Source organism: Thunnus maccoyii, chromosome 5 (assembly GCF_910596095.1).
Source record: "Thunnus maccoyii chromosome 5, fThuMac1.1, whole genome shotgun sequence".
Lineage (NCBI taxonomy): Eukaryota > Metazoa > Chordata > Actinopteri > Scombriformes > Scombridae > Thunnus > Thunnus maccoyii.
In genome coordinates this window covers 33,315,527-33,449,434 of record NC_056537.1, presented here as the reverse complement: position 1 = coordinate 33,449,434, position 133,908 = coordinate 33,315,527, and the positions used below count along the sequence as shown (strand labels likewise).

Genomic DNA, 133,908 nt, shown 5'->3' with positions numbered 1-133,908 from the left:
TCATTCTGAGTAGTTCTTTCCATGAACTTTGGTTTTATACAGTAGTTTTGTGAGTGTAAGTAACTGACATTAGCGTTCTGTAACATAAGAAAATGTGTTCTATTGTTAAGAGTATTAGCCATAGACTGTAAAAAATATGGACGTCGTCACCGTGACATCACCCATTGATTTGTGAACTGCTGTTTTGCAGCCTGGAATTTAGCGATTTGATCATCGCCCTCTTGGATTTGACCATTGCTGTGTTTGATTTTTGGAGCCAGAAGTGATCATATTTGGACGAGAGGGTCGAGTTGACCATAGCGCTAACTGCTAGCTTGGTTAGCACAGTGCATTTGCAACCTATGGTTAGCAGTAATAATGCTGATGCTAATGCTAATTTCCGCTAGCGAAAAACAGGCGTAAAACCATTAAAACAAAATGTATTCACCGGAAAAACTGATCATCCAACTCTTTAGAGGATCTTGTATCACAACCAAACACTGAACAAGACTTTTAGGTGACAAAAATGTTACAATTAACTTCATGAACTGAAAACACACTGTGAAATAGCAGCAGCTATACCTGTATTCTGAGGTTACGCCATGGTTACGTTACATAATCAACGTTGTCGCTGTGGTAGCGACTTGTCAATCACAACATAGCCACTCCCTAAAGCATACGCTGCTTTATCGTCCATTTTACTCTAAATGGGACCATAATTTAAGAAATGAACATCATGCTGTATTGAAGACTTGAAACTAGCAATTGAGACCATAAACTCATTAGGAAAGTGTTTACTGAGGTAATAAATCAAGTGAGAAGTAGGGTCATTTTCTCATAGACTTCCATATAATCAGACTTCTTTATACTGCCAGTGGAGTCGCCCCCTGCTGGTCATTAGAGAGAATGCAGGTTTAAGGCACTTGCACATTGGCTTCACTTTTCAGGCCAGAGCTACCCGCTTGGTCAGCTTGGTTAGCCAGCCAGCAGTAAGTAAATGGTGATAAGAATGATACTATATTCAAACAGATACTTGCTAACATGTCGTGGTCGCACCATATGGAGAAGTTAAAACCAAGATTGGGAAGTTTGATGACCAGCGTGGATGGACGTGAGTGTTGTAGGTGTCCAGGTGAGTCAGAGCAGAGTGCAGTGCTGTGGAGATGCAGTACCACCTCGTTTCTGTGCCAAGGCTTTCTGTGGCACCATGTCTGAATGACATCAGGCCTGTTGCACTTACCCCCATTGTCACAACCGCATTGTCAAGTGCTTTGTCCTGGCTCATCTAAAAGCCTTTGTACCCCCATCAGTGGACCGCTTTCAGTTTGCCTACCGCTCAAACAGTTTTCGGGCTCTTGAGCACAGCTGACTGGGCCAGTGACAGGTTGAAGATGTGAGTGAACACTCCAGCTAACTGTTCCATGCAGGTTCTCAGCACACAGCAAGGGATGCCATGTGCCAAGGAACTACACATAATATACAGCCATTGATGCATGGATTCCAAAAGACCTCTGAAGATGTCCTCTGGTATCTGGCAGCAAGACGTTAGCAGCAGATCCTTTCGGTCCTGTGAATTGTGAAGTGGGGCCTCCATGGATCGGTCTTGTTTTTCCAGCACACTCCTGCCGGCTTAGCCAAGTTACCCTGGTTACCTTGGTTACCCTGGTTACCATGCTAATGTAGTGTTGCTGCCATCATTATTATTAAGATATGCACCGTTATCCCCATATTTAAATGGTATTGCGCCTCCTCCATCCGCCTCCCCTCTCTGTGTCAGTCAGCTAGAGGGCTATGCATATACTCATAGAACTGGAGTTACATCCAGGTAACTACTATTTATTCTTAACTGGCATGCACATTATATAATAGGCACCAGGGGCTTATCCACCCTTGTTTTATCCCCAGCTTGTTTTGGGGCCGGCCTTTATTTGTTTGTGTCGACCATGCCGCCGGCCATTATCTGAGGGCCCGGCTTTTAATTGTCTACCATCTTTTATTTGAGGAAGTATGTTATATATAATATATACAAAACTATACATAATATACAAAATTAAATCACATAATTTACATAAATAATTTTAAATAACACACATTGCTGTGCGTCACATAGGCAGCAGGCATCCTGTCCTATTCCAAATAACAAGAACATTCAAGACATTTCATCAACATTTCTAAGGCATAAGAAATCCAAAATGCACTTTTAAAACATTAAAGATAATTCAAATTAATATGCGTAAATCATAAAGGTTTTGGACTCCACGCTGACTACACACTACACACACACACACACACACACACCTCCTTTGTATTGTCTCCAGCCAATTAACTCCCTCAGATCTTCAAACCAGCCTGATTCCCAGCAAACAGGACACGCAGAGCGAGCACGGTGCTTTCAGGAAGTAATCAGCCCTCTGCAGATGGCTCTTTGTTTGTGTCTCAACCTCCTTGATTATTGCTAGACATGACTCATATAAACTACCCAATAAAACACCCCTAAAACTCTGGGAAACAACACTTTCTAACACAGTGAAAATCCATCCCAAACACAGTTAATAGCACCAGTGCAGGGAGTCAAATGATTCAGATTTTACTCTGATTAATGAAGAATATTGGAAAATAACAGGCTGGGTTTTATTAACAGGTGACACTTTGATCTTTAAATTGTGTCAAGGGGTAAATTCAATGATGCATTTTCAGAGCTGATAGTGTTTATGTTGGTTTAAGACACATTCACATTTAATCACATTTAGATGAAACTGAGAAGAGTGAAATGACTCAAGCATCTGTTTGGTTCACCTGCCCTTATAATGTCAATGTGAAAGCCCTGCTACTACAGTTTATTGTTTACACTCCAAAGGAAAGACGCCATGCTGCTGTAACAGTGTTAGCTCTACACTGCTGGTCACAATCTCGGGGCTCAGAACATGTGGCTATTTTCTGGTAACCAGAGGCACATATGCATATTCTAGTACATTCTTAAAGGGTTCAAAATTTTTCAAGTCTGTCTTAAAACAACAGTCAGGAGCCCAAATGAACACTAAAACATGTTTTTCTTGCTGTAATCATTCCTCCTGTTCATACTGACCATTAGAAGATCCCTTCATAATGCACTTACAATGGAAGTGATTAAGACACACTTGAAATTTGTGAAACTATCCTTTAACTTTAGAGGGTCATAGGGCCAATCCCAGGTGACATTAGATGAGAGGCAGGTGGACAAGTCACCAGTCCATCATAGGGCTGACACATAAAGACAAACATTCATGCTCACATTCTCGGATAATCTACGGACAATTTAGGGTCACCAGTTAACCTGACTTGCATGACCCTTGGTCTATGGACTGGAGGGTCGCGACGGGAGGCACAAGAATATGCAAACTTCACACAGAGCCAGCCGGAAGGTTCAAATTCAAGAGTCATGCTGTGAGGTGACAGTTGTAACTATCCAGTGTACCCAATATTCTGGTACACTCACCATGTACTTTAAGTGCTCATTAAAGCAAGCTACAAAACAAACTGGACATGGCACACCTGTCCTGGAACACTCTCTGGTCCCAGGTTTATTGAGTGTCAGTTAGCTTGTGGTAATTTTATTAAACATACATGGATTGAGGAATATGCTCTCTGGGATCATTATATCAACTGGGATAAAGGTTTTAAAACTTTCAAACTTGAGACAGGGCTCCTCAACAACAGGCCACAAGATCGGGTAAAAATGCAGGTGTCACCTTGACCCCCTGTCCTTTCAGTTATTATTGTACTTCAGATCTGCATTCCAAAACAAAATGAATCAACTTACCACAAAAGTGACACACTTGGTGTCACTTTGGGCTTTCAGGGCTAATAGGTTCAGGGGCCCCAGGGCAGTTGTTTGCTTGGCTATTATTGTCAATAATCCAGCCTAGCATGTCTGGGTATGTTTACATTTGCACAATCATGCCACAACAGCAAATGCTGTTAGAAGTAGTTTGAATTGTGTTAACTGTAAGCTTTTCCTAATATTCCAGTTTACAGGAAAGAAAACATCATTTGTGATGTGAAAACTTGAAGCCTCCCGTACTCATACACTGAGAATGGACTTCACAGTGAAGCAGGAAACATCTTGTGTCCTGCAATTAAACTTTTGCGATGAAATATATTTGCCTATTTATATATTCTGGAATTTTTAATGAGGGAGATGCCATTTTAAAGATTTTACGTGTGATTTACGTCTGCACCTTGCTGCGTGTGTGTTCTAAAAGCAGAAAATCATGACCTACAAAATTAATGACCAACCTCAGGCAGCTGTTCTTTGTTTTAGTACACAAATATTAGCATGCTAACATGCTAAGTACAGCCTGACAGAGCTGCTGACATGGCTACAGACACTCACTCTTGTTATTATTTACAGAAAAATATAAGTTTGATTTAAAGAGAAACATATCTAGAAAAATAATTTTGCAAGTGCAGAAAAGGTTTTTATGCATAATGAAAACGATAATGTGTTTTGCTGCTGTTGGCTTTGCACCAAATTAATATTTCACTCATTCATTCAGTGCTTCAGTAATGTAAAAGCCAGTGTGTAGAGTAGGTCACATCTGGCCAATCATTTCTTTACTCTTACATTGTTTTTGTCTGTTTTGGGTGCATGTTTCCATGCTTTCTTTTGTTATCGGCATGTCTCACTGCATTTTTTTAATGGTTCCCACTCCTGTTATACCTTGGCATCCCTAACATTTGCCTGTATGACTGAGCCAGCTCTGCACTGCACCACCATTGTTCTCTGAAACCTTTCAAACACCCTATTAAAGTGCAGGCTGACCAATCTCCTCAGTTTGTGAGCAATAACCTTTCTTCCATGTCATTTGCATGCTGTATGTCAGTTGCTCATTACTGTATTTATGTATATATGTGTGTGTCTGTACACTAGCATACGCCATCCATTATGTCAAACAATATTTTTGTATATAAAAACATACATATACTACATGTGCATTATTGTATATGCATGTTGTTAAACATCTTTCTGATGTCACATCATTTTTTGATTTTCTTTTTAAATACATTTCTGGATATTTTAATTTCATATTTGCTCTCTGTACAAGATCATATCTGGACTTATGCTAAGCTAAGGTAAAGTCTAATGTGTGGCATGTGTGGACATCCTTGAACATGCCACTTTGGATTTATAAAATTGACATGAGGTAAAAATGTCTTTAATTTTAATTATTATGTACTTTTGCCTCATAATAGTTTAGGCACTTTGCATCAATGTTTTAATGTGTCCCAGTGAAGAAAGGTTATTATTGCAGTTACAATTACTATCATCTAGATAACTACTGTATAAATCTGAGTCAGGGACTATGAAAACTGATTCATTTTGTGAAATTCAGATGTATGGCTGGGAGTGTGATGCCACACCCTGTGGACTGATTTGTCTGGTTCACAGACACAAGGTTTTGGACACATGCTCAGGCTCCCTGCTCCAGCTGGAAACCTTTCTCATTGGCGCTTAGCTGTGCCCCCTAGTGGTTAAAGCACTTTTGTCTTTGAATTTCACCAACTGACCTGAACCGAAAATATTTCAGGGGATATCGGTTGTTGACCAGTGTGATAACATGAAAAATATTGTCTGCTATGATCAGGGTTTTTGTCGTGGATTCTCATTACCCACCAGCATGCACTGATGTATTGTATGTCATAATACACCTGATGTGGGAAAAAAGTTCTGTCCCTAACCTGAACCTGAAGTGATGTAGTTGCCTAACATTAACCATACTTTATTGGCCGTGCATTATTGTAGATAAAAATAATTACATAAACACTGTCATTGAATGTGATCCAAAGTTTTGAAGAATATATCAATGTTCTATCAGGTGCTGGGGATGGGGCATCATGTTGAAACAAGAAAGGCCCTTCAGCAAACTGTTGCCACAAAGCGTGCTGCAGCGTTACCATTTCCTTACTGTAGTCTTGACTGAGACTGTGCTGTGATAGAAATAATACTGAACAGAAACAGAAAAACACACTGGTCATATGGTCTCTGAATAATGTAAAATGTAGACATGAGGTCCAACTGTGATGGATGATACATAGTACACGATAAACTGATCTTCATAGTTTACTGTTTTTTGCAGTTAGCATACAAGAAGTCAATATACTGCATGGTCTTATACTAGCAAATTTATTCTATAAATGACGCAATATGTGTGCTTTGCAAAGGCAATTAAATTGCAATGCTGCCGTCAGTTAAAGTAAAAAAAAAAAGACAACAAAATGTTTTATTATTATATATAAACTTTTTTCTCCTGGTGTTCCTGGAGCTGTAGTAAAGCTTTAGTTTTGTCCAGCTGTAGTAGCTCCTCTATTTCTTTTGCGCATTGCACTGTGGGAGAACAGTGTCTATCAACAGAAAAACCTGCTCACAAGTATGTACTGTGAATGTGGGACAAAGCTAAAGTGTTCTGAAACCGATGGTTAAAATACTGCAGCATGTTGTGGGAAAAAAGGCAAGCAGTTAATATGTAATTAAGCTTAAATCTACACAAAACAATACAGGAATCACCCTTTAAGAATCAAGCTAGGAGCATTTTCAGAGCAATTTTAATCCACAACAGATAATGAAACTATTATATGTTTGGGAAAAAAAGATCCCAGAAACAAAACTCTGTCTCCTGCCAAACCTCCTGCAGTAACCACTGTTAAACATGCATGTGAACTTTATTAGCCTGCATTTTGCAATCTGATTAACAAGACCGGCTTAGAAAACCACATCAATAAAAATATTTCACCTTCTACAAATACACATTGCCCAAGCCAAGTCAAACTTGTTCTTTTACGTATCCCCAAAACCAAGGTGGAGCTGTGAGAAATCTGATGCAGTTCGATGTGCTGAACACCTGGCTCTCTGAGGGACCCATCCACACAAACTGAACCTCTGGCACTGCTCTGCGCAGCAGCTTTGATCAATGAGTGCTCTCTTCATGTGGAATGATGGTATTATACTGTAACTGCACTACACCTGGCAGCTATGAATTAAACAGAGGATTATACTACATTGACTGACTCAGACACCAACAAGATCAATTTGGTTCTTTTTTATTATTTATTCTCTGCAAGTAAAAATATCTTTTCAAAGTGCATTAGTACAATGTTGAATTGGCACACGACAGGTGTCCTCCCTTTGTCATTTCCTCACATTCTGCACAAAAGTCACAAACACAAATCCACCCTGAACACAATCCATTGCTGTTGTTCAAGGATCTTGAACAGCTCAGTTTACAATGACTGACATCAGAAAACATCGAATTATAGAAAATCATCAAATCTTGAAAATGCTCCACTGACTGTATAGACACAGTGACATCATCCAGGACATACAGTATTTTTTCTACATTACAGCTGTCAGAGGAGCTATTTCACCGTAGATATCATATCAATCTTACAGAAAACATTAGAGGCCATGGGTGGAAGTAGCTTTAGAGGTTTCCCCATGATCATGACATTATTTTGTAGTCACAACAAAACCCAAATGATTTTCTCATGATCATCAGCTAACAATGCATCAGAGTCTACAACTGTAATCCTCTTAAATCACCAGACAGTGACAACAGCTACAGCAGCTTACTTAATGTCTGAATTTAGCATCTTTTTTCCTAATGATCAGAGGATTCTTTGGGTTATGCTGTAATAATGAAATAATTATTTTGTGATGATAAGGAAACCAAACACTGTTATGCTTAGATTATCAAAACTAGTCAATGATCATAAGAAAAACAAAACATAAAAATATTTACACCCATGTACGGAAGCCGAGAGCAGCCTTAACTCAATTTTTTTTTCCGAATTAAATTATCTCAAGATTGCAAGTTTATCTTTTTTTCTCGGATTCCGTACCTATGACCTCTACATTCTTCCAAACAAATTTTAATGTTCATGTTATTTCACATAATGTTTTAGAGAATCTTTTACTCACAAATAAATAAAAAAAAAACCCCAGAGAAAATAAACCAATTATGGCATGGCATCAAATTAATACAAAATTGGCACATCCAATACAAAAAAGATCAGGGTCAACCTACATAGAGGTCACCTGCAGTGTGAGCTTTCAGATCCACACGTATACTTTCCTCTCATGTGGTGGAACACAGTTCATATCAACCTTTATTTTACTTTCATATTGATAATGGCTTTACATTTCCCTTGGCTTTATCATACAATAATGTGCTTCAGTTATTATTTGGCAATTTTTTATCAACCATGAAACCCATGGACAAAGTAAAGTGATACGAGCTGGTAAAGAAAAGAAAAGGCAACAGTAATTCAGTTTGTAGCATGGATACTGATTTCTGGGATTTGTCTCATATTTGTTCTTCTTAACACACTGAAAAAGCTTTGAGAACAATTTTGCACCAGAACTAGAGAAAAATCTGTCATAGGCTAGAAGGCCATTTGTCCATAATCCCCAATGTCATATATTGTTCATAAATGTAACACATACTGTGTATGTACTGTATGTGTTCACCGCTTTGTCATGTTATGTAAATCAAACCTTTAGATAGTCTTTAGACTGCAGACATCCTCATTAATATATTAAGAGCTTTGGGAACACCCCTCATCTTCAATGTTACTGCAACATCTGACACGCACAAGACTTACTCACATCTCTACATTCACATTTATAATGAGAACTTCATCTCATTTTAAGAAATGTAATAATTATCAGAACCAAGTTACAACATATTATATGGAAGTCATGATTCTAAGAAAACTTTTTGTTGAATGCAATGAGCATGTGTCCAGGAATGATAAGGTGTCCCCAAAATGTATTATGAAATAAGTTGAATGGTTTTCATGTTCACACACCTAAACAAGCAAAATACATGTAAACTATAAGTTGGTCATGAACAGGTATAGACAGTGGATTAATACAGAAGACATATGATCCAATGTATCCAAAATAGCTTAATAGCATTCAAATTCAATTACATTCACTGTGAGCAAAAATATAAAAATATGTTCAGTTATATTCAAATAAACAATCTAGTATGGCCTTATTCCCAAGATGCACCACAGAACATATGTGCATAGAAACATTAAACACTGAAAAACAGCTGAAATGTTATCTGCATCAATGAAAGCTAATGGAATGTAATTAAAGTGAAATCGTAAGACTTTGAAATGAATTGAACCTTTTAAGAAACACTGTTGCATTAGGAAATGGTTTTTTGCTGTTAACCACAATAAGATGAGAAAATCAGTTTCTTCTGAAATTGAACAGATAACTCTGGTACAGAGATAGGCCCAGGATGTGTTAAGCTTAGCAAAAGACTGTGGGCTGGGGAAACTGTTAGCTGAGCTCTATCAAATGTATAAAACAACAACAACAAAAAACATTGAAATTGATAGAGTGAGCTACCTATTTCCCCTGCTTCTTGTATTTGTGCTAAGCTAGGTTATAATCACATGTACACCTTTTTGCATCTTGTTTGACACATGTAAAAATTGTTTAAATGTTAAGACATTGTGGTGCTATAGCTCTGTAACTAGCTTAGGTGTGGTTTTATGTTTGTATGTCCTCAGAGATTGCCGTAAACTCATTAGCTATGTTCATCCCCTAAATACCACCAGAAGTCACGTATATGAGGTTTAACCTAAGCCTACAAGTTCCGTTTTAGTTGAATCCGCTCTAAATTGAAGCTAAGCTAGTCAGATGCTAAGTGGCATGGCAACAGCCCCTGTGGTTTTCGTACTTAGCTTTGAATCAATAGCATTTGTTGACCAACACCAGCTGGAATGCTGCATGTCAAACATCCTGTTCATAGTCAGGGTTGCTTGGTTTTAAATAATCGTAATTTTCAACAAAACTCAGGCGACGTTAAGTTATCTATTGACTGCACGCAAGATACATTAGCAAGACAACATAGTAAGACAGCTTTGGAATTGAGTATTTGAGTGTACTGCTGTCTCTTTTTCCCCGTTTTGTGCCAGGGCTATGCCCTGGACCATGTAAACAATGAACTTAGTAGCAACTTTCTCATGTAATTGTGAGTGTTAAGGCAAACAAAACCACTTCCCAAAATGTCTGACTGTGTGTTTAAAGTAATGAAAAGGAAATGAAAAGGGGAAAAAAAAGAAAACACAGTTAACACCACATAAAAGGTTGTTTTTTCCCCACACAAAAAAGGTCTGCACATACCATCACCTTCAGTCATATTTCATGCAGTGTTTTAGCAACTCTGACAACTCAGCAAACCCACTGTGGGTACACAAAGGTTAATTAAACAACAGCCTATAGTCTAGAACAGTCCTCTCCTAGGATATCTCCAGATCAGAGGTTGGACCTTTCCTCTCCATTTGGAACATCCTGCAAGATTTTTTGTAGAAAGCTCCAGTGAAAAAGTGACGTATATTTATTTCCATCGGTCCCAATCCAAGCTGAAATATGTTATGTGTGCGCAACAGCAGAATAAGGGTGGGGATGCACAGCTGCTTTTGTAATGTGCAGGAATCAGACCTTACTGCTATTCTGCCTAATGTGAAATCTTTGAAATCGTTGATCATGTCCCTGAAAGCAGTGTAATCAATGTCACCGGGCTGGATTTGATTAATTCTCACTGAATTGACTGAGGCAGTTTGTTTTTATATGTCTGTTGGACCTTCTTCTTTAACGTCATCACCAAGCTAAGCAGTTGCCATCCAAACAAACAGACTGAGTGAACAGAGCCTCTACTGCCCATGACGTGCACGAGGCACAAAAGCAATTAGAGCCAACATCAACAGACAGACGATGAAAAAAATCATCAATTTGATGACTTGACTGAGATGACACAGTGGTCTCTCTCTCTCTCTTTCTCTTTCTCTGGCCTACTAACTAAACCAGACACCAGACTGTATATACTTTGGCCCTGACACACCGGCATCAGGCTTCAACACACCAGGCCACATCTGGGGAAGCTTAATGCAGAGAGATGGAAAGACATATCCACTGTATTCAGCTGGTAAGAGTACCTGTGTAAAGCTCAAATGTCTTTCTGAGAAAACTCTTGTACTTCTGTGGAACCATGTGAAGTTTTTCCGCGTGGTTATTTACTTTTGATTAAAGTATGAAAGCGGCTGGTTCAAGTCCAGCTCCCTCTGCTGTAAAGTTACTTGAGTCAGATATTTTTCATACCGCACTACTGCTACTGATTGGACTGGCATGTTATCCGACAGCTATGTTTGAAGGATAATTCCACTGTAATGCATTTATTACAACTTATGTCTTATTTTTTTACTTTTGACTATCCTTTCTGCGCAGTGAGTGAATATCAAGACAGTTGGACAGTTTGGAGTCTGGGTTGGTTATTGTGCGCTACAACAAAATGAACTAGCCTAATTTGAACGACATCAACAACTGAATCAATCATTCATTACGATCGATGATGTGCGCTGGGACTGAAAATATCTGAAATATTTGACTCTGCTTGAAATGGAGACATGTCTAAAAAGGACAGTGTGCTGTTTTACACAAATGTGGTCATCTTAAGTTCATTTTCTAATGTGTGTCCAATGTGATAGTTAGAGCTATTACTTAAAAGTCAACTAATCAGTTGTTAGGGTGCTGCTTGACTAAGAAATTGCCACTGAATTAGTTGTTTTTTTATGTTCTTAATTTTTTTGTGAATCAGTCATTTTATAGTCTATTGAAGTCACATCTTGGATATACTATTCAGAAATATACTTTGGTCCTTAATAAGCACTGGACTTCTGTGTGACTACATTCATCTGCAAAGGGACTATAACACAGGAAAAACAGATTTTTAAACTTTTCAACCAGAAAAAGTCATAAGAAAAAAAAAGGCTCTTCGGGAAATAAAGCCTCAGTTGACCACGCCTGCTTATATCACCTTGGGAGAATCCTGATTGTACCATCCACCCTGGAACCAACAACAGCTGGACTGACCAGCAATACAGTGGAGAATCTGCCCATCAGAAGGCAACACACGTATTTGAAGAACTGGAGTTACATCCGAGTAACTTCTATTTATGTTGTTTAACATTTGGGGAAAAAAATGGGACAAGCTGACCTCCTCATATTCAAACCGTCAGAGAAAGAGAAGCAGGAAAGAACCAAGTGTTAAGTAATAACAGAAGCAGATCAGTGTCTATTTTAGAGTCATTTCAGTGAACTGTTGGTCAGTTTAGTCCGCTCATTCCTGCTTCCCCCTAAACCATCTAACAGCAGCACTGGTATCACCTTGTGACATCACAGAACTGCCGTGTTAACATCCAGTCCATCTTCCATTCTACAATCTCTGACTCCAAGGGCCAAAACACTCTTCGTGTGTTGTGCTTAGCCCCTTCCTCCATCAGACCCCTGAGTCTGTGTACATGCCGTTGATCAGGTAGTCCACCTGAGTGTAGTCCTTCCTCCTGTAGCTCTCATAGGCCTGTGTGGCAAACACAGCGACTGTGACCAGGAAGAAGAGCAGGCCGAAGAGCAGGACTGCCAGTAAAGATGCGGTATCCACCAGCTGCCTGGTCAGAGCAGCCCCGGCTACTTCTACAACCGGCTTGTTGAGGTTTGTGTCAGGAGTGCTGGTACTGGTGGCAGCAACAGTTATGGTAGCAGGCCGTACTGGTGGTATCCCAGTGCTTGGGGCATGTGGCTGTGGTGTGGGAGCTGATGATGATGATGATGATGACGTTGATGATGGCAACGATGTCTTTGAAACAGCAGTTGTAGTAACAGTAACGGTCGTATTAACTCTTTTAAGTGTGGTTGTTGGTTTTACTGTTGTTGGAGGGCGTGGTGTTGCTGTTGTTTTTGTTGTCGTTGTAGATGTTGTTGTTGGTGGTGTTGGGGTTGTTGTTTTTGGTGGAGCGGTTGTTGTTGTTGTTGTTGGGGTTAGGGTTGTAGGGGTTGTGGTTGTGGTTGTTGTTGTTGCTTTTGGTGGTGGTTTTGTTGCTGGTGGTGGTGGTGGTTTTGTTGTTGTTGGTGGTGATGGGGTTGTTGTTGTTGGTGGTGGTGGTTTTGTCATTGCTGGTGGTGGTGGTTTTGTTGTTGTTGGTGGTGATGGGGTTGTTGTTGTTGTTGGTGGTGGTGGTGGTGGTTTTGTTGTTGCTGGTGATGATGGGGTTGTTGTTGTTGGTGGTGGTGGTGGTGGTGGGGTTGTTGTTGCTGGTGGTGGTGGGGTTGTGGTTGGAGAAGTAAGTAGAGTAGTAGTCACTGTAGTTGTGGATGTAGTATTACCAGTACTGGTGCTGGATCCAGTACTAGCAGCATGTGTGGGTGATGCATGGGTTGGGACTTTGGTGGCATGGGGCAGAGGGGCTCCAGACTGAGTCTTGTTAGATGGAAGCTGAGGGTGTGGTACTACTGGCTGATTGCTATGTGTGCCTGTGAGGAGCTGCTTTCCTCCTGCAGGTTGGCTGCTTGGGATTGAGGATGCTACAGGGTCACTGGAGGAAGACTGGCTGGAATTTTTACTCCTGCTGTTAAGGTCTGAATTAGGGGACAGGCTCTTCGGTGGTGGTACAGTTGCCATATCTGGTCTGGAATTGGTCTCTGAGGAACCGTTAGTGGTTTCATTTTTACCGACATTGTCACCTGGGGGATAACAAATTCCATGAATGACTAAGCGCAACCAGCCATTCAAAAACCAAGAAAACACACTTAATTATAGAACATGTTAGATGAGAATAAAATAACCAAATCCTATATAGATACATAAAACATGGGCCAAAAACAATCATGGAAGTGCTTTGTTAAATATTCAGACCTGCTACTGGTTCTGTCAAAAGGCCTGGCTTTTAAATTTAGCCTGATGGTCTGTTATCTGTCATGACTCTGCATCTTCATTTGATCTGAGGTAGTGGGCACCGTCAGAGGAAAAGACAGGCCTCTTTAGGTTGCCTTTCAACTATTCACAAACACACACACTGTATACATGCTGTGACCGGGCACATCTTTTCATAATGATGCACAACATAGTCTCTGAGCTGTGGTGATGACACAGTAGTAGAAAGATTTCTGTGAGAGAGGAGGACGTGAAACTCCCCCGTTAAGAGTCAGGACGTGGTTAGCCTACCTTAGCATAAAGACTGGAAGCAGGGAGAAACTGCTAACCTGGCTCTGTCCAAAAGTGGAAAAAATACATCTAAAGCTACCATATTGACATGGTGACTCTTGTTGTTTAATCCATGCACAGACAGAAATGTTTAATGAAAAACGGTTGCATCTGTGCATTGAGGAATAATTCAAAACTATATTTAATTTGAGGAAATACTGATGTTTCTTAGCTATATTACAGTTAACTGTTCTTATGAGTGAATGAACCCTGGCTCATACCACATGCAGTGATGCGGTTACCTTGTGCTGAGACTCCATTCTTTCTGGACACTGCAGAGGAGTCAGTGAGGAGCAGCAGCAGGCAGAGGAGGTGAAGGCACACCGATGGACTCAGCTGCAGAGTCGAGGGATAACGGGACATGATGGGCTGGGGGAGGATGACACACACTCACATACACCACCTTACAGCGACACACTCACATAGGCCTAGCGTGAACTTCCACACACACACACACACACACACATGCGCACACTCAACAGTCACAGGCATATACACTCCCAGTCAGCTTACACACACACACACACACACACACACACACACAAGGAGTTGAGGCTGATGGCAAGGTAGAGATTAGGATGAAGAGGATGCAGCATCCACTTTCTGGACCTACACAAGACAAAAACAACAGCACAAACACGTATCAACAGCAGCCATTAGGGATATGAAAAAGATATTATTGTTTTTAATTCCCCACCTTCCAGACAGCTATTAGCTTTCATTTATTTCAGTATGCTGTTAAAATAAACTTGCAGCTGTGAAACTTGCTTGTCATTTTAACTGTTGTGTCACAGTTATGTTATCATGTATTAATGCACCTGAAAGCAAGAACTGTTCTGAAAACATCATGACTTGAGAGGCAGCTGTTTAAAAGCAGGGACTCAGGCTTTATTCTATATTTTCCTTATGAAAAGCCCACTGCTTCCTACTGAAGATGTACATCACAACTGTATAGTTTTATTTTTTTTAAAAGGCTCAGTAATTTCCTGAAACAGCTGGTCACTGTAGTTTTTAACAAATAAACAGGAGGAAACAGTTCATTCGTTTGGGACTATTTTCAGCAGTGGATGAATCCATATTTGGTGCTCTAGTGAGTAATCCTGGCAGCAGTACAGTGTTTGTGGGATTGAGTCAAAATACAGTGAGTGTGTTCATAGTGATGAAGGAACATGTCATCCAGTGCAACAGTGTGACTCATTGATGTGTTTTGGACGACAATGGAGCTCTATGACCCAGAGGAATGAAATATATCAGGCTTTCATCCACACACACAATACTTTTAGTAGATCAATTCATAGTTGACTAAAGAAAAATATAAAATATCACAAGCCTTATACTTAAATCATAATACACATGTTTGCTTATTGTTTTTCTTTGATTTTCTAAAGATTTTGCACGCTAGCTGACATCTATCAACCTTGAGAAGTCAACACTCTCTTAAATGCACCATCAATGGGTATGTTTTCATGCACACTAATATGACAATATTCTGAATTTGATACGGGTCATGTAAACGGCACATTCCCTTTGGATATTCCGCATTAGACCTTATTCTGAATGTAGCATTTTCTGATCGAGACGTGGGATATGCTGGTATTATTGTGGTTATTCTGGTGACATAAGCTAACAACATTTAATGATATAATTTACTTAAAAATCATTTGGACCCTATGAATTGAAGGTTTTTACTGATGTATAAATATGATCCATAAGAGACGTGAAACATCTCTGCGAGGCCGCATATCCACTGGTGATGCTGAGAATAAAAGTTGTTGCCGTCAGTGCTGAGGCGATTCTCTAACATGATCATTTATCTGTCGTTTTCCCATCTACAGGCTGACACGCTGTGCTTGTGATTATGTCTTCATTCTCACTTGTCTTTGTCATAGCAACAAGTAATGTCCTGATCAATTTGTGAGAGAGATTTGTTTTCATTTTGACATTAAAGAGTCTTTTTTCCCCCATTGATCAGTGTCAAAGACGCAAAATTACTATGATAGAACAGATTAAACTGTGAATATAATGGCTGTGTAAAAATGGTAAAACAATAACCGCCTTTATATTCCTGATATTTTTCAGTTCCTTTTTTATAGTTTGAATTGGCCTCATCAAGGCAGGCAGATTTGTTTTTCAATCTACTTCAATAAGAAACAATATCAATGTTCATTCAAGTATAAACAAGTCTGACCAATGCTGGTTCAGAAAAACAACAAGACAAGAGCTACGATGTCAGCATGACAACACAGATGACATACTGCATTCAGCCTTTCACTATACAATGTAATGGAAGCTGGAAGTACAGAGGAGTTTGGCTCTGAAGACAGAGAGTAGTAGTTGAGTAGTGACTACCATCTAGTGTTAGAATAATGCAGCTCTCAGTTAGCGCAGAATGTTATTCATGTTCTTTTTTACCAGAGAACTTAGGTTTTTCTTTAAGATCACTTGATCTCACTCACAGCCTGGAGCTGCCACTACTGAAACGTTCAGGTCATTTCAATGAAAATGCAATTCACAATAAAGCTTTTACAGCACACTTTAAGATGTTATAGACTGTATTAAAATGAAAAATGATGAATTTGTATTTGTTTGTGCATTTGCTTAGGTTGGTTGTGGATAGTGATAAAATCCATTTCACAGCAGGGGTGTGATTAATATCATTAATGGTGGCTGAATTCCATTTAGTTTTCCAAATTCATGACTCTAGTGTAACTCATGATGCTTCACCAGTATGCCTTTCTAGGACACTTGAATGGAACGGAGCCATTATTAATGTTATCAGTTCCACCTGTGCTTTTCCCTCTTTTTGTTACTATACTTCCACCGCAGCTCAACAGGGAAACACTGTCTGAAGAAACACAAAGAGGGAATTTGATGCTAAAAAGACTGTAAATGTGGCAGATATCCACTTGATATGACTAACTCAGACTGAAGAAGCCTCATATAAGCTTCACATCCAATTTTAAATACATTTTTACACTAAATGACTGTGTGGACACACTGTGGATTTTGGCCTCCATCACTTACGTTGAAAGCACATTTGAAGGGGATCTTTTAATAGTCAGTATGAACAGCAGGAATGATTACAGCGAGGAAAACCTCTTTCACTGTTCATATGAACACCTGACGCTTGAAAAATTGTGAACCTATACTTTAAGTACAGGTTGGAATTGAATGAAAATACGAAAATCACACATAAAATATGAAGAAGCTATCTTTCTTTTTTTTGTGGCTTCCAAAAAAAGTTTGGGAACCACTGTCTTACAGCAGCAGACCATACATCAAAGTCAACTTTTGAATGTACAACCCATTTTCGGACTGATGTTATTCATAAGAATGATTAATTCATTATGAAAGCTCCTCAGAAGAAAGGAAGGGAGCTGTCAGATGCAAAAGAAGTGAGAGAATTGGATTGCAACGCGTCTAGCTTGGCGCTCTTCCTCATGGCAGCGCCAAGCTTAACGTGTTGCAATCCAGAATAGCTGCTGATCAAAGCCTGTTCTAGTGCCTGTATTTGTGCACATATTCAGCATATTAAATTCTCTCGCTTTTTGCATCTGACAGCCCCTTTCCTTTTTACTGAGAATTTTCTGAGAAAATTTTTTCCATTTTTCTCATGGATTTATGAGAGCTCCTGTCATTGAGGGCAATATCAGAAACAGAATCTTCAGAATCATCTTTATTGGCCAAGTATGTTTACAAATACGATGAATTTGACTCTGATTTAGCGGCTCTCAGTGTACTTACACAGAATAACAACTCAATAATCTTCACAAAGATACACAAGGAATGACTATACATGTGATTAAGTTTCTGTGAACTGTAGATAGGATACAAATAGTGTAAAGAAGTGAAGAGTGCAAGGAGTGCTGAGACGTTACTTTACACACATGAAGTAGGAGGTTATGTACAGTCGTGGGTGAAATGTATTGCAAATTTTGTATTTTAGACTAAAATAAATATGGTCTTATAATTGGACAAGAGAGGACTGGTCTCATGTTAGCTTCAGTACAATGCTTTGCATAGCGACCTGCCCTGAATGTAAACAGGAAACACTCAAAGGTCATTATAAACGCCAACGTGGAGAGAAGTAGTAGTGATCTGACTGCACTGTAGCCCTGCTAGCCAAACTCCATTTACAAATCCAGCTGTTTAACACACTCCATAGAACAAGACTTAGAGACGCTCATTTAAGTGCCAAACACCGCATAGTGTTTCCACATATTTCCTTAACTGCACCCCCAACAGTTTATTCAAATATAGTCAGCACTGTGTAAACCATTATTTAAACTGTGTGTTGTTGGGTCTATTGTGTGGTAACGTTACACTGACCACAATAACCAGCTCACAGTTATTGTTTCTGGTGTTTAAATAAGGAACTGTAGCATTCTCATGCAACTAGTTAACATACAGTGTAGGTGTTAAAGAGTTTACCTTAAATAATAAAAAGATATTTCCTTCTCAACACAGAAGACAGTTCACATCTAAATTGTAGCTTAGCTAATGCTAAGTAGCCGGTCACTTTAGGGTTATCTGGATAATACAACGTGTTATCCTAGCGCTAACGTGCTAACGACAATGATGAGATTTCAGTGACTTACCAGCGATATGTTATGATTCATTTATTGAACACACCAACAAGCACAGATCCTGGAACAGACAGGTATCCAAACTGAACTCAACACTTCCTGTAAGTAGGAGGTGGGAAGGCTTCTTCTTCTTCTTCAGCTTTATTTCTGTCAACGTGGACTGATGTAGGCACTCTACTGCCCTCTGCAGGTCAAAGCAAAGTCAAATCACAGATTAGACACTCTTGTAGGGGCAATTTGTTCAAATTGACTATAAACCCCTTGAGATGTATCATATCGGGATCAACAGGGTCCCAAACAAAGACTGACAAGAACAAATAGAAAACAAAACACTACAAAACACAAGGCACAATACATAACACAATAAAATAAGACAATAAACACAATAACAAATAATTGATTTTTTTGAATATTATTTTTTACAAAATCTTTTTGTTTTGTTTTTTAAGGAGGACTGTTGGCATTGACAGTTCTTTTATAGGAATTCTTTGTCTGTAGACATGTTACTATTACAGTACAATATGAAAAATGTGTGATTCTTTTTTTTTTAAAGTATTTTGCTTGTTTATTTTGTAGTTTGCTGAAGGGGTGGCAGTCTGAATTATTTAGCAGACCAAGGGAGGGTCTTTTATTTATTTTTTTTCTTACCTCAGACTTACATTTTATAAAAAAAAAACATGCTTACTTTCAACTTCAACAACAGATACTGACATACTGTGTGTGAGAACTGTTGCTAGATATTACCATCATATTGATTCAGCTGTTGACTACTGCTTTGAAATCAGATTTTCAAAGAAGCTCTTCTTTTAGCTGCCTCCCTCAGCTCTTTCTCTCTGCCACAGTTGCTTCTCTTGATGACGCTGCACCTGGAACACTGTGCAACATCCTATATCGTAAAAGCCAAATTACTCCCTCTATTTCACACGACTGGCCGTACACATGAAAAAATGGAAGCTCCTCCATAAAAGGCATGAAGCTATATGTATGCATGTATCATGTCATTATTTTAGCTTGATAAAGCTAAAGCTTGTAGCCTTTAAGTCAAAATGAGTACCCACTTCCTAAATTGTAAATACTTCACATTTTCCAATTTTACAATGTTCATTTGGGCTCCTGACTGTTGTTTTAAGACACACTTGAAAAACTGTGAACTTGTCCTTTAAGTTACTCTTTAATTTCATCCAGTAATGTAAACCTACCTTTGTAAACACAGATTTGATATCCAGATCACTGCATGTAAAAGGCTCAGGTATTTTCTGCCTGGTGTGCCAGTAATCTAGGGAACATTAAATTATCCAAGAAATTGCAACTACACCATTTAACATTTAGAGTCCAAAATGCTGGAGTACACAATCAACACAAGAAAAAAAGATGTGATGCTGTACTAGTACTTTCTGCTGTACACACCAGGCCAGAAAGTACTAGCAAAAACTAGTAAAAACTCAATCAAACTCCATGTTTGATCAGCTCCCACCATCAAATGTTTTAAATCAAGGCTAAAGACCCACTTGTATTATTTGGCTTTCTATGGTTGAAATGTTAGTAGAGTTGTAAAGTAGAGTCTTGGTTACAAGCTCCCTGCTATACTCGTATACTCGCTATGTCTTACTGCTGATGACACAGTCTTGATAGGCGGGGTCACAAACAGTGATGTGGAGGCCTACCTGAAGGAGGTGGAGGCCAACAACCTCTTACTGCATGTCAGCAAAACCAAGTGGTTGTGGATTTTTGGGGGAAGCAGCAGAAGAACTACATACCCCTGAGATCAACAGGACACTTAAATTCAATTCAATTTACTTTGATGACAACACAGCTAAACTGGTTAAATTTCTTTCTGGTACAGCGTGTAACAGCACAGTTCTATGAACAATATTGCACAGACAAGAATCACATGGCTACAATCAGAAACCACAAATACACACAGCCCAACAGTTCCATACAGACTGACTCGACAGCCATAAATGGTTAAGGCGCCAAGGAGTTTGAGGTCCATATTGCAGTGGGTGAAAAGATGTTTTTGAAACAGTTTGTCCTTGACAGCAGTGATTTATAGCACCTGACAATTTGCTGGAATTTTTTATGAGTTTGGAGTCTGTATTGTTGTACCAGACTGTTGTGGATGATGTTAGTATACTTTAAATTATTGCTGTGTAGAAGCGGAGGAGAAGGTGTTGTTTCACTCTGAATTTCTTGAGTTGACGTAGAAAGAAAAGTCTTTTTTGATTATGTGGTTTGAGTAAAGGTCCCATATGAGAGTACTGCAGATGTGAGTGCCAAGAAATTCGAACGAGGCAGTGATGGATATGGGGTTGCTGCTAAAGTCGACCACAAGTTCATGAGTGATGATGATCCAGCAGATTATTGTGTGTGCACCAGCTAACTATTTGATTAACCTGTTTACAGTGATATGTTTCATTGTTTGAGATGAAACCTACAATGGTTGAGTCGTCTGCATACTTATACACTCACCAGCCATTTCATTAGGTACACTTGTGCAATCTAATGCAATCCAGTACAACAGCTCTGCCATAAATTCTACTTTTATGAAGCTGACATTGTTGACATTGTCAGAAAGGTGATAATTCTACTTTATTATTGAGGTTGTAGTGGGTGGTGGTGGTGGTGTACTGGAGTGCATTACATTGAAATGTGTTCCTGATATTTTGTCCACTCCATTAACATACATACACAAATTCAGAGTCTCTCTTCTCCTCTGGTGCTGTGGAAAGCATCCGAACAGGGTGTGGCGGTACTGACTCTCCTTGAACACAGCTATTCTGTAAGAAGGCGGAGAACCAGCTCCCAGCCACATAAAAAAAATTAATAATAATAATATTCACTTGGAGAAACCTCACAAGGTTCTGCACAATGGGAAACCTCCCCTTAATAAACAAATGCCTCTTCAACAATAATGAAAAAATGCCTCTTCAATAGTAATATTGATATTTATAAACAAATGCCTCTTTAATATGTGTACAAAATAAAGCCAACAGGTGTTAGGCTAATGTGAGGCAAGCACAACCTCTTGCATGATGATCACTAAGATCAACCCAATGCAGGTAACTTGGTTGGAAGGATTATTTTGTAGTATTCCCTCAAAAGGTACCCTCAAATCAGAAAGCAAAAGACCAGAAAGAAGACTTAAAAGGGCCTGAACAGACCAACGTTTCTGTCTGACAATCTCTACAAATGAGGTCTGCAACCAGTTGAGGAAAGAACAGAATGACCAGGGTGTGCAGTTTCTCTCCTCTTAAACCCCAGAAAATATACATATTTTGTATTTATAGTTATCTTATTTATAGTTACAAATATATTCATATGTTTTTTATTCTATATATTGTATGTTTTTGTTACTCTTTCTTAGTCTTTTAGCTCAGCCTGGAGTATGTCGTACTGCATTTAACTGCATTAATTGTTTGTATGTGTGACAAATGAGACTTTTGACTCCTTGAAACTTTGGTACTAGAATACACATGTTTATCAGCAGCTGGAAGACAGCTTTTAGTCTTTTTGTGATCAGTGAGTACTTCACTGGTGAGCCACTAGATGGTGTCATTACCTCAGAAGTACAACTGTCCTGTCAACAAAACGGCTTCCCTAACTGAAACTGCAACCACAACTACTACTACAACAGTTACTATAGTTACTACTGCAAATGCACTGCTACTTTCTCTACAACTACCATTGCTAAATAAACTCGAATTGCTATCAAATAAAAAGCTAAAACCATGCTCGTAAAAGCTTTTAATTAAAGTTTAAGCTGTTTTTAGATCTGCATTCTAAATGTTATATTTTAGATTCTTGTGCTATTTTGTTCTCTTTTGTTTTCTTTACTGATCCATTTGATTATTTTCATATCATTGAATCTGTTATGCCAAGCACTTTGATTCAACTCATGAAATCTGCTGTACAAATAAAGTTACCTTACCTTACTTCTGATACCATTATTAAAACAACTACAACTACTACCAGTACATATTCTACTACTCATTACTAGACAATTACTCATATTTATCATGTTTTGTATGTAAAATGTTCATCTGCAGGATGAAATGCAATGCTGTGAATTTTTCCAATAGTATATATATATATATATATATATATATATATATATATATATATATATATATATATATAGCGTATAAAGTTGCACAAAGACCTCTCAACTATATATATATATGTATGCACACACACACACACACACACACACACACACACACTAGTCCTGGGACAGGTTCTACATGTTGCATGGGGAAAATGTGGAATAGATAGTCCTTAATGATTCAATGTGTGCCAAGACCACACTAAAGCAGTTAAAAACTAAAATGAGCAAGTGAAAGACAAATAAGAGTAAAATACATTTTGAAGTTTTAATTGATTTTATCGCCTGTTTAAGGGTAAAGAAAAAAAAATTTTTTTTGGAAAAAAAATATAAAAGCTTTTTTTTGCCAATTAATTGGAGGTTAAAGAAAAAAATAAGCTTTATATTTGTTTTTACACTTCATTTTAACTATTATATAACTAATTGCATTATTTAGTAGTGTATTCAGTGATATTTTTGACTTGTCTGATAACTTTTTACAACTTTTGGACTCACACAAATGTGTAGGATACTATGGCGAATGGCACATTGAATTTCCTTTGCCTAAATGATTGAATGTAGGCCTGCAACTTCAATAACAGCAGGCCTACAATTTTTATTCAAGAATGGATGGTGTCCCCGGTTGACCCCATTCATGGTAAACTATCTGTATTAACATAATTTGGACTGAAGTGCAGAAAGCTCTGTCGGCTGTAGCCCAATAAGGCATTAAAGTGTCTCCGCAGCAGCTGCAGCGATCATGAAGCTGTTTTCAGCCAACACGTCCATGCTGCCCACCAACAGGGTGATATGAGGACACGTCCCGAGCTCCTCGGTCACTGTGTCATACACCCCGGAGGTGAGACAGCCAATTACATGCCGACGCTGCCTGGGGCTGTCAGCGTAACGCACACACACACGCGCACTCCGACAAGCGCACACCCTGCGTCTGCTAAGTCTAGAAGAAGTGAAAGTAAGGTCAGCAGTATCAGTAGGTGTATTCCTGCTTTCTTTGTTATCCCTGTGGCTCCGGTCCTTCTAGTGAGCAGCACTTGAACCGTCTCCATGTCTCTGCCAACCGTCTCCCGGCTGTTCAGGAGCGCGCTGAGGACTCAGCTGGTCCCTGTGGCTAATGTGTCGGCCAAACCTGCCAAACACCATGTCACTGCTGTGGTGAGTTTATGTTCACTTTACCGACTGAACTGACCACATCAGACCCTCGCATCCGGCGGGAGCAACATATATTCTCCGCAACAGCCTCTGAATCGATACCCGTTAGTCAGCTTATTAGTTAATTACTCCGCGTCGCAGCACATCCGGCCTGATGTGACAGAGCAGATCACGCTCCATTAACTGCGTCAAACTTCACACTTCTGTCTCTTCTCGTGCTAAAAAATATTTATCTATTATCCATATCAGACGTTGAATATCTTCTCTTTCCGCGCGCAATGCTTAAACGACAGCCTAACTGAAACAGAATTATTTATCAAGACTCTTTTGATAAGTGCGTCAGTATCTATAGCCATTATTCCGCCTAATTCCAACACGTAGACGCCTCTGTCAGCTCGGACATAAATAACAAACAAGCTATTCCCCGAATGTTCACAAATATGTGGACTTTTGTATGTGAACTTATATTTATTTTCTGACAGTATTTGAGGCAGGAGGTTGTTTTACTGTAAATAAAAAAAAGGTTTGATACTGTCTGGAAACACTCTGCCTGTTGAGCAGGTGCCAAGTCAACGACCTTCATGCTGACCACGGTCAGACAGAGTGGGCCGGAGCCGATTTCAAAATGAATTCTCATACAAAAAAATATTATATTTAGGGACCGACAGCATATTTTTGCTCATTGTGACACAATATCAGCCACAGGAACTGAGTGGGAACAGTGTTATTTACCCAGTTCCGTCCGTTATTCGGTTATATTCAGCTGGTATGAATGTTAGAAAGGACATTGCTCAATAATAAACATAAATTTTTTTTTAGACAATAACACCACATTGATTAAAGATACAAAATCAACTCACCTAGGCTTAAGTATGAGAACAAGGGGAACTTGGGGTCAACTAGAGTTACAACTAGAAAACGAAAGTCAGCAGAAAGCTCATGTCTTTATCAATAATTTCCGCAGAAATGGTTAAAAAGCAAATCATTAGAAAAACAGTGTGAATATAAATGTGCGCATGTCGTATTACTGTTTGTGTTCTCGGCTGTTTTTGTCACGCTTGCTTGTCTGAAATTTGAAGTATCGTTTTCTTATTCGTTTACTGTTAAGTAGCCTACCCTCTGGCCTAAATCACTTCACTATTTTTAGACGTACTGGACGTTATTGAATGTTTGTGTGCTGCTTGTGTTAAGATAACTGTTGCATTGAGAGGTAATAAAAAACGGTAGGAATACATGTTAATATTCCTCAAACTGGAGTATTGACAAAATACTTTTTTGTTATTTATTTGTCACCTGTCATATAGATACTGATACGAGATTTTTAACGCTAAACACCAATATTTGAGAATAACAAACTAAACGAAAAAACTAAATAACAACATAGATAATCCAATATTTGTTTTCACATTTTATTGAAGAAAAGTAAACTATATTATCAAAGGTGACATTAACTATAAGATAAGTGTTTTTAGCATACATTATCCACCAACATACAGTATAAGCCAATACTGATATACCTATAGTACCTGTATTAAAGGTACCCTTTGATGTGTTTTTGTAAACAAATAAAGTTATGTTTATATTCAGTGTTGCTCACCAAAATGCACTGTGTGCATTCTTTAGGTCTAACAAACTTGTTGAATGCATTTCCTTCCTTATGAAACATTTGAAAAGCTGATTTTTGATGTGCATCCTTGTGTAGAGCCACCCATAAAATATGACTCCACAGTGCCCCTAGTGGTCAACTCACACCTCATTTATCACTCAGGCCCTATTAGAAAATCTGTCATTTTTCTATATTATGAGAAGTTTAAACTTTGCTGCTACAAAGAGAAAGACAAAGAGACAGATAGAATAACTCATAGAATTTCTTTTCCATTTACAAGTCATAGATTATATGAAATCTAACTATCATGGTAGAGAGCAGAGCTGTAAGAGCAGTCAGACAAATGCTTGAATACTGAGACTGTCCTGAATCAAGACATCTGGAACTTCTACTGAAATAGTAATATATTACTGGGAAAGGGGAGTTTTTCCTTACCGCTGTCGCCAAGTGCTGCTCATGGGGGAATTGTTGGGTCTCTCCCCCTGTAAATTAAAGAGTAGGGTCTAGACCTGCTCTATGAGATGACTTTTTGATGTGATTTAGTGCCATATAAATAAAATTGAATTGAAAATTGAATTGAAATGAGTTTCATGAGAAAACCAGAACATTTGAGCTCTTGCTTCTACCCAGAGTTACTGTGGGAATTTTGGAGTGACTCATGAAAATAGATGGACAGGATTTAGAACAGCCAAGTGTTGTTTTTGGATTGAATCCATACAGACTACAGAATCTAAGAGAAGTCTTTTTTTGTGTTCTCTGCCAAAGTCAACAAACATTTTATCAGATTTCTATTTTATATGACCCAATATTGACACAGGTCTAGTAAACAACATCAATCAGAAAATAGACAGAAATCTACTATATGAATCACAATATGGGTATCACATAGAAGGAATATTGCATTACAGAAATCAAAGTAGTCTCATATGCTGCCAACTCATCTGTGATATATAAATTCAACAGTCTCTTGTCTCTGTGTGTTTGTCTCTCAGGAGCAGGCAATAGCTATGACAGCCTTCTTCATTTCCATCCTGGCTCCATCCAGCTGGATACTGGCTCACCTGGAGGACTACAAGCATAAGAAGCATTAGAAGAAGACAGAGAACAGAGTATCATTCCGACCCAGAAGAAGATGCAGACCAGTCAGCCTTCTCTCCCTCCAGGTCTCTGCCTCTCCATCTGTCTTCAGCCGATGAGACGAGTGACCAGTTTCCTGCTTCCAAGTAGTTTCCTGCTCTTCTGACCTGTGACAATGTACATCTGTGCACCTACTGTATCAACCTCTTACCAATAAAAACATGTTCCTTATATAGAAACCCAGGCTGTGTTTGCTGTTTGAATGCAGGTTGTAGAGATCAGTCGAAATAGCATTGATAAGGCATATATGTCTGCAACTAAAACTCATTTTCATGATTGATTCGTCTGTTGATTGTTTTTTAAAACAGATTCCTCTTTTAGCTTACAGGATGTCAGAAAATACTGACAGACGTTCATCACAGTTTTCAGATGTCTTGTGTTCACCCAACAGTCCAATATCCACATTTTTGCTTCATAAAATTGACTAATGGATTAATCTATGAATTGTTTACACACTAAAGGCATAACATGTTTAAAACATATAGTGGAGGTGTAGTTTCATCATCACAGCATATTAATCACTGCACAAGTTAATGCAACAGTACAGATGGATGTGATATTAAATGGAATGTATTTACTGTAGAGGGTTTCAGTGCTTCTCATAGAGTTTTAAATTGCATTACAACACATTTATTATTAATACAGCCATTTGTTTCTCTTCAATATTGTTTGTGTACGCAAGATAATAAAGGTACTGCAGTAATAACAGGCTGGTCAAAACAGGTCAAATAAATTAGGGAGGAGACAACAAAAAAAATCATTTTGTGGGATGTTTTCTGGAAAGAAAGATTTAATTTGGCATAAATTATAGAGGGAAATATGATTTCTTTGAAAAGAGGAGTTCAATTGAAAACTAAATATTCGCTCATTTATTATTAGAAACATCACCTTCCATGTTAATTTAATCGTATGTTTGCTTATAGACAAATTTCACATTTTTGCATATCCAGCTGACCTGCTGTGCACTGATGAAAACTTCACGTTATCCTGATTGGAATTATTCATTGTTTTTATATTTTCTCCCTTGAATTAATACACAATTGTTTTGTTTATCTCAAACCATTCTTAGGAAATCATTCAGAAATGACAGAGCTGTGAAATAGCAGACAGACAGACAGACTATTTCAAACAATGTACATAATCATAGTATTTATAAAAGCAAGCATGTACACAAATTACAATAACTGTGTACATTATTTCTTATGTTAATATGCTGACATACACAAGATTTAACTGAATGCGTATTTATATAACTTCATATGAGCATATGTTCAATTTCAATATAAAACTATTATGTTATTTATCTACTGTATGTACAGTATAAATGATAAGGTTACTCTTATATGTGTACTCTTGTAGATATACAGTATGTTCATTGTATATATGACTACATATATAGGAATATCTACAGGATATGTCACAAAGTCATATCCTACACTTATTATCTTACTATCTAAATCATGATCACTGCATAGATAGTATGAACAGGTATGTTAACATCTATGGTGATTGTCGCTTATGCATTCACATAAAATATCCATCAAATCCATTATTTGATCATTCAAATCAAACTTTGATGACTGATTTATCATTAAAGTAATTTATGTTGCAAAAATTCTCTGGTTCCACCTTCTCCACTGTGAGATGTTTCTGCCTCTCTCTGTTTGATATCATTGTAAATGAAATATCTTTGGGTTTTGGACTGTTGGATGGACAAAACATTTGAAGACATCTTCCTTGGACTAAAAGAACTTATGACCCAGATAGCATATGGAAGTGGGTCACTTCAGGCAGTGATGCAGCACTGCTGGCCTTCTTCTGGCCTGGATAAAATGGATGTGAGTCTGAAATGGCCCACATGTAAAATACCTAATATGGTGCAAATATCCCAAATCACATGTGGACCTTCATTTGGCGAAGATGCGGTGCTCTCGCTGGATTTGGGCAGTTCTGATTTATCTGGTTTGTCCCTGGTTGACATACAGCATTGCTATGGCTTGCTTGTGGCTCAGATCTGGGAAACAGGAGCAGACTGCCCAAGTGCCATCATTCCACACGGTATGTGGGCCGGATGAAAGTGCCGCAAGGGTCGGGTTTGGCTGGATTTGGGCCACAGCAATTTTGCTATCTGGGGACAGGCACTGTTTCTGATATTTTATAGACTGAATGTCTACTCTGTCAATTGAAAAAGCAAAAAAGAATTGAGAGATTGATAATGAATGTAACAGTACATGTGAGTGCACAGAAACACTAGCATTCAGTAGGTGGAAGTGATAAGGAGTTTTTAACAGCCAGGACCATGTAAACACAGTCATCCTCCCACTGTGCTGCTCTGAGGAGCTGCTATTCAGAGAAATACATTCTGGGACTTGTAGGTTCAGCAGGACAGACTAAGCAGGAGAACAGAATGCCAGGTTGATTATTTGAAGTGATACTGAAGTGATCATAATTTTAATGGACTACATTGCTCATCAGCAAAATCTTGAGCTGCTTGAACTGCAACAGCTTGAACTGCAACATTTTAAGCTGAATTACAAAACCTGTTGAGCCACTGCTGTGGACTGTTTGTAGTTTAAGGAAATAACATTGTCCTAGACTACTGTATCTTCATGTGGGCTTATTACATTATTCAAATGTGTAGTTGGATCTCAGTGGTTCATCTTCAGGTCACGATCCTAATGCAGGAGGTTTACACTGCCAGACACAACACAGACTCCAGGTTTAATCCACTGATCCCTCATCTGTTTATCTGGACATCCTCACTAGTTTTTTCTGTCCTTCCTACCTCATTATACATACTTATACTTTCACCATGTGTCAGGGGTGGAAAGTAGCTAAGTAGCTTATTACCATACTGTAGATAGAATACTGTAGACTTCACTGCTTTTATCTGACAGCTGTACTGGTTACTTTGCGGATGAAGATTTAATCTATAATAAGCACATAAGCACAACATTGGTTAGATGCATGCCAGAAAATCCAGTAGAGATGATACAGAGAACCGCCTCCCTGGTCACCCAAGAGACAAAAAGTGTTGCGAAAGTGCTCTCTAAGGGGCCCCCACAAAGGAGAAAACACACCAAAGTTCTGTCATTGCTGTCTTAATTATGGGTAAATCACGATGAAGGGCCCTATAGAGGGCCTCTATATGTGACAATCTTGAATGACATGCCCTCATTGGTGCTCTGTTAGTGGAAGAAAATGTAATAGTGCCATGAAAGTACCCCACAAGATGTACCACAGTGCCCTGTGAGTTGCCGCTGTAATAGGGTGAGCTGGATGTTCTGTATAGGTGTCCTGCTAGTGAAATAAAAGTGGAAAAAGTGCCCCCTAAGTCTAACATAAGGAAGTGCAGAATTGGGTGCCCTTTCAGTGAAAGAAAAAACATGATGAAACCTTAAGCAGAACTGGGCTCTAGGTGGGCGGCCATTTGCCTTGACCAGTTGGGTTGAGAGAAAAAGAGGGAGGGAGAGAGAGAGACACAGAGAAGCACAACAACAACAATAACATGACCCTGATCCATAGAAACCTGAGAGACGAGAAAGCACAAAAACTCTGGAGAAGAAGCCAAGTTAGTAACATGCATTAATGGTACATGAATGCATACAGATGGAGAGGAGGAGGAGCTCAGTGCATGATAATAATCATTAGGAGATAAGAAAGATAATAGAGGTAGTAAAAACAGTTGATAAGAGTAAAGAGCTAATTAAAGGTTGAGTTAATTAAAGGCAAGGCCATAAAAATAAGTTCTGAGCTGTCTCTTGAAATTATCAACAAAGGATGCTTGTCTAATATGTGGTGGGAGTTTGTTCCAAATCTTTGGTGCATAGCTGCAAAAAGCTGCCTCACCATACTTTTTACATTTTATTTGTGGCACATTTAACAAGCCAGTGTTAAGCGAACTCTCTCTCTCTCTTTATGAGAGAAAAAACATCACCATGTTTTCCTCCCATATGGAGCTCCCTATAGGAACAAAAGGGGCACTATATGAGAGAAAAGCATGGTGAAGTGCAGTATAGGGCGCACTGTATTGGAGAAAAACATGGTGAAGTGTCCTTCCAGTAAAGAACATGAGATACTTTGCCCCATAAGACACTCTTATAATGGAGTGGTGAATCCTTTCTAACACAGACGTGCTGTTTCCTTATATTCTGAATCACTCTATAATCATCTTAATTGGGGATGGAGCCTTTTTACCAAACATGCATCATTGTTCTCTGCTGATGGGGGCCATTGAATGTATCAGGTGCCCTTTACATGTTTTTGCCCCTGCCCCTCAGTCAGCCTGAGTCTGCCACTGGTGGACCTGTTGGAACAGTAAAAACCAGTTTGTGTCTTTTCCTTCTCTCTGCATCCCCAGAGGTTCAATTTCTGCAACTGCACATACAAATTTTCCTCCTTCAAAAATATTTTTTTAGAATCACAACATGTTCAAATCGTTACACATTTCAAAAACTCTATTGTCTTAGAACGTAGAAATGTCAGAAATGTTTTCTGAATATGTATTTTCAAAGGTACAAGATAAGATTTTAAGTTAAGAGGGAATTTCATGACTTCTTTACAAACTGAGAAATGAGAGAAAAGCCAGATTAACTCTTTTTATTTTATTCAAAGGCCCACTGCCTTCTTTAGGGTTAAAAAAAAAAAAAAAAGTTCAAACTAAAGCTCAGATTTACTCTTATTTTACCAGACAGCCATCTACACGTTATCTCTCTAAACATTATACTTGCAAAGATGAATTTTCAATAAGATATAATGCTCCTAACTAACAATAATATGTTTGGTTCAAATCAACATCATTTTCTGCTGATATTTCTATGTTATTTGTTTGATTTTAAAAGTCTAGAAACATTTGAACTCCTCTGTGCAAATGAATCCTGTTCACTCCACCTGCTTTACCTCAACACTGTATGATGGTGTCTGTATACATTTATGAAGGAGGGCCAGCCCACAATAACACAAAGAATAACATGTGCACCAACATTTTGTCATGGTACAACTCCTGTGTGCAGAAAATGTTTTTTTGTTTAAAGTTTTTTATTGAATTTTATGAAACATACAACAACAAAAAAACAAGCAAACAAACAAAACAGGCAGGTAACCAAACGGACATTTGAATTCTAGACTGTCTTCCATCCCAAAGAAAGTGTTTTATCATATTGTAATATTGTAATTGTTGTGGAATACATATTGTTATCATTCCCATTATGTAATTTATCTGTGGGACTATAACCATCTTTATTGTGTTCACTTTCCCCCATAATGTCAAGCATAATTTACTCCAATTATCCAGATGAACTTAATAATTTTATTTAATAGTGTTTCTATACTAATGGTAATAATTTCTCCAATATCTGGGTTCAGTTCTATCCCCATATATGTCATGCCTTTTGAAAACCATTTAAAGTTAAATGCAGATAGTAGGTTAGGAGAACAAGTTGGCATAGCTTCTGATTTGTGCAAATTAATTTTGTAACCAGATAGACCCTTCTATGAATGTACACCTGCAACAAATAGATTTACTGTAACCTTTGTCACCACTTGTGACACACACACACACACACACACACACACACACACACACACACACACACACACACACACATAGACTTGCAGTGTGCATGCAGTACATGAGGCATCACTGGTTTGACAGGTTTTAATCTGTCAGTTATTACAACCAGTGTTTGCATGTTTTCCTGTTGACCATTTCCTGGTTTTAGCTATCACGTTAGCAAGATTATTTTTCAGATAATGTTTGCTGCTTGAGGGGCCATCATGACAGAAAAAACTTGAGAACCACTGAGTTAACACTGAGAGACATTTTGTCCACCAACCTTTGCATTTTTGTAATCTGGGCATGCAGCAACACTGGTCTCAACTTTACAACAGCAGTGTTAAAGAATAGGTTCAAATTTAGTTTTAAAACAACAGTCAGGTGTCCATATGAACAGTGAAAGAGGTTTTCCTCACTGTAATCATTCCTCCTGTTCATACTGGATATTAAAAGATTCTTCATATGTGCTTTCAATGTAAATGATGGAGGAGAAAATCCACAGTGTGTCCACACAGTCATTTAAAAGTTGATGTGAAGCTTATATTCAGCTTCATCAGTCTGAGTTAGTCATATCAAGTGGATATCTGACACATTTACAGTCTTTTTAGCATCAAATTCCCTCTTTGTGTTTCCTTGAAAGATATTTACTTGACCTTGACCTAATTTTAGCTTGAGATAAACTTTTTTTTTTTTTTTGCACAGAAGGAGCACAGTATGAACAGGAGGAATGATTTTTCATTTGGCTCCTGACTGTTGTTTTAAGAAAGATTTTGTGAATTGTGAACCTGTCCTTTAAGTTACTCTTTAACTTCATCCAGTGATATAAACCTAGCACAGATTTTACATCCAGATCACTGGATATAAAAGGCTCAGGTATTTACTGCCTGCTGTGCCAGTAAACTACGGAACATTAAATTATGCCAAGTTTAACGTCATTATTCAACTAATTATCTGAAAATTCTTAAAAAGAGAGAATGTATGTAAAACATTTGTAACAATCATACACACCTACACCTCACTACAACTTTGTTGAGCACAGTACAACAGATGAAAATTAAACCAGGAAGTAGCTCCCCAACTATTGGAAACTTGCCTCACTGGGCACTGGGTTACTCCCAAGTCCACAATGAATATCAGTTTCTGTCCACAACATTTAAACCTCATAGCTCTGTAAATACAGGTTTTATAGCCAGAGGTAAAAGTCTGCGTTCATAAGACCCATATCCTAAAATAGTAATGTTGGATTTGAAGACTGTATATGTACTGTCTTAAATGGTTGGAACAGTTTTCATTTACAGGGAGTCAAATGAGGTTTTTCCTGTTATCAGCAGCAGCAGCACAAAGGTAGACTGTAGGTTAATCAGTACAGTGTGTGTGTGTGTGTGTGTGTGTGTGTGTGTGTGTGTGTGTGGGTCTGTCATAGGTTACTTTCGGGGACAAATTTCTGACTTCAAACCAGTTAGTTGGGGACGGCTTGTCCAATTGGGGACAAAAGTCATGTCCCCAATTAGTAAAACGTTAATTGTTGGGTCAGTGGTTAAGGTTAGGGTTAGGGTAAGTCTCCAGGAAATGAATGTAAGTCTATGTAATGTCCCAAAAAGTGACCTATGACAACGTGTGTGTGTGTGTGTGTGTGTGTGTGTGTGTGTGTGTGTGTGTGTGTGTGTGTGTGTGTGTGTGTGTGTGTGTGTGTGAGGGAGCCACCAGTAGCACTGTGTGACCACAGGGGGGCACACCAAAAGCAGTATAATGTAAAAATATATGAAAATACAGTACATAACCAGTTCAGGTTTTGCACCTGGACACACCTGCTGTCTCTCTGCCAATCAGCTGAGCAGATTCAGTCATTCTGCTGACAGGAGGCAGGGATTGGTCAAACTGCAGCTTCACTTTCAAAAGGCTAGTAAGATCACTGAACCCATGGGATACAAACAGGAGGTAAAACTTTATTAAACTGTAAAACATGATTAAAGCAACTTGTAATATCAAATCAGATGTTTCATTCATGGCTCCTCATTTTATGATGAATCCAAATAAAGTCTCCTTGTTTGTTACTATGTGCAGCACAAATATGATGAAATATTTAAACATAAGGAGATTCAGTGGTCTGCAGATGGCTTGATATTTACTACATAGCAGAGTGAGACACAGGTGTAACTAATCAAATGAAATAAGAGAAAGTAGCTGATGTGGGAGCACTCTGAAACTGAAATGATTTCAATGTTTAAATATATCCACGCAGAAGTTTTAGTACTGATTGTAATGTTTGCACATTTTGTTCAGCTGACATTGAATTCTGTTTATAGATGTAAACGTTTTTGGAACAGTCTGTGTTGTGCTTGAAAAACAAAACTTCAACTTTCCAATATAATAACATTATTTTTGAAATTTTCATGCAGTACCATAAAGTTGGATGTTGTATAAATAATGATTTTTATGGCAAAATATTATTCACATAAAATGTAGATTCAATAAACCTCCTTCTGTGTTTGAAACGTTTAAAAATGAGTTAATTATCTTCCTAAAATCTTATTAGTGATAAATGATTAAAATGTTGGGATTTCTTAGAAATGTATTTTAATCAGACATTCTATTTCATATTGAACTTTTATATCACATTTTTAAATATATATATTTACTTACCTTTTCATTGAATCATAATTCATTGAATTATAATTTCTGTATATTTCTGGCAGTCACAGTTAGTCACAGCTGTATTGCAATAAACTAACATGTTCTGTGCTGCCTGTCCGTATGTTTCATAAATAAAATATGAATAAAGATGTCTGTATTCCAGCCAGTGCCTGAGATGAGTCCCAGTGTTGTGCATAGAGGTTCACTAGTAAAGCTTAATGTCACACTTACATAGAACAGAGCCATCATTAATGTTATTACTTCCACCTGTGCTTTTCCTGCTTTGACAAGTTTAAAAATACAAACTACAAACCAATCTGATCAAACCAGCGATATAACCAGAGAGCATATATCACACTGCAGGGAGCTGATTGTGGCTCTATGTCCCAATATGGACAAAGAGGATTAAGTAAGAAAGAATAAAGCATATTATTACAGGCTTCCTGTTTTGAACATATATTTTAATGGTTCAAGTTAGGTTTGGATGGGTGTGAAATGTTTCCAGTAATTTGATTAGTCATCATTTTCGTGATAGAATGTTTAGGCACAATATTTTTGTTTAGATATGATGAGAGAACTCTTAAAGGACACGTTCACAATGTTTCAAGCATGTCTTAAAACAACAGTCAGGTGTCCATATGAACAGTGAACAGTGCCGTCACACATTGGATATTTACATTTTTAACAGTTGGAATGAAAAACTGACTGATTTATTCCCTCCTCAAGGTAAAATGTACAAAAATGGTTTAAGTTTCAGCATTCTTGTAAGAATACTACCAGTATTTTCTTTGTAAATAGCATGGTGCAAATTGATTAATAACCAAAGCAACTTTTTTACTAGTAGCTCTTTATCAACATAAAACTAAACTGAAAAAAAAATATCTTGATGGTAATGTGCTAAGTATAAAAAGTAGGTGTGAACTTAGTAGTATTAACTTTCTTTTAATTCTCACGTTTATTTTAGATTCAACCAGGGAATTGTTATCAGTCAGTGTTTGGAGGCAAATTAAATTCCATGTGTGGCGCTCACAGCATTAAAAAAGGTCATTAAAAAAAAAGAAACACCTCTCTGCAGCTTTGGTGTCCTTCTTATGCTGGATGATCTACAAGTTTTTATAGGGACCATTTCTTCAGTAGAAAGTAGATCCACTGTAAATTGTAAAGCATTTTCAAAATGAGTCATTTGGGTGAAGTGACGCTTTTAATGATGCATGTTTTGCCCTCTGACATTTAATGTGTGTGCAAAACTGTACAATTTGGGAGTCAGAAATGATTGAGTTCATATTGCAATCCATTTTTCAGCCCCACAATACAAAGTATCACATTTTTGCATATCAATTATATTTTGCCACCAATGGTGGAAGAAGTACTTAAATACTTTACTAAACTAAATGAAGCAATACTACACAGTAAAAAGACTGTGACAAGTCAAAGTCTAGACTTCTAGATCTTACTTTGGTAAAAGCATTGTCAGGTAAACAGTAAAAGCAGCACTTTAATGTTGTAGCTGTTGGAGGTGGAACTGTTGATAAACTGTCTTAATTTCCAACATGAATATTTTATAAGCTCATCTAAACTAATTGGTATGTAAAATCATCATTGTTAAATAGTAACTACAATTGTCACATACATGTAGTGGAGTAGAAGTATAGTAAGTATCATAAAAATAGAAATATTCTAGTAGTGTACAAGCACCTCAGAATTGTACTGAAGCCCAGCACCTGAGTAACTGTACTGTGTTATATTCCACAATATATAGTTGTACCACTAGTGGAATAATGACTTCTATATTTCATTATGAGTTGTCATTTACAATGTGTTAAAATGCTGTTAGTGTTGTTAAAGTTCCCATTGACCACCACTAGAGGTTACTAAAGGACAGGAACACACACAACCACACTATAGTTGAAACAATTTTATTTCATGAAAATATCAACCATTGGCACTTAATTTACTATAGTAAAATCAACCTTTAAAACCTTTTGAATCTGGTAAAAATGGAACAAAACCAGTCAGGAATGTGGCCAATACCACATGGTAATAAATGGTTCCATTACAGCAGAAACTCCAGCATCACCTTTACATTTGTCATTTTATTCTGTCTGTATTTTATCAGCTTTGCCTGTAAACTTATTATAGTATGGTCCTTCCAGATAAACCATGTTTTCTCTGTTAAATATTTGTAAGAATATCTCAACAGGCAGGGGGTTTATGGATGTTAAGTTGTCTCTTTTCAAAGCAAAGTCATTGTATTGGACAACTGACTGTATGGAAGCTGATTTCTGCCAGGAAAAAAATGACAAAAATAAATTACTAATGGTAAATTAAAATTATGACTGAAGTAAAAATGAGTGAAATTTTTGAACTAATAATTTAAATCTTGGCATTGTGTCTCATGATTTTGACTTATGAGTAATTTTATTAATAACTTTTTTTTTCTTTTCCTGGAGGAAATGGGCCTTTTATACACCTTCTTTTAGTGCTCTGACTTAACATTTTGGTGTATCTCCTACTTTAAGCAGCTCCAAGAACATTTGCACATGTACTTTCACCTCATCTGGAAGTCGAATGTAAAGGATAACGCTGAACAGTCCAGTGTGTATCTTTGTGCATTTACCACCTCCCACAGTTTACATACACACATGCAGTCTGACCTCTGACCTTTTGCTTTTCTGAAAGAGTATGAATTCTTGGGAAATACACTTGGTTTAATGAGTGTCCCCAGTCCTGAAAGTGCTAGTTAGCTCAGTCAAATCAGCATGTTAGATAACTGATGAGGATAACAATTGGTTTCAAGGAGGACAGATTAAAAATTGAGTATGTTACTATTGGTGATAAGTACCAGTTGAAGAAAATATCCAGACTAAAATGATCAATGTGAAGGTTTTAGTGTCAACCCTGCGATATCTGCTGCTGTAACAGAACCAGAACACACACACACACACACACACTCAAGCAGCTAAATTACACAACCATAAAAAAATAAACATTCTTCAAAATGTACAGCGTAAAAGCAAGGCCCAGGGGTTGACGAGACTTCATTTCACACAAGGCTCATTAGTTTCTGCATCAGCCAGACATTTCAATGAAGTGCTTTGATTTTCCAGTGTGTACTTTCACTTCTCTCTCCTCAAATGACATGCACATCCCCAACAGACTGTATGTACAGAGAGCTGTTCACAGCTGAATATAAAATCAACAACATTTTTGACGAAAATCTAAACTTTTTAAGCAGTTAATGGTGTTTGTGTGGCAGGAATTTTTCTCATTTTATGGCTCCAAAAGCTGATGACCCACGATTAAATATGTTTCCAAGAAAACAAAAGCAAAGTCTTCATGTCACTCCTGTCCCATGGCTGCTGAACTTCTGTAGTCTTGTCATTTATAATCTGCTGATATTAGCCTCTCCTGATTTTTACCATTTTTGTGTAGCCAAAATTACATTCTAGCTTTAATTTGTTTTGCTGCTTGTTCACATGCACTGGCAACAGAGCCAATGAGGCACCGCTTATGTAACTAACAGATGGAGAGAAGACTGAAGTGTAGCCAGTGACGTACAGGGTGCATATGTAGAATTCAAGCCATCTTTGGTTTGAGAGGGTTAAAGAAATTCTTTGAGGGAATTATGAGGAAAATATGCAAATACAGCTGCAGTTCAGGATGTTGAGATTTCAGAGCAGTCGGTGTGGCTGCGTCATGTTTGAGCTCTGTTAAGAGGAGAGGATGATTGCCACATGAGCAGACATACGGGAAAACAACATTTCTAATTGGAATTTCATGTGCAAAACAATCTGCACCACATTTTTTTTTTTTAAAAAAGTTTGGTTCTGACAACACTCAACACAATCTTCCTGGATTTTCGCCATGTGACTCGTCTCTGTTCCATTATTGACTGGGCGAAGATGGCGACTGCCCCGGGCCCCTAAAGGCTCCAGGTTCACTGTGTGTGCAATTCCTAATTTCATATTTGTATGGAGACCAAACTATAACTTGTGGAACCTGGGGGTGGTTTGGGGTCAGGGGCCCCCCAGCAGGAGAATTTGATGGAAATGAATGGAAGCAAAAGATGTTTTTGGAAATGACTCATTCCATTGTTGACAGAAGCAGCTTCTCTTAAAGACACAGACACAAAAAAATTAAATATCAAGTGAAAACCAATGTAAAATCAAAGAGAAGTGACTCCAGTCTGACCAACACGTACATTTCTGCTGTCAACAGCTAGCTTGAAGTCATTACTAAGCAGATGCTAATACAGAAACAGCATCACCTGTGAGCTTATTCAAAGGATAACATGTACATTTTGTCTGTATATGCATGTTGGAGATACATATACAATACCAATTCAAAAACAAGTCAAAGCAGTCACTGAAGGCTGTGGGAATTTGATGAGCTCATAAAAACTACAAGGGAGCACACTTCTATTGAACCAGCTGATGCACATTTAGTGCAGAAAAAACAACAGCTTCTCATATTTGGTCATAAAGATTGAAAGCTACAAAGACCTGGACACAATTTAGAATATATATACAAATCAGTTCACTGTCACAAAAAGACACACACCTGTAAAAGATCATTCAAAGAGTGAAAAGAAAAGATGAAAAGCTCCTCTCAGTTTTTGGGGGGGTTTGTTTAGTAATCGGACCGTCTTCGTTCCCTGTGTTCAAAGATCTGCTGCATTCACTCTCAGCAAACGAACCCAGAGGATGAGCAGAGAGACTGTGAGGACATTCTCTATGCTGTGTTTGCAGGGCTTTGACCAGGACTAAACTAAATACAAACACTGAAGACAGTAAGTTAGAAGGGAAGATGTTGTAGGTGTAGCTAATTTGGAAATTAATAATAACACACAGGCAGTCCGACTTGAATTCATTTCGACAAAAAAAATAAAGAACGGAAGAGCAAAAGGAGCAGCAAGAGACAGAGTGTTAAAGAAAGACAGCCCTGAAGATAAACACCACTTTGGAAGTTAGAAAATAGAAATTAAGGCCTCAAGGAAAAAAAGCCAGAATCTTGCATATTACCATCATCTTCCTGTCAGCCCACCTGCTGCTGTCTCTCTGACAGTCAAACAGACTCAAACACACATACACACACAGCTCCTGAGAGAAGTTAGTGTCAGAGGGAGAACTCCATCCTGCTGCTAACCTGTAACTCCTGCCAACAGAGGAGCATCCTGCTGCCTTCACATCATACAGGAATCACTATTTCATCAGGTTTGTTTACTGTAAGGGCTTCTCTTGACTTTGGAATAAATAAGGAATGCACTGCCAAACCCTGAAAGGAGTACTGGCAATGTGAACGCTCAAGGTTAGTGTTCAGTTTAAAAAAAATAAAAGAAACTGTTCTGTAGTGTGTGGTTGCCATATGATGTGAATGCAACATTATGCTGTCCTATGGTGGACCTCATACAGAAGGCTCAGCAGCAAGTCAGAAGGTGTAGCGCTGCATAGTTCACCTTCAGTTTGCACTGCTCTGCTCTTTCTCAAAACAGCTGATTAAAATTATTCTGGTCCTGGTCCATCAGCAGGTAGTGAGATCATGTCTCGGGCCAGATTGGTCTCCATGTGTCCTGGGATTTGCCAGGGTCGAGTGTTAAACTCAGGTCCCGTCGAGAGAAGGTACGACTGGTGTCAGGTCCAGCCAGCCAGGCAGGCCTCAGCACTGCTAGAGGGTGGCGAGTACCCTGAGGAAGGAGATGATGAGGACACAGAAGGACTGTCCCACACCAAAAACAAGCGCCTCCAGAGAGATCATCCTCTTCCCTGCTGCCTTGTACACACCGGCTATGGCTGCACCTTACAAACACACACAAAAAACAAACATGTAGGTGTTTACCAGCTGACCTACTGTCTGATAAGCCAGCAATGTCTTGTAAGTCATATGTTTACTGAACTGTAAATTATCTGTCATTATTTTTGAAAGCATCCTCACTTTACTTTGCACAATACTGTACATATCTAATTAACATGCTATATCTCCTGCTGTTTTATATAGTTCTAGATTTATTTTCACTATGTATTCTGAGCACAACATTTTCCAGGATGAATTCAAGTTTTATCTCATCTCATTTTCACATTGCAGCTCGACTATGCACAGGGCAGCTGTGTGATTGGGACATCTCTATCATAATCCGAGCAGACACGCACACACACGTAGGCAGAGGACTTACTGGTGAGGACTCCTCCGCATACTGGCCCGACGATGCCCATGAGGAGGATGGCGATGGGCATGAAACGGGCCATCTTGTGCTGTCGTAGTGTGGCGAGGGACAGCAGAGCTGCAGGCAGGTGGAAGACCAGAGAGGAGACCGCTGCCCACAGGAACACCCCATACCACATCTCTGGACAAAACACACCAAACATACAACCACATATCAATTGATGCCAATCAAAGTGCAGATCGTTCACAGTTCCATAGTGCACTGGGGCCATTAATTTGGATACTTCATTCATTATTCATCTATCTAAATGCTATCCTAGCTGTCTGGCTCTGTTCCCTTTATCTCCTCTACAGAGAACAAAAGTGTTGCAAGTTACAGCAGATCATATACACTTCAGTGGCTATTTCATCTACAAGTGGTTGACAAATGAAAGGAAAAGCAGAATTATTGTTGAGTATAAAAATGATGTGAATCATATGCTGTGGTCTTCAGTAACCAGATCTCAGATCCTAACTTAACAGCTATGGGTGATCTTCCCCACTGTGTTTTGGAAGAATGCTGCTCATCCCTCCAATAAAGGCTCACACACTTGAAGAATCTATAACAAGGAGACCTGAAGCTCCTCTGGAGGCTTGTGGAAGGACAACTAGAATTTTGCACTCCAGTCACACAGCACAGTCCCAGAGCGAGCCCAAGCCCCCAAACTTTATCTTAAGAGTCCTCAACAAGTCATTATATGTTCTTGATCACATCAATATCCACACCAACACAGAGACAATTGGTAGGTGAAATTAACATTAATCATGAATGATTCATAATATTTAGTTAGTAATACATAAATAGTCTTGACTGAGATATTTTAGTACAACAAAAGTCAAGGACAAGTAATCCACACCTCTGTTGGGTACAAAGGGACTTGTGTTGGACCCCTGGGTAAGACCTCTGTCTGTCATTTATGACATTTTATGACATTATATACGTGAATACATCAGTTAATATTATATGTATATATATAATATTATATATTTGTTCAATTCACTGAGCTAGAACAGTAAAAAAAAAAAAAAAATACTGAAGAGTAACGCAGCCTTAAAGGTTAAGTTCACAATTTTTCAAGTGTCTGGAAGCAACAGTCAAGTGTCCATATGAACAGTGAAAGAGGTTTTCCTCACTGTCATCATCATTCCTCCTATTCATACTGGCTATTAAAAGATCTCCTTGAAATGTGCTTTCAATGTAAGCAATGGAGTCAGTCAGCAGAGCTCTGAAGCTCTGCCCTGCCCCTGCACAGAGCGGAGCGGCTCACTGATTGCTGGTTTATTAGAAGTTTATTAATATTAAAAGTATCGTGTGTTCAGATTGCACCAAATTTGACACAGCACTCCCTTGGGTCCTCAGCCACACATCCGCCAAGTATGGGGTTGATCAGATAAACAGTTAAAGAGATATGCAAAGGACATACAGACATACATACATACAGACAGACATACATACAAAGCTTCCTTCCTTACTTTAGTTGAGAGATGATATAGCTACTTGTACAGAGTGGGCCTGATAAAAATAGCACTTTTAAACTACCAATCATATAAAATACAATAATCATAAAAACAATAATAATAATAAAATAAAAATACAAAAATAGGATCGATGTAGCAAACTACGTTTGCCATGTTGCTGTAGTTTAGCCTGCTACATTCTCTGGGGGAAAGTGAAGTTCAGTGTAGGGGAGCTTCATTTAATGTAGTTTAGCTCGCTACACTTTGCAAGTAGTTTACCCAACTCTGTATACACCAAACACACACAACAACAACTTATCTGTAAAGTTATGTTAATCCCTTCCACTAACGCGGCTTCTACGCATTCAATGCTATGACAAAGAAGAGCTTAAGTTCAACACAATTGACATCACATGCTCTTACTTTAACACACTAATTACACTAAGATACATAGGAAAATACCCACCTAAGCTAGCTAAGAAAAATGCTATGGACACTTATTTACAATACACAATTTTACCACTTTTGGAATTGTTTATTTATTCGACCTATTTTCTAATTGGAAATAGCAGCATACGTGTGTTAACCATCGCAGTCTGACGATTAAAAACAACCGTTGTAATGAAGCAGGAAGTTAGCTAGCTTAACGAATGTACCTCAACATTGCTAACGCCTACAAACTAGCGTCCAAGAGCTACAGGGATCAAATGTCACAGGAATTGAGCACAATCAACGTTAATTAAAACGAAACAATGAACTGTTGGTATTATGTTGGTCCCTGTGTACAGTATTAGCTATAAGACAGCCTGTACCTGAGAAGTCGCTGAGCGAGGTGTCGTTGCCTCGGTGTGTGCCGTTTTTTCTCGGCACTAAATTCAACCCGAGTATTTGCTGGACGAAGCCGATCTCACTATATCTGTCCTGCATGTCTCACGTCGACAGTCGACACTGCAGGAGTGAAGGACGGAGAGCAGACGTGACACCATGAGAGGCGGTGAAGGATTCAGTGAGACGCGATCTGGTCGCAACACTAGCTAGCATCAAGCTAGCTTAGCTAACGTTAGCTGTCAACAGAAGTGGTTGTCACGTATTTTATTCCCTGAAGTTGGTCTGTCAGGCAGTAGCCCTTCCGGCTGTGCACAAATACATGAGACGTTGGAAACGACGCTGAATATTAAATATTAAACTCTGTACACAATTGAGGATGAAGATTAATGTTGAGGTTGAGTTAGAGGATGTTTGGGAGAACTGCATATGCGGTGGGCTGCCTGAAAGACTAAACCCAGGGATTATTCTAATCGTTTATACAAGTGCATTTGAGATGCCGCTCTCTGTGTAGGACAAACGTAGGCTAGAAAGGTCATTATTTAGCCTGGGTGTACAACTGTTTGTGTTTTGTACAAATCTGTATGTTTTGTGCGGGGATGAGAACATCTTTGCCCTGGGCGAAACCAACGCTTAAATCCAGTGTTTCCACAAACTGCGCCCAGCTTTTCAGAAAGAGAACTACAAACATGGCCCCAGAGAGCCATGTTTCCATTCAATTCAACAGGATATGGAAAATAGATGCTTGAAAATTGATCATTGAATATCATGTCTGCTTGTATTCTGGTCAAAGTTACATCATTGTTTTGGTGGTGCAAAATGCATTTGTCAATAGTGTTAGCAGGCAGTTATTACAGTATGAAATTATAATAGTTTGTGACAATGCAAGTCTCTAAGGATAGTTGATACAGTAGTAAAATAAAATCAGTGGCTGCTTGGAAGGAAAACATACAAACACTCTACACTTTAAGTTTGTAGAGTGCCATCCCAAAATGAGTCATGTTTTTTCTATACATACCATATTGGTATTTAATCAAATGATATATGTATTGGTTTTATTGAACACTGTGGTGCTCTCTATAGGTTCAGATCAGTGTAAATGATACCTGGGCAGGTGCATACAGTTGTGGAAATGGGCAAAGTGTTCCAATAATTTTCTCTGATTGATACTTTCATATTTTTCTTTAGTATCACTCACAGAGGAAGAGGTTTAGTGGTATTGAACATTCATAGCAAAATGTTGTAAATAGAATATGCCAGAACACAATGGATAGCTTTTAAAGTAATGATGGACTTTTGCTTTGATCAATGTCACAGTTTGTTCTTGTTGGAGTTCAGACATACTTTTTGTCTGTTTTCATGTAAAATTCATGCCCCAGCTTTCGTTTCGGCTCAGCCTACATCCTACATTACCTTTGTTCAGAAAGGGAAAGAACTTAAATATTTCTGACCTGTTCCAGGTTTTCCATGGCTGCCAGAATCTTGTAGCAGTGTTTGACGACATCCTTGTTCTTGAACATTAAACTTCATAAGTTCCCAGCAGCTCAAGTTTTCACAAACTCACATCATATTAATGGTTAGGCTGGTTTCCAGTCCAGAGAGAGATATGGTAACAGCTGGGATCTACTATGTAATGCAATGTGTCACACTGAAATGTGAATACAGATTCCAGGGAAAATGTTATCCCAGGAAGGAAAATTATTAAAACCATAAACATGTAATTGTATAGAGATTACTTGATTTTTACTGTTTGGAAATTAGCTTTTGAAGTTCAATAATGAGAATATTCAAGATACAATCCCCAAAGAAACCTCTGGTTGGATTTTGCACCAGGCCTCCTAAAACCTCCCATGACAGACAAACCCAATAATTCATCTGCAAGACCACTTTGCTTCAGAAATTAAGATGAAATTTAATTAACAATCTGACAAAAAACGTGGGGGTTAAATTGTACTATAATCTGTATATAGCTTATTCCCTTTCCAATGCTGGTACAGAAAACTCGGAGTAACAAACCCATAAGAAAAACAAAACCTGTAGCACCTGCATGCTGATAATTCACCCCCACAGTCTCTTCACACAACAAAGGACAGCCACTGCTTTCAGGGCAAGTTATCAAACTAGTGGAAATGTGGTTGGTAACGTGATGAAGATCATCTCAATGAAACACCACCTTTAGAAATGCTACAGGTTAGGATGAAGATTAGGGTGTTTGTGTCCTTAGGAAGGATATATCTGCAGGCTCAGTGTTGTGGAACCAATCCCAACCATTTGTTACCAAGCTGAAAAATGTCACATTGGGTGAGGCGGAAAGTAAGGTGCTCCGTGGAAAGAAAGGAGGGAAAAAAGCCCAGGCTGCTGACAAGCTGCAGAAGACTGTGCAGTCCAAAATAATATCATTCACATCCCAGCTGCAGGTAGATGCATTGATGATTGGTTTATTTAGGGCTCAGTGCCACAGTTACCTAATGTGGAGCGATATAATGTATATAGCCAATGTAACCAATGTTCATTTTTGCACAGTAGACAAACAATTGGCCCATCCTAACAGTTGGTCCTTTATAATGTTAAAAAAATATAGAAGAGCCAGTTATGTTTCTCAAGGACTAGTAAGACCAACCCAGAGCTAAAAGTCTATATAATAGACTATATATAATCTATACATTATATAAGGGCAACTACATCTGAAGACACCTGTGGCAGGTTTTGGCTGTGAACAATTTAAGGTACCCTGTAGAGTTTTTGACCACTAATAGTACAATGTTTTTATGAGTGGGTCCCCGTTTTGTTTGTTATTGTGCATATGCATGCACGCGGGTGAGCTGATACTCGTTCCTGCCAATAGTCCGACACCCTCCCACTGATCTACAGGTGGCAGTAACACGCCAATAAATGCAGCCGAAACACCGAAGCCGGAAAGAAGAAAACTGCTAGCGAATAAATATGGATGTAAAATTAAACAATGCAGATTTCAACAGGATACTGGCCTTTTCAAATGTTTTATGGAGGAAGCAAATGCATTAACAAGGATACAGACAATGCGTTTTAGCGAGAAACACTGAATGTAAAAAGAAAACTCCACAGGGAACCTTTAAAAACAGCCAAGTTTGAAATTTCAACTTTTGAAAGTCAATCCATGCCTCATGAAGGCAGTGTTTAAAGTAGCAGCAGTGATTCAAATTTAAAAACTAGCTGCTTTCAGACTGACAATAGCACAACAAAGAAAAAAAAACTGCATTGGTATGGCTGGGGTGCTGAAACTTGGGGCGCACAAAAAAAAAAAAGGCAAAGTACACACAGCGACCTCTGATTGAACTTCACAAAATAGTTGAAGTTTACCAGAATAAAATGCATTGTGATCTGGCAGTCTAGCCAATCAAGTTGGTGCCAGTTCACATTCCTGGTAATTACTTTTCATAACACTATACGACAGCATTGTACACTGCTGTGCATCTGATAGGCCTTCAAACTCATGGATCAATCACTTCAACTGAACTTCCTGGATCTAGTTTCATGTTTTCAGTGGTACCTGTAGCAACATGCCCCCACCAACACAGCCCCCTGGATTTTCTTAACGCTGTGCTATTTAGTCTGACCTTTTCACCACTTTCCACATCCATAACTTGAACTAGTTGTCTTCAGACATGCAGTTTTTACACCTGGCTCTACTTGGCTGGACACTGGCTGATCTTGCAGAGTAAAGGATGCTTTCACTTACCAGCAATACTTCTAATTTTCTAAATGTATTTTTGATTTCATTTCACGTTCCTGCTTGAAGTTTATCGATAGCGAGCCCTTTCCTTTCCCTACTAATTTCCCTAAAATGTTGTAGCAAGTTAAAATCTGAATTCTGCACACTGTCTATACGACTCAACCTGTGATGGGATTTACTAAGTGTGACATGATCTAAAGGGAGACCCCAAAGTTGAGGACCACTTTTGTAAAAAAGCACTTGGGATTTTTAAAAAAAAAAAGGAGTTTGGGGGGCCGAAGAAGAGGACTGTGGTTCTGACGAAGTTGAGCTGGGACTAAAAACACAAGCTCAGATTACATTTACAGCTCGCAGTTTAGGCTGTGGTGACATCTCTCATGCTTAGCCTTCTAGCTGTGAGGTATGAACCCAGTTAGCATGAACGCAGTCTGCTAGAAGGAGAGAGAACATGTTGGTATGGCTCTTTAGTAACAAAACATAACCATCATCTTGCTTCCATAATAAATAAAAAATTATACCAAAAGGCTTGTCAAATCTTAATCAAAGCAGAAGAATACAAGAGAGAAACATTTACAAATAATACCTGCAGCAAAATAAAACTTTGAGTGAAGTTTTTAAAATGTGTTTCAATTCATAGGAGCAGCTTTGCTCAGAGACACAGACCAATGGTGGGTGAGACTTTTAAATAGAGCAACTGTTGTATTAAGTGTCAGACTGTTATGCAGGATAACAGATCCAGCCATTAACAACAGTTTAGTGGTTGGTTGGGTCACCAATCTGCTATTCCTGCTTCTGTGGCAATTCATCTTATGTTTCTGTATACATTTTTCTTTTTATAAAATATTTTATTCATACAATCATTTCTTTAACTATAGCAACATTACTATTTAATTTTGAGTGGCAAGATATCAGTCGCACATCACCTCATAAGAACAATAGTATATAAACAAATGCAGAAAAAAAATTATTCTGTATCCATTTGAGTATGTCTCTCATTTTGCTTTTCAGTTCATCTTCTGTCTGTACACCTGTCTCTCTCTCTGTCTGTCTGTCTGACTGTCAGTGATGAGCCGATGGGAGTATTGCTGGTCCTGGTGGGGGCGTGTGATTGGTACAGCTCTGAGCAGTGGCCTCCGCTGATTGACCAGGAGGAAGGCCCTGCATGGCAGAACAGGCTGGCCATTGGCTGACACTAGGCAACCCTCACGCCGGCCCATTTACAGTTGGTTCTGAGGACACGGCACTCTGGTCCAATCTGGGAAGAAACATAAAGACGGAGAGGTGGATCATTTAAAGATGAGGGAGAGAAAGAAAGGAAACGTGTCTACTGCAGAATACTAAAGCAATGAAGAAGTTATTATAAACTACAGAAACATTTCTCTGAGTGCTGAGATGAGAGCTCAGTATGCAGCAGCAGCATGTTAGCAAGGACATGACATTTGAGGGGTTTCTTGGTTTAGTGATGCAGCCTGGAGGATGTTGAGAGTGAAAGGCAGTCAGACTTACTTGGCCTCCTCTATGGCTGACATTTCCTCTAGAGGACCATTAGGAAGCTCCACAGTGGACCGACACTTCTCACTGCTTACAGGACACATGGGAGAGAGGAGAAACAAGTTCACTCAAGAGCTAGCCCAGAATCATAATAACACAACTCTCATAGTATGTTAGAGCACATCCTCATGGAACCCAGTAATAGAACAAAGTCAGATTCAGTCCAGGCTGTTAAAAAAAACACAAAAACATAACATTGAATAAGACAGACAACACGACGTGGGAGATGCATTTGTGCTGTATGTTACCTTACAGGACCTATAGAACAGACACCTATCATCATTTGTTTTGGTGGTTTGACCCACAGATCAAATTCACAGCCCCATTCCAGACATGATGCAGTAGACATGGCCCTGTTCACACCTTGCATTAACATGAGGGACCACTTACACACAAGGCATAGTAGCGTAACTTCATTGATTATTCAAATCTCCAACACGCTGACAGGATCTAATGTTAATTAACGTTTTGTGTTCTTCTACACATCCTATAGGTCAGCTGTTACACACACAGTCCAGGTTCATACAGTGAAACTGTTTGGAGTAAAGCAGCCGTCCTCCTGATAAATCCTAAACTCCATTATGTCCAGCAACACAGCAAAACTAAAAACTGTACTTATCAACTTGACAGGACAGAGGAAACTATCCAGGAGAAACAGAATGAACTTTTAGCTTCTGAAATAATGTTTTTAGACAGACGAGCAAGAAAGGTATTTTTTTCTGGTTTTGGTTTCATTTCTGTTCCAACTGCCAATTTGAAAAAAGAAAATGGGTTAGGGCAACAGGAAAAACAGGAAAAAAACAGGAAGTGGTCTTTTTTTTTTTTAATTCACAGAAAAAACGGAAAGCCAAATTAACGCATTTCTCTATCCTGTTATGAAACAAGTTGAACACAGCTTTGGAAGGAGGCTTCGCCGACTGGGTGGCAGCAACGCAATTCCTGTGCCTAGTCCACCGCAAAATAGAGGACACATTCCTGTTCACACTGCTAAATGAATGTGGCCACATGCGGCCCAGACCACCTCCGAATGTGGTCTGAGTGATTGGATCTCAACGCATCTTGAGTGCGTTCACACCTGTATTTAGAGCTGTCCACTTGTGATCAGATCACTGGAACTGCATGCAGGTGTAAACGGGGCCATGAGGAATATTTAGTGACAACTCTGCTGTAGTTTTACAGTCAAATTACAGTCAAATTAAAATGATCTATTGATAAATTAATAAATAATTAATTAAATTTGCATTTAAATTATGCACTATAAAATTAAGTTAAGTGTCTGCCAGTCACACTCAGTTTCAAGATTCATTTGTTTTCTGTTTTTAACATTTTGTGATCACTTCAATGTAACAACAGCTCTCTCCAGTTAAAGATGTGTAAGTCAGTCAGTCTGACACCTAAATACAAACAGGATTAAGAGTGTCCAGCCATAACAGCTCTGTGACGCTGTACTAAGACAGAGGTGCTTTGAGCTAAATGCTAACATGCATGCTAAGATGCTCACAATGACAATGTTAACATGCTGATGTTTAGCAGGTATAATGTTGACCATGTTCACCATCTTACTTTTTAGTGATAGCATGCTAACATTTGATGATTAGCACCACATATTTGGTGTCAATTCATTCAATAATTGTTGAGATATTTCAATCTGGATCTGACAGACAGAAATGGCCAAGTTAGTAAACAATTTAAATTTAAAAGCTTTTAAAATGTTTTAATCTTCAATTTGAATTAATAATTTTAAGACAGAATAAGAAATAGCATTAATTGACAACTGTAATGATCTTTTTTCCCCCTTTACTTTGTTATAGTGCATTATTAAGATGTTCATTTAATAACTTTAGTTTAAACGTTAGTTTTTTAATTATTCAGCCTTCATACTAATAGCATACTGTAATGACGGTGATGTGATAGATATGTTGTGGCTGTAATGTGGGTAAATATGTAACAATTAGTATGAAGGAAGGTAAACTGGTGACTGCGTCTGACACATGTGAGAGTAAAGGATGTCATTTGACTCAACATGTTAGTATTATGCTGTGTTCCATTCAAGTTGGAGGTCGGAAATTTCCAGGTCGAAAATTCTGAATTCCAAGCTGAAACGTTCTACAACTCACAACACCAAACCCAAACAATCAACATGGGTGACCACCAGAAATGAAGTCTTCTTATGGCAGGTGGCATATGAATATTTGCAATATCAGCAGAGCTTAACTGGATACATCAATGGATCACACATGGTGTTCCAGATATGTATGTATGTATGTATGTATGTATGTGTGTGTGTGTGTGTGTGTGTGTGTGTGTGTGTGTTGTGTCTGACCCTGTTTTGGGACAGCACGCTGCGGCTGAGTTGTTGACGCCTGTTCGCTCCGAGTCCTGATTCTCCCCTACCGAGTATTTCTCTGAAGAAGCACTCTTCTCTTCATCACTGGAACACACACACATACACATACACAAATATACATTAATAACATATGAAGTGATTCATACCAACGACTTTCCCCACAAAAACACACAGAACACAGTGAGACGTGAACAGTGATGCATGCTGAACTGACTGACAGAGCACACGGTAAAACAAAGGATGGAGGTGTTGAAATGGGGTAACTCTGTGAACGGTATGCAGGAGAAGCATCAAAATGTACAGCAAATGGAGAAAGTCAACTGTTTTGTTTGTTTAGCTAGGGATATTCTTGTTTACTTTAAAGCTGCAATGCCTGTGATTATAGCAGGCAAGCCTACAAACTGATTTGGACACTGATTAGACCAAAATTGATTGTGCCAGCCGTCAGTCTTGCTTTGTCTCAGCGAACCACCAATAATCTTGATGAGGCCTCAATCAAAGCAAAACACCCACAAACATCCAAATATAATCCAAAATCTGAGGTGCTAAACCACAATTCATTCAGTATTTGTCAATTTCCTAAAACAACCCGTCGTGCTTTAAAAGGAATGAGTCCAATTAAACATCTGCTTACAGTTTGCATTTTTAGAGTAACATTTACATTTTTCAGTAATGACGTAATTAAAGCATCACAATGCTCTGATAAAAGAAGTCTTATTGAGAAAGTCATATACATCTTTAATGCCACTTAATGCACAAAAAGGAACACAACATCTCTTAATGAAACTTTAATAAAAAGGATATTATACAAAATTTTGATACTGTAAGGAAAAGCGTTGTTCTGCCTGCACAATTTGGCTGCTGCTCCTTTGACCATAAGACTGAAGATACTTTACGTTGTTGTCTTGAAGCTTGTGTTCTCTGACATTAGGTCAGTTTTTATACCCCATTTCTGAACACACAAGGTTTCATTCCAGCCACAGACATCGTTCTATCAGCTGATACTGGCAGGAACGGTGCCTCCACCAGGAGTTTATCATCTATTTTACACAAAGGAGTTTTTTCTAAAATGAAATGAATCTTTAATATGAGGATATTGATCATATATTTTGGATTTTTTTTCTGCTTAATAGGGCTGCTGCTTCTCAAATCTCAATCCAATTAAAGTTAACACAAATGAATGACATAGCCATTTCCTCTGTATACACAACATTCATTTTTTGTGATTTGATTGAAATAAGCAGCATCTGAAAAGAAATAAATAATCTAGCTTTCTATTTTAAGATAATTGTATTTTTGCTCTACTGATTATAGTTTCATGGAAGCCATACTAGCCCTTCTACTGTTGTCATAGTTACTGATGAGAGGATTGTTATAAATAGAAGGTTTGTCATTATTCATATTATCTACTATGCAAAAGCAAGGTTATAACATATTGTACCATGATCATTTAAAATTCATATTGTGGCCACAAGCTGTTGACCTGATGATCAGATCTTGGTCTCTGGAGACACACAGCCTGTCATGCACAGTTGGCTAATGTATAATTGCATGATTTCAATCAGCTGTGCTGGTACTATTTAGGTCCAGTATTGTGACTCCATCATAGAATTGATTAAGCGGTTACACCTTTCTTTCATTGTGCATTTTAACCTTAATCAATCACAATCTTCAGACGAGACAATAGCTGAGGGACAGAGCCAATAGAGACGCAGATGTGGGTAAAGCAAACCATAGAAGTCAAATAAATATGAATTAGAATACTAATAAAGCTGTTGTAAAAATCCAATTGTGGAGAGGTTGAAGCCACTTCATTAAACATAAGCTGGCCTCCAACTTGGGGCAATTACACTTGAGTTGTGTCATTTCAAATAATAATAATAGTAATAATAATACATAATTTAATAATAATTGGCTTGCCCTGTTAAAATAAAAGCCACTTGAAAATTAAGTAAATTAAAAAACTGCACTTGGACAACACCTTTGGTAGAAAGACATGCAGAATGGAGATAATGAAATAAAAACAAACAAGGAGCTGAAACCAAAGAAGAAGATCAAAATTGGGAAAGAAAAGTTGGTGGTTGACGTGACAAGACTACATCACGGCTGCAGGCTGATCTCTGATTGGCTGTACATACCGATAAGATTTCAACACTCTGAAGAAGACCACACCCACAACGCACAGCAAGAGAGAGAGGAGGGGAAGCTCAGGTTGTAAGTGTCGCTCAGTTCATTAGACAAGTTGTTATTTACTCAGACAGACAAACAATATAATGCAGCATCAACAAGGGGACAGGAGGACAGAGGACAACCGTTTTTATGACTTGTTCATCCAGGATAGGCAAGTATTTCACTATGGACTGAAGGGTTAGCAATAATTTTGTAATTTGTGGAGAAGGGGGGGCTGTAGTCAGCTTGAATTCATTTTGGTTACCATGAATAGAGCAGTGAAGTTTTCATGGTGGAATATTCATAGAAACATTTCAAACTACTCCTGCAACATAAAACTCTTTTCTGCTGTTCATCTCATTATGTTCCAAACTACCAAATTTCACAAAAAATGGCCAAATAAATTAAATGTCGACATGCACAATCCTGTCGAGCTCACAAGCAGTTGTGTGCACTGGCTTGACTGTCTACCCATACACGTACATTTAGCCGTTTCAACACTACAGAGGGTGTTTCATACTCATAATATGGTAAAATATCATTTAAAGCATTGTTGTCTCAGAACCATCCGTTTCTCAGCTGGTGATTTTTAATTAAATACTTCGCAGTGGAATAATGCTTATTTTGTAAATAAACACTCTCCAACCAGTAAAATGCTTTTTATTCCCCGGGGGCCTGTGTAAGATCTTTATGTTAAATTTAACACAGCCAAAACAGGAAGTGTGATTGAGTGATAGTGTGAGGTCACTCATAAGAAAACAGATGTGACCACACTAATGAGACACATCCTGACAACCAGTCTGGTCAAGACATTGTAATATATAAGAGAGTTCCAGTGTTCCCTTCTTGGGGTTTTTGAACAGCAGGACCAGACACTGCTACAGAGAGCTACACTATGTAGCATTTTTTTTTTTGTGTGTGTGGATGTGTTTGGCAAACCTTTTGAAGACGGCGGTCTCAGTCTTGGCGTCAACAGTGAGACTGACTGTTTCTTTCATGGAGCCGTTGATGACTGTCTCTGTGATGCTACGCTGCTCATTACAGGTCGTTTCCTCCTCCACTTTAGATCTCCCACAATCCTTAGAGGAGGTGGAGGAGGGAGAAGCCACACTGGTTCCCAACCAGCCATCACATTCTGGGGGTAGTAAAGAAAGGAGACAACAGGAGTCAGATTTCATCGAGGTCATTTAAGCTGTTTAAACATGTAACCACTACCCAGACGGGAGGGTTTTGGGTGCTTTTGGGTTGTTTACATTTTGCTACTGAAAGACAAGCAAAGTAAAATCATACACATTAGCAAGTGTCACATTTTATATTGAAGTGTGTCCAGGTTTTGCGTTACAGATGGACAACAAGATTTTGGGCCGAGGATAGTTTAAATATTAGAGGGAGTCCTGGTGTGTGTGCACATGCGTGTCAAGATCACACATCTTACCTTCAGGCTGCATGGGTGCATTGACCCCCAGCGGGTCCCCTGTCTCTATGCTGGTTTCCATGGCAACAGGAGAGTTGCACCTCAGAGGGTCTTTGGGACTGAAAAAGAAAAATTTCTATTTAGAAAGCACTCTATCAGATTCAAAGACGATGACAGCTGAAAGCAAGTGATGCCCTGCTGCTAACAGAAAGTGAGTGACCGGTGTCTGTCAGGATCCTACCTGACGGGGGTGAAGTTGGAGAAATCAGCCCAGCCTGTTTCGGAGCTGGAGGTGGCAGCAGGAGAGGAGCTCCATGCTGCCTCAGTGAGGGCTTCTGTGGAGGAGGAGGAGGGGGACAAAGGAGAGGAGGCAGCAGGGTTGCTAGGGCTGGAAGCCGGAGCTGTGGAGGTACCTGTGTCCATGGGGATGTCATCGAAGTTGGCCGTCCACACTGGCCCTGAGAAATAATTATTATATAATAATAATTAAACGAGACAAAAATGATGGTTTTCTCATTAACATCTAGTCATTTTGGAACTCTCACTATCAGCACACTACACAAAAACCCAGAACCTACTCATAGTTCTTATATGAGGCCTAAACCAAGTCAGAAATGTCATTAATTGTGAAACTTACCTGGCTACATTTTTTTCTAATTCAAATCCTAAACCAAGTCAAACCAAAAATTCAAACTGGCAAAAATGATCTTACTTTGATCTATTTATTATTGTTATTATTATTGTTATTATTATTATTATTATTATTATTTTGTCCTTTGCGGGATATATAGCACTCTTCAGCACACCAACCTGTGTCGACTTCCATTCTGTCATCGGTGTTCGGGTTGGGAGCTTCAAACGGATCTCTCTTCACATCCTCCTCCTCCGAGTCTGTGCTCTCTTCGCTGTCTGTACTGCCTGAACTCCTGAGATGGACACACAGATCAAGTGTTATTTCCTGTCCTCATCAGAGTTCATCCTCTCTTTAGACTGTGTGGAGCCACAGAGAAAAGCCCATACTCATACATCTTGACTGATAAGAGCTAAAATGTGTACAACGTTGATGTCAGTCTCAAATCTTTCAATGTCAGCTATTGCTGATTGATTAATCAACCTGTCAGCACTAAGTGACTGTTAGCACTAGCTAACAAATGTAGCTCATTTTTATAGGAAAAGTTTCACCAATGTGTTAATCAAAATCAGTAACTGATTAATCAAAACAACGATCAACTAATGAAAATCATTATTAATTATTTTTTAATTATTACTTTACAAACATACATTTCTTCCTCAAGAATATTTGAAAAATACAATAATCACCTTCAACACAAAAACCCAGAGGTAAAGAACTACACACAGTGTACCAACCTGGCAACTGCTTTACACCAAAATGACCTTACTCATGCTCATATTTTGTAATGAAACTGAAGTACAAAAGTTTGGTTGCACTAACAACTTGAATGTACTTTTTTAAGTAGAAAGATGGTGACTTGAAGGTGTAAGAAGGCACAACAGAAGTTTACTCAGTGTGAAAGTACAAAGAGACTGAGACTGCGACAATAGGCCCCCGGGCACATCCATGTAAAAGGCCCCCACCCCTACAGAGAAAGACACCCAGACTGAAAGAGACACAAAAAGACTACAACCAACATGGCTGCATCACTTGTAGTCATTTCATGTTTGTTTCAGTGACATTTTGCAGGTGAACCAGAACTCTCAGTTGATGTTTTTGGTAGTCTTGAATTCACACTGGTGATGAAGAGAGGCTGTCTGATTCTTTTACTAAATACTACAGCACAATTTACAAATTATTATAGGAAACAAAGGAAAGGAAACCAGAGATGAAGGTTAGATTTTCTTAAAGCAGAGCTGCTCTGCTGTCAAACTGATGTAAACTGATTGACCAATGCTAATGTATTTAAATGTAATATTACTGTAGCATCAGTGTGCTGTGCAGTTGTAATATGAAGGAGAAAAAACAAAAACTAATACTGGATTGGATTTGATAGCCGGAACTCAATATTGAAAGACTCTGATAAGGATCAGGAGCAAAAATGTGATTAAGGCATCCCCACTTTTATCTGAGCTCTGTGACTTTCCAATAAGAGAAAAGTTACCAACTGTCACTCAGCAGCTCTGGGCCAGGGGCTCCCTGACCACTTTGGCCTGTGCCTTGTAGGCCAAGTCAGTATTTCATCCATGGTGTGTGGGTTTATCTGACCTGGGGCGCCTCTGTGCCTCTGGTGCGAAGGTGACATCTTTTTCGTCCCAGATATCCTCCTCATCTGAACCAGCATCTTCAAACTGCTGGATTTTCTCCTTACAGCGCGCCTCAAACAAAGCTATATTCGCCTGAGGAAACACACATACATGGACAAGATAGTATTTATAAAACACTGTGTATATTTACAGTACGTTCACATACAAACTAGAGTTGGATCCTACAGAACAAAAGCCACTCAGCTGTGAAGCAGACATTAACATGTGTACCTTCAGGCCTCAAACAGAGCCATATCAATGGAAATATCAGCGTATGTAGCTACATTCCTTTTTAAATGTAATGGTACAACTTTACAGGAAAATCTGGCTTTGGTTTGACATGTGTGCTTCGCTCCAAGCTTTGGGTTCAAATGCAGGTTATAGAAAAGTTTCATTTTATCAAGATGAATCCTCATATTCTACACATCTGCCATACCTTTGTTGTCTACAGAGAATTACAACTTCATCTCACTATGTGGCATCTGCTTCTAAATCAATGTTAACGTTGATATCAGGAAATAGTCATGCTATATAAATGAAACAACACATTTTCATTTGTTTGGGGAGAATTTGACTTTCTCCTCTCATTCTTTGACTATGTATGTATTCAAGATGAATAATCAAAGTACTTACACTTTCATTTGTATTCAGTGAAAAATTGATGTCTGATATTCTATCAAAGGGAATACTGCAATGTTAAAGAGAACAGAGTTTAGTTTAGTTAGGGTCGTTAGGCATCCACATATAAAAGGCAGCACACAGGCAGACAGGCTAATGCACACAGCTCTAACACTTCATGTTCAATATGACAAGGAAAAGTAAAACATATTCTCGCACCATGCCAGCTTCATGGATACTTTCATGTAGTGCTGAAGAAAAAAAGTTTTGCTTTTTTTTGCAATAACAAATTTTCTTTTTACATGCATGATATGTGTTGTAAGCTGGTCATTCAAAGAAAATGAGACAGAATGAAGGCTTCTTTAACATCTTGAACACAGAAAATGTAAAAGAAAGCCAAAATGGCTACTGTCAACATTACTTAATGAAGGTAAAGTTTCAAAAAACATTATTTTGTACCCACTATTTATAATTATAGTATATAAATAACAATCATCATCATCATAAATTATAAATCTGCCATCTTAACTGCAGCCAGAGAGGATTACTATCAGTGTCATGTCTCTAAAAGGTTCAGGACATTACATAACTTAGCACAAAGAGAGAAAGCAGGGGGAACGACGTGCCTTGTTCCATCAAAGGTGGAAAAATACACTTTCCAACAACTCCTGTCACATGTTGTAGGGCTGGACACAAACCAGAAAGCCCAGCTCCGATTGATTCACCAGTTTGGGTTTGTAATATCAACATTTCCTCTTCTGATTCTGAGAGTTCCTCAACTGAGGCTATCTGCAAATAGATCTGTAACCAGATGTCTCTTTTTTCCATTCCAATTATTTTTATGTAAGGTAACATGCTGCAGTAACTGCACTGTAACTGCAGCCTGCCAAGACTAATATAAGACTAAATGACCATGGGGTAAGCAGTTACTACTTCACTATTCAATAATGGACAAGGTAGGAAGGTGTATTTTGTCTGTGGAGCTAGGCTAGCAGTTTACCCATACGTCCTGTCTATGCATGAAGCTAAACACATCCTGAGCCTATCTCAGTAAGGAACACCTTGAGATGAAACTGATTTTGATTGAATTATCAGACTTTGGTTCAGAGGCAACAGGCATTTTTACCAAAATGTCAGACTGTTGCTTTTAGTGAGCACAGCAAGCTCGGGAAAACTTCACTAATACTCAGCTGTACCTGTCCACACGTGAACCCTATAATCACCATTCCCATCTGTCCCCATACCAGCCGAAAAATCCCAAACTCTGAAATTCTTCCATCCAAGCACTGCATTATAATACCCCCCTACAGAAAGTTTGGGAATGGAAAAATGGAAATGACTTGTGTTTACTACAGTTAAGACTAGAATTGTGCCGCAAGTTACTCTTCACCTAATCACACTTTACCTTCCAACTTATGCATTCATGATATTTGGGAAGTCTCTGACCTGTATACTAGTTAATGGATTTTTAAGGCTCAGCAGAGGAGCAAATGATGTCCGATGTAAAATTAGGCAGCCTGTTTAAGTTCTCTCCCTGCTGACTCTTCTAGAACAGGTCAGACCTTTTCCAGCTGTCTTGAATGCACAGATGGGAAGATCAGACCTCAGGCATAACTAGAGTGGGAACATCTTCAGGTACACCAATACAACAGTTCCTACTCACTTCAACCTCAAGAATGAATACAGCTTTTCAAAAGAGTTTGTCACTGTTGCACCACTTCTACAGTCTTTGGCATCATATATGACTATTACAACAGAGAATTCAAGACTATTAAATATTCTACAGTGTGTTCAATCTGCAATTTTAGCCTAGCGGGGCAACATTATTCTCTCACTGAGACTGGTTCTATGTGAAAAGTCCCTGAGTTGTTTGAGCACTGCACTGTGCCTCACAACATGAAAACAAATGCTCATCTTTTCTGATGAGTTGAACTGAAAAAAAATGAGTGAAAATTAATTGAATCAGCTGGAATCACATATTGTGTGACCACAGTTATTTGAAAGTAGAAAGTGAAAGCATGTCACACAGTATGTCTCATGCACTCATCTAACTGCTTTATGATTTTGGGTGTGATATTTATTTGCCAGTAATTATTCATTACTAGTAGGTATTTACGTAAATAGGACCTCAATACAATAGGTCTAAGTGAGAATGAAAAACATAAATGCTTCTGAACTGCTGTTCTGTAACACACTCTGAATTTGAGGATTTGCATTCTGAACATTTGTATTGGTGTATTGATTATTTCATCCAAGAGTCACACAATATTCTTCTGATTTTGCATTGCCTGTCAAAGGATAGGTTGGATTTTTTTTAAGTCTACTTCAATGCAATACTCAGATGGCATGTATACAGTGAAAGAGTTATATGTTGCTGTAATCATTCCTTCAGCATTACTGACTTAAGTATTTTCTTGATCAATTGATTAGTCCTTTGGTTTAAAAAATGTCATATAATGGTGAAAAATGCCAATCACAATTTCTTAAAGCTCAAGGTCATGTCTTTAAGAACTTTGTTTTGTCCAGAAATATCCACTAAATATAGCATCAGCAGTAAATCCTTGCAACTGAAAAACTGGAACCAGAGAATATTTAGCATTTGTGTTCAAATAATGACTGACAGACGGCTGCTTCTGTGGACAGAGACACTGAACGCAGGTCCAGTAAGAAGTGTGGAGAGCACAGAGAGGCGGAGAATGTGGATGATCTGAACTAAGAACTACATATGCTGCCACTTCACTGTAAATGCTCTTTGCCCTTTTTTTCTTTTCTTTTCGTTTTGTTTTGTTTTGATTTTGTTTCTTCTCACACTCTTTTTGAGTTGTGTGGTGTTTCAATTTGTTCTGTTTTGTGTTAAATTGTGGGAAAACTAAAAACTTTCAATAGCAAAATTTTTTTTTGTCAAAATCAACCACTAACTCTCCAAATGCACATATGGTATGTGAGTATTGTATTAAGATAGACTTAAAAATAACCCTAACCTTTAATGCTAAGCCCAAGATCTACATAAGGCTCTACTTCACCCGATGAACTCATTTAAAGTTAAGCAGACACTTTAAATCATTGATCATTGACAAGCTATCTTTAACAACCCACAACCTTTGCAGAAGATTATAGCCCCAAATCCAGCTAGCCCTTAGGAATGAAAACAGGGACAACACACCAACAACATCAAAGCTGGATATGGTTTCTCCTCTTCAAGCCATGTTTGTATTGGCACACTTTTTTATGCTAGCCACATCAGAGGGGGGAAATCAGGCCTTTCCTGGAAGAAGTGGCATTGGTCTTACTAAAAAATATGGCTTTTGTTCAGGCATTTTTTTGTCAATGATCTGTTTCTGTAGCAAACTACTTGGTAATGATAGGTGTCTGGGCCGTTAAGAAGAAATTTGGATTTATCTAAATTTAGCTGCAGGACATTTTGAGACATCCAGATCCAGCTAGAAATAGGGATCAAACACAACACTATATCTGTGTTATGTCATGGCATATTAATGGGGCTGAGGATGCAGCCTTGAAGCATACCACACATCATTAATGCCTTACATGATCAGGTTTCCCATCTAGAAATGTTCAATCAGCAAAGGAGTATGAGAGGTGGTACAGATGTACTCTCTCAGTATTTGGCACAAAAATGATAACATAGGGTTTTGAAGACAGTGGCCCCTCCAGCTTTGTAATGTCTTTAGTGTCTTGTCCCTTCAGATGTTACACAGTAATATTTAGAAAGCAAGTCCAGTCATGCAGGATGAGTACTCACTCCACAACATCGTCCTGATCAGCAAACTCTTCATCATTGAAGCCGAACTGCTCAATAAAATTGGACGTCATTTGTTGCATCTGATAATCAGAAAAGGCCTGGCAAAGTCCAGGACCAACGATAATGATATAGTCTTGGCTCTACACAAAGCTGGTCATTACTTGCAGTACAGAAAATAGCAAGTCCATATATTGAGTTGTAAAAACAAAGAATGTATAACATGAATGCTAAACAAGTTAATAGAAAAAAAGCACAAACATGCATTTACAGTCAGATGCCAAATGCTTTGACATTAGTTCAAAAAATCTATTTCAAGTTTCCTTTACCACATTAGTAGTTAAGTAAATTAATTCAAAAGATAGTAGAGAGATATTTGCGTAGATTCTAACTGCAGAACCCATAGTCACAAAGTATTCTAAGTTCAAAGGCCTTTTCACAGATACATAGCCTAGGAATAAAGCATCTGAATTCTATGCATTTCAGTCAATAGGGCACCCTAGGTGGGGATTTTGATGTTCTACAATAAAAGGATACAATAATTTTTTTGTATCATTAGTCAATCTATGTAGCCTATTATGCATCCGTCAATTAGAATTGAACTTCTTAAAGCTGTCAAGGCTTCACAATTAAGTGAAACTAACAATGGAATGAGGCTTCAGTGTTTAACCACGCGTGATGTATTTTGTTCTGAGTCTTTAGTACAAATGAAGGATTTATTCTTGTCCACATAGGCCCGTCTCTTATAGCTGTTTATAGTACAGTTTCACACACTGAACTGGTTTAATCCCCATCTGAGACTACACTTACACTGCTTAAAAGCCTCCATTACATAGCTATCCATCTATACTCTAAGAAAACTTCTTTTAAGGTACTTGTTGCATCTGTGTCTATGGGCCTGCATTGTGTGTATCTGTGTTTGTGTGTTGAAGTCTTACTTGTTGTAGAGAGGAGTCCTGGTGAAAGCCGCTGTCTTTAAAGTCCACCTCATCATCGCTTGAAGAATGGATGTGGTGTGTGTTCACCTTGAGAAAAGAAACCATGAAATTGCCTTCATATATGAGTAACTTGTAGAGGAAATGTTTTATGTAATGTGGTACATAAAGAGGTTGGTGGTAGAGGTGGTATTTGACTTCAAGTCAAACTATGGCTTTATAGATCACATCTAAAAACAAAGAAAGCAAAAGAAACAGTCTGTCCACCACCTCAGTATGCATTCAGTCCTAACATGGTGTAATTAAATAAATCTGTCTTCATACTATGTTTGTACTGTGAATCCTGGTCTTAATCTTTATGAAAATATTAAGTACAGTCCATGAGTATTTAGATACATTTAGATTTAGTTTTACTCACAACACTGAGTAACACAGCACTTTACACTTCATTACTGTTTCATTTAAAATCCAATGGACTGCAGGAGTAATGCAATGAAAAATGTGTGATGACTAGATTGTGATGACTAATCTCTGACATGTGATGACTAGATTGTACATTCAACATAGGATGACATAAATCAGGCAACTTGACAACACTGTTCACTGTGCTTGTGGTAACTCACCAGGTCGACAGTGTTTCTCTTGTTTGTGTCAGCCAGCTGCCCAGAAATAAAGGCCTCCCATTTCTCTCTGTCCTCCGCTGGGAGCTCTGTGTCACACACACATAGAGTTCATATATACTCGATCTTCATATACTGCACATTTAACTCAACTGTTAAAGAAGGCTGCTCTCAAGCTCATGTTGGATCCAATCATTTTAACAAATAATAAAGACATGCTAAGCCCAGAGTGAAGTGATGTCACAGGTAGATTTCCACCCAGCTTCTGTCTACATGGGAACTTCACACACACAACACAATCTAGTGTCAGCTGTCTGACAGTGGAAGAAAAAGCAGGGTTCTACAATGCCAGTATTTCACTCGCATTTGCCCCTAAAAATATATATGTACAAACTGGAAAAATAATTCACGAGCACAGTGTGCAAGTGAAGATTAGAACCTACTGTAATATTGTAGCGTATCAGCTGAATACAAGACAACTGTGATGTCATTAAACATGAGCAGAATGTGAAGTGGTAACATCATCTCAAGCCTACAGAACAGCCATTTACTGGTGGTTGCAGATAGATTGACCACCAGTTCCCGAAAAGAATAGCCCAAAATATCTGGTCGTTTAAAACGACCCTTTTTTACTCGCATGCAAACACGTAGCATTTCCTGTAGCTGCTACACAATAAAAGCCTACCACTGGTTTGCCGATGGCAAGCTTTTAACCTCTTCCACGCCTGCCCCCCTACCACAGACCCATTTTTGTGGGGGACAGGAGATCTTTAAGGGAGAGACAGCAGGTCGACAGTATATGCCACATAGATGTGGTATACATCATCTGAAAGTTGGGAACCTGAAGTTTAATTTGAGATGCAGCTCAGCACTGTGTCAAGTGTTTCTAGTACTAAATCTGTAATAAACACTGTGTGTTGGTTAGGTGCCTATTCAAATTTTGAAAGTTTAGAGTGTATAAGGGCTTAGAATATTATAATGCAACATTTAGCCCTGAAAAGATAAAGCAAATGAGCTTGATAGATGGGAAGGAGAGATATTACCAGAGATGAGCTGTTGTATCTGCGGTCCGTTAGGGCCTTTGTCACAGTTATGAACTATAGAGTTGGCTATTCTGGTGAGGTGACCCATGTAACCTCGTCGCCGACCACCTTCCGCCCTAAAACACACAAACACATCGATAAAATTAAGATATGACTTTAATCACTAAAGCCAAGCATAACTTTCATAGTAAAGGAGCAAAAGACTTTGGTTTGTTGTTTATTCTACACTAATGACAACAAAACAAAACACTGTTACATGCTGACAAAGTTACTTATGGTCTCATTTGCAGCTTTGATCAAAGAGCAAAATACTCACTGTTCTTTCTCATTGGAGCTCCAGGCTTCTACGATTCTCTGTATAAACTGGCACTTTTGAAACAGCTGATGGAGAGACATACAACAAAATTACAAACTACTTGTTTGGTGTGCCTACTATGTAGTGCATACTGCTGCTGCATCTGCATTGATGCACACAAACTCCTACAGTATATTATCATTAAACCTTCACTAAAAGCATATTTTGCTCATTGTTATAAGCTGAGTTTCTCAAGACAAAGTCTGTAGTAAGTACAATATACAGTCCCAAAAATATACAGATCATACCACAGAAATATACAGATCACCTAGGATACTTGTGAACATGTGATTCAGCATTTACCTGCTACATAAGGGTTAATGTCATTACTTTACATTGGTCCACATTCTGCCCAACAGTTCAAGTTTAAATAAAACTCAGCACCGGTTTTTTGTGACTGCCAGCAAATTATAGCATTACCAAAATAATTGTGTTGTTCAAATACTGAATGTTCAGCTGAGACACACTTTTTTAAACGGTTGCCCAGACCTAAACATTGACAACAAGGAAACATTACAGAATTGTAAAAATTGTAAAAAAAAAATAAAATAAAATAAAATAAAATAAATATATATATATATATATGTAAATGTTTCTTTTTCTCTAGAATTCTTGTCTTACATGTTTGATGAGGATGCTCTCTCTTGCATGTTCCTGCTCTGTGTCTGGCTGGATGTCAGTGGGGGCAGGGGGCATAGCCAGAATCATGGCTGTGCAGATCTCCACCTGAATGTGGAGGAAGTTGTTCCAGATGTATTTGAAATACATATCCTGTGAAGCAAAAGGACGCAAGTTAATTGTTTTAAACAACTTTTCTTCAGCACAGTGTCATAAGTCATGTATCAAAGTTTGAAGCCGACACCATTAACACCCTCGGAGGAGATAATGTTTGTTCGGGAGCCAAAATTGAGGAAAAGTCTTATTTTGAAAGGCTAATTGCGGACTTCCTGTTGGATTTAGGTCAGGGGTATCAGTGTACGATTTGTAGGTCTTGATGAGACGAATAATTGAGTTTTAGTTTGATCTCTCTATGACATTCCTACCGGCCGTGGCGGCCATTTTAGTTACATAGGTGGCGCTAGAGAGCACATTATGGCACTTTAGCGGTTAATTTTTACATTTTAATTATATTTTTCACCAGACCTGATGTGCGTGCCAAATTTGGTGAGTTTTTGAGCATGTTTAGGGGGTCAAATTTAGGTCTGAAGTGGCGGAATAATAAAGAAAGAAAGTAAGAAACAAACACACGTAAAACAATAGGGCCTTTGCCCTTTGGGCTTGGGCCTTAATTAAACTCTTAAATGTCAGTTATAACTGCTCTATAAAACCAAGTGTATTTATAACTACAGTACAGCAGGTCAAAGTTTAAGCTGGAGACAGACATGGTTATTAACTTTGTTTACTTTTTTTTAACATCCAGATAAGTCCAGAGTTCAGTTCGTACTGATGACTTGTGTGGTTGCCTTATGCGCTCTGTTGTAAAGCTGTTTTGAGCAGTCACCCATAACCAGATGTCAGGATTGCATTTCCTTAATAAATCAATATAACTCATAGAAGATAAAAATGATAGCCAAAACAACCCTTGTCATTTTTGTACTGAAGCTACTGATCACTCCTGTCTCTCATTAGTATGGCTTTCAAGAGAGATGTTAATAATAACGCAAAGCAACACCAACAACACAACATACACTTTGTGCTACTGTAAAACAATGTCACTTCATCTACAACTTGAATTTGTGTTCACATGCACACACACATCTGCAATGTACTAATAATATTTTCTAAAAGCTAGGATCACAATGTTCATGTGAACTAGAAATACTGCCTCAAAGTTATATGCCTCCACCAGCCAGTTGTGATGTAGTTTTCGTTTGTGAAAGCTGTCCAGCAGTCGGTGGTCAGAGCTAGTTTGAGCCCATCCTTCTTCTCCTCAAAGTGATTTTCAATGCATTTAGTCCAGCTCTTTCAATCCTTCACCCTCTACCACGATGATTGGCAGCATATTGGTCTCAATCATTTGGCACACCAATTGGATGATGGCCTTGGACCGGTGCACATCACACTTTCTCCCCGCAGCTAGCAGTGATGTGATCTTTGGCTGCAAATGCGAGCCATCCTCGGACATGGCAGCCAGTTGCTTATTCTTAATGTGGTACAGCATAGTGCTAGTACCGTATTTTCCTAAATATAAGGTGGCCGTGACTATAAGATGACTCCTGATGTTGTGAACACGTAATTGTCTATCCGTTAGCGGAGTGTGTATACAAATTAACCAATAGACCGACATACGTAACCAGTCAAAAATATTCTCGGCGGTAAACCAATTAACAGTTAACTGTTGACATCCCTAGTCCAGAATCATATAATATTTGTAGTGAAGACTTTGAAGGAATTTAATGAAAGATATTAAATGTATTTTCCTTATATGTGTTCACATGCTTGGCCAATAAAGCTGATTCTGACAGAACACAAAGCCTCAGATATGGATGTTGCTGCAAAGAAGCTACAAATTCTAAAACATGGATGCCTAACACACACATCTTCAACCCGGCAGCACAGAAGATCTACAATCACCACAGTTTCAAGGTGAGAACCAAGATTAGTGTCACCAATTCAGTATCCAACCAAATGTAAAATATAGTAACAATCTCCCCTTCTGTTCCTGAGTTATGGCTTTGAATAATGGCCAGAACAGTGTTTTTGCAGATCATCATGATGTCACAGTGAAGTTGACCTTTGACCTTTTGGATATTAAATGTCATCATTTTATCCTATTAGATATTTGTGTGAAACTTTGTCATAATTAGCGCATGAATTCTTGAGTTATGGCCAAAAACGTGTTTTGTGAGGTCGCAGTGCCCTTGACCTTTGACCACAAAATTCTAATCAGTTCATCCTTGAGTCCAAGTGGACTTTTGTGCCCATGCTCTGTGTGGTTGAAGCATCTGGTCCATAGCTGAATAACGTGTATTTAATGTATAATGATGACAGTTTGCAGGTGGCGCAGGTTTTATTTAGTTTCATTATTCTTGCCCAGTTGTCTTAAAAATATGAAAAATATGATGATGAAAAACAAAAAGAAAAGGCCATATTGCCCAGCCCTAAGCTGTACTTGTGTGCAAGTGCTGTTTTCTTTTATACGGGACAGAGAGTTAAAATACACAAAACAAAACAACTAACTGATTAACTGAGAAAATAATCGACAGATTAATCGTTAGTTGCAGCCCTAAATGGAGCACTGACCACAGAGAAAAAAATGAGTGAAAATGGCCCAAAACAAATACCAAATACAGATAGTAGCTTCAATCCAAAAATGGGCAAGATCATGTTTTCTGATTGGGAGTAATTATATGAGAAAAATGAAGTACTCACTAGTATGACTCCCAGTGTGTTGAGGTTAATGAGCTCTGTGTTGATGCTGTGTGTGTTGCTCTGCAACAGACTGGCCACCAGTCTGACCACATTGAGCCTGGTGTTGCCCACAGGAGGGTCCAGCACCCCCCACGTCGTCTTCATCACATTCTTCTGTTAGCGGAGAATAAACACTGCTCAGTGCATACACAACTGACAGGGATATATCCATACTAATTACTCAGTGCTTATAGTACATGGTAGAGGACCCTCTGTCACACACTGATTCTGTGCCTGGACCATCTGTCAGCTTCAGCTACGTTCTAAAAAAAGTTTTACTGCTACTAAACATTCTGCCGCATCAAGAACAACACTGATGTTTACAAGGGTTGGACAAAATATACTAATTCAAACTTAACTGAAAGCAGCTGACAAAAGCTGAAAATAGTTTGGACTAAAAGGATTAAGTAGCTGCAGACTGCAACCTTGTAACTTCAATCTACAAACTTTAAAAATGTCTACAGCTTTCTCTATGTGGTTTTTACCTTTGGGGGTTCCAGTAGCAGCTGGTGAAAGTCTTTGAGTCGGGGTCTCACAGCCTCCAGGATGCTGTGGTTGACTGAGAATGAAGGGTGGGACATCCCAGGGGGGCACTCCATATGACCCTCAAACCTACAACAGAGAAAGTCATAACCTAATGAACAATCTCATCGTCTTTCAGACTGTCATAGGAATCTGATATTGAAGCATGTATGTATACAGTGTTTCCCCTTAACCTGCATCAAAGCTGTAGGAACATTTATGGTAGCGATGGGGGTGGGGTGAGTCAACATAAAAGTGTGAATGGTTTGGTGAATTCAGGATGTATTTGTAATAGTTTTTGATGTGTTTACTCATTTATATATGTATATCCAATGTCAAATTAAAATATAACTAATGGCAGGGGCAACAGTACGTACGCTGGTCTCCTTGTCTCAAACAATGTGAGAAGGATCTGGATAACACTGACAATTGCAGAATCATTCTTCTCCTTGTCGAAGATATTAGAGAGCAGCTGCTCCACCGTCTCCTGCCTGAAGAGGACAGACAAAGATGAAGGTTTCAAAGTCACTTACCACATCAGTGGGGCAGAGTTTGATTTCAACAGCCCACTAGGTAAAAATGACAAAACAATGCAAAATAAACTGAAGAAAAGCAAAAATAGTGAGCAAATAAAAGCTAATTGAAAGTCACTGGTGCAGTTATTAGAACCCAAAGAATGTTTTATAAGCATCAATACATAAAAGTAATGGTCAAAGGTCAGGTCACAGTCACAAACATCAGAAAAAAATACCCATGTTTGTTCTGTACAATACTGACTGGTACAGCTGCTGTAGGTTAATAAATGCATACTTTTCAAGTGTGGACAGTAGTGGGTCGGGCTCTGAGCAGCCCTGGACCTGGAACATCTGGTCTCTGCTCAGTCTGATGATCTCACACAGCGACTGGGAGGCATTGGAGTGTCTCTGTGAAGAGAGGTGCATGAAAAGGAGAAATAAGACAAGGAAAGGACACAAGGAAGTGGGAAGAATGCAGGCCGTCTATACAGCCAACAAACGCCATGTCTGAAAGATCTATTTACATCAAAAACAAGTGTACAAACAAGTACTGTTCCACTCACTTCACCCTAATCACAAAAAGCTTCTTTCTACTTACCACTAGTGGCATGTAGCCATGCAGATAGTTTTTTTTTTTTTTTCAAGATTATGAGATTTCCACTGCCACCTCAATCCAGTGGAGGTGAATGGAATTTTGTTTGTGGTGCTCACAGAATTGAAAATCTTAACAGCAACTAGTCTTTCAGGAATCTATGAACTGTTTTCATTATAAACTATCTTCTCATAAGGTAAGAAACTATGCAAACTGTCAACACCAAGGAACCGGGACATTGTTTCTAGAAAGAGACATTGCTGTTGAGGAATACTTCATTTAATAGTCACCAAATTTAGTATATATTTGGATGAAAAGACAAAAAATAATGTTTTTTAATATGCCATATTTTCCATTATAATTTCCTATAGGCAAAATGATTTATCAGATTGGCCATTATTCTGTTCTTGAGTCTTGACTCAATCCTTCAATCACAGCCCTGATATTCCTGAAGAGATTTAACATAAACAGGAGTATTTATCTTAGTGCGCATCCAGATCAAGAGTAACAATGTCTTGTAAGATAACATCTATCTGCAGGGCTCATTATCGAGATTTTTGTAATTTGGGTGAACTGATCCTTAGGCCTGGGACACACTGCCTGCGTAAACTAAATATAATTGAAATTTATAATGAAATGATATGAAACGTTCTGTTATTGATGGCCATCATCAAGGTCAAACTCTATGTAGAAAGATAGAGCTGGCAGTAGTAGCTCCGCAGCAGCAAAGCTGTCTGTGTGGACACCGCACACATGCAAGCCACAGCAGTTCAGCTATGCACATACGCCACACAGGTAGAGGTAGGCTGTGTGTCCCAGGCTGTAAATGTAGAACTGGACATGCAAATTATCTAAGTTATTTCTAATATATATTAATGCTGTCAAAGCTTAAAATAATAAATTAATGAAATTGTTGGTTCATCCAGAGCCCACGGGGGACTTTAATATCCTGGAGGCCAATGGAAGACAACACTGGTGTGAAACTCACATCCTCATCTTGAGAAGGTTGTACCATGTCCACCAGTCTCTGAATCACCTTCTCTTCGTTCAGCCACTGAAAAGAGACAGAGCACAGAGATGGTCAGCAAAGCACAAAATATTATGAGGGAAACCGAGATAACAGGACCTTTTAAATATGGAAGTAAATGGGATATGTTTATAAATTCACTATGATCTTCAATGGAGCAAGCATGAAAATGTATTAAATTACAACAAAACAAAAATAATAGAGAGGCTTCATGTTGTCAATTATCTTTTGTACAGCACAATCTAAATGACACCAGTTCTCAACATATGTTTACTGAGCCATGCCAGATCACAATGAGCAAAATGGAATTTGTAGTCTTGCTCTTGTGGGTTGTGATGGTCCAAATTAATTTTAAATTGCTTGATAAGTGAACAGATGGGGGAGATCATATTTTAGCACAGCTGAGAAGGTGTTGTCCCACTACTCACGTTTAGAACATCCTGTCGTAGCTGTTGTGGTTCAATGCAGGTGAGCATTCTGAGCAGCAGGTCCATGATGGCAGATGTCCCAATGTGTTTGATCATCAAGTCTACAAAGTCCTCGCGCTTCCGCAGAAAATCCACTATCTACACACACGGACAAACAAACCATACACGTCTTAATATCTGGTATTCTGGTAAAGTAGAAAGAATTCAGTGCACATGACCTGATTACTGCTAATTAGGGTTGGGCAATATATCGATATCCTGATATGAGAATAGATATTGTCTTAGATTTTGGATATTGTAATATGGCTTAAGCATTGTCTTTTCCTGATTTTAAAGGCTGCATTACAGTACAGTCATGTAATTTGTAATGTGTAATTTTTAATTTTCTTACCAGACTGTTCTATTATGTGCCTTTACCCACTTAGTCATTATATCCATATTACTAATGATTATTTATCAAAAATTTCATTGTGTAAATATTTTGTGAATGCACCAATAGTCATCCCTACAATACTGTCGCAATATCAATAAAGGTATTTGGTCTAAAATATCATTATATTTGATTTTGTCCATATCGCCCAATCCTACTACTAATCATTATATTTTGGTATTGTTCATATCACATGAGATGACCCCTGGTATAGCATCCTGACCTCAGATACAACATCTTATCACAGGCTCACCTGTTCAGGCTTGCGTCCTATGAGAATGGACAGGACTTTGGAGAAGAAGCTGGCCAGAAGTGGGTTGAGAGGCGGCTCATTCTGGAGGAAGCCATACAGTTTCATCAGCAGTTTTTCATCTTCTCCCAGTCTGTCATTGATCTGGCCCACATCTGATGTAAGCAGCTCACAGGATATGTTGGGATACCTGGGAAAAACAAAAGTGTGCTAATTTTTCAAATACAACATTTATAATACTGTGACACCATGTTTACACTGGACAAACCACCACCATATGCTGTACATTTGTCATGATAGAAACAAGAGATGTGAAATACTCACTACTGTAACAAAATGCTGATAGATGAATTGTTGTGAAGTAGGAAATAAGTATAATTGGGTCTGACCCCTGATGCTACATTTCAGGTCAAGAGACTTTGATGGATCTGATCAGCTTTGGATTCTCAATAAGATGTAGTACTTCGTACTTCAAACATTTTTTGTAAAACAAATAACAGCTACAAAAAGCCTGGAGGCTTACAATTTATTCATGTCTGGCTGAAAAACAAATAGACAAAAATATCTGTCAAATAGAGCTGGGTATTGTTTGAAAGTATTCTACTAAGTATTCTACTTGTGTTGTTATGATCTGCTGAGTTTCAGCAACAACATCAAAAGTATATTGATATATTGATTGATTACTGATTCGGTTTAAAATGAAAAAACAGAGAAAAGAGAAGCTGTGACCAGAATATGTTTTGAGTTTTTGCATAAAAAATTACAATTATCAAAATGGTTGCAGATTTTCTTAATCAAACAATCATTGTAGGTCTAGGAAATTGCTTAGTATTTACAGATTTAAAATTGGAGGAACCAGGTCCTTTAGTTTCACCCCCCTGATCCTTTGCACCACTTTCTCTTACTTGTATTTAACCTTCTCCTCAACATCAGTACAGGGTTCCTGTGTGATGAAGGTGACCAGGTCCTCCATGCACTGTGGTCTCAGCAGGAAGTCAACCAGTTTGTGGTTCTGGGCCTTGCACTCCTGCAGGACGTCGTCCTCATCCATGACCTCTGTCAGCGTCACATCCTCCTTCTCTAGCAGCGTGTCAATGTGGGACGTGGTGTGGAGGTCAAATTTCCAAAACATGTTGGCTCTAAAAAGATCACATGGAAAAACAGCATATATAGGGCTAGGCGGTATGACCAAAAATTTTTTATCATGGTAAGATTCGGGCAGTTTCACGGTATATCACGTTTTTTGGGGGGGTTTCTGGCATGACTGGGCCTTTATGTAGGTTTATGGTGGCTTATTCTACTGTCAAGAGTACATAGAGTTTACCTGAATTGCTTCAAAAGTTTGTTTCTGAGTCTGAATGAAAGTAAATACAGGAACTAGCCACTGTAGCAGCATTATGGCTAACTACATAGAAATCTATATCTGACAAGACCGTCAGGAAAGTCAACATGCAGTAACAGTTACCTCAGGGAAACTGCTGGTGTTCCTGCAGTCACTGCTCTCCTGAAGAGTTAAGGGGAAAACTTTTTCTGTAGAATGGGACCTGTTGCTGCCAGACTTGGAAATCTAGAAGTGTCCACGGATGAGAGTAATTGCCACTGTGTAAATACTACAAATGGATTTACAACATTTATCCACATTGTCGTCCTGGAGACTGTTTCACCAGAATCAACTGGATGAAAAGATCAAGGCTTGTTCAGGCAACGTTCAGCTCCATACAGTAAGAAAAATGCGATTACAACACCTAACTGTGTGAGGAACAGTATGTACGTCTCTATCATCCAGCGGTAGTCCATGAAAACTACACAATGTGTTTCTTGTCATTTTATCCTTGAAATTTGGAACTTGCAAACATGAACCACTTCATTTCATCTACTAAGTTGCAACTTCTCTAGCATGAACTATCTAGGCTATCCACAGCCTCAGACATAAACAAACCGACATGCAAACTGTCCCGGATGTAGTTCTCTAGGAAGTTAGCCATAATACTGCTACAGGCAGCTAGTTCCTGTGTTTACTTTCATTTAGATGAACAAACAAACTTTTGAAGCAAAAAATCATGTTTATTAGTAAAGCAGCAGGAGGCTGACAGAGGTTGCCCCGATAATCGTCATTACATGCAAGGCCTCGTTCGCACATTTCAATCTGAATCTCCGGAATCTCAAGAACAGAGCTACCTGGCTAGTTAGCAAGCTGTACCCAGAATGCCGTTCAGCTATGTAATTTTGTAAATGTACATTTATAAGCGTTACAAATTGTTTATGTGTCAGAAATTGCTGTGTGCCACGGTGTTTTGCACTGTTAAAGTGAGTGTGTGGTTACCCATTGTTGTGTTATACAGTTGTAACCATTGGTAAGAAGGTTAGGCAGTTAATTGGGGTCCCCTCTCAATATACTCCACCCAGCTTGACCCAGTCGTAGCGCTCTTTGCGGCAAACAATATTATATATTTTGCTGCCTTTTAAAGAGTTACAGCAATTGTTTCAGCTAAGTAATGGTATGGCGGTGTATGAAAAATTCATATCCTACAGTACATCAAAACCAGTATACTGGATGAACTTGTATACCATCAAAACCTGCTCTGCCATCAGAGATAAACAGAGTATAGTAGCTGACTACAGTGACTCATTTAAAAGCTTTCTTCTACCAACCTGAGTTTGTTGGAGTCCAGATGGCGGAGCTCAGGTTAGAAAGAGGTGTGTTCTAGTCTTTGGGAGTTGTGGCCCATTCCAGGCTAGCCGGACGGACAGACAGGCAGGCAGACAGCGGTGATGGACAGACTGACAAACAGCACACATACAGCAGTTCAACAGCACACACCTGTGAGGCGGGAGCACAGAAACAGATGTAGACATGTTGTTAAAGGAATGTTCCACTTCTTTTCATGTGGATATTACAGCAATTTTGAATATTACCTGTAATTACAAAAAGGCAAAAATTGTTCACATACGCCCGCTACTAGCAGAGAAAAGACAGTTTCTGTTTCTACCGAATACCTATAATACCCAGCACTCCTCATAAATACACGATCAGAGATGCAGCTTATTCACACACCAGGACTCACAGGTACACAGGCTAGGCATGCTAGACATCTATGATGGTTACAATGTACAACAACCAGTTTATAGCTGCCTAAATAATGGCTCTGGGAAGCATCAGGGAAAACCATGAAAATCCCCTCTTAATTCTGCTAAGTAGCACGCATTAGCAGCAACATGAAACACAGCATTCAGTGGACTCACAGACCTTGCTGCGTCACAACCAAGCTGCATACAAATATAACTACAGGTAACAGTTTAGGTAACAGATTGTAAAATATTGGAGCACACCTTTAACACTTACCTGTTTTTGCTTGGATTTCACTTCCTTTATTTACAGGCTTATGACATTGTCACTTAATACCTTAACTGTTACTTTCATTAACATGTGAGAGGTACACTGTTGTTGTTTTTTCATAGCCTTAAAACGGTAAAAAAATTACCATGGTTTACTTTCATTGATTTTGTAACTACCATTTTTATTTTTCTTATCGGATTAATATATTTTGATGGTTTTCCCACCAGGGTTCCCATCGTGCTTTGGGTGATATACACAGGAAGTAATGTTGCCATGGAGACAAGTGGCTGAATCCAAACGTGCACCCTCATGAATTGCAGAAGGTCCCATTGGACTTTTGTCATACACACCTAGCACATGTTGTCCGTGATCAATTCAAGTTGGCGAGGGTGCAGGGGCGCGAGGGGATAAAATTAGCTGAGAGATGGGAATTAAGACCTCACGTATTAGAAATGAAATCCCTGATCTCTAACTCATTTCAAGGTATTTTTCTGAATAGTTCTTAAGGTATTGATTTTAACAACTTATGAAGGATATTTGCAGGGTCTGTTGCTTTACAAGGTTGCAATAAAGATATGGTCAGAATGTGAACTTTCCCCTTCATATGAGCTGCTGAACACTTATATTATCTTCACATTATACCCTCAACTGAGAATCCTCATAAATGTGTACAATAAAAATGAAAAATGTATTCAAAAATAAATATGGTATTTATTATTTTCTTTTACACTGTCACATCCATATTGCTATAGATTATGGGTCACTTTCCAAGAGAAGTCAATACCCCAGCTAGATTCTCTGGAAGTCTGCAGAAAGTCAGCATAAGGGCCCTTGTGGACTTGATGAATTGAGGATTTGGACAGCCCATGGCATTCACTGACTTTCCAGGAACACACCCATTAAGTCTGCAAGTGTGATGAAGTCAAGACATTTGGATTCAGCCTGTGAATAGTTAGGTAAGCCCAGTGTTTTGGTTTTTTTTGCTTATTAAACTTCTGTACATATTGGTGAATCTGTCCCAATGAAAAGTCCTAAGTTTCTGAGTCCTCTGTAACCATGGATACAGATGACAATCACTGGATTACATTAAATACTATGGAGAAATCTAATGATGATTATATTTATTTACATTTATGGATGTCCTTGACGGACACAGAGATACTGCTATCACTTGAAAGAGCTAATTCCAGCAGTATGTATGTGATATCTGACTGTTTCATTAAGACTAAGTTATGACTGAGGTGTGGGATTTCTTGTGCGTATTGTGTCAATTGGATCGAAAGGGTTACGTTTTCACCAATGAATTAATATTATGCCAATAATCACTTCAACATGTACAACCTCCAGTTGCAATCAGTAAATACTAAAACAGTCTTGATAAAACTTCTTGGTTTATGGCACAGCCCATCCCCTCCAGCTAGAAACAATTAACCGTTTCACTTTACTTGCATTAAACAACATAACTGTATTCCTTAGCTTGTTTAATGAATGTTTATTGGATGCTTAGATGTCCCGAGAAAGACCATATGATTGACGACTAGCTGTGAAAGACTAAACTGACTTTGCACCCTTCGTTTGTTTGCTCTGCCAGTGTTTCCTCTATATTCATTCTGCAGCAGCACACCGCCGCTACTAAAATTTCCCACAATCATTAATATCAATGGGCTACTAATCATTTTCATTTGCACATTGTGCGAGCACAATTAAACCCTAGTTACCATGGAACTGTTTTGAGTCATCCTCTCTCTCTTCATTTTTCAAAGGACATCTACGTGAAAGGTTCTGTTATAAGAGTAGCGTAGCTCCGTCAAAGAATAGGGCAGTGCGTAATGTGTGCATAGCGAGAGTGTATTTGAGCGAGCGGCAAAATAGTGACATGAATGCAAGTGGAGCAGAGGAAAGGGAGCGGGTAAAACGTCAGTCTGGCAGTAAATGTGCAGTACAGGCTACAGTGTGTCATTTAATAAACTTTGCAGCTTCTCAAGACCAAGAAAAGTCTTGTCTGTTGTTTCCCCAACTGCTAGAAAAGTGAAGGGGGTTAACCCAGAAGTTAACAACAATGGGTTAGCCTAACCTGACCAGCCTCACTTAAAGTGGACTGACCTTTAAGGTGGACCAGCTATTCTCATTTTAGTGGCAATCTCAACCGCCCTTAAACAGAGAACAGAAAAACATCTGGCTGCTGAGTCTCTCCGAGTTTTTTTTGGAGGAGGGGAGGACATTTTTCTCTTTATTTACGTTAAAAGTAAAGTCAGACTTTGCTGTCGGCTTCCCGGCTCATTTTTAAAAAGATGAGAGAAAAAAAAAAAAGAGCACCAACAAACCAGAGAGAGAGCAGCAGTGGTCTAGCAAGCTAGAGAGTAAGTGAAAAGGTAACAAGAAAGCCGGTGAATCAGATCAATAAAATGTTATTTTATGATAACAGCGGTTATGTCCTAGAGCACAAACACACCCACATCCCCCCACACCTCCGCCCAACCCTGCAGCGATGAACTGCAACGCCTGATTTGGTCTGAATACGGTCTAAGACCAGAGATTTCTTCTTGGACCGACAACGAGGTGGAAGTGTAACTGAAAGTAACATAAGTAACAGGCTGTCGAGGCGGCGGAAAACATCACTACCTTATAGTGGCGTGACTAAGTCTTCATTTCCGCCTGTCCAGACTTTAACGCAATCCCATAGTTTTCAAACTAAAACGGAGTCAGCAGTGTTTTCAAAAGTCTCTGTTTTAGGGGTTCGAAAACACCAGAGTAGTGTGGACGCTAGGTGTAAACGTAGCAAAAGTTATGTTTTAAAACGACAATGTATTAGTGTGGATGTAGCCATAGATTATGACAATACTTTCCAGCCGCAAGCAGCAATGCAAGTCAAAGCAGCCAAGCATTGTGAGACAATGCTGCACACTATGCATGGATTCCTTAATCAGGGTGAGGGATTAAGTGAATCCTAGTTAACACAGCAAGTGTAGTAAGTGCAGAAACCTGATTTCTTGTCTATGTATATGCTTAACCAGAGCTTGTAAATGGACAGGACAGAGAATGTGAAGTTGCAGGATAAAAACAAAGATAATTACTCTATGTCTAACTACACTGGAATAAATAAGCACAAACACTGTCTAGTTTTTACATCTTATCAATACATGTAAAATTCGCAACATCCACTCTGCCAGGAAAACTTTGTGATCTCACTACTGAGTCTAATCTCTCTATGCACCAACAGAATTAACAAAAAAATCTCTTCAGTCTGTAGCCTCATATACCCAATGTCCTAATTTTAGTTTGCAAATATGATCTGGAATAGAAGACAATCCACTTACTGACCAGCTGCATGTAAACACAAGTTTTATACTAACCAGCTTATTATAATGTGTATAAAGCTGTTCTCATGTAAACACTGTGGTTGGTTGTGGACAACATATGCGCCCAAAGAGGGAATGTGAGCACTGTTGCATAAACCATATTCCTACTTATATTCAAGTAGAACAAGATGGCACCAAAAGATTGCAACAAATGTTCACTAAACATAATGGATGCTAACTACCGTGACTTCAGAACTACTGTGAACACTAAAATGTGACCATGCTGTGATAATACAAAGTTCATTTGTGTTGTTTATGCTTTAGATTCTGTCTTCCTTTTCATTTTTGTTGTATTAACTCAGCAACAGCAGTCCACCACAGGCAAAATAATTACAACTATAAAGCACGGCCATAATCAGACAAACACGTAAGACACCAAATGAAGGAATGAAATATATCCTTCTATAATACTGAAACCTTAATACAGCTAAATAACAAGTGAGACATGTACCACAGGCCAAAAGCAATAAAACACTGGGCAACCCTGCAAGCATAACACCAGTAAAACAACGTTTTATAGTTTGCCTTAACGCAGTGTCTGATTGGACACCACAATACACCAGCCACTGTAATAAGACCCTGACAGTTAAGGTAAATCTGACTGGTGTTAACAACCTACGCAGTGTGTATATTACCAGACAACAGCGTTTGCTTTGCTCAAATCAAGAGAGCCTCTATAACCTGAACACCAACAATTAGCTCAGCTATAACGTTACAGTTCATTAATATCAACTTGCTAAATCCGAATCCCAACAATAGGCCAACTGAAGACAGTTTATCTCAGAATGAAGTGGTAACTGCAAAATAAGACCATTAGCGTTACATTAGTTATAATGTGTATAATGCTATCCCAACAATCGCATGCAGTCAACGTCCGTAAAAAAAACACTGATGGCCCTGTTATATAGCTACAGTTAGTTAAACCGCACAACGTTCATAATAGCTTTAACTTCGGCTAAACATGGTTTGAAACGCCAGGAACACAACATCTGATTATACAATTTCTTGCCTGACTTGCATAAGGTAACACAGACTGACGCTACTGGCGTTTGGCTATTGAAATATTACGTTTACAGTAATGTCAATTATCCATTTAAGTTACATATCAGGGCCCAAAACAGACTACCGCTAACGCAAAAGGAACACACCGGCTCAGGCAAACCGGCTAACGTCACTAACTATCGGTGGCTATTGTTAGGTAACCTGGCCACCTAAAATCGGGATCAAACTAACGTTAACGTTAGCTGTGAAGTTAAGGCTGCTACGTCAAGTTAACCGGCAGCAGTGAGCTATGAAGCTAACGGTAATTGGCTGAGAAGTTGGCCGAATAAATAGCGTTTTATCTTCACATTACCTAAAAACATTGATAAGTTATGTTAACGTCAAGCTACCCGCGTACTAGCAAGAGGTACACGAAGTGTCTGACAGCTAAAGATGGCCAAGTATGCTTCTAGCTGGCCAGCTAACGTTAGCCGACTATGTAAAGACTGCTGGCTAATCGTCTCTTCAGCACCAGCCAAGTGTACCTACCGACAGACAACGGCAAACGACGAGTCTCCAGCATGTAGCTTATCTTGCCATTAGCCCCAAGCCTTAACAAACCCAATACAGATACAGCACGAAATTCCGGCGAGGAAAATAAAGCGTTTAAAACTGATTCTGACAGGCGCGAAAATGTATATCATCGGAGGGCACTTTTCAAGATGGCGGTTCCGTCAACTTCAGCGACCCCTTCCCTTCCCCCACTACAGCTGCAGCGCCTGTCACTCAAACTGACACCGCAAAACTATTGGTTTTCATCCAATCGCTCAAACCGGTTCTCGAGGTTTTATTGGCTACCGAGTATGCCACTTCAAGGCGTCATTCGATCGAGGTAGACATGCTGTGGCCCGGAAAGAGCGGAGTTTATACTGTTTAAGTAACTGCATATAATTAGTAAAACACATTTAAGACCAGAACGAGTTGAGAATATATTTTACCATGTGTCTTTTCGTTATATAGTAATTTTTTGAGGAATCCTATCAATGTAAAGCGTTAACTCCACCCGCGCCTTTGCTGTGTGTTATAAATCGAACGTACTCGCATAGCACGAGCACGCCCTTGATTCGTTGAGAAACGCCCAATTTGCTGAGGATGGTAGATCAAAGATAGACCATGGATGCATTATAGGAGCCCTTGTAATACATATACACGTTTTGAGTTAAATGTCACCTTTGGCTTCATATCGACAGCAAATGTTGATAGGAGAGACATCACCAAGTAAACACAATGGACATTAGTTCTTCATTATCTAAGTCGATGAAAATAAATAAACTACTTTTTTTTTAAACTAACGTTACTATTATTGTGGTCTGCAATAGTTTGAAAGAGCAATGTTTTTTATCAGTAGAATTTTTTGATTATCCCTAATGTAATTAGGGTTAACTGTTTTTCACACAATGCAATTTATTCTTTAACACAACATACGCTTGTCAAGCACTTTATTAGGAACACCTGTGCAATCTAATGCAATCCAACACAACAGCTCTGCCATACATTCTACTTTTATGAAGCTCATACATTGTCAGTCTTTGTTGACATTGTCAGAAAGGTAATAATTCTACTTTATGTTTATTATTGAGGTCCTAGTGGATGGTGGTGGTGTACTGGAATGCATTATATCAAAAGTGTTCCTAATATCTTTGTCCCTTTCGTGTATGTTAATGGGATGGACAAAATATCTTTCTATCAGTACAATGCCAGTATGATAACCAGCTAGCATTCTATTGAAGCAAGATGTCCCATCCTGTGTACAGGCCCTAAACACAGCAACTAGCTGTTCAGAGTCTAGAAGACTTTGGATGCTTGACCTTCTTCATTTCCTTTCTTAAAAACCAAAGAAAACAGATGGAAGGGGAAAACTAACAAATATAGTAGTGAATGTAATGGTAGCGAACACTGTCTTTAACTGTTTATTTTTGTAATAGCAGGGCTAACAACAAACCAGAAGATGTATTGACTGTGAACAGTGAACACTGTTGTAAAGGAGAACTCCACTGATTTTCCACATCAGTGTGTGTATGTGAAAAATAGTTGTATAAAGCCTTTTGTGTCTCCAGAGGCAGCTGTGTGAAATCTGTCACACTGCATCAAGTGATGTCACTTGAGTCAGCAACGGTTGGGGCTAAAGACCACAAATTTGAAAATGAAAAAAATCTGAAAGAAGTGAGGTTACCAGACCTCTGTAGCCCACTCCACTTGTCTGTATGAGGCTAGCAGGCTTAGCACAGCACACTAGCACAACACAACCAAATCTGTACAGTTGATTTAATTGAGTCAAGTTGCATTGTGGGTAATATAGGCCCAAGGTTTTGACAAGGAAAAAAAACCGCATGGAATAGAAAGGACAATTATCTCTGGTTCTGCTGAATCGATTTTGATTCTCTTGTTTTTGACTGTCCATCATGAGACTGACAGTGCAACACTAAATCTGTGGAGTATCCTTTAACTCTAAGCAAAATCCAAAAGAATCTTGGATGTACTGGTGGTTCCTATATAGACAGAACTGAGTTGAACTGTCTATTCCGAAACTAACTGGCTCTGTGGCCTTCTGATTTCTTCATTGGCCACACTGATGACCCTCACCCTCTGCACCACCTACCATGCAGTAATGTTGTATGACATCAGCAGCTAGAAAAATAACCTGACCTGTTTACACTTTTCTTTTAGATTAGTTTCAGTTTTACTTTTGTGTATACACACACACACACACACACACACACACACACACACACACACACACACACACACATATATATATAAGTGAATGTAAGGTAAGATACACAATAAGCTAACATGTAGCTAATATGTAGTAAAAAGAAGCCATTATGGACAGTTCAAATGTTAAATACAGACCACAGTTGATGGTCTCTCATATGACACAGACTTCTTGCTTTTCCAAACAGTTTAGGAACAGCAAAAAAAAAAAAAGAAACAAAAGCAAAAGGAACATTTGGAGTTGAGTCAACATGATTTGGATAAGACAAAAGGCCACATAGTCCAGGCTATGTGAGAATAGAAAGTCTGTATGCAGTTAGAAGGAGCATGACGTCACTTTTTGTCTATGTAAGACCTAAAAAAGTTGTGGTCAGATAGAGTATACAGGATATTTACTACATTTTTTGTTAGTCTGAGTCTTATACATTTTCACATTCCATAGTACATATCACAAGTCCAAAACAAAGGAAAAGATGTCTATGGGCAGTGAGTGTGTGTGTGTGTTAGAAATGAGGTACTGTACAACATATTTACGCTTCAGTTAGCTTTGGAGAGCTTTTGTGCTATTTCACATCAGTAGCAAGAGGAAGGAAGTCAAACACAGTTATGACACTCACATTTATGAACATTCACAGGCAACTGCATAACCACCACAGATGCAGTACTTGATGCTTATGGAGGATGGCCCCATTGTTTAAACCTGTACAAAGCACCAGCTTTCCTGGATTGACACATTTGAGCTTATTTTAGATAATCTGTGAACCAAAAACTCAAGTATGTGACATGAGGAGGAAAAGGGTTTGCTTTGTTTATAATCAATATATGCTTCCCTTTCAAATGTATTGTAATGGACATATTTATTGGTCATGTTCAATGAAAATGCATTGTTTTAAAATTGAACTTTGACCTGGTGGCTTTGACATATAGGGTGCTAGGAGACAGACAAAACAGGAAGTGAAGTACGCGTAACATGTTAACCTATTATATATAATTATATACCCACAGACATCACTTTTGTGAACTGGGTGTAATATCAACATAGTAAATTCGTCATATGTCTATCTCAACAGACATCATGTCTGGAGCAGCTGAAGTGGTTTTTTAATTTAGCACAATTATTTCAGTCATAACACATGTTTTTTTTTTGTTTTCTCTTTATGACAAATAGTCATTTAGATTATATCAAGTTAATATTCACGTTATCAACTTATTTCCATAACATTTCAGTTACAGAGGTTGTTGAGCTTCTACCTAAATAGGGAACTTCCAGAAACTGAGTATTCCGACTGGGGGAATGAGATGGAAAATTCCGTCAGGTCCAAGATGGTTTTGTAAATGTAGGCATTATAATGTTTAAAATTTGCATTCACTTAATAGAAACATCCACTGTTGTGGTCATGAGAAAAATAAGAAAGACATGAGTTTACATAAATTGATTTAGCCTAATTTCTACATGGGTGAAGGGCAAAAAGTTACTTTATTTCCTTATGAGTGGAAAAAATCTGTTTTAAGGGCTTAACTTTAAAGTCCCCCTCCACTCAAAAGTGTGTTTTGCTTATTGATACTTCACTTCAATGTGCAGATTGATGTCTTTGCAGAGTTTGACACTGTGTTCACTGAAAAGCTGAGTTTATGGTGTGTATCCATGATTATGATTTGTGACATCACAACTAGTCTGGAACCAATCATGGTCCAATATGCAACTTACACAAATATGATGCATCTTGAAGCCTCCAGTGAACAAAGACTTTTCAATGAAGTAGGAGACATCTTGTGTCCAGCAGTTCAACTTTTGAAATGAAAAATATTTATTTATTTAATTACTTAGGCAGGTGACAAAAAAAAAAAGACAGCAGCACCACAACTAAGCAAATGCAATGACACAATTACCAAAATCTATAAAATGGAGATGATAAATTATAGGATTAGTATTTTACCTGAATTGTTGTAATTTTTAAATTTAACTTTTTTTGTGGAAGAAACATAGTAGACACAATTATTATTCGAAGCAGAGTATTATATATATATAAAATTACGTCTCAAGGGGATTTTTTTCATTTGTTTTCCTCCTTTACATGATTATTATTATTATTGTTGTTGTTGTTGTTGTTGTTGTTGTTGTTGATGTTGTTACTATTATTATTGTATCAAAATTATTACCCTGAAATCTGAGATTAACTTCAGTTCCAACCAATAGCCTAATAGAAAAAAATCGGGAAGCTCGTTTTCCCCGTCTTTCCCCAGGGCACGTAAACGCAGCATTTGGCTTGCACAAATCCTCTCCGTTAATCGCTTTTCACCGGCTGGTAGGGATTCAGACATCATGCAGTCATCTGTGGGTGGTGACCGACCATAGCGTGTGCATTTAGTCTGAGTGTCAAACACACACACACAGTCCTGCCCTGACGGTGAATTTAGGAGGGAGCTGCAGCTATCTCAATGGCGATGAAAATGGATTTAAATGACATCATAGAGCAAATTGAGACGGGAGAGCAAGACTCTGCTTTGACGGCTCTACAGAGCTACAACAAAGAGGTAAACATCAGCTGATAGACGCACCCTCTATATTAAAATATGAAGTTCATCATACACAATTATTAGGCAGCTATGTTCGGTAAATGTTGTATTGCTTTAGCATTTAAACCGCTTCTATTCAAGCTTTAGGTCATCTACAAACACCCTTTCAATTAAGAAGATGATGCTTGCGTTATCCTTATTAGGGGAGACCGGGGATGTTTGGCACACTGTAGATTTCTCCACATTCCAGTATTATCAACATCACTATCATGTCACCTTTAGTCAAAAGTATTTGTTGGCCTATAAATAAGCTAAAAATATATTGTAACATAGTCGTAGTCCATGTGACGCAAATTATCCATGGATTTCCACTGGATTATTTACATGAGAAATTTTAAAAGTCCCCCTCCAATCAAAAAAAATTTTTTTTCTTCTTCCTGCAGTTGGAAGTTTGAGCTTCTCTGTGCAGAATGATGTATGTGCAGAGTTTGTTTTCACATTCATCTGCTGAAAGTGGAAAGTTTCTCTGTGCTCATTGAAAACATAGACTGTAAAAAAATAATGGACATAGCCACCAGGACGTCACCCTTTGGTTTGTGGATGTCTGTTTTGAACCCTTGAGTTCAGTATTTTGACTGTCGCCATCTTGGATTTTTGGAGCCAAAAGTGACCATATTTGGACAAGAGGGTGGAACTGACCCTAGCGCTAGCTGCTAGCTTGGTTGGAACAGTGCATTTACAGTCTCTAGCTGTGTCTCAAATCACATACTTCTGTTAGTACACTTTCATGTAGTACACTGTGTACACTATGTACTCACTGGTGTAGTGCGCGAAATTTGACAGGGTAGTGTTGTCTCAAATCAAACACAGCTGATGTGCACTTACCGGAAATGACGATCACAAATTAGCATTAGCTAGTGTTAGCATTCACGTTATCGTTTGCACTACCAAATCAATATAGACTGCTAAATTAACCAAAAAAACATACTGATGGCTTGTATCTGACAACAGTATAGTGGTGCTTAGTGCTAAAAAACAAATGTATAACTTACATTTGTATAATGTGGCAATGTTCACCGTAGTTACAACGTACCCGGCCGCCATTTCCAGTTTGAAAATTGGTCCCTCCCCTTCCGCTACGTTGCCAAGATGGTGACCATTGAGGGCGAGAAGTACAGTTCCACACTCAACTTTTTAACTGTTTTGAGTGCACCATCAGGGTACTCACAGTGCACTGCATTTTTCCATACTTCTCATTGTGAACGCACTTATGCACTCAAAATGTTAAGTGTAAGTACAGAAGTATGCGACTTGAGACACAGCATATGGTCAACTGTGATAACGCTAATGCTAATTTTTGCTAGCGAAAAACAGGCTTAAAACCATTAAAACAAAATGTACTTACCGGAAAAACTGAACATCTGACTCCTTAGAGGCTCTTTAAGTACAACCAAACACTGAACAAGACTTTTTTAGGCGACCAAAATGCAGGGCTGCCAACTCTCATGCATTGACCATGAGACTCATGCAATTGATACTTTTCACACACTTACTGGTAGCAGCACAGTGTCTCTCCCTCTCCTCTCATGCAGTGTGCACGCAGGCACGAGTGAGAGTAGGTTACTATGGTTACAGGCACACTGTGTCTCTGTCACTCTGAAACTTTCTTGCGATTCCCAATAATACGTTTTTAGGTAACCTGCGACCATTTTAGGCTACATAATGTTTTTATACGCCTATACTCTGAATCTGGGGTTACGCCATGATTATGTCACCTAATTAACATTGTCGCAGTGGTAGCGACTTGGCTACGTTGTGCATCAATCACATGCCACGCCCTAAAGCATATCCTGCTTTATCATCTGTTTTACTAAATGGGGCCATAATTTACAAAGTGAATGCTCTATTGAAGAAGACTTGAAACTAGCAATTGAGACCATAAATTCATTAGGAAACTTTTTACTAAGGTAATAAATCAAGTGAGAAGTAGGGTCATTTTCTCAAAGACTTCCATACAATTGGACTTCTTTCTGGAGCCAGTGGAGTCGTCCCCTGCTGGCCATTAGAGAAAATGCAGGCCTAAGTCACTTCCCGCATTGGCTTGCCTTTTCAGACCCGGAGCTACCCACTTGATTGAAAATCCAATTTTCCAGCCAATCATGATCCAATATGCAACTTATTCAAGTGTGATGTGGAAACTTGTAGCCTCCAGTGCACATACACTGAGATTGGACTTTACACTGAAGTAGGGGACATCTTGTGTCCAGCAGTTAAACTTCTGAAATGAAAAGTAAGATAATTTAACTTTTTTTGTGGAAAAACCATAACCGACACAAATCATTATTCAAAGTAGAGTACGCTATTTTATATACATCTTAAAACATGTCTGGAAGGGATCTTTAAGGTTTTTAATTTCTATCCAACAGAACCAGTTTTAAAGCTGCAGTTATATTTTTTTTTTGGCCACTTGGGGGCAGCAAAACAAACTGCAAGCACAACATTGACATATCATCATCTCCTAAAATTATTATGAGTTGTAGCTGGTTATAATTTACCTGGTTGGCGCTACAGGCGCTGAGGGCTTCTGCTTTCACACTTGCACTATTGTTGTCTAGCTTGGTGCTTTGAGTTTTGACTCCAACTATAAAAGGCTGTTACATTTACTCAACAATTGAATTAGAAACACACTCCATCCAACAGCTCGGCTACTTAACTATCTCTTTCCCCACCAAGCAGGAGGATCCTCTAGAAAAGACTTGGGGAAAGAAAAGTTTATTTAAATTGAAATATTTCATTCAGCATTAATCCTAAATGTACACGCATTCATGCTTTTCATAAACATAGTAAAATATTGACTTGACCTCGTTGTCATATTCTATTTTTCTTTAATGCTTTAAGGCCTACTGCTTCTGTGATAGTTACAACAATGAAAATATGTAATAGAAAGTGGCGATAGCCTACAAGCCTACAAGGCATCTTTGCTATTGACTGCTCTGTGTTTGTCATATTGCTGCCATCTGTTGATCAATGGCTAATAATTTTGTAATGGCTATATGTTGGTGTGTCCTATGAAGGCTGCATACTTTATAAAGTTGTTCAGTAAATGTATTTGCACTTCCAGCAGACACTTCATGTCTAAAAAGACATGAAGTCATGTTTGTGTCCACCTGATAAATGCAAGTCCAATATTCACTTTCCTTTTAACTCTGTTTTGGTCTCCACCAGTTCCAGAGAAAAAGATCTGGCTCTTTAGAAGCTAAATGCTCCACTATGTACACCAGCTAGTTGCTTACTTGATGCTGGTGCGTGACAGGTATTTGGTTTACCAGAGCTTTTTGCTGAAAACTGCTACCTGCCGCTGATCATAGCAGCTTTGAGCATTAACCATTAATACATTACCTGTACATGCCACTTATGGATACGGTGGCCACTGTTCAGATGAAGTTACCTTGACTCATTGTATGGCAATCAGAAATTAAGTTTTTTTGTTTGTTTTTTGTGAGAGGCTCTAAATACTACACTACCCATAAGATTCATTGACTGTTGCTATGAACAAGACACTGAAATGAGAGTTCTAGCATATTCTGCATACTTCATTGCTGCATTCAGGAACAAAATGCCAAACCACAGATAGTGAAGTGATAAACAATAAATCCAAAAAAAGTGAATCAATTCAAATTGCTGAATTTATACAAGTTCTACAAAGCTCAACCTCTAACTTCACCCCACCATAAGCTATACAGCAATATAATTTGAAGCTCTCTGAATCACTTATTACAGTGCTGTGTGGGACCTTTCACTTTTTTCAGCAATGTCATTGTTTGTATTGATTCAACAAGAATTCTTATACAAAGCTAATATAATACTTCAATCAATTGTTGTGGAGGGTCATAACTGCAGATGCTCAATTCACACATCTTGCGGACAAATACTCTGTATCTCTTTCTAGTGAAGTCCTAATTTCAAAGTGGGTGTGCCTTATTTATTTAGCCTTGCGACACACTGTCTGCCAACCCCAGGTGAGAAGTGCTATATGGTTCTCTCAGCCAAAGTCACTTATGTTGTGTGGGAGTTGATCTTGAAGGCAATAGGATTAGATTCTCTGATACACAAATAGAGTTTCCTACAGCCCAGTCAAATCCCACTGTACTAACGAGCTCTCAGAGATGAGGAGCTTAGTGTTGCAGGACATGTAAGCTGCATAGTCTCTGTTATATACCTTCTTCAGTTTTACTCTGCTGTTAGCCTGCTCTGGTTTATTCAGCCTGCTGTGCATTACATGCACTCAGAAGAAAGTGATGACATAAATGCTTCAAACCACTTTAATAAGTGTTCAAAAACCTTCCTAACATCAGAAGGAACACACTGAGTGAATGCACTAACATGTATATTGTTAAAGGGATAGTCCGCATTTTTTAAAGTGGGGTTGTATGAGGTACTTATCCATAGTCATTGTTTTACCCACAGTAGATGGTGGTCTGCAACCGCTCCTCCCAGTTTGGAGAAGCAGGAAGAAGTACAGGGACAGCAGCAAAATGTATTTTAGCCACCTAAATGAAGGCCCACCTAAAAAAAAAATCAATATCAGATTAAGTATACACTATATTTAGAATATTTTCACTGCTTTACCTTTCCATCAGATAGTCCTTTCCTTTGGCACTACATGTTCTCAACTGTAGAACTTCTGTATACCTATGCATGCCGTGCACTGTATTACACCGCAGATCAGCTGTTTGGGTCAGAAAGTGCTGTTGTGGTGTAATACAGTACGTGGCATGCATAGGAATACGGAAGTTCTTAGATTGAGAAAATGTCTACTGCAGGTAATACATTGACTATGGATAAATACCTCATACAAACCCACTTCAAAAAATGTGATCTGTTTAAAGGATTGGTTCACAATTTTTCAAGTCTGTCTTAAAACAACAGTCAGGTGTCCAAATGTGCTTTCAATGTAAGTGATGGAGGCCAAAATCCACAGTGTGTCCACACAATAATTTTTGTGGAGTTGATGTGAAGCTTATATGAGGCTTCAGCAGTCTGAGTTAGTCATATCAAGTGGATATCTGACACATTTACAGTCTTTTCAGCATCAAATTCCCTCTTTGTGTTTCCTCAGACAGTATTTCCCTGTTGAGCTGTGGTGGAAGTATAGTAACAAAAAGAGGTACTTTGGCAAGTTTGTATTGTAAGTGCATTATGAACTTACATAGTAAGTGCATTCTGAAGGGATCCTCTAATATTCAGCATGGACAGGAGGAATGATTATTTCAGTGTTCATTTGGTGACCTGACTGTTGTTTTAGGACAGACTTGAAAAATTGTGAACCTGTCTTTAAAGCTGCACTAATCAATAGTTTTCAGTATCTGTTGCAAATCTTCTTTGTTCTTATGTAAGTATTCCTGTAATCCAATGAGGCAAGTTGTCTTTACTGGCTAACCTTTTAGCAAACAAACACTTTGAGTTGGTGAAAAACAGAGCTAAAAGGAGAGTGAATCTTTATCAGGTGGACACAAACACAATTGGTAATGAATGATAATGTAGCTCTGTGTTTGCTGGATGTGTAAATGGGCAATGGTTTGCTAACACATTGGCCATAACAACGCTATCAGGGGATACAATGTCATTGTTTTTTTACCCACTGCCCCCACATGGCCAAATCAGTTAATGTAGATTTACACAGCATGGTTAAAAGGAAATAACACTGGCTGTTGGTAGAACAGAGGGTGTGTTTTGTGCAGTCAATCATCCACCCTGACCTGTTGTTGGCACTACAACAACATCATACTACTTCCATGTCTGCTTCTGAAAAAAGAAAAAAGAAAACTCATTGTCGCTTTTCTGATTGTAACTAACTGTCTCTGGATCACTTGTTTGTGATGACACATTTGTTCTATGCTCTCTTGCTTTTGTTGTCACACCTTAAAAATTTTCTGTATAATGTTTTCTCCCGCATTTCCTCGTCTGCACTGTTTTTCTGCCTCTCCCTTATTTGGCTCTTCTTCTTTACCTCACACCTACCTTTGTACCTTTTGCTTTTCCTTCCCACAGATGAACCAGTGCTTTACATTCAGCAAGGGAGAAGAGCAGGACAGAGAGGTATTCCTAACAACACTGACTCCTGTACATTTTCTGTTTGTCAAAGAAAAGAATTGTACCTTTAGTAATTTCCCTTATTTTTATTTGTATTCAATTTAATAAAGAATATTTGCAAGAGCACATGTCACATTTTGAAGCTCACATTTATCTGTAGAAATCAGAACATGTAAGGAAAATGTATTTAATTTGCAACTCTACCCTGCAGCAACACAGAAGTCACCAGTAAAAGAACACACGGAAATTGACACTAGCCTTTTCTAACACTCTCTCACCTCCTCTGTGTCATCTGTGTGTGTGTGTGTGTGTGTGTGTGTGTGTGTGTGTGTCTGTGCATGCCCGCTGCTTTAGGAAGGGCAGCTACAAAAGGTATGACAGTAACAACATGTTACACCTCTCCCTTAGTAAAACAGTGCCCACAGTTTATCTTCTATATGACAGAATCTATGTTCCAAATTTTTGGCTTCAGTTCACCACAACCAGAAAGTAGATGGTGAAAGGCACCCTGATGATAGGGATTCATTAAAGTCCCCCTCCAGTCAATTTTTTTCCTTGTTATTTCATATGGATCACAGTCTTCACTGTGCAGAATGATGTATGCGCAGAGCTTGTTTTCACATACATTTGCTAAAGGAGGAAAGTTTCTCTATGCTCAACTTAAATCTGAGTTAAAGGCATGTAGATATATGTGTGATTTGTGACATCATAGCTAGTTAGTTCATTGTCCAGTATGCAACTTACTAAAGAGTGATGTGGAAACTTGAAGCCTCCAGTGCACAAACACTGAGAGTGAACTTTACAGTTAATAAGAAAACATCTTGTGTCCAACAGTGAAGCTTCTGAAATTAAAAATATTTACATAATCATAGATTCTGGATTTTTCAATGAAGAAGAAGGAGATGATATAATTTAAAGAATTTTGAACAAGGTAATTAACTTTTTTTGTGGAAAAACTATGTCAAACACAATTTATTTTTCAAACAGAATATTTCTATATGTCATAAAACATGTGTGGAGGGGATCTTTAATGGGTGTAAATGGACCTCATTGTGGAGGTTTATAGTTAGCCGATTTGCTAATTTGCTACTTTCTGATCAAGGAAGTTGAGTTCCTTGAGTCACTGGTGAGGCGAGCTCCAAGGCTAAATCCTACTGATGCAGTTTATGTCACTGATGATTCAGTTCAGCTTGAGGATTGAGTAAAGATAAAAGACAGACATAGTGACAGTATATTAAAAATGTAAGTAAGTTCAATTGAACCCTTTGTCAACAAATGATGTTTACCTTGGTCTTCTAATACTGTAATTATCAACCCAGTGAAGCTATATGGAAGAAGGACACAGAGGAGTCAGACTCCAGGGACTGATACAGGAAAACAGAGTCTGGGTGGAAACACAGTCTCATCCAACTCCCCTGATGGTTGTTGTGAAAGAAGAGATAAATAGGTACAGAAAGAGAAAGAGATGGAGATCATGAATAGAAGGTGGGTGTGGTGCAGTTAAATGGGTCACAGTCATGCAGGAAATGACGATGTATGTGGCCACAGCTCTGTTTCAGTTCATAGAGATCTAGAGAGATCTAAAGAGGGAGTGATGAACCATTTTAATTTGAATGACCTTGTGACCTTTTCCCCTGCACCACCCTTCACAGTTTCAGACCGACATATTGTAAAAGCTGTAAGAATAGCTAAATTGTTGGCATGTTGTTCATTCTGCCCAAAATGTTCATTTTGTGTTGTGTAATTATTAGAACAACCTCTAGGGCAGACTAGTGGGACTTGAGTAAGAGCTGTGATGATGGTGTGTTTATCACTACTTTTGAATAGATGTTAAACAGATTGGTTTGTGGGAGTTAGGTGCTGCAACTCTTTGCAACAGCAGCCAGGCACCATGACTTCCTAATAATATTTACAGACTAAATCCAGGATAAACTGTGGGTTTCTGCCAGTAGATGTAGACATAAAGTCAGTTTGTTTTCCTCTCAATCAGCTCAGAGAGTCGAAAAAATTACAAATCAACAAATCAGGTAAAACCATTTTGTGGCAACACTAGCAATCAATTTGTGGAAGCTAGTGGAGCTCAAAATAAAGAATAAATTAGTATAAAGAGCAAAATGGTCCTTTAATTAAAAATGAAACATGGATGAGATGGTGTAATCTACCTCTGAGTAGAGTTAAATTTGAGTTTCGACAAAAATGATCACTAATGGAGCCTTTGAAAATAAGTTTAACTCTTACTTTAAAAAGTTGTCATAGATGATTCATTTATACTCTGTTGAATTATAGATTATAATGATCTATCTCTGAGCTGGTTAAGGTGAATGGCTTGTAGGTGAGAACATTTAGAATACTGTATTGAAAAGTCATTCTGGTTGTAAATGATAAAGTATCCAACACATTTAACACATCTGTAACTGTTTAACCATATGCATACATTCACAGATTACATTGTTTCAAATCCACATTATTTTTTTTTACATGTTTCCCACAGTATCTCAGATTTGCAGAAGAGGACACTTGTTATTATAGTCACCTACTGTGTGTCAGAGCTAACCACAGGCTTGGACTCAAAACGCAGACTCAGATTCAGTTAAAAAATTCAGTCCTTTTAATAAGAATGAGGTCGGTCAGGTGATCTAATAGTAAGGCAACAGTGTCCAAATCGGCAGGCAAAAGGCTAGGTAAAAAGGCAAAAACAGGTCTAGGAACTATAGGGCTTAAAGAATCCACACAAGGAAAAAAAAAAAAGGCTGTTACAAGGAATGAGACGAACTGGCACAGAAGGGAGGGAACACTGAGACTATATACTCTAGAGGAGGGGAGACAATGAGACACAGGTGCAACACATTAGGACAGGGCAGGTAATCATACAGGAGGGAGACACATGAGGGCAGGAAGCAAAGGACCTGAAAAAAGACGAGTTGAATATCCAAATAAAACAGGAAGTACAAGTCAAAGAACACTGGGAGAAACAAAAAGGTAGATTCAGTCTTTTTGGAGTAGTATTTGATACATATTGTAAAGGCCATTTTGGAGTTATCATCTTCATCTTATCTTTAATATACCAAAGATTCAAGATAATCTCAGTTCAGGCCATAGACATAAATATTTTATATCACACTGTCCTATTTCTGCTAAAACATGATTTGTTAGGATTTTTGAATAGTAAGAAAGTACCAAACATTAAGATCTCACTTAATGTTCTGCTCAGCTAAATGGAAGCCAGATTGAATAAGATACCTACAGAATGATCAGTTTAAAATGTTTGATTGTGCAGGATATGGCAGACATTAGGACAAAACCTCTAAATAGATCTATGCTACTTCCGGTGATCAGGGTTTATTCATGACAGGGTTTGGTGTTCTCTGTTGTGGTTTTAAGTTAAGGCAAGAGTTTAGCTAAGGTATTAGAGAGGTAACCATTTTATTTACCATTTTCATATGTGCACGTCCATAAAAAATTGTTTAAAAAGAAAAAAAACTGAAAAAAACCCAGTACAAAATGGTTCTACAATTCACCGGTGACAAAAACCCCAACAGAAAACAAACAAACAAGAAAAAAACAAACAAACAAAAAAAAAACTCATCGCATGAAGGTATCTAATAATCCATCATTTCTTCATTTTACAACTTTACAATTGTCTGAAGTGTTTTCAAACAGTATGTTCTGGTTATACAAGAGAAAAAGCTTCAAGGATGAGGACCAAGTTGTCTGGTCCTCGTCCTTCGCACAGTAAATGACATAGTGGTCTTGTTAAGTTCTTGTTTATATTTGGTTTAGGTTACCCAGACAACATAGGATGAAAATGGCACCGGAGTCCAGAGGCACAAAAAGAAAGGTAGATTAGTTCAGGGTTGAGTTTAGTTCAGGTGCAGCTTATCTGTTATTGTGCGCCTTCATTATCCAACCCACACACGCACACACTGACCATACACATGCACACACACTATAGGAAGATATTATGCAAGACAGCTTAGCATGTATCAGTGCCAGTTTTAGCTGCCTGCATGCGGTCAGTACCTGAAGCCGCATAACAGAAGTGACTTTGAAAATATTTTTATTTTCCCTTGACTGACAGGCTCATGACTGAATTTACAAGTACTCAGTGACATCTCACCGTTTCCTCTCAAAGAGCACCTTTGCCGTATCACATACTGGATATATGTAAAGTAGTGAGACATGCAGCAGCTTAAATCCAGTTCAGAGGCTCCCGCAGTGAGTGACAGGAGGGCTCTTAAACAGTTTCAGAGCAATAACTGTTTTAATTATTAAGCTGTCAGTTTATATAATGATGTAAATATATAAAACTCCTGCTCCCTTTCTTATAGTCATGACAATATGTTAGCAAATAATATACAGTCAAATTTACCACTAATTAAAATGAACCAGTAGATTACTATAACTTTGGTAAAACATATAAATTAAGATCTGGTTAATTTGTGAATCATTATCTTCTAAAATGACACCACAAAGTACACCAGCAGGTACAGACAGCCGATTGAAAACTTTAGGGCAGAAACAATTAGTCAATTGTCAGAAAATTAAACTGCAGATTACAGTTACTATTATCTATTAATCATTTGAGTCATTTTTCATGCAATAAAACATTTTCCTGGTTCCAGCTTCTCCAGTTTAAGGATTTTGCCCACATCACCTTGAGTTCTTGGAAATAAATGGCATTGATTACTGTTTTCTGTCACTTTATAGACCAAACAATTGAAATAACCACCAGATGAATTGATAATAGAATATATGATGATAGAAAACACCCCCACATTACTGGCAGAAGTGTGACGCTGGAGTGCTAATTCTAGTCAGTAAGTTAGTAAGAAGTACAGTTCAGACCTAAACCTGTAGCTGTTCTGTGATGTATTGTTGTGTGATGCAGCGTCTGGGGGAGTTGGTGCTCGCTCTCCTGAACAGGGAGCTGCAGCCTTCCTGTCAGCTGGCCTGTCTAGAAACGGTTCGAATTCTGTCCAGAGACAAAAACTGCCTGGACCCCTTCATCAGCCGCTCTGCCATGTCTACTCTTGCCCGATACGCCGGCATCGCCGTGGCCAGTAGCGCCGCCCACAACCAGCAGGTGGAGGGCCAAGGTAATTCCTGCCAACTCTTCCAGGTTTTTGGTGCCGCTCCTGTTTTGCTGTGTCCTCCAAAATTCTCCCCAAATGCTTTTTTTCCATTTTGTTTCACACCCTACATTATCTTTCCCTTGAAGCATGGAAACTCCAGACTTTCATGAATAGTGTTTCACAATTTTTTTTTAAGTCTTTCTTAAAACAACAGTCTGCTCATATGAGCATTGAAACAGGTTTATCTTGCTGGAATCATTCCTCCTGTTCATCCTGACCATTAAAAGATCCCTCTGCTTCCAAATGATGGAGGATAGAATCCACAGTCCTCATTTTGTGCAAAAATGTATTCAGAAGTTTATCTGAGGCTTATATGAGGCTTCAGCTGTCCATATTAGTCAAATCAAGTAGATATGAAGTGGATGTTTGTACTTTTTAGTACAAATGTCGTTATATTGTTTTCAAATACATTTTTTTACTAAATAGGTGCTAATTCTAATTGAAAATATGTTAAATTTTTTGCTGTAATGTGTAATGCTCACAGTTCTTGCTGGTTTGTGTAGAAGACTTGGACAGCACACTGGTTCTGTGGAACTATTAAAAATCCAATGAGATGAAAAGGACATGGAACAGCTGGCACATTATCAGCTCAGTTTATATATCTTTCATCCTCCATTCTTCACATGAAGAATCCTAAATATAGACTGAATGTGTACCTATCTGCCTGACCTTTCCCTGCTGTCTCCTCCCAGGAGAGGGTGAGGGAGGAGAAGAAGGAGAGGCAGCAGAGGTATCCAATGATGTGGTGAAGGAAGCCTCCCCTCCTTCAGAAAACTCTGACCAGGAAGTGATTGTTGAAGCACTCAAGTCCATCTGTAACATCCTGCTACACAATGTGACAGGACAGGTCAGTCTGCTGTGTTTCCCTTCACACCTGCATCCACTCATACAGACAAATCATCAGTTAGGATTCCATGGTGCTAATCTATTACATTTATCTCTGGATGGATGGATGTCACCTGGCAGGTGGTAGCAGCAGACCTGCAGCTGATAAAGGGCGTGGCAGAGAGGCTGAAGCAGTGTCATGATTCCATCTGGAACCATGAGGTAAGGATGGCCAGTGAGGTAGATGTTTCAACGTGAGAGTCGAATGAGAAGTGTGAGTTTACCTGGCACAAACATGCAAGCAAGAAGGATCACAATTTATGATTCAAGATGATAAATGATTTTGTGAGTTTGTTTTCCCATGATTCTCCAGGATTTCCTCTCACAGTCAGGTTATTTGGAGATTTTAAAATGTCCATGAATGTGTTCCCAAAAGATGTGATACATTTTTATCTCCGTCAGGCATAAGCCTGGAGGGATCATGCATTTGGTCGTGTGTGTGTGTGTGTGTGTGTGTGTGTGTGTGTGTGTGTGTGTGTGTGTGTATCTGTCCTCAGCTAATCTCACATACTACCCATCAGCCTGGTATTTTTTGTGCACATTTATGACTGTATGCTCAAGGACCTATCATGGTTGCGGTGATTCACAATTTATGAAAAACCTCTTTTATAATGCCACTGACTGCTGACTCCTCACTCCTCTAAACTGGCCGGTAGGAGCTGCAAGTGATCAACAACTGCCTCAGTTTGGAATCTTGTTTCCACTAGGGACAACCAATCATGCCTTGTCGCCATGTTAGATCAATCTGTGCCAAATTTCGGTACCTTGTGTTGTGAATTCAAATAAATATTGATAAGATTCCTTATGACTCTATCGTAAATCTTAGACTTTCATCTTTTCAGCAGTCCTCACCATTTTATGCGTCATATGCATTAAGACATAGCAAAAGGCATTTCTGGCAATCAGCTAGACTAAAAATAAGGCTTACCTAGTCTGTTGCAGGCCACATATTGGTCATGGTCATGGCTCAAAAACTGACATCCATAGAAAAGTTTGGTCTCATCTTGAACCAGAGCGTCTGCAGATCAGTTCCATACCAGATATGTTATGATCCACCAAAGTTCGGCACAATACGAGATGAATAAATTCCAGTTTTTGTTATCTTTGCCCACCATCTTGACTGTACACACCTGGCGGAGGTGTGCACTCTTCTAGTACTGCACGTGTTCTATGTGTCTTCAGTGTCTCACCACTCTGGAATCCTGTCTCCTACAAAGTTTGTTTATATACTACTAATCTGCTTAAGTAAATGCCTTTTTGAAAGTACTTTGAAAATATAGATTGGGTTTTGCATCCTGCACTCTGTTAGATTTAGGTTATGGAATGATTTTGGTTTGATTTAAATATTGAATAAGCCAAAATAAGCTATCTCATGCCTTAAGTCAGTGTTAACTTTTTAAAATCTAACCAAGACCACCATCTTTGCCTAACCTTAACCAAGTGTTTGGTTTGCCTAAACATGAGCAAATATTGTAGGAAAACAAATGAAAAATGATGATAGTAAACCTTGTGCAGATACATTCAGTATGAATTTTTTTTATAATGCCTTTCAAAACTTCATTTTGTGTTGACAGTGAACAGTTTACAGAACTATTTTGTTAAACAAAATGTAATGTTTCCTCATTATGTTGAGGATGTATTTGGGGCAGCATATGTTTCTTACAAAGTTTCTTTGCTATTGCCAATTAGTTGTTATAAACATATTTTTAGTATCATTTGAAAGGTTTTAATACTGGTGCCAATAATTACCAATACCTCAATGATGATACATTGTTACTTTGAAGAACATAAACATGTTTTCTACATAAAAACTTTTTTTTTTTCATTTAACATTTACATTTAAAATAATTAATTGATAAAATTATTACATTTTTTGGGCATTTTTGCCTTTTAATGGAAAGCTGATAGTATGGAGACAGACAGGAAACAAAGGGAGAGAGAGGGGTATGACATGTACCAATTGTTGTCTGTAATAACTGTGGGTGTTGTGGTATATGGAATGCACCTTCACCTTGCTCATTCACCTACCAGGGTGCCCCACGCATACATGTTGAGGTTTAATATCCAACCTGACTCTGAAGAGGAAAAAGCAGATAAACAGTGAATACTGTAAGACTCCATGCCTCTGATCTCTTTGTCCAGGTCCGTTTCTTTGACTTGCGCCTCACCTTTTTGCTGACTGCCCTGAGAGTGGACATCAGGGCACAGCTGGCTCAGGAGCTCCACGGCATCAGTCTGCTAGGTAACAGATTCCTTATGTAAGCAGTGAAACCACTGACCTGGGTAACAAACCTCAGCTCTCTGGATAACTAGTCTCCCAAGTAACCACATCACCTTTAACAATACCTACTCTTGTGGGATGTTCTCAAGTCCAATAGCCTATGATAAGTAATTAAAATAAGATATATAAAATATGTGTATAAAATGATAACTTCCTGTCATGTGTATGTTCTAGGGAACCAGTTGGACGCCACACTGGGTCTGTGTTGGCCAGATACGTTGGAGACAGCCAGGGCAGGGTCAGAGGGCGTCCCACCTGAAGAACTCCCACCTCTGAGCCGGCAGCAGACAGAACTAGCCATGGAAATACTGAAAATACTGTTCAATGTTACATTTGACACAACAAGGCGCAAGGTTGACGAGGTACTAAATATAATTGCACATTTTAGATGAGTATTTTTGTACGGTATTAGCCATGCAAACATTGAAACCCTACTGAGTTGTTGCTGCCATTAGTATACCAATGATTGTAAACTGTAGTAGCCCTGGACTTTCCAGCATTTAATGGATATAATAGTTAATACAAAATCTACTATATGTTAAACCAAGTCCACACACCAGTCATATGTCAATCAATCAATCAATTCAATCAATTTTTATTTATATAGTGCCATATCACAACAAAAGTCATCTCAAGGCACTTTTCACATAGAGCAGGTCAAGACCGTACTCTTTAATTTACAGAGACCCAACAATTCCCCCATGAGCAAGCACTTGGCGACAGCGGTAAGGGAAAACTCCCCTTTAACGGGTAGAAACCTCAAGCAGAACCAGGCTCTTGGTGGGCGGCCATCTGCTTTGAGCGGTTGGGTTGAGAGAGAGAAAGAGAGAGGGAAGGGGGGAGGGGGGACAGAAGAACAACAATCATAACAACAACAATAAGTATAAGTGTGACACGATCATTGTGTTAACTCAGTAGGATGCAACACTCTCTCATTTTTCTGCATCAACATGCATCACATTTTCTTGAAAAGTAGTAATTTTATCATGTGCACTCCTCAGATTGACACATCCAGGCTAATGTACTGTAACTAGTTATTTCTTCTGTCTGTATGGCATGTTCAGTGTGTATTCCACATACAGATTCAGGAAGACTTACATCTTGCAAGTGTGTTTGTGTTGACCAGTGTACAACGAAGCAGTTTGTTTTCAATATGCAACATGTTTCCATGTGTCATTTTTCATGTTCAAGTCCTGGTAGTTTCCATCTGAGGGAATTGAGAAGCCGTGGACCATGACAAGCTTGTTTTTTTGGATTTTGTGGAGTAGAAAACAACTGTCCTGTTTCATGAGGGAATAAAGAAGAGCAGAATTGATCCTGCGTGAGGGCAATTGCATAAAGTTTAACCTACTGAATCTCCCCACCACAGGGCATCTTTTGAGTCTTGAATGGACTTTGCCAGGATGTTTTTTGTTTGTTTTTTTGAGGTTCAATTCACAGTAAATGGCATTCTGACTCTGGATTTATGAATGGGTGTGAGGCTTAATTGTCCTCAGGTCAGAGGTGCTTTCAGCTCACTGCTAAAGTTATCATGCTAACTGCGTTTACCATCTTAGTTTATAATTATAAAATTTACTAACACTCTATTAGCACTTAACAAAAAGAGCAGCCAAGCCAATGCAGTAGCCTAGTTTGTGAAATTGTGAATGTGAAATTTATGAAAAGTGAGGGGATCACCAAAGTCATTAGCATACATCATGGCAACCAAAAGTACAAGATTTGTTTTGGTGCTTATTTTGCAGTGGGAAAGAGGCTACTCTGTATTACAAGGGAACACTGGCACATACTGGCTTCCGCTCCTCTTTGCTAAATAGACGATTGACTGTGAACCTCACTGCTTGTGTGTTTAATGTGGACTTCCTGCATGGATCCCTTTTCTTCGGAGGAGAACTTCCTCTAGCCTGCTGGCTCAGTTTGCCACAAAGCCCTGTCCGGCTCCCCTGCACTCTCTGTCTGCACGGAAATCACCCAGTGCTGCGCTGTCACTGACAGACTGACGGACTTGGGTTTTTCTTCAACTGGAGCTCCACTCATGTTTGCTGTAATGATCTCCACTGTGTTACTGTAACTGTGGCTGTTACCAACACTGCCTTTCTGCCTAAACGACGCAACTGCTTTAACTATGATGTCCTACACCACCAAGCAGCTATGGAGTTTATGTAGCTTCCTAATTACATCCGTCAAGGGGTTTTTAACTTTCTGCCAAGAGTTTGGGATTTTAAGAAACAGACCTCATTACATCCATAGAGGCTCTTGCTGTGGTTTCAATGTGGAATGTGGAAGCAAAACAAACTTGGGCGTCATTGTTGGAAACATTGCGAGACTACCTATACCAGGCAAGATGCAAAATATGGAGTTGATCACAGTGTACTGCGGAGTTTGCAGAGACTTCCATCCTCAGCTCTGTCTCTGGCCACCATGGAACTATTTTATACACAGTCTCTCACTGATAAATCCCTCCTCATACATGACCACATCTTGGACAAAGGGCTTGTTTTCATGTGCCTAACTGAAACCTGGCATAAACCAGGGGGACTACACTGTGTTTAATGAGGCCTGACCTCCTGGTCATAGTTACATGGAAAAAGTTTGCAGCTCTGGCTGTGGTGGTGGTTTAGTAATCATAAACTGGGCTTAACCTGTCTCCCCTGCCAATGCTTGATCTTTCTTCTATTGAATGCCTTGCTCAAAATGTAAACTTCCATACTCCTTCCAACAATCCTGGCAACCCTAAGCATCTTTTTTTTCCACCATAAATCATCTCCTGAAGCCACAATCATCTTCCCCAATTGAGGCTACAGAAGAGCAATGTAACAGCTTCATTTACTTTTAAGAGGCAAGGTCAACAACATCCACTCTCTGATGTCTCCTCTCTGCCTTCACCTGTTTTCGACCCTCTGTCCCAGACAGAGGGTCATCAGCAAACATGGGATGTCTTTCCATTGCTATGCTGATGATACCCAGCTGTACATAAAAACTGCCCCAAGCCCTTCTGCAGCCATGTCAGGCCTCAGCTCCTGTCTCAAGGAGATAAAGGCCTGGATGAGCACAAATGAAACAGCAGCAAAACTGAAGCTCCACTTATTGGCACTCCACACAAGATTCGGTCATCCCCCAAACCTCATCTCACCTTTGACGGCCAGGGCATCCCCTTTTCCTCCGCAGTCACTAATCTGGGTGTTAGGTTTGACCCTCAGCTGACGTTTGATGACCATATAAGACATTTATGCAAAACCTCTTTCTACCATCTCAAAAACATCTCTAAACTCCGCCCCTCTCTAACCATGTCAGATGCAGAGAAACTTGTCCATGCCTTTATCTCCTCAGGACTGGACTACTGCATTGCACTCTTCACAGGGATCCCTGGCAGGAGCATCCAGAAGCTCCAGTTCATTTAGAATAGCACTGTCAGGATACTGATGAGAGCGTGAAAACACAAACATATAATACCAATTCTGTTGTTATTGCACTGGCTCCTTGTCTCCTTCATTGTTTACTACAAAGTCCTGCTACTCACATACAAATCCATCAATGGACATGTACCTCCCTACCTACATGAACTACTATTTTCTTTATATTTTTATGTTGTGTGTTCTATGTTATTAATACAGTAGCACTTTGAGTTTCACTATAAATGAAAAGTGCATTACAAATTAAATGTATTATTTATTATTATCCTTTATGAGATCATGAATTTCTGTACCAAAGTGTTTGCCGATCCACACAACAGTTGTTGAAACATTTGAATCCAACCTCAAGGTGCCACTAGATGAAAAGTCCAGGCACCACCAAAGTCATGAGATACTTCTGTCTGGACCAAAGTGGTGGACAGAACTGACTGACTGACATTGCCATCCATAGAGCCATGCCGCTAGCCGAGCTACTAAAAAGTGAAGTCAATGAAAAGACTTCCCCACTACAGTTACAGGAGTACATTAGTTACTTTCCGCTCTTGTTAAGCAATAAGACACAACATATATGAAGTCTTTCTTTTGGAAGATGTTTTTTGTAAGATATGTCTTTCAACGTCAGAAGCTCAATTTTAGCCACAACAACAGAATCAGTCTGTTTCTTCTGCCTGTTACACACAAGATACAAACGAATGCATAATGTAAATCCACACATTTACAGTGATGAGGTTTCTCACGGGAACATGTTAACAATATATGTTTAATGTCTGTGTGTGAAGGAGGAGGCAGCAGAGTACAGACATTTGGGGGCCATACTGAGACACTGTCTAATGAGCCATGCAGAGGGAGACGAGAGGACTGAGGAGTTCCACAGGTAGGACAACACCCATTTCTTCAGTGATGACTTGATTCGTACAGTCACACTCGTCTTTCCATTAAATACTGACTTCACTGGGTAACACACCTTGCTCTTCAGTGACTGTCCCTCTTACCAGTCCCCCTCTTTTTCCCAGCCATACTGTTAACCTGCTAGGTAACCTTCCTCTGCCCTGTTTGGATGTACTGTTGATGCCCAAGGTGCAACAAGGTTCCATCGAGTACATGGGGGTCAATATGGATGCTGTCAACATGTTGCTGGAATTCATGGAGAAAAGACTTGACAGGGTGAGACAAGGCTCTGTGTGTATGTGTGTTCATTACCTGATAACAAGTAAAAAGGTATGAATAATAACTTGAATCACATTTTTAAATGTGCTATAAAAATATTTATATAGTACTTGGTTCAAAGAGGTGTTTCTAACATCATCTTTTACCTATCAAGGTAAAAGGAAACAAACTAGTGTATTTTCTATCTTTAGCATCATCTGTCACTAGGTGGAGCTGTATGTTAATTGTTAGAATGCCATGGAAACTATTCATTCATCAGTCAAACAGTAATTGGATGACATCTGGTTTCTACAACTTTCTAGTTACAGCTCTGTAAAATATCCACACGTAAAAAATGCACTTATGAATGAATGACAAAAAATACGTGCATTAGTAGAAAGACTCAAAGGACATTGTTGCTGACAGTCAGTGGTGGAAAGTAAAAAAATACATTTATATTGTACTTGAAGGATTATTCTGGTTTATTACAACTTGAGTCTTCTTTCTTGTACTTTTGGTCATCAGCTCAATCAGTTAATTGCGTAGATCTGAAAACATGGTGACATTAACACAACAAAATCTGATGGCAGAAGAAACACTAGTCCAATCACAAAAACAGTCACAGTTTACAGACCAACTTCTTGCTTCACTTTTGACCTATCATATTTACTTTAGTTGTGCGCACATCATTCTCATATGCAACAAGCAAGGCTGGATTGTTAGCAGTGCTGCAGACACCTATAGGCACCAAACATGCATGTTATTTGGTTTTTGAAATTAGATTGGCTGTAGATTTGTTTAAGAATTTGCACCACTTTAGTACATTATCGACAAAGGCTGGTCCTGTTTTATTATCTAAGTTTGTGGCCCTGTCTCGTAAAAGGATCTTGTGTCAAAATCCATATTTAACCTCTTAACATGCATTGGGTCACCAGCGACCTGCTTAAACTAATTGCTTAGCGTCACGCAGTGATGAATAAAAGCAATTGGCACAATTTTGCCACTTGGAGATATTTTCCAAAAACTCGCTCCCCTAAGGTTAGGCCTAGAGGCCTGGAATTTTACACAGATGTGGTTGACAAGATGTAAAAGGTATGTGATGATTTGCATAGTTCTGGCATAAAGCATGTTCTAGTTCTTGTTATTCAAGTTTGACTCATTTTAGATGAGGACCAAAAACACTTTTTTGAGCCATATTTGAATTGATATAACTTTGGTTGTATTTTAGCCACATGTTAAACAAGCATGTCTCAAGAAACTAGTAGATCTTACTTTTCAAATAAAGCCCAATACATGCATTTTGGCCTTACAGTTCTTCTCTTATAAGCTTTTCCATTTGGGGAAAAAAGGGTGGATATTAAGAGGCTACAACATTTATTGTTTTAATTTATATTGTGCTCACATAGTGCATATTCCTAAATAAAATTGTGTTTAATTGTATTACCACAAACTAACTAATACACAGAAAACATGGGGCCAGGTAGTATTGTTTAATATAGGAGTACTGGTTTGTACACAACACACAGGTTAGTTTATGGTAGGGTCAATAGGGGCCCCAACGGAAAATTATTGCCCCAGGGTCCCAGGTCAACAGATTAATACAGCCATGTCAATGAGGGATATTAGCAACATTTTAGGTGTGCTGTCTTACAGGTTGACCTCAAAATTAAGTGCTTTAGATAATCTGGATAAAATGGCTAGCTGGATTGCATTGTCATAATGTATTAATATTTAATTACATAATATTTAATGTTTCTAATATTTATGTTTCTACTGTACCTTCTAACTTCACCTACACCAGCTAAAATAACAATAGATTATTTATTAAGATTGTAGCATTGCTAGCTTGATTTAAAGGGGAACTTGACTGATTTCACACATCAAAGTGTGTTTTCAGGTGTTGGGGAATCAGCGTCAGTTGGGGCTGTAGTTGAAAATGTAAAACATCTGGGGGTGTGGAGTTAGGAAGAAGTGAATCTGACAATGTTATAGGAGTGAAATGCTAAATCTGCTGATTCCTCCAATATTATTCAATACTTAAAAGACATTTCTCAGTGTTGTATGTGGATTTTAAAATTTTGCTTGTCTGTCTCACAGGGACATAAGCTGAAGGAGACCCTCCTCCCATCACTGAACTTGTTGACTGAGAGTGCCCGCATTCACAGAGAAACCAGGAAGTTCCTCAGGTCAAAGGTCAGTACTGGGATGCGGCAATGAAGAAATGAATGATGATGAAGACATGAATAATGAGCACTGAAGAGTGTTGGTTTTTTGATGTGCATGGCTATGAGTATCTACATGTCATTGCATGTGTAGGTGTTGCCCCCACTGCGTGATGTAAAGAACAAGCCAGAGGTTGGCAATGCTCTGAGGAACAAACTAGTACGTCTGATGACACACATTGACACTGACGTCAAGGACTGTGCTGCTGAATTCCTCTTTGTTCTCTGCAAAGAAAGTGGTGAGGGAAATGTCTGTATTGATTCGTGTCAATAACTCATCTAGATTTTTGTGTTATTGTCCATAGGTCACCATGATATTGACCACCTCCATTGATCAATTGAAATGTCCACATCATTTCACTGTCAAAATTCGCTGTGGTTGGACAAATATGTGATATCATTTAGTGACCTAAAAGAGGTTGTAAGAGGTTCTACTTAACAAACTGAGAGATTTGATTTTGATATGGGCAGTGTCTGTATCTTAGATCAAAACATTTGTCATCATTATAAATCTTGGCTAATTCATCTTGAAGTACCACTTCATGAAGGCTGATTTAAAGATCTGGATTGGATTAGGTTACGGCTCCAACCAAAGGATTATTGGATTGGTTTTGTTGACATAGTGTTTGGTGTCTTTTGATGTGTTGAATTACTGCCATAATAACAGTAATATTTTCTCTATCCAGTTTCAAGATTCATTAAGTACACTGGATATGGAAATGCTGCAGGCCTGCTGGCTGCCAGAGGACTGCTAAGGGGGGGCAGAGACTCTGGGATCTACTCTGAAGATGAAGACTCTGAGACAGAAGAGTACAGAGAGGCCAAGGCCCAGTCAGTACCACCATAACCCTGTGTTACCTTATCTCAGTGTCTGATGTATAGTGTTTCATTGTACCTTTTTCCAAAAATTTTATTGTGTAGCTTTAAACACACAATATGTAATTTCTGCTGCTAAAGGGTCTCTCAATCAAAACAATAACAAAAGATGGAGTGTTATGATTGTGTGAAGTAGTGTGGGATCATGGGACTTGTTGTCTTCATTGTTAATCAGCCAGCTACTAAATTGGGCCTCAGTGACCCTCTTGTTTGAACACAGAGGCACTAAGCTGGGGCACTGATTCCAGCTTAGAATCAGCACACCATGGCCTCCGTCTTTGCCAGCTGCCCGATTGGCAGCACACAAGACTCCTAAGTCTAGCCTTGCAAACAGAACTACTGAAAGCTATACACAGCTTGGTTGAGAGTGGAGACCATCAGGGTTCAGCCCTAAGCAAGACAGGACCTCAATATTGTGGGTCAAAAGTGTGTTATAGAGGCAAGGACAAGGGGCACTAATATCAGTACACTGGACAAGTACATTTTTACATATTCTGTAAAAGATAATCAGTGATCCATCAATTGTGCACAAGCTGCTTCAATCTAAATAATGTTTGTTTTCCGTCCCTTTGATTTTCTGTCTCTGTCTCTCCGTCTCCAGGATAAACCCAATAACAGGAGTCGTAGAAGAGGAGCAGCCCAATCCCATGGAGGGAATGACAGAGGAGCAGAAAGAATATGAAGCTATGAAGCTGGTCAACATGTTTGACAAACTGTCAAGGTCAATAAAAGCAGATAATAACAAAAACACACAGACACACTCAACACATGTACTGGTCAGTTTGGGCTGATCCAGTACATTCTATCTGTCTTTCAGAATAGAAAGCCTTGTAAGAGGTACAGTAGCATCAAACATATCACTGAAGATTTCATTTATTGTATACATGAAAATTTACATTTTTGGTTATTTATCAATCTATTATAACTGAAAATTATAAGAAGAAGTAGATAAGACTGAAAATCAGAGGCATTTACATTTTTATCATTCCTCCCTGCAGGACCAATTTGATTCAGCCCATGCAGCTTGGTATGGATGGGAGGATGAGAGAGATAACCCCTGATGATCTCCATAAACTGACCCACAATCCTTTGTTCCAGCCAGAGGAGCCAGCAAATTCAGACGAAGATGAGGCTTAGTAAACTTAGAAACATTAAAGGCAGAAACGCACTTATTTTACCCCTGTGATGACCCCATTGTTTTAGATGTTCACATATCACACAGTCCAATCTGTTCCTGTTTACCTGCTCTGATGGGAGGTGAAATACTGAATTATCAGTTTATATATATATTTATACACACACACACACACACACACACACACAGATACAACACAACAGTGTTTGTTTTATTTATGACTAACAAGTCATTCATTATTCATCATGTTTTTACTTACTCTTAAATGTTTCTCCACCTTTCTGTGTTTTAGTGAGTTTGTAAATGAAGGAGTCAATCCCACCACATACTGTGCGACATGGTCATTATGTGAGAAAGCAGAAACATGATTTTATTATATTATTATTTATTATAACAAGAAAATAACAAGAACACCTCCCAGTACAATGAAGTTCTGTTTGTAAGCACCTCCAGAGTGAAGCAGCACCTTTCTGACAGTGTCATCAAAACCTGAACCTCACACACTTCACAAGGTAGTGTGTTTGTACGGTTCAGGGTTATTTATTTCACTAGCCCTTTATTAGCAGCATGTATAGAAGAAGTGATCAAACAGTCACAGTGTGAGATGATGTCGTGCAGTTTGGTTTTGACTGGCTGAGACTGAGACTTTTGTCATCCCCTCATAGCACAGGAGGTGAACGGAATTTGGTTTGTAATGCATAAAGCTTTGAAAAACCCAACATTATTAAGACTTTAGAGAAACAACATCCCAGATACCGTTACTCAGGATAATCCATAGACCTGACCGTCAACAGCAGTAAACAGTTCTGCGTTTCCAGTGGGAACTACTCTCTGTCTCTGTTTGGATATGAACTCATCTGTCTCTGGAAATGTTGCTGCTGATGAGATGAAGACATGTCATTTCTATTCCTCATGAGGGCAGAAGAAGAAAATGAAAGCTAGCCAAAGAGTGGTGGTAAGGTATATGATGATGGAATCAGCTGTATTTTTGAAAAAAATAATTAACTGATACATTCTAGATGCCTGTTGTTTTTCATAAAGCCCTGTAGATGCTTTATTTTTAGTGAAATGTGAAACTGCAGACAGACATGCTCTAATTTTAGACTGAAGATTAAATATTCTTATGCAAAGAAAGAATCTATAACCTGAAACACATTATATATTAAACGTATACTCCTTTATATTGTTATAAAATCTATCTTGGACTAATGTATATTAAATGTGTTTAAATGACAGATTAGTCTCATGTCTTACTTTGATGCAGTTATTCTGTTCTGCACCATCATGATGGGATTCATCAGTGTCTTTGAGGTTTGATTGGATGATGCTGCTGTAAATTCCATCTTGTCAGCAGCTCTTTCAGATTAAAATACTTTACAAAATTCTCACAAACCAGGTCCCATAGCCAGAATTTCTGATGCTTTGAATGTTTTGAAAATTCATTTAATCCCTGAAATTTCTTCACTTGCCATCTGTCTACATTCATTTTAGTACATATATATATGAGCAGAGGACCTTGAGATACACTGAGTAGCCATGTGCTCCTGCTCTCATGCAACCTGGACAGTTGGCTGCAGTGTGACTGTAACTGTTCATGTACAGGTATTGTTTCAAACTGGTGGATTCATGTTTTTTTTAAAGATTACATAAGGCACTTCAAGGCCACCGCATATTTGTGTATTGCTCAGTCATTCTAGTATCTATTAATAGATCATTTCTGACAACAGGCATTTTGACTTGTAACAAAAAAAGCACAGGTGGAACTAATAACAATTATGATGGCTCCATCTTATTTTAAGCCATGACAGGGAACCAGCATACACATGACAACAATAGCAATGATTTATGTCATTAATTACACCTGTGTTCGACATTCAAAGTGTGCTATGACAAAGCCCTTCTGTACATTAAACAGATCAACAAATCAATGTACCTGAAGACCTCTGAAAAGTTCTATATTGTCTAAATGAAGCCTTTAAAAAGTATTAAAAGTATCAACCTATGTTTGATTTTTTTGCCATATTTGAGCTGCACTTTGTAACACTTTGAATTTCCTGTAAAATTAGATGGCAACAACTAATCTAGACTTAAAAGTTGCTTTGATGAGTTTTAATAGTTTCACCTCCTGTCATATCAGAGCCAGATAATGCTCAGAGACTGAGTCTAACTGAAGGACAATGATACATCCATAGAGCATGACCAAGTCTAACTCCACACGATGTGTCTCAGATCTGTTTCTGTTCATTCATTGTTCATTATCATCATGCTGTAGTTAATATGAGCTCAGGTCTGATCCACCAGCAGGGATCCACCTCGCTGCTCTTTGACATAACAAACTAAACTAAGGTTAAAATATAGAGGTGTAATGATCCCTGTGGGAACATGAGGGAAGAAATGGAGCATAATTAAGAAGAACAGAAAGCGTGATGAGGGTGCACAGAACAGTTGTGGAACACACTGTGACTAACACTAATAATGAAAATGAAATACAGTTAATCGAATATTTGCAGAACATACAGAGAAAGAATATGAAGACCAATACTACATGGGGATGATTTAGATTCTCCTTACTTATAATGGAAAAATAATATAGTGTAACTTCCAGTAACCCTTCCTAACTGTGTCAGATCCTGAGGCAGAGACATAAAACTATGATCATTATCACTGCATTCACCTTTAAACCCTCCATACTTACATCATTAAGTCATGAGGCAGCACTGAAAAGTAACTCTTCACAGCCTTTGTGCCCTCCTGTAAAATGTTGAGATTCAGCAACCTCCTTTCCTGCATTTTGCTGACTTTTTATGAATATACTTTTACAATAAAAATACAGTAGTAACGCTGCATCAGCATCTTTCAGATTTTTACTTTATCACTTGTATTACTGTAGTGTCTTGTGACTGCATGTATGAACATATATGTTGAGGACTTCAGTGAAGTTATTGTAAAACCTTTGATAACTTTTACTATTATTGATCGTGATGTTCTCGGTAACACTTTACTATAAGCTATACAACTTACTACTACACAATTTAGAAGTTACCAGTGTATTCATAATAAAAATGTTCATGTCAGTGATACCAGGAGGTATTGCTGATGTAAAATAGATATTCTTTTATCCTCTTACCTGATTATAACAAACATACGTTCTTTACCAAAAATTCTTTATCACTTATTCTTTTATTCTTGTGTGTATTGGTGTTTTGTATGTTTCATATAAGCTACTGGATGCCTAAATTGTCCTCAGGATCAATAAAGTTTCTATTTATTTATCTGCAGTATGTATTACACAGTACTACTACAACTACTACTAATACTACTACTAGCCCATACTCGACTAAAAGTCCAGTATGGGCTCTTCTGCATATTCTGTTCTGCCGTTTGTTCACATCATATGGGATGGATGTTAGAGATGGGGAAAGATCGGAGGATCAGTTAGACATGGGCACTTCAGTATTGTTTTAAGATAAGACTTGAAAAAATGTGATCCTATCCTTTAATTTGTAGTTTTGAAGTTTGAGCTGAGATAACCCTGATGACATCATCAGGTTATTTTCTGAGACTTGACAAGGCTTCTCCATTATACAACTGTTTTCAAAGGCTGTGTAGTACTCCTAGTGATGAATAAATTGATCACTTGGAGCGCTCCTTTAAAATCTTGTTTTTGCCTCTGAGCAAAGACAAAAATTTGATGGATTCTGACATATATTTGTCATTAAAGAATAGAAAGTGAAAGACCACACAAGACTTTAAGAACAGGGAGGAAAGTTGATATGATCTGCTGCCTGTTAACATCAACATGATGAAGGCACATAACTTCAACTCACATGAAGAATAAAAACAAGAGAACACAAATTATGACACAATTCAATCAACTTTTTAATAATTATTAACAAGTATAGGTATGGATTTACACTCTGTTCATAACTTTGTTTTTGTTTGCTTTCTGTAGTTTTGTACATATTCTGTGCGTGCAAGGCAAAGATAAACATGACGGTAGAAAATAAACTCTCCCCCGAGATGAGACGGAGGCTCAGGTCGCTGACAGCGCAGAGAGCTGAACTGAGGTCCGCTCTGACAAAACACACGTCATTCTCCACAACCACCCTGAGAGTTTGATAGACTGAATACACTCTTGTTGTTATCTCACACAATATCTGCTCTTTTATTAAAATCTGATCTGGTCCTCTTATGATATGATGATTGCATACATGGTTGTTTAATGGAATGACTTCACCTGAATTAATTTGAATGTCACCTACTGATGTGAATCTACAGAAATATGCAGAAACATGCAGAGCTTTAGTGTCCTGTGGAGTCGTCTGGAGATTCTAAAAGGCTTAATGTGAAAATACTTTAACACGGCAAAAGAAATATGTACTGTTGGGGGAAAAAAAAGGGAAGGCATGATGGTACTTGGTAAAGATAGTGTAAAGGAAACTGAATTTAATGAGTAAAAGTGTGACAAAACAAACAGAAAATGGGGGTAAATTCTTGGATTCTAAATGTTTTTCAAGATGTTGGAAGCCACCAGACTTCTCTCTAGTACGAGGGGGAATTTGGTGGAGAAAAAGTAAAACTTGAGGGTATTGTTACAAAAATGTGTAAATATGAAATTAAGGCAAAACCTTAAACTTTATCTAGCATAGTTAGCCTGGTTACAAACCTCAAAAATTGCCACCCACCTCTGAAATTCTGTTGAGAGATTCAAAGGTTTGATATTGCTCTTGTAATTGGCTGTTTCCCCAGCTGGAAAAAAAGGCTAGCCAATCAGAGCCTTCATGAGCAGAACTTAAGTTGGAATAATCATCTAGCTGTGCCAGAGGCAGAATCCAAACAAATATGGTGACAAGCATGAAAGGAACAGATGCAGCTATCGATATCAGCTCTTAAAGGTACAGTATGTGGAATTTAGTGTCTGTGACCTCACTGCTAGATGCCACTAAATCCTACACACTGGTCCTTTAAATGAGAACTGCACTGGAGGGATGTGAAAAGAAAGATGTTTTTGCAGTTGGGGGACGATTTCAGGCTTAATGTTGTTTCTCCCTTGATGGTCTTAATGAAGGATCACGTCAAATAAGATGAGGTCTGGCACACACTGGCACAGCTTGGATTGCATTATTGAGGTCCTGCAGTGATGTCACAAATATTGAATGGAAGCAATGCACCAGGTCCATAAATAACAATGGATGAGTCATGAATCAGTTATTAAATGTGGATGTCTCACCTGAGCTCTAAACAGCGAGAGAGATACAGTAGCAGAAGCAGTGTCCCCATGCAATCTCAGATCAAATCTAGTAACCTGATGAACAATCTGGCCTGCACTGCCGAGGTAAGAAAGAACAGACACAGAAAGAACTACTGGTGTGTCCACAGTTCAATTAGTAACCTCATGAGTAGTTGAGCAACATGTTCTTCTGTCTGCAGTTAATGTTTATGAAATATGAAAGTAATCATTTATAAAACAGTCAACTGCAGAGTCTTGTGAACACCGTGGGCCCTCAACTTGTGTGTCTAGCATAGTGGAATGTTCTTGCAGTATCTCATGTGAAACTAGCCACCTCAGTGTTTTGCTAGCAGGACTTTGCTTACTGGCGACTGTAAGAAGCTGTGACGTGTGCTGTAGGACCTCAACAGTAATAGTTCATAGTTAAATGAACATTTCCTCACATGCTGCAAAATACATTAGCTGGACTGACGTTATAAACTCCAAGCTAACTGCTCCTAGCTAGTGTTAACTACTGCTAACACAGCTTCTGTCTCGACTGAAAAATGACATCAAGTGAGTAGATGCATCAGTCACAGTGATTGATTGAAGCAATCCCCCCCCCCCAGCAGAAACCAAGTAAAAAAAAACTAGTGTCAGACTGAGTGACAAAATGGCAATTCAGACTAAATATCAGGCTAACAAAAGAGGATTAAGAGGGGATTTAAATGGTGAAACATGCAATCCAAATTTGGAGTCATTAAGATTTGAAGCAATTACTAAAAATTGAAATACAACTGGGAGCAAATGATCTTAATTTGTCTTTATGTAGATGAATCACTTAAATCTAAATCACAATGAAATATGTAAATGTGGTTTACGAGATCTTTTTACTGAAAAGATCATTCTGGGATACTTTTAAAAAGTTTAAGGCCAAGTTGAAATATACAGAATATCTATATCTTTTGTCATCTTCTAACCATAAACTACATCATCGGCCTTGAAAACCCCCAAATCAACTCAATATAACAACATGTATAAGCAGGTGATATTAATGATGTGATGAACATGATGTGTTAATGAACTACACTCACAAATGTGTTGTAAAATCAACCATTCTTTTGTTGAGAGTACACATATTTCACTACCACCCGTTGATGATGCTCTTGTTATTTACTCATTTAGCTGATGCTAGCTGTGTCCCATTTCAGGCTCAGTGTCTTTGGAAGGACTCAAACTTGTGATCTACAGCTGTGTTTAGACTGAATGTGAAGTTAATTGTACAGGCGGGGTTATTGTATATCAGTCAATGTAAAAATGGGAGTAGGTGCAGATAAGCCCTGGATGGTGAGAATTGAGGCGCATGTGCCCTGCATGAGTTACACGTTTGAACTTGAGGGAAATAATTTACACTGTAGGCCTGGTCACACCATGAAGTGGCATTGCAAATGAATCAGCATGTCTTTGTGAAACATTTGTTTGTCGGCTTGTTGATGTAGTGACTACACACAGGGCTAGCTGGTGAACTGCTACTGACAACTTGATAACTAATATGCAGTCATATTAGTATGAATAACACAGGCTAGTCTCACACAAACCAAAACAGATGTTGCTATTTGGTACTCCTCATCCACTCAGAAAGTTAAATCTTTACTACTTTTATTATTGTATTTTATTACCAATAAGCTACCCTCATGCCTGGTCTTAATCAGCAGATAACGTTTACTCAGTTACATGGAATATTCAAATTTTCCATTATTCTGAGCACCTCAAGGACTACTCATCCATGCTGAAGACTGTTTGACATGGTTGAAAGCTCCAGAACAAGTGAGTAGGTGGACCTTGACTGGTGATTGTTGTTGCAAAATACTTGTTGTGGGCTATGTGATCATTTATTAGCATTATTAGCATTATAATTTGGGTAAAAGAAGGCTGCCTTTGTAATGGAATATGCACCCTCCTGAGACAAAGAGAAGAGCGCTGACATGGGACACAGCAGCTGTTTTCTACAGTACAACACAAGGACAGGACGGGTAGGGCTTCAGTGCCTTGCTTAAGGACACTTCAACAGGGCACATTGGCTGCTGCAGGGATTGAACCTGGGATGTTGGTATGATGTGAGTCTTTCAGCTGGGCCACCCTACTATCCTGTTTCAAACAGGAGGGAACAACATTCACGCTACTCTCAGACCTCATATACCCTCCCACTTCCTGATCTGTGATGTCACAGACCCCTCCCTCGAGTCTTTCCCAGGTGTGTCTTTTCCCCTCAGGTGAGTCTGTGTGTTATTCAGAGAGAGGGGGCTCAGTTCTTTGGTCTGCTGGCTCTGCCTTCATTGTGTGCTGTTTAGAGACCGCCTCTCCTCTCTCCTTTGTGCTGTTTCCCACATCCGCTGTGGCTGCTAATGTGCCAGGGCTCTTCTTCATGTGGGGCAGGGGACTCACTTGGGGGCGGGTTTCAGAAGAGATTGTGCTGGGGGTCTTTTCTTGGGGAGGTGGGGACACCAGCGTTTTTTCTAGAAGGTGGGAAAAAGCTGAGGCTGTGCCTGGGCTCTTCTCCTGGGATGTGGGGGTTACGGCAGGCTTTTCCAAGGTTGGTGGGGCTTTGTCAGGGGCTGCAGCTGGACTGAAGAGTCTTGGTGCTGATGCTTCGTGTTGAGCCTGAGCTGCAGAAGAGGGACACCCTGAGACTGGGGCTTCCCTACCTGCTGTAGGGGGGTGCTTGCTTTGATCTAGTGTTCCTCCACAGACTGCCTTCAGCTCCTCCTTCTTTTCTTCAGCTGTCTGCTTCCCCTTTTCCCTGGCTGATCAGGAGAAGGACAACAGACAGATGGAAGAACAGCTTTTTATCTCAGAAACATAACGCATTTTTAAAAAGGAGGTTATTAGCATGACTGATAAACAGCCTCCCCTCCACCTCTCTCACCCTCCTGAGTCCTTTGTGCTTCCTCACCACTGGTTGGATCTTCAGTGCAGGTGGGCAGGTCCCCTCTGTTGCCCCGGAAACGGATGGGCGACCTTTGTAACACAGCCTTCAGCTCTGAGAGAGAAGGAGACAGAGAAAGAGGGGCTTGAGACTTTTTGCAGACCAAGATCTTTAATTATCACTATGTGTAAAAACAAGTTCTAAATGCCAACCATATATTAGAGGACACACACTCAAATTTAAATCAATCAGGCAGAGTGAAAAACTTTCAGGTTTTTATATTTCTTACATTGCTTTAAAGGACCAGTGTGTAGGATTTAGTGGCATCTAGCAGTGAGGTTGCAGATTGCAACCAACTGAATACCCCTCCTTTCCCCTTCCAAGTGTGTAGGAGAACCTACAGTGGCTGTGAAACTTGTGAAAAACACAAAAGGCTCTCTCTAGAGCCAGTGTTTGATTTGTCCGTTCTGGGCTACTTTAGAAACATGGCGGCGCAACATGGTGGCCTCCATGGAAGAGGACCATAGATGTATTATAAGAACTGGATACCCGCCTAAAAATGGCGCCCATTTAGTCCTATAGGAGTTGCTTGGCTGGCGCATATGCCAAAAGTTTCTAGAAGTTTCTAGCTTCTAGGTTTGCTTCCGCATTGTGAGGCCCACTGAATATGCACAGTTGTGTTTCCCCCCCAGCCCTGTCCCATAGACTTTACATTATGACGATGTCATGGATTTTAAATCACTTTTCTCGGCTCGAGAAAAGTTTTACAAATGTAAACCTCCATTGATCAAAAGTTCATAATAGAAAGAGTCATAATTGACCTTGTTTGCAGTTTGAGGTGTCCTGTCAACAGTTTTACAATGGTGGTCTATGTGGAAAATGCTTTTTGGGCTGCAGGGGAATTTCTTACTGCAATACCACAAGTGACCACTGGGAAAAACTGGCTGCAAGGCTGAGTGGTGGCGCCCTATCCAGCTCTTATTATACATCCATGAAGAGGACCCGCTCCCTATGTAGATATGAAGGGCTCATTATAAGGTAAAAAAGACATTCCTCATTTTCATGGGATTATACACTAATTAAAACATACTTATTAATATAATATTCCATTTCAGCCATGTTCGTTCCACTAGATGCCACTAAATTCTACACACTGCACCTTTAATAGTTTTTGGTATTCAATGGCACCTGTATTTAGTTTATTATGTCTTCATTAAACACTACATTGTGCATTATAACTTTTACTGCACACACACACCTCACACACTCACCTTGTGTCATGGCCAGAGCGTCCTCGTGGACAGACACAGCTCGCCGTTGTGGGAGGGGCTTCATGTGTTGGCGTGGTTTAGGAAGACTCTCTGCAGGAGTGCGCATGCATACATCGTTAAAATCAACTTGTTCTCTTGAAATTAGACAGATTGAGTCATTGTATCCATTTCAACATATTCATTATTAAACATAAAAGCTGTGATATTATAAATGTATAACAATACAATAAATACAAAACAATACATCTTTCTACCGTACAAACTGGAGAGAATGACTGATGATGATCTTCTTTTCTCATCATATTATGGCATCATTTTACCATGTAAATGTGACCAAACTTAAATGAATGCAACTCTTTTTAAATACTTCATGTGACTCTGAAGACTTTACCCATGTGACTTCACATGTGACTTTGATCAATACCATGTTTCATCAAGGTGATAATGACCCAGAGATGTGTGAAGAGTACAGACTATAATGAGCCTCCTTTGAATTTGGATGAATGATTTGCTTTTCATCAGTTCCGTAAGACGTACCGTCGGTCACTGATTGTGCTTTCTCGGAGCGATCCTGTGCGCTGGGACCCCTCCATGGAGACGGGGTTGGAGGGATCAGCTCTTTCCTGGGGGATGGAGCTGAGGCTGCACCCCGAGGACCCTCCAGGCTTTCATTCTGGGAATGGAAATCAGAAGCTGCTCAGCAACATGACTGCCATATTATAACTGACATGAGCTCACGGAGGCAGAGACCAACATTCTTTAGACAGCAGTGTGATACTCAGGTATAAAGTATAAAAGGGAAAGTCATGCACCCCTTAAAAGCTACTGAATCTGTTAATTAAGAGTTTCTGAATTTAAGGTATTTTTAAGGGCTGTAGTTTTCACCTTTTGAAAAACCTTTTCTACCTTAATAACACTGTAAACTGATAATGGATGGATTTGTAAAATATTTTGAATTATTATTTAAATGAAAGGAAACATCACTTTTTTGGATGGCAATGTCAGTCTCAGGGCCATCTCTGGACATTTAAATGCCCTAGACCAGACATCCTTTAGATGTGTGCTTCAACTGTAAACTTCACTGAAATAGACACAAAATAACTCTCCACTCACATCATTCACTGCTGCTGCTGTTTTATAATTAACTTAAACTGAAACTTTTATATTTTGTAGCTCAGTGGGTCACTCTCTCACAATGCTGTGTGGACACTGTTGTAATGGAGCACAGTGAGGCATTTTTGACAGCTGTCATTCCAATAGGATTTATAGCCAATACCTCGGCTATTAATCAAAATATAGATTTGTTCGGCTCTCAATCCTGTGGACATCCATTACTTTCAATCTAATTTTATCACTGTATCTATTGTTTAACTAACTGACTAGATTCAGACAGATTACCAAAGGTTTATTCTACCTCTCTGGAACCTCTCCAGCTGGTGGTGCCCCAGGTGACTAGTGGTGATCCATGACTACCTACTTCTCCTATGCCTAAAAAAGGCCCAGGTCAGTCCACCACTTTGGTCCACACTCAAATATCTCAACAACTATTGGATGAATTTGCTCTTAAATTTTACATAGACAATCATGTTACCCAAAGAATGAATTCTACTGACTTTGGTGATCCCTGACTTTTCATCTAGTGCCATCATCCGGTCAAAATTTAAATTGTCCAACACTTTCCAGAGTGTATTTCCAATAATGTGTAACGATTCCTTTAAAGGTAGTTTAAGGGATTATTCCTTCCTGGTGATATCTATAAATTTTCTTTTTTTAATTACCTGTGCAAGACTCTCTGCTGGCCTGCCATCATGTGTGTATGCTCTGAGCTGCACTCCCTCGACTGAGCTGCTGGAAGGAGGAGCAGAGGAGGGACGAGCTCCCCCTACTGCAGGAGCAGTTGGGGTGGGGAGGGGAGGCTTGGCTGCGACGGCAGGTTTGGGTGGCAGGGGGCCAATGGGGCGCTCAGGGAGGGCAGGCTTTGGGTGAAGTGGAGGGTCCGGCCGGACGGGGTCCAGCGCTCTCATAGGATGCCTGGGGTCTGCTGGAAACAGAAGGTGAGAGACCGTATGTTAGTGGTGATCCATGATATCTGATCCATGAATGATGCATGCTGGTCCAATCAATGAGTTCAGGTTGAACAGACGTTCAGGCACATGTAGACTAACACATAGAAACCACTGTGCATCAGCAGACACCCTCCTGTGTTCTCTCATCACAGGCCCTGAAACATCAGGACGGTTGAGCTACATACAGTCTGCTGCATCACAAAGCTCAGGCCAGGAGCTATGGTGATGATGTCACAGGCTCTTTCCCATGTTGCACTTGCTTCACTACTAGTGATTCTAGGACAAGTGTGTGTTTTAAAGTACTGTGACTCAAAAACAACATGAAAACCCAGAACTTAAATAAATAACTGTGGTTTACCTCCTATTGTACTATGGATGTGTAGAACACAGGGCAGAAACATGCTGCATGATGTAACAGTAACATATGGCCATTCACATCTAACTTCTACCGTCATGCAGCTTTTATGGAAACCATGAAGACAGCCGCAGATCAGCTGTTTGGGTCTGAGAGTGCTGTTGTGGCATAATACAGTGCACAGCATGCGTAGGAATATGGAAATTCTACAGTTGAAAAAATGTAGTGCCAAAGAAAAGGGCTGTCTGACAGCAAGGTAAAATATTCTAAATATAGTGCACACTCAAACTGATATTGATTTTTTTAGGTGGGCATTTTTTTAGTTGGCTAAAAAACATTTTGCTGCTGTACCCGTCCACAGCTGTGCATTGCTTAGCTTCTGTACCAGGACTCCTGTGTGCTTCTCTAAACTGGGAGCGTGCCAACCCAAATCTACTGCAGGTAATACACTGACTATGGATAACTTCCTAATACAACCCCACCTCAAAAAATACAAACTATACCTTTAAGCCTAACTGGATAAAATGTGTGTTATTCTATATTTTTCTTACTATCAACAAATCACATGAAAAGAAAAATCAACAATGTGTTATTCCGTCTCTCAGTACTTTCTGACTTCCCTAAAAGTGCCTAACAAACATACAGTATAGTGTCATTTTTAAAAAGAGCTCAGTTATTTTCTAAAACAGCTGGTCACTGTAGTTTTTAGCAGACGTTACTCAACAGGATTTATTTTCAGTGGCAGATTAATACACATTTGTTGCTCTAGGGAGTATTTCCTGCAGCAGGATGGTGTGTGTGGGATTGAGTGAAAATAAACTAGCCAGTGCAACAATGTGGCTCATTGATGTGTTTTAAGAAATGGAGGAAGGTAACATTCATACCTGATGACGTGGACATGGTTCTAGGCTTCATGTATGTGGGAGGTGGTTCAGGTTTGTCCAGGATAGCACCTGAGGGACACAGAGTACCATTTTAATCCAAGCAATGAATGCAATGTGAACACTGAGATGAACTGAAGGTGTTCTGATTAAATCACACAGCTGTAAGTGGTAGGTCTCTGAACAAATTTTGGTGACTCAAACAAGAAGAAAACGACCAAATTAAAGTAATTTTCTTTTCCAGCGCAACAGCAATCTCTCCATTACAGAACAAAGGACTGTGTGGAAAAGTCCAATTAGAGTCTAAACCTCAGTCATATACTGTAGAAATAATGTACACTGACCCAGTGAAGAGTGACTTGTTACCAGCAGAGGTCTATTCAAACAGAGTTATGTAGGCCCACTGCTGATATCTAATTAGTAGGAGCTTAATGGAAAGTGCAGATGCAACCAAAGTATTGTCATTAAACATGAAGGTTGGTTTTGTTTCATACGACCTATATAATCCTACATAAATTAGTTCCAGAATATGTTTTAGATGCACAGTTGGCATTTGTGTAATCTTATTTTCTTCAAGGTTTCTTAGACAAACAGAGGATAAGCTTCAGCCTCATTCAGTTACATCTGAAGATGCCTAAATTACTTACGAAACACAACACAAGCTTGCATCCATTTTGTGAATCAGTATCAGTTCATTTCTCAATTACAAAACACATTTGGGATTCATTTGTATGAGATTAATTTGATCTTTTTGTAGTTTTATGAATAGACACAATCCTATACTATCTTATGTAATTTAGCAGGTTAATGAAAGACACACACACACACACACACACACACACACACACACACACACACACACACACACACACACTTACCTTCAGAGTTGGCTTTTCTCAGCTCCTCGTCTTTATTCTATAACAGACATATTGGACAGTATTAAACAACCACAACATTAGATCAATGACACAACAAGATATTTATTACCTGACGAAGCATTACTGTTGCTACAGGTGCTGATCCTTTACTGCTTCTAGAGGGCTCCAAAAAAATATAAAAAATCTTGAGAAAATATGACATGACATTCCCGGACAATACATAATCTGATTTCTCCTCTATGAGAAAATAAGTGAATTCTACATTTAGACTGTTGAGCTTAAAGTAAGAATACACAAATATTAACCACAAAACAAAGGATAGATTAAAGGGTAATTCATACATACATACAACCATGATGAGGCCATGGGGCGCTTCACAGTGATGACAAGCCGTCATGTACATGAACACCCCCACTGCTACCCCCCCCCCCCCCCCCCCCCCCCCCCCCCTTTACAAATGTATGATGCATGTCTATTTAAAGCACAGGAGGAAAACCTGACCTGTGCTTCTGTCAGTAAACACTGTACACTGAAGGACACCAGGAAGAGTAGCTTTCTAGTAGCTAGAGTAGGATTCTAATAAACAAGACTCTAACGTGTTAGTTGCAGATTTAATCTAATGTAATATTATTTATTCCATTAGACTGATAATACTGATGATATTCAACATTTTCTTTGTCAACAAATCCAATGAAAAGAACAAAAGCAACAATGACCTGTTGTGTCACAGACAGTGTAGGGAAGTAAGAAAGTATTGAGAGACACACTAACACATTGTTGGCCTTTTCACTGGATTTGTCAACAACAAGAAAAATATAGAATATCACCGGACATGTCTTTAAGTGCTACATTTTCACACGCATCCAGGAAATTCCAAGGACTTCAGGGCCACCTGAGGCAGAGGCCCCTGGTTCAGAAAATCCTTCCCTGGACAGAATTACTTGTAAAAAATGACATGACCATAGTGAGTCTTTTACATTTTACAATTTTTCATTGCGTTAGTAAATCAGTGTAACACATTTTGAATCACGGCAGTACTCCAGTACTTAATAGTTGACCCACCTATTTGCCAAAATGTTGTAAACCTGTTAAAAGCATCTACTTATATGGGTTGTGTATGTGACACACACACACACACACACACACACACACACACACTCTCACCCATCCTACCTGGTTTGTCTTGGTTTCAGCAGGTGGAGTTTTGGCCACTCCCATTCTGTGCAGCATAACCTGAAGCCTCTGTTCAAAACTAGATGTGCTCTCAGATACATGTTTCTGGAAGAAGACACATGCACATTTAGTAGACGTGAACATGCACACACGCACACACACACAACTGGCTGATTACTGACAAGTGCCAGGATCATACTGTGGCTGTGGGTGTTTAGCATTTTGATGTGGTTGTATGATAAATATTCAGAGTCATTTTCCTCCCATAATATTGTAAATGTAAATACAAGTTAAGTTGTTAAAATGAAGTTAAAATGAACACATCACATTGTCAGCAGATACATTTTGGAGCTGATAGATACTGACCCAACACTTTACGTTTAGAGAAACCTGTTTTAATCTAGTAAGAACCTACTCTAAAATGATGGGCTTTAATGGTAAAAATCAATGGCATTGATTACTGGTGGAATCAATGCCATGGAAATACTTATTATGCAGAATTTTATTATGAGTTCTTTCAAGCAGCAAACAAGATGATGTCTTAAATATTAGAAATAAAGGCTTGTATTTATTATAAGCCGCTTTCAAATAAAGGCTGTTCACTATTGAAGAATTTACAGTACTGGCGTTTTTTTTGTGTGTGTCAGCAACGTCATGTGTCTTTCCCGCTTATGTCGGACGATCTTGCTGTGTGTGTTCAGTGTATTGTCAGACTGACCTTACTGTGTGTGTTATCCTTGTCTTCAGGCTCTAATCCCGTCAGCAGTATGAGACTCTGGCTCTTGCCCTCTCTCAGTGACCTCTTGGTGACCTTCAGTCTCCTCTCTCCATATGGAGTCCCTCCCATCTTCATCTCCTTCATCAGCATACTGCTCCGCTCCTGCTCGGTTAGAGGAGAAGTGACCACAGGACTGGGGGTTCGGCCTGGCAAATCAGGAAGTGAGGTCACTGCCTCTTCTTGCATGTTCGCGAGCATAGCAGCGGCGAGGTCAGAGGTTGTGGTGATGATGGGGTAAGGGGGAGTGGTCTCACTGGGAGGCGTCGTCGTGGTTAATGTCTTGGCAGGCGCCACTGTTTCCCTCGCATCGCCTGCAAGATGGTGGCTGGTGGCAATGGTTCCTTCTGTGGTGGCGGTATCATTAGAAATATTAGCATCCTCCCCTGACCTTGCCCCTCTCTCCTTCTCTCTCTCCTTGTCCCTCTCTCTCTCTCTCTCCCTTTCTTTGGCCTCGCGGAGGGGTCGAATGAGGTCTGCAATGGAGGTCCTTTTGACCTTCACCGCCTCTCCTCCTCCCTCTCCCCCTCCTGCCTTGGCGGCTCTCCCGGCTCGAGCCCTCTTGAAGGCGAAGAAGTCGCCAAACTTTTTCTTGATGTTTTTGGTAGGAAGTGTGGTGGTGGTGGTGGGAGTGGTGGTGGACGAGGTGACAGAGGAGGGGACGGGGGATGTGGAGGATGTAGAGAGGGATGGAACATCAGTGGATGTGAAGGATGTGTCAGTTGATGGGACAGAGGGAGAGGTGACAGTGGTGGCAGAGGAGGTGATATGGTCAGACGAGGAGGAAAAAGGGGTTGACGCTGAGGGGGTTGAGCTTGACTCTGAGGGAGTGGCTTGGGCAGGGTTTGACTCCTCCCACCGGCCTTTTCTGCAGCAGGGAGACAGCAGAAAGAGCAACAGACAAGAAGAGACACTCAGTACTACAACTACTGCTACAGGCCTCAAGACACATGCTCAGTTCAGGTACACCACGTGAAAGGTCATGCAAACAGCACACAGAGCAAAAACACCTCTCATTGATGTAACACTGAATCAGACTGACCATAAGAGTTGCCCGAATAAAACAAGGCCTAGCGTGGTTCTTTCAGTCAGTTGGTTAGTCTGCTCAACACTTTGGTCCAGAGCAATATATCTAGAAAACTACTGGCCAGATTACCATGAAATTTGGTCTGGATATTCATTGTCCCTAGAGGATGACCCCTAATTTCATCTAGAACCATTGTCAGGTCAGAATTTACCCTTAACCATGACAAGTATCTTGCAAGCAAATGACTGCATTTTAAAAAATGTATAGAGGAAGCACTGACTGATATCTTCTGTCTTGTATTACTAACTAGAGGTAGAAATTACAAATCAAATCACTGAGGTGGTATTGACCATAGTGGTCTACACCCATTTCTCTTATCCTGAGCGAGTGTAAAGATGAAGTATGACTATGGTCGATTACCTCATATTACATAATTCAACATCACTCCATTGATGAATCTCTCAGTGCCACCACATGTGAAATATTCAACTACATTCCAGGACATCCACCATCAGGCACTGATGTTTTCTCTCTTAATAACAATGTGAGCATGATACATGGTATACTTTGTATAAGATAGATTAGAAACCAACTAGCCAAGCTTGTCAGGTCAACTTGCATCAATGACCATGGGACATCTGTGTGTTGCAGACAGGTAGTTTGCTTTGAAAGTATAAAACCAAAGGGGAAGAAGGGGTGTGTGTTGCCATGTCTGGATTCTGTTCTGTACAAATGCAGGTCTTAGTGTATCAACATGGGAATCAGTAGGTATATCAGGTATATCAGTGAGTTGTCTTGGATCATGCATCTGTTACTGATTGATTTCTAATATTTGTGTAAAGATGGTTGACAAATGCAGAAAACCCAAGTATGTAAGTAGCAGTTTGTAAGTTTGTAACAGCTTATTGTGTCCCTGTCATGGATTTTCCAAGAATGAGGAGCTCTACTGGAGGGATGAACAACATTCTTCCAAAAGATATTCTTGCCCTCATTTCGTGTTTTGGTGATGGTGGTGGAGAGCGCTGTCTAGCATGTCATTCCAAAATCTCCCACAGGTGCACAGTTGGGTTGAGATCTGATGACTACGAAGACGATATAATTTCATTTCATTTGTCATCTCTGTGTATCCTGAAATTTACAGCTACTATACTAATTTACTAGTAAAAATACTAGTCTGCTTGCAATCATCTGAATCGTTGCGCACATCTTAAATATCTCAAATGATGCTGGATTTAAAGGGCTGTTATTGTTCCCATGATTTGTTGTTTTTTCTGGTTGGAGAAATTACTGAGCCAATGTGAACTTTTGTGGGTGGGACTAAACTTGGTATATGTTGCGAATGTAGCAACAAGCATGACTCAGCCTAAGAATAGGACACTAAGCGCTAAAAGGTATTTTATGTTTTTGCAATTCTTGTGCAGGTTTTGAAAAACCTTTAGTTTATCAGTTGGCTCAGGTCAGGATGATTCAAATGTTATACTTGTACACACATTACCTCAAAGGAGAAGTAAGTCAAAATAATAGTAAAATATTAGAAACACAAGTTCTCAAAAATAAACGTCAAACATGTTGTTTGTCCCTGCCCTCTAGAATGACACATAGAAGTGTTTTCTATCAGCAAGACAACATGGTTTTTCAATGCTTTCCAAAATGTCTTCAAACTGTTTCAGCAATAAAATTGTTGTATGTTCTCCATGGTTAAGCTTTGGTTAGGTTTAAGCACAAAAGAACTTGCTGGTCATGGTTATAAAAATATACCAATAGGTTGTGGTTAGGGAATGACCATGTTCATGGTTTAAAGAAACCAACGTTGGGTCACAAGTGGCTCAGAGGGGTGAGGAAACCTAACTCTTCAAAGCCCCAACTCTAATTCCTCAGGCCAACATTTGCAAGGGTTAGGGTTAGGCATTCACTAACCCTAGTGGACGATGAGAATCCTGGGACCACAAGGAGAATACCAGTAGGACTTACTTACATGGCAGTCCTTATGGAACATCTTGAGTCTAGTCAGAGCACTTTATACAAATTGCTCAACAAGATCTTTTCTAGTACACCATAAGGCCGTATACAGACCAAATCAGGCGGTCCTCCCATTCATTTGAATGGGGGTAGTGCGTTTCGGCTGCGGGCTTTTGGGTCACTGTGGCTGAAGGCTGCGGTGGCCAATCACAGCCGGAGATCAGACTGATCAGAGCTGTTAACTCTGCTATGAGGGAGTACAAAGATGTTACTAGAATGAGGGGAGGACATTTCTCTTTGTTTGATAACATTAAAAATAAAGTTATACTTTGCTGTCGGCTTCCTGATTCATTTTAAAAAAGACAAAAGAAAAACAGAGAGAGAGAAAGTTGAGAGCAAGAGTGAGAGAGAGAGAAAGCAGAGGTCGAGTGAGCTAGAGAGTGAATGAAGAGAGGGAGCGCTAGTAGTGAGAAAGCCGGTGAATCAGATTAATAAAATGTTATTTTCTGATTGTTTCACAGCGGTTACGTTCTAGAGCACAAATAAACATGCCCACAACCCCACACACCTCCACTCAATCCTGCGGTGGTGGGCCGAAACACCTGATTTGGTCTGAATTCGGCTTAAGACAAGATCCCCCCGAGAGGAAGACTGCAATGGTGTATGGCATTACATGTGATAGCTGGGGGACATAAACAGCAAAGACCCTGGACAAGACTCTGACAGAAGAAACATACAACATCAGCCAAACACCAGACCAAGGACGCTCAAGAGAGGTCAAAGGTCATCGATCAGGAATCAATGGATAACCAGGAAAAGATCATGGAGGACATTCATATCTGACAAGAGAGACAGGGGCTGCCATCTCCCCCATATACAACAATGGGACCAAAGTTCTGTCTACATCTGTCACGTAATTATGCCTGAACAGCTCTATTTGCTGATGTGAACTGTGAGATTTGGTTGACAGCTCTGAAAAAGCTAGTATGTGGACGTTTGAGTTGAGATTTTGTCGCACACCAAGCTTACTGCACCTAGCCACCACTAACACAGCTTCGGTGTTGACTGAAAATGTCATCAGTCACAGTAAATAGGGCAAAATAACCTGGTAACCAGCTGACAAGAGGCCAGTGTCAGACTCAGAGTGCTTACAAACTGGCCATTCGGTCTCAATATCAGGCTAAAGGCTCAAAACATAGCACCATCTTAAATTATTTTGTGTTCAGTAATCTGAAACAGCAAAGTGAGGTGGGTCCAGAACAGACTTCAGACAGGGAATGTGTATTTATGTGGTGTTACACTGAAGGGGCACAGGGTTTGTCAAACAGTACAAAAACATTCACCATGCAATCTACACATAAAGCTACCGGGCTGAAAACACAAACACGTTTCTTACATTACATTACACTCTTATTTAAGCAGTTATCAGGAGATGTGTGGCCTTTGCTTTCTTGAAAATGCAAAAAAAACATGGAATAGTCATAATTTAATAGCCTGAAAAATTAGACAAAGAGCAACTTTTATCATGGAAAAGTATGGAAGTTTGGTGGAATAATCAGGGACCAAAGTAGTCCAGAGAGAGATTTCTACCCTAGCATTCTCACACCAGTGTATAACTCCTGCTAACACCGTCAGTGTGTGTGTGTGTGTGTGTGTGTGTGTGTGTGTGTGTGTGTGTGTGTGTGTGTGTGAAAGACATTTTTTGTGTGGTAATAGAGTTAATGCATGTGATGTGTATGACAATAAGATCAGCAGTATACTAGAAATTAAATCAAAGAGGAAAACAGTGTGGTTCACCTCCACAACAACATATCACTTTAATTACAAAATGCCTCCACAATATTCCAAATGTAGTTTACTTTAACCATACTCTAGCTGCTGTCCACTGATGTAGAAATAATCCATTTAAAACATGGTATGGAATGTTCAAAAATGCTGTGATTGAACATAATCCAGGGTTTTGCAGACTCCTCCATATCAACATGCTGTTTGGTGAGTGAGTTAGGGAAGGTGTGTGATGTGTAAAGTATCTCCTTTATCTCCTTCCATTTTTTCACTTTCAGTTTTCACAGCTGTCAACTTGACAGCTGAGCTTTGCAGGTTGATTTCAAACTACTTTAATCCAGTTACTGTATGTGTGGACTTCCATGACTTTTTATTTTTATCATTGTGGATGTCATTTGTCAGGGCATTGAGGGCATCTACTTGCAATGCCAGCACAAGTGGGCAATGTCACTAATTTTGCCCGCTACTACCAATGTCTGTACAGCTGATACTATGCACATCACCACTCTGAAGCAGTATTCCATTAACAGGAACTTCATGTCATTTGGAGTAGCCTAAATGCACCTTGGATAACGAAACAGTGTAATTTAGATTGCTAAATACAGGCTGCTTACGGTTATGAATAAAGGTTATATACTGGGAACTAAATGTGCAATATTTTACAACTGTTCAAGAAAATAATCAAAAGTGCTGAAACTGACAACTCACCTATAGTGAAATATTCAAAAGCTACATACATAGGCACTAGTGGCTTTTAATGATGATTGATCATTATTTATTTTCTGCTACAACTACTACCACTACTGTCACAACTGCAGCTGAAAGGTAGTTGCAAGAGACTGCAATTAGATAGACTGTAGATAACAGACTGCAAATATCACAGTTGGTGACATTTTTATTAACTGAAGAAAAACTACCAAATATAGCTGTGTTTTTGGTCCGTGTGTGTGTGTACGCGAGAGCTTTCATTTGTTCTGGCCATTAGAAAGCAGGCAAGTATTGTGATGCACATCACCACTCTAAAGCAGTTTTCCTTTTAATTCATCACCATCTACTGTGTCACACTAGTCCAACTGTTGGCTGTTATGTGCCTATAAGCTGGTTTAGGAACAATAGTAATCATAAGACATGAAGAAGTTAATGCTGGAATCAGCCTTAATATCATTATTCATGTCTAAATACTACACAGCTTTGGGAGAATCTCCACACATGGTTATCACTTAAAACTGACTGACAAGAACAATATCACATCTGACATTGTCAGCATAAATGTTAAATATATCATTTTATCAATGATTTTGAGAATTTATAAAAAACTTTTATCAGACAGAAACCATTCAATTGTTATGTACAACAGAGCTCCATGTATCTAGATAACTCAATTAAGCTTTATTAATTGTATTACACATTACTGCTGCTGACTGTGTGTTTGTCTTTGTGCAAGTCAGAGGATGGTCTTATTAACCAGGTGTGTCTCAGTGGGCTGAGGAAATACGTTACACAAGGTATTTGACTCACAAGTACTGAAAATATGGGCATTGGGACAAAGCCTTTGTTGCGTTGCAGGAAGCTAATGTAAAGTGGGGCACCAGGTGAACTGTGAGAGCTAATCTCTGCTTTGAGAGTGGACACATGATGTTTTTGTAGCGATTTAGAGGAAGGAGGGAGGCTGCATTTGTTATGCAATATTTGGCCTAGATCTTTGATTAAAATCAATACTTTTAGATAAGACTCAGGTACAGCAGTATTGATACTTTTAGGATCAATCCACCTGCCACTAAAGATAAAGAGCTGTAAAGCAGGGTTCTCAGTGGGACACATGTGTTTTGTCAGTGATGGCCTCTACATCTGTCTCCCAGTTCTGCCCATGGAGGATCTCAGAACTGACCCTGTCCAGCAGCAATTGCAGCCCAACAGTGGAGGCTCCATGCTGGCTGCATTAGTTCTGTTCCTCTATTATCATAATTTCTACAGGACAGTGCATTTCTGCAGCAACTGCAATTCATAAATGCAGTAGACCAATGATAACATTTAAAATGATTTGAAAATGAAATAAAATATTCAGCAGCTACAGGGCCTGGTTCTCACTTCAAGTGTCTCTAGAGACAGTTCGGCGGATTGTTTAGATGAAAAGGAACATTTACATCCAAGCTGCCATGATTTTCTAGTCTGAGAATCAGCAACAGGATCAGTTAAGCTTACTGGTTGGCTGCTGCTGTTAACCACCATTTGACACTGGTGAGTAGAGGAAAGGGGATTTATAAGATTGATGGGCACTGTCAGCTTTCAGTCATTGTTTTAATTACACATTGATATCAGTAAGTTGAATGGATTTCAAGTCCTGCTCTTTCATTTCAAGTATACTGCTGCCTTAAATGGATACCTGGCAAGGAGAAAGAAATGTGTGTGTGTGTGTGTGTTTGCTTATGTTTGTGTGTTCAACTCACAGTGCATAGTCAGGGATGATTTTCTTGGTGAAGAACTCTTCTACTCCTTCATCCACTCTGCCCATCCCCTCACTGGCCTCATTCTCTGCCTTTGACACTGGCTCCTGCAACAAAAAACACAATAACTTAACACACACCTTGCATTGTGTATGTCAGTGTCTGCATGTGTGCGTGTGCCTTCTACAGGAAGAAAACATAAAAAATGCAATATGTCTGTCTTTTCTTCACCATTTGTCAGAGAAACCAAATGTGAGTCACAAAATGCTTTACTGTGAACTGTGAGAGATGTTTTTGAATTGGTTCATTAACTTGCATCAGATAATCTGTCTTCAAATGTAAAAGCAAACACATTGGGCAACAGGAAGATGTCGATATGACTAAAGTCCAAAATCATTTTTAACACAGAATCTTGTGTAACTGTACCAAAGAAACAGATATTCATCAAAAACAATTTGATAATTTAGGCTACAATCTATGTAGAAAAGGCAAAAGAAAAATGAGTAACATTAAATGTAGATTACATGGTGGATAGAGAGATATGGGACTGTAAATTCTACAAAGAGCTGGAGGAGAGAGAATGTCACAAAAGTCAGGTGAACTTGAGCTATTTGTCTCTGACCAGAATCAGTCCTGAGGGTATTACTCACCTGTATGCAGATGACACTATTATTTACAGATCAAAATCTCTGTCATCAAATGAATGAAACTCAGTATTCACCTCAGCAGTTTTGATGCTGCACAGATTAACAAGCTACTTTTAATAAAAATAAATCTTACAGTACACTTCTTGCTTCAAAACCATAACTTGCTCAGCTGCACTGCAGCTTGTGAGATTTAGAATTTTAAGACAAAACATCACTTGGCTCTTGCTTGCCCTGTGAGCCAGTTTGATGGCCAGTGGTAGAAGAAGTATTCAGATTCTTTACTTAAGTAAAAGTACCAATACAGCAATGTAAAAATACTCCATTACAAGCAAAAGTCCTGCATGAAAAATCCTACTACAGTAAAAGTACCTAAGTATCATCAGCTTGAGTAGTGGTTTGGTTCCTCTGACTGATTATTATTATTATTATTAATACTGAAGCATCAATGTGTAAGCAGCATGTCACTGTTGTAGCTGCTGGAGGTGGAGCTAGTTTCAACTACTTAGCTAGTTTAGTCCAGTGGTTCCCAACCTAGGGGCCTCTGAGGGGTCATGAGATGACTAATGGGAGAGGAAAGAAGTCCTGATACAAAAATCTGTTTTCAGTGTTTGGACTTTTTCTCTAATCTTTGATTTTTGGTGAAATATTGGATCATTTGAACATTTATTGAAATGAAGTCATGTGAGAGATGTAAAGGGAAAAATCAAAAATCACTATTAACAACTCATAGACATCTGAAATGTGACCCCGACTACACTCTGCTTTTTGTAAGGCTTCAAAAGCCAAAAAGGCTGGAAACCACTGGTTTCATCTTTAACAATGTGTTGTATTTTAAAAGCTTGTTATATTATCCATTGTGTCAAATCATTATCTGAAAAGTAACTAAAGCTGTCAAATAAATGTAGTGGAGTAGAAAGTACAATATTTCCCTCTGAAATGTAGTGGAGTGGAAGTATAAAGTAGTATCAAATGGAAACACTCAAGTAAAGTACAAGTACCTCCAAATTGTACTTAAGTACTATACCGGATTAAATGAACTTAGTTACTTTGATGGCCTCCTGTCTGTTCCAGAGTCTACACTGAGGAGGAGGTGGTCACTGATTCTTTATTCTAATGGCAGTCAGACTTTAGAATGCCATATCCAATGTGATCAGGCTAGAGTAGTGCTCATCATGCCTCACCTTCCTTGCTTTCCATCATTCATTCATCCATGTATGGACCCATCTTCTCTACCTGCTCATTCTTTTCAAAAGAATACTCCATGCTCTTGTTTGCAGTGTGTGTGTACGTGTGTGTGTGAGTCAAAGATGCTATCACTAGCCAATATCATTAATCAAAACTTCTTCTTGTCGCCAATATCATAAAAAACTGTAGAAAAGAACATTTCAAAAATGGCAGGGCGATAACAAGTTGTATCATCGAATTTGAATATTTGTCAGAGCTGCTTGAAATTATACTGTTGTAATGAAAGTAGCCAATATGTTAAATCAACACTGTGTGTCCCACCTTGTCAATATTTATATTATACTAACTTCAGGGGTATTCAATTTAATACAATGTAGTATAATCATATATGAGGAGTATAACTTTTCAGCCCATGATGCAAATGAACACAATGGCTGGTGGCAAGTGGTAGAAAATAGGTAGGTGTGTCCCATGTTATGAACAGTCCTCTGTACTACTCAGGTGTCCCTGAGTGAGTACATCGGGCTGATATTTATATGTGTCCTTGTCTCAAGACTATTGGCTGATAATTGGTGACGTTCTCCTGACTGGACATACAGACTTTTAAGTGATAATCATAAGCCTGCTATGGAAATGGAACCTTAACAAAAACTGTCAACAACAACAAAAGCCTTAACTGCATGAACTATTTTCAGTAAAGTGAGTTCTGCAGTTAATCATTTAACAAGTTTCAGTGTTTCAAATGTTATATTAAATGCCAAATGTTCTGGCTCCATTGGTCTTTTAACAGTCTTTTAGTTGAGTTACAGAATCTTTTAGTTGAGTTTATGTCTTTTTGCTCAGAGTATGCCAAACTAAATTTGGACTGATTCCTTTTCAGTGTACAACTTTTGTTAAATTGTATATTTTATCATGTATAAGTACAGATAGCTCCTGATTATCAAAATCTAATAGTGATAATTATACCAGCTGATTATAATGATTCAATGATGTCAATAACCTGCATGTTCTCATCTAAAGTCATAATTATATCAACATTCTTTCATTATAAATCTGAGAAAGTGAGACATTTGTATCTGTAAATGAGTTCATGTTTGGGGTTCACCCTAAAACATCTTGGTCATGATCCAGCTAACTGTCAATAAACTGCACATTTGCAGATTTGGGCTTAAGGAGGAGGACTCGTTGCTATGACAACAGTTACAGTGGGATTTTTAAGAAACTTTGAAGAACCAAAAAAATCCAGACTCATGTCAAATTGTCAACATTCTAAACTGGATAACTCAGTTATCCACGTACAAAGAACGGGGCCCACGTCAACCCCAGAGTTGGCCCTATCTTTGTCTTCTCTGGTAGGCTGTGTTTTTCCCTTTGTGTCAGGAAGTTGGAGGGTGGAACTGAGAGCTTGTCAGAGATGCAGTAAACCTGAGTAGGCTGGGATCAGGAGCCTTTATCAGACCTGCAATATCCTCTCACTCTCTTCCCCTGGCTACCAACTGATGTTCTTCTTTATTTGTGCTTTGTGTCTCCCACTCACACACTCCACACCACTCTCACAGACATTGCATACATAACTGACCTGCTCACAGACATTATTTCATATATTTAATTTTAATTATTTTCTTTATTTTAATTTTGCATCACTGAGCACACTTCTGAACCAGATTGTGACACCTTATGAAATTGTACAAATCTGTACAAAGATCCATTCTTAAAATGTGGCTAACACCAGATAAACACCAAAACATGTACTAGACAGTTACAGTAGACTGATTTCTAAACCATCAACCCAAACATTTCAGATAATTTTCATCATCAGTGCAACTGTAGATTAAAGACATTCTGTTGAGTTTTAAAAGGGATGTGCACAAGCTGCTGTGGACTAAGCAATAAGTAGCTTCGTTC

At 39.0% G+C, this 133,908-nt stretch overlaps 5 protein-coding genes across 13 annotated transcripts in view; 1 reads left to right on the top strand and 4 right to left on the bottom strand.

Moving 5' to 3' along the window:
• Window positions 1-12,308: 12,308 nt before the first annotated feature.
• wu:fa25f02 (uncharacterized protein C11orf24) lies at window positions 12,309-18,766 on the bottom strand. Its single transcript, XM_042411801.1, has 4 exons — window positions 18,668-18,766; window positions 14,312-14,678; window positions 13,065-13,549; window positions 12,309-12,665 (listed from the first exon to the last, which is right to left on the bottom strand). The coding sequence occupies exons 2-4, from the start codon at window positions 14,430-14,432 to the stop codon at window positions 12,309-12,311; spliced, it is 963 nt and encodes a 320-aa protein (XP_042267735.1). The 5' UTR covers window positions 14,433-14,678; window positions 18,668-18,766.
• Window positions 18,767-36,737: 17,971 nt separating this feature from the next.
• On the bottom strand, window positions 36,738-43,719 carry tmem170a (transmembrane protein 170A). The gene is made up of 3 exons (XM_042412737.1): window positions 43,306-43,719; window positions 41,007-41,177; window positions 36,738-40,632 (listed from the first exon to the last, which is right to left on the bottom strand). Exons 1-3 carry the CDS (start codon window positions 43,418-43,420, stop codon window positions 40,502-40,504), a joined length of 417 nt encoding a protein of 138 aa, XP_042268671.1. The 5' UTR covers window positions 43,421-43,719; the 3' UTR covers window positions 36,738-40,501.
• A 2,579-nt stretch (window positions 43,720-46,298) lies between these two features.
• Window positions 46,299-79,718, bottom strand: ppp6r3 (protein phosphatase 6, regulatory subunit 3). 4 transcript variants are annotated; one of them, XM_042412966.1, is made up of 26 exons: window positions 79,500-79,718; window positions 73,926-74,094; window positions 72,739-72,840; window positions 72,179-72,412; window positions 71,277-71,463; window positions 70,594-70,731; window positions 70,127-70,192; window positions 68,842-68,954; window positions 68,409-68,522; window positions 67,995-68,121; window positions 67,471-67,623; window positions 64,720-64,869; window positions 64,060-64,124; window positions 63,744-63,859; window positions 62,704-62,789; window positions 62,084-62,170; window positions 61,149-61,246; window positions 57,404-57,458; window positions 56,733-56,863; window positions 55,322-55,437; window positions 54,753-54,969; window positions 54,533-54,630; window positions 54,037-54,232; window positions 50,905-51,012; window positions 48,537-48,611; window positions 46,299-48,285 (listed from the first exon to the last, which is right to left on the bottom strand). In XM_042412966.1, the coding sequence occupies exons 4-26, from the start codon at window positions 72,403-72,405 to the stop codon at window positions 48,234-48,236; spliced, it is 2,775 nt and encodes a 924-aa protein (XP_042268900.1). In that variant the 5' UTR covers window positions 72,406-72,412; window positions 72,739-72,840; window positions 73,926-74,094; window positions 79,500-79,718; the 3' UTR covers window positions 46,299-48,233. The 4 variants fall into 4 exon arrangements, with proteins under 4 accessions (XP_042268900.1, XP_042268899.1, XP_042268901.1 ...); XM_042412965.1 differs by lacking the exon at window positions 72,739-72,840; XM_042412967.1 differs by lacking the exon at window positions 72,739-72,840 and having other exon boundaries at window positions 48,537-48,608.
• A 4,296-nt stretch (window positions 79,719-84,014) lies between these two features.
• On the top strand, window positions 84,015-107,464 carry ric8a (RIC8 guanine nucleotide exchange factor A). 3 transcript variants are annotated; one of them, XM_042412971.1, is made up of 14 exons: window positions 84,015-84,260; window positions 90,294-90,341; window positions 95,224-95,431; window positions 96,160-96,314; window positions 96,434-96,514; window positions 98,495-98,594; window positions 98,808-98,995; window positions 102,823-102,917; window positions 103,057-103,207; window positions 105,287-105,382; window positions 105,506-105,650; window positions 106,098-106,242; window positions 106,889-107,008; window positions 107,286-107,464. In XM_042412971.1, the coding sequence occupies exons 1-14, from the start codon at window positions 84,165-84,167 to the stop codon at window positions 107,422-107,424; spliced, it is 1,767 nt and encodes a 588-aa protein (XP_042268905.1). In that variant the 5' UTR covers window positions 84,015-84,164; the 3' UTR covers window positions 107,425-107,464. The 3 variants fall into 3 exon arrangements, with proteins under 3 accessions (XP_042268905.1, XP_042268903.1, XP_042268906.1); XM_042412969.1 differs by lacking the exons at window positions 84,015-84,260; window positions 90,294-90,341 and adding exons at window positions 91,595-91,782; window positions 94,116-94,173; XM_042412972.1 differs by lacking the exons at window positions 84,015-84,260; window positions 90,294-90,341 and adding an exon at window positions 93,174-93,314.
• Window positions 107,465-113,439: 5,975 nt separating this feature from the next.
• Window positions 113,440-133,908, bottom strand: part of carmil2 (capping protein regulator and myosin 1 linker 2) — a 58,998-nt gene continuing 38,529 nt past the window's right edge. For 3 of the 4 annotated variants that reach the window (XM_042412114.1, XM_042412116.1, XM_042412117.1), the window contains 10 exons: window positions 130,175-130,278; window positions 122,900-123,824; window positions 122,182-122,286; window positions 121,009-121,045; window positions 120,134-120,202; window positions 118,607-118,869; window positions 117,366-117,501; window positions 116,829-116,918; window positions 115,558-115,671; window positions 113,440-115,435 (listed from right to left, as the gene is read on the bottom strand). In XM_042412114.1, coding sequence (XP_042268048.1) covers window positions 114,918-115,435; window positions 115,558-115,671; window positions 116,829-116,918; window positions 117,366-117,501; window positions 118,607-118,869; window positions 120,134-120,202; window positions 121,009-121,045; window positions 122,182-122,286; window positions 122,900-123,824; window positions 130,175-130,278 — 2,361 coding nt within the window. In that variant the 3' untranslated portion in view covers window positions 113,440-114,917. The remainder of the gene's footprint in view (window positions 115,436-115,557; window positions 115,672-116,828; window positions 116,919-117,365; window positions 117,502-118,606; window positions 118,870-120,133; window positions 120,203-121,008; window positions 121,046-122,181; window positions 122,287-122,899; window positions 123,825-130,174; window positions 130,279-133,908) is intronic. The other variant, XM_042412115.1, reaches the window with a different exon arrangement.

What these genes read in the sequence shown, in the direction of transcription:
- tmem170a (XM_042412737.1), bottom strand. Translation starts at nt 43,420, where the DNA reads ATGCAGGACAGATATAGTGAGATCGGCTTCGTCCAGCAAATACTCGGG. An exon ending in CTCGCTCAGCGACTTCTCAG is followed by an intron (nt 41,178 to 43,305) that starts GTACAGGCTGTC and finishes TGTTTTGTCCAG; the next exon opens with AGATGTGGTATGGGGTGTTC. An exon ending in ATGCGGAGGAGTCCTCACCA is followed by an intron (nt 40,633 to 41,006) that starts GTAAGTCCTCTG and finishes TGTGTTTGTAAG; the next exon opens with GTGCAGCCATAGCCGGTGTG.
- ppp6r3 (XM_042412966.1), bottom strand. Translation starts at nt 72,405, where the DNA reads ATGTTTTGGAAATTTGACCTCCACACCACGTCCCACATTGACACGCTG. An exon ending in AACCTTCTCAAGATGAGGAT is followed by an intron (nt 68,955 to 70,126) that starts GTGAGTTTCACA and finishes CTCTCTTCACAG; the next exon opens with AGACACTCCAATGCCTCCCA. An exon ending in GAGACCGCCGTCTTCAAAAG is followed by an intron (nt 51,013 to 54,036) that starts GTTTGCCAAACA and finishes TGTGTGTTCCAG; the next exon opens with TGATGAAGAGAAGAGTGCTT.
- wu:fa25f02 (XM_042411801.1), bottom strand. Translation starts at nt 14,432, where the DNA reads ATGTCCCGTTATCCCTCGACTCTGCAGCTGAGTCCATCGGTGTGCCTT. An exon ending in GAATGGAGTCTCAGCACAAG is followed by an intron (nt 13,550 to 14,311) that starts GTAACCGCATCA and finishes GTTATCCCCCAG; the next exon opens with GTGACAATGTCGGTAAAAAT. An exon ending in CAACAACCCCATCATCACCA is followed by an intron (nt 12,666 to 13,064) that starts GCAACAACAAAA and finishes GCTGTTTCAAAG; the next exon opens with ACATCGTTGCCATCATCAAC.
- ric8a (XM_042412969.1), top strand. Translation starts at nt 91,664, where the DNA reads ATGGAAGAAGGACACAGAGGAGTCAGACTCCAGGGACTGATACAGGAA. An exon ending in CAAGGCGCAAGGTTGACGAG is followed by an intron (nt 98,996 to 102,822) that starts GTACTAAATATA and finishes CTGTGTGTGAAG; the next exon opens with GAGGAGGCAGCAGAGTACAG. An exon ending in TGTTCTCTGCAAAGAAAGTG is followed by an intron (nt 105,651 to 106,097) that starts GTGAGGGAAATG and finishes TTCTCTATCCAG; the next exon opens with TTTCAAGATTCATTAAGTAC.